General features: G+C 37.9%; 7 protein-coding genes and 2 non-coding genes across 20 annotated transcripts; 6 read left to right on the top strand and 3 right to left on the bottom strand.

Annotated features, from left to right (window-relative positions):
* The first annotated feature begins 19,858 nt into the window (after positions 1-19,858).
* LOC114352493 (U5 spliceosomal RNA) lies at positions 19,859-19,976 on the top strand. The gene has a single exon (XR_003655865.1). It is a non-coding gene; the product is annotated as a U5 spliceosomal RNA (small nuclear RNA).
* An 885-nt stretch (positions 19,977-20,861) lies between these two features.
* On the top strand, positions 20,862-30,553 carry LOC114352474 (transient receptor potential channel pyrexia). The gene is made up of 12 exons (XM_028304085.1): positions 20,862-21,163; positions 21,403-21,520; positions 22,320-22,529; positions 23,042-23,259; positions 25,179-25,360; positions 25,784-25,965; positions 26,255-26,483; positions 26,685-26,843; positions 26,976-28,091; positions 28,184-28,444; positions 28,519-29,447; positions 30,387-30,553. The coding sequence occupies exons 1-11, from the start codon at positions 21,091-21,093 to the stop codon at positions 29,392-29,394; spliced, it is 3,624 nt and encodes a 1,207-aa protein (XP_028159886.1). The 5' UTR covers positions 20,862-21,090; the 3' UTR covers positions 29,395-29,447; positions 30,387-30,553.
* Positions 23,703-24,927, bottom strand: LOC114352476 (dynein light chain roadblock-type 2-like). The gene is made up of 4 exons (XM_028304090.1): positions 24,797-24,927; positions 24,536-24,614; positions 24,322-24,422; positions 23,703-23,893 (listed from the first exon to the last, which is right to left on the bottom strand). Exons 1-4 carry the CDS (start codon positions 24,818-24,820, stop codon positions 23,786-23,788), a joined length of 312 nt encoding a protein of 103 aa, XP_028159891.1. The 5' UTR covers positions 24,821-24,927; the 3' UTR covers positions 23,703-23,785.
* Positions 30,554-31,991: 1,438 nt separating the features above from the next.
* Positions 31,992-32,063, top strand: TRNAC-GCA (transfer RNA cysteine (anticodon GCA)). Its single transcript has one exon. It is a non-coding gene; the product is annotated as a tRNA-Cys (tRNA).
* A 5,045-nt stretch (positions 32,064-37,108) lies between these two features.
* Positions 37,109-39,119, top strand: LOC114352470 (dynein light chain roadblock-type 1). The gene is made up of 8 exons (XM_028304081.1): positions 37,109-37,207; positions 37,278-37,359; positions 37,454-37,554; positions 37,822-38,099; positions 38,171-38,258; positions 38,406-38,506; positions 38,645-38,787; positions 39,020-39,119. The coding sequence occupies exons 4-8, from the start codon at positions 38,043-38,045 to the stop codon at positions 39,117-39,119; spliced, it is 489 nt and encodes a 162-aa protein (XP_028159882.1). The 5' UTR covers positions 37,109-37,207; positions 37,278-37,359; positions 37,454-37,554; positions 37,822-38,042.
* LOC114352480 (KH domain-containing, RNA-binding, signal transduction-associated protein 2) lies at positions 39,079-50,101 on the top strand. Of its 12 annotated transcripts, none has more exons than XM_028304099.1 (9): positions 39,079-39,421; positions 39,749-39,873; positions 39,955-40,064; positions 40,379-40,584; positions 41,955-42,047; positions 44,674-44,762; positions 45,292-45,381; positions 46,196-46,386; positions 49,342-50,101. In XM_028304099.1, exons 1-9 carry the CDS (start codon positions 39,208-39,210, stop codon positions 49,376-49,378), a joined length of 1,155 nt encoding a protein of 384 aa, XP_028159900.1. In that variant the 5' UTR covers positions 39,079-39,207; the 3' UTR covers positions 49,379-50,101. The 12 variants fall into 12 exon arrangements, with proteins under 12 accessions (XP_028159900.1, XP_028159898.1, XP_028159899.1 ...); XM_028304097.1 differs by having other exon boundaries at positions 46,184-46,386; XM_028304103.1 differs by having other exon boundaries at positions 39,080-39,421; positions 46,196-46,397; positions 49,342-50,041.
* Positions 50,102-52,841: 2,740 nt separating this feature from the next.
* LOC114352484 (dynein light chain roadblock-type 2) lies at positions 52,842-54,451 on the bottom strand. The gene is made up of 4 exons (XM_028304111.1): positions 54,342-54,451; positions 54,185-54,263; positions 53,936-54,036; positions 52,842-53,753 (listed from the first exon to the last, which is right to left on the bottom strand). The coding sequence occupies exons 1-4, from the start codon at positions 54,342-54,344 to the stop codon at positions 53,643-53,645; spliced, it is 294 nt and encodes a 97-aa protein (XP_028159912.1). The 5' UTR covers positions 54,345-54,451; the 3' UTR covers positions 52,842-53,642.
* A 235-nt stretch (positions 54,452-54,686) lies between these two features.
* On the top strand, positions 54,687-74,717 carry LOC114352488 (SH3 domain-binding protein 5). The gene is made up of 9 exons (XM_028304115.1): positions 54,687-54,906; positions 55,530-55,721; positions 56,081-56,269; positions 58,762-58,883; positions 63,024-63,205; positions 64,632-64,831; positions 65,523-65,733; positions 69,480-69,624; positions 74,249-74,717. Exons 1-9 carry the CDS (start codon positions 54,856-54,858, stop codon positions 74,349-74,351), a joined length of 1,395 nt encoding a protein of 464 aa, XP_028159916.1. The 5' UTR covers positions 54,687-54,855; the 3' UTR covers positions 74,352-74,717.
* A 9,902-nt stretch (positions 74,718-84,619) lies between these two features.
* Positions 84,620-115,134, bottom strand: LOC114352469 (zinc transporter 2). The gene is made up of 10 exons (XM_028304079.1): positions 114,828-115,134; positions 99,774-99,940; positions 97,289-97,451; positions 95,420-95,611; positions 92,708-92,906; positions 92,031-92,124; positions 91,356-91,480; positions 90,413-90,528; positions 88,110-88,404; positions 84,620-84,911 (listed from the first exon to the last, which is right to left on the bottom strand). The coding sequence occupies exons 1-9, from the start codon at positions 115,132-115,134 to the stop codon at positions 88,259-88,261; spliced, it is 1,509 nt and encodes a 502-aa protein (XP_028159880.1). The 3' UTR covers positions 84,620-84,911; positions 88,110-88,258.
* Positions 115,135-121,896: the final 6,762 nt, after the last annotated feature.

Genomic DNA, 121,896 nt, shown 5'->3' with positions numbered 1-121,896 from the left:
GATCTATGCATAATGATCCTGAAAATAAACAGCTATCGACTATGGAGGTGTTTTAAGATAAACCAATTCCAACAAAAGTCCCATGCGCTCGGAACACTTTGAAACTTACGGTCGCCTATTTTTCCGAAATATCCGATTATATGACAGAAATGTCACTAGAGAAATTTAGAATGGTTAATTTTTAATAGTAAACAGCCACTTTTCTTCCAAAAGTCTTCAGTTTAATAAGGGAAACTGACCAGCATAGTCGAATCACCATTCGTGACGAAAATGTGAGCTTTTACACGTCTCGTCAAACAACTGACTATTTGAACACTCAAAATATGAAATAAACAGGTCCAACGCTACAAAACTCTTGCTTCGAATCTAAACACTTCTTTTGGTACCTATATATTAAAATTAAATGCGTGAACAGCGATTTATGTAGCCAGAAGCAACTGTCGGTGCGGTCAAAAACCATGCTTTGGAGGTGCCTCAAGCTGAGTGGAAAAAAAGCTATGAAAAGTGTTTCGGACACATTAAAAAGTACATAAATCATGAAAGACAATACTAATAAACGCAATCAATACCATTTTAATAATAAACTACTTTGTTTTCATAGTTAGGCTCACAACTTAAATAGTGTCCCACGTAGAATGTCACTTTAAAACAGTGTTCAACTATGGTGTAACTTTTATATTAATAAGGGAGAAAGAGTATTAATTTAGAAAGAGGTCAAATCAGTGACCATAGTTCAAAACAAATCATATTAATGCACAGCAATCGTGTCACCGCAGTCAAAATCCGTTCATGAGGTCTGCGATCCTTTCAAACCATAACCACTCCACAAAATGCAGAGGCATTACCGCCGGCGACTGACAGCTCAATTAGCAGCGCTCTAATATTCATTAAATGACTTTGAATCCGCCCCAATACTCACAGCAACACTGTAATTATACCGACCGGTTGAGGTCACGTTTAAATAAAAACATGCATGAAGCATGCCCATTTGTTGCCCGTTGTAAGCCTGTAGCATGCCCGTAGTAAGCCCATAGCATGCCCGTAGTAAGCTCGTAGCATGCCCGTAGTAAGCCCTTAGCATGCCCGTAGTAAGCTCGTAGCATGTCCGTAGTAAACCTGTATCATAACGCAGTAAGCCCGTATCATACCCGCAGTAAGCCCGCAGCATGCCCGTAGTAAGCCCGTAGCATGCCCGTAGTAAGCCAGTAGCATGCATGTAGTAAGCCCTTAGCATGTCCGTAGTAAGCCAGTATCATACTCGTAGTAAGCCCGTATCTTGCCCGTAGTAAGCCCGTATCATACTCGTAGTAAGCCCGTATCATGCCCGTAGTAAGCCCGTAGCATGCCCGTAGTAAGCCCGTAGCATGCCCGTAGTAAGACCGTATCATACTCGTAGTAAGCCCGTATCTTGCCCGTAGTAAGCCCGTAGCATTCCCGTAGTAAGTCCGTATCATACTCGTAGTAAGCCCGCAGCATGGCCGTAGTAAGCGCATACATGCCCGTAGTAAGCCCCATGCCCGTAGTAAGCCCGTATCATACCCGTAGTAAGCCCGTATCATGCCCGTAGTAAGCCCGTAGCATGCCCGTAGTAAGCCCGTAGCATGCCCGTAGTAAGCCCGTAGCATGCCCGTAGTAAGCCCGTATTATACCCATAGTGAGCCCGTATTATACCCATAGTAAGCCCGTATTATACCCATAGTAAGCCCGTATCATACCCGTAGTAAGCCCGTATCATACCCGTAGTAAGCCCGCAGCATGCCCGTAGTAAACCCGTATTATGCTCGTAGTAAGCCCGTAACCACTCGTGGTAGCTTTGACTATACTCATAGTATGCTCGTAATAAGGCCGTAGTCCGGTGGTAGTAACTCGTAGCCTCAAGCTGTTCGTCGCCCACTCGTAGTAATCGTAGCACACTCGTAATATGCTCATAGCCCTTCCGTAGCCTACGTTAGCGCGCTTGTAATATGCCTGTAGCCTGTTCCTAGTATCTTGTAGGCTACTCTTAGTACACTCGTACGTAACATAGTATCTCGTAGCCCTCAAATAACCAGCTTGTAACATTCCCTTAGCCCGTTTCGAACTCCTCCTATGTTCTTCTGATTAATTTCGTTGCGGGTTCAATGACAGTTTAACTTCCCCCGGGACAAACTTGACCTTCATTGGTTGGGTTTTTGTGGCGGTCAAGCTGTAGATCCTGGCTACACAGGAGTTGCAGCGGTGGGAACGAGAGGTGAATCCCGTTAGCCCGTTCGTAGTATCTGTAGCCCACTATTAGCACTCTGGTAACAATGATATGCCCCTCGTTGTCTTCTCTTACGACGTTCGTAATATGCCCGTAGCCCGCTCGTAGTATCTCGTCTCTCTTAGCTCGTAGTTTTGCACGCTCGTAACGTAACAAGCCTTATAGTCCGATTGTAGCATGCCATGCTCGTAGCATGCTCGGCTATCTCGTAGTAAAGCCTGGTCCGTGAACCCGCACACTCACTGCGGGCGCCCGTCGCACAGTCGCGACAGCAATATAATTACGCGCGAGCGATAAGGATGGGTAGCTTGGGGTTATTGGACAAAATTCTACGTGCTCACGGACCAGGCTTTAGACTCGTAAGAAACCCGTAGCGACGTCATCGTTTCAGCCAAATAACATCCACTGCTGGACAAAGGCCTCCCCCAAGGATTTCCATAACGACCGGTCCTGCACTGCCCGCATCCAGGTTCTTCCCGTGACCTTCACCAGATCGTCGGTCCACCTTGTGGAAAGCCTGCCCACGCTACGTCTTCCAGCCTGTGGTCGTTACTCGAGAACTTTTCTGCCACAACAGCCATCGTCTCTACGAGCTATATGCCCACTGCCGATCCGCATCTCCTCATTTCTAATTCAGTCACGCAGGGAAACCAGTAGCATACTTCAGCTACATTACGGTTTTCCAGCAGCGTGTTTTAGCGTAAGCAGCAATACAGTAACCTACGGAGTTTTAGAGTCTGCAATCTGCGGTCAGTTCACTCGCACCTAAACAAAACAGCAAATGCAGTGGCATTAGCTGCCGAGTGACAGCTCAATTAGCGTCGCTCTAATATTCGTAAAACGGGTTTACGCCCGCTCCGATATTCACACTGTAATTAGCTCCCAGAGCGGGTTGATGTAACTAAGCATATTTTACTTCAGTAGAGTGGGTGCACCCACAGCTAGATCAATACACGCCCGTATTCACATAACTATGAGGTCTCACAGTGCGCAAGGACGCACAGGGTGACACACGAACAATCACAGACTCTATTCTAGTGCGTTTGATTTGCTGCTTCACTTAAGCTTGTACTATGGGTACTAGACAACGGATATACGTAAACATACTTAAATACTTTATCTTCAATAAGCCAAGGGCCAAGCCAGTTGGGTCGGGCTGTTAATCAGTATGGAGAGTATGAAAGTGCGCACATTATACACCGATTTGGTATCGGCTGATTCTTCATACAAATTAGAATCGGGCCCAACTATCGACTAACTAAAAGTCGGTGGTCTGCGCCTAGGCTAAAGCATGTTAAATGTTGTGATTTTATTAGGTAGTGCTATAATTTAATGGTACATTTGTTTTAAATACCGTCCAGTTCCTTCAATCAATTGATTTCTTTTTGCTTCAGGGATTGGAAATACCATTAATATTTCCACTCACATCAGGAGCATGCAACAGACAGTTAATTGGTACAAATCGTCCAATGCCAGCTGTTAAACTAACCAAAATATTCTGACCTCTACCACAATTCAACGTTACCCTTTAACAAACCAATTTAGGAGTAGATATAGAACTAGAGAGGTCAAAGTAAACCGGTCTTGATAAGTTGGTGGTGCTGCCAGAATAATGAAATGAAAGGGGTGAAATATTACTTCTTTCGATGTTTTTATTTGTTTTAGTGCTATTACATAATACAGAGAAAGTCCGTAGGTTAGATACAAGTTATGGGAGATAGATAAATGACGAATCGAATTTATATTATTTACTTACACAAGTATGTATAAAGGTTACTAGTTTCGACCAGTAATGATGACAAACGTTATGCCGAAAATCTTTCAGCATAGTACGCTGCAACGTATGAAATTAAAGTTTATCGCCCATCTTTTATATTTAATTAAGTAGGAAATAAATAAAAGGATCATTTAATAATATATGTTATTAACGAAATAACTAAGTAAATAATAACGGTAAAATAAGAGAATTTGACCAAAATAATAGTGGGAAAAGCCTTTTTAACATTATTCTAGTGGAACCAGTTTAAAAAGGTTTTGTTGAAAAAAAACATACCAACCGAATTGAGAACCTCCTTTTGTTGAAGTCGGTTAAAAATGGTGGAACTTAGTCACCATTCATTGTGGTTGCCGTTCATTTGTTAAATGAAACTCGCTGTAGTGAAGAAGAATAAGTGGCAGTTGGAAACAAGAAGATTAGTTGATTGTGGTCATTTTCGTTGTAACCTCAACTAGTTTTCTTTATCCTACTAATATTATAAATGCGAAAACTTGTGAGGATAGATTAATGGATGTTTGTTACTCTTTCACCCAAATAGTACTGGACAGATTTTGATTTTTGGTATAGAGATGGTTTAAGACCCAGGGAAAAAGATAGGATAGTTTTTTCCCCTGTTTTTTAAAGTGGGACACATGTGCTACAGAAATATACAAGATCGAAGACTAGAGAAAAAGCTAGTATCAAATAAATTAATGTCAAAAAAGTTACCTAGTAAGGGCTGTTTTTTCAATCATCGGACATCTTTAAACTGAAGACTAAGTTTGGCACATTGACAGTTTCCGTATAGTAAAAATGTCAAAATGACAAGTTTATTCTTCAGTTATAAGATATCTGACGATTGAAAAATCAGCCCTAAAGCTACTTAAAGTTTGAGTTAAAAGCTTGTGTTATACGCACTTGATATTGTTTTGATAAACAATGTTTTCTGTCAACCCTTACTAATTTCATGCAATAAAATTATTTGAATTTGAATATGATACTAGGATACGACGTACGAGACTAACGCCCGTATTCACAAACGTTACTATGAGGTCTCACAGTGGACGCACAGGGTGACACACGAATCAATCACACAGATCTATTCAACGCTGCATGTGGTTTCGATTTGCAGCTTTACTTAAGCAAGCATCGTTTGTGAACACGAGCGTAAATGCTCATGGCACTAACAATAAGTTATTCTGAAGTATGTACGCGGTTCATCTGAGATCATCGGCTAATGGAAAGGCAATGAATACTAATGGAAATGTTGTGTTGCCAGTATCTGGGAAAGGTAATGTATCAAATAGTGCGCGCTGGGCGGAATTAGGTGGGGGCCGAGTGCGAGCGGTTTGTGGTGTAAGTATAATTAATTAATTTGTGATGCTATTTTGAATGACAACAAGGACACATTTTTAAAGGCATGAATTACGTTTTTTTTTATTAAATATTGACCCGTCTAGAACGTTAGTTATTTTGTGTTTTAGGTGAGGTTGCAAAGGAGGCAAGTCGATATCATATTTCAAAAATAACTCTAGCCCTGAAACCTGATTTTTTAGCTGAAAAATTAGATTTTAGTAGAAATTAAAATCAATCAATTGATATCACAACATGATATACACATACATAGTCCAAATATTGTGATATTACCATACAAAATCCGTGAGAGATCGCATTTTGACAGCTCATAAAAGTACATCTCATACGTACAGTTGGGTAATTATGGGGTACGGAATTTTAAACTTTACTCATGGCAGCAGAAACGCGCTGAGTGCATGCCGCCACCAACCAGCCATTATGGTCGGGTATGCTATTACAACGAACACCAATTTAATAGGTACATTGCCGTGCTCTACAGGGCCTAATGATTGAGTATTAAGTGGAAAGAATCGCTGTTACACCGACCATACCTTTTCAGCCTAACGTTGGAGAATTATTATTGTGCAGGCTTACCGTGGCTTGGCTCAAGAGTTCTATGTTATTTTATAATGGTAATGAGTCTTAGCCTAGTACACAGGTATTCTTAAGTGGAATGCAGTGTACACGCGTCTTTAGCAAATGTGTCAGCACGCTAATATGGAATTAAAGGCGAAAGTAAGTACGAAATATGAGGAGTAAGCATATTTTTAAAGATTATTTATTCACCAAGACAAGATAATATACAGGTAGATGTTACAATAAATACAGAGCATGTTATCTCACTTTACATTAATTTAAAGAATTGGTTTCTACAGGCGTAATATGAGAATTTAATAACAACACTATAGTGTTACTTTTAATTGTGTTTATTGTGGTTAATGCTTGACTAAATTGAAGGGAGGCAATTCCTTTCTAAACACGATAGCAAATATACTCAAGTCTGAGATTCTTGTTTTTTGACATTAATAAGTGCTAAATCTTGGTCTAGATCAGGGATGGCGAACCTTTATGTAGCAACGTGCCACTTTTCTAAAAACAATTTTGATGTAGTCGTAGACGTGACACTTATAATGCTAGCAATGAGGGGGCATCGTGCAAGTGGCGACACTGGCGAGTGACAGTTCCTTGCTCTACAATGGCGCCAATTGATGAGGGCAAATACGTTTAGCCCTCATTCAAAACTATTTTGTTTCATCGTGAATTTTGGGGTGATTCGTGGCGTGCTCTAAATATTGTGCCATTGGTTCGCCATCCCTGGTCTAGATTGAACAAAGACATTTCACTTCTGACTGAGACAGTCTCCAGAGTTTTATTAAATGGCACATTGCAGTTAAAAGTATTAAGAATTACATCCAACTCACTCTAGTTGAGTGAAGAGACTCACTCAAAGATGACTGAATTACTTGAGCTGCTTCTTCTCAGCATTACATTTACTGTCGCGAAAGCAGTGTTAGAGTTTAAGTAAAACAGGGACACATATTAAAGCACTTTTTAAAAGCCTATTAGCAGAAAACAAATTACTTTTAGAAGAAGAAGTCTGGACCTATTTATTACCTCTTTAACGTTAAATAAAATAATAAATTATCCACATTTAAAGCCAAGCGAACCATAATAATTACGGTTGATCCTCATATTCATCGCATTACGTTCTTAATCTCTTTCTAACATGAGTCGAGAGATTACCCTAATTAGAGCAATTACGAAACATAATTACTGTAAAGGAGCGCTGATAAAGGGAGGGTCATACAAGATGCAAAGGGCTAGGCAGTGGACACACGGAGAGGTTAATCCTTTGAGGATAAGTTACAGAGCTATGGAGCCATGGAGCCATGGAGCCACGGAGCTAAGGAGCCACGGAGCTAAGGAACCATGGCGCAATAGAGCTATGGCGTCATGAAGCCATGAAAGCATGAAGCCAAAAGAACCACGGAGAGGGAAGAGTTTTTATCACGGGTAAGGGGCATGATGTCCTAAAAGTCCTAAAAATTTACCAATAGCAAAGGGAGGAATTAAAGTAAACTTGCTGTTAGCAACATTATTTTCTCTCTCTTGTCTTTGCGGGATAATAACGAATGTGCAAGTCAATATTGATTAATTTAAACCTGGGCATCTTTAATTTTATGGAAAAGAAAGTTCCCTGCTTCTTTTCCAACATTTTCATAGTTTTTACAGCCCCCACGACAGCAAAACGAGAAGTCAGTACTTGTGAATTTATTTACCAATACATCCAAGTTACGTTCCTCTAAACTAGTTTCCTAGATCCTGGAGGACAGTTTAAGTGTGCTGTGAGGGACTGTAACTCCTGCCTCTCCAGTTTCCGAACGGTATGTAGCCTGGGTGAATTATTCAAAATCGCCCACATAAAATATCTCACTGGCTTATAAAGGAGCGTTCACACTATGTGAGTAAGGTTAGTCAGTTGTATTCAGAGTTTTATGTAATCAACTTTTGATTATGGATTTATTTAGCCTAATTGAAAATTAAGAGCACTTCATCAACGGCACGCGTTTGAATTGAATCCTTGTAAATTATTTTTGAGTATTTTATACCACGCCATCTACTTAGTCCTAAAATAAGCAAACATTATGGGCACAAGACACGTCATATAAATACACAATAAAAAAGGATATTTACGTACATAATATAATAAAAAAATGCAGAAAAGACCCAGGTAAAGAAATCAATTGTATTTCGCAAATCCGTTACATTATTGCCAATGTAATAGATATAGTTAAGTATACATATTATTAACATAATATGTATGCAATATACAATGATGAGACACAGCTAGTTTCATAGCATTTTCTCAGATTAGTTTATTAAGGCCATGATTTCCCAAATTGTCGATATTTGACCGATTTTGTTTGCAGATAGTTTCTAAATGAAAAGATATTTTAGCAAACAAAAAATTGTAGGAGTAAGTTAATGTCTTTAACTAGGGCGACAACTTTCCCAAAACACGATATTGCATAGTTTGTCCGATAAAAAAAAATCCCAAAGAAGTACTTCGACGGCTTTTTTGTTTTACTCTCATATATTCATTTTTAACATTTTACACTTAAAATATATACTAATAGATAGGACTTTGTATTTTCTAGGTCGACAACTTTTCAAACTTTGGTTATTGCGTCTTATTTAGTTACTATGTAGAAAAAATGTGAAAATATCGGCCATGACGGCTTGCACAATCTCAATCAGTCGCGCGGTGGCGCTTATGGAGGACGGACGCGTGTCAGTTTTATTCCTGTGACAGTTCGCGATTTGTCAATATTTTTGACAAAATCGCCTCTGTCTAGCGGTTGGCGAGTCACAGTATAATAATATCAGTATTACTGGAGAAAGCTAAGAATTTTCAATCATGATACATAGTACATTTTCCAAATATCAGATAAAACCAATGAGTTAAAATTAATTTATTTATGGGAAATCATCAGTCAAGCCGCAGATATAATAATATTTTAGGCTGTTTTTGTACAGAAATAAATTTGTTTATTATTATTATTTTTCCACGGTATCTAACCTTTGATTTTAAAACTAAGCCACAGTATACTAATTCGCCTTCTTTTAAATGCCACCTAACTATTCCAAAGAAAGCGTCAAATAAAGAACAATATTTATTATGACTTGTCCTCCTGATTTATATGTTACGGTAAATGTGATAAAAATTATGAAATAATTATTATGATTTGGTAAATGTGATTAATATGAGATCATTTATACATATATTTACCGGGTTGCCAGGTGTCCGGCTTTTGTTAGGCTTTTTATGCGAAAGAAAGCCGAGCTACGGAATAATATCAAGCGTTGGGCAACCGATGCGATGATGATAGTACTTCGTGAGCTATGACACTAATTTTAAAGTAAAATGTCCGGCCAAATGAAGCACAGAGTCCGGCTTTTGTGTTTTTGGACCTGGCAACCCTATGTATGTACATAGTCTGTTAAAAAAATAACGAGAATTTCGTTTTTTCAGAAAATTATTTATTTATTTATCTACATTAGTATTTAAACTTTTAAAATAGTCCCTATTATACATTATACACGTGTGTTAGCGCTTCTTCCAATTCTCAAAATACTTCTCAAAGTCGATCTTTGAGACAGCCTTTACATCGATGGGCGACGCGTGTTTAATGTCACTTATGTCTGTAAAACGATGACTCTTTAAAGTTATTTTTATTCACGGAAATAGAAACTAGTCATACACAGCCATTTCCGGTAAATTTGGAGACTAAAACATTGTTTCAGTTTTGTTTTAGCAAAAATTCGCCGCCACTTTCGCTCAAAATTCAGCAATTTTCGAACAAATTAATTTTTCATACCGACAAAAATCCAAAAAATATTCATAGCATGAGTCAAACGATATGCTAACATCATCAGCATCTTCCCTAATTGTGATTCGACGGTGTTTCATAACCACTTCTTTCTGTTTTTTCACATTTTTATCGGTTGTTGATATGCTGGTGCGTCCAGAGCGCTCGTCATCTTCTATGCATTCATGGTCTTCTTAGATATGATTTTACCACTCGTAAACCCTTGATTCACTCACAGCAGACTCACCAAAGACCATTTTTAACATTTCAAACACTTTTCATTTCATTTTATAAGCAAAACTTGATTCAGATTCTTTGATCGTAAGGAGTTTGTTCCGGCGTTTCTTCTCAGCACTTGCCATATGTTCGTCTCGAAGTGCTGGTAGGGCCCAAAAGGTAAGGAGACATGTAAAGTGCCCCATAGGGGCTACCTTTTCTTTTTTTATTATTTACTATATTTTGACGTTCATAAGTGGCACTTGTGGTCTAAACTGAATAAATATTTTTGATTTTGATTTTTTGATCCATTTTTCCTAACAAACAAAAATCGCCGAACTTATAAAACACGTGTAACTTAAGTGAATGACAAAAGTTCTCGATCGCAGCCTTTGAAGGTCCCATTTTTGGGTTTTTCGCATATATCTCAGAAACTGTCTAAATAAATAACTATGCGTCCTAGCGATATGACTATTGCAACAAAATGAAAACTCATTTATAATTTACTACTTTTTTCAGTCAAGTTTTTCGATAATATCTTGTATGGTTTTCGAGATATCTGCTCTTCATAGTTTTGTAAAACTTAAACATTTTTGACTTATATTTTCAAATAATTATGAGGAAATAGTTGCCATAATTATTTACCATTTGATGATAATTTTAGGTACTTTTTGATGATGAAAGAATATAAGGCGAGTCATCAATTCTGATGTTTCACAAATTTTTAAAGATGCTGAATTATAAAACTAGATGGCGATACAGTTATTTAATTTTTAGTTTACTGCTTGAATCTGAGTTACAAATTCTAAAAGGGCAGAAGAGGACCTCTAGGCAAGTTGTTTTGAGGATTGTGTACTATTTCTGAGTTTACAATGATTAATTTAGAGTCATTTGCTTAAATAGAATAGAAAAACGTAAAAGAACATTTTAGTATTTCATATTAAATGGAGTTTAAATTTTTGTGATTATTTACTTACTATTTTTGTCGGTAAAAAGTATTTGTTTGACTTAATATTATCATCTTTTTTTACATTATTGATTGACAAACATTTGTGTGCATGAACATCATAATAATGTTTGTTTCGGGCTGGGTGTTTTCTAACCATAATATGAATGTATTTATTTATGTTATGTTATTTAAGTATGTTCATATCCCATAGTACAAGCTTTGCTTAGTTTGAGACTAGAGGCGCAGTGTTCAAATATTATGTCGAAGGATATTTAATTTTATTATTTATTTATTCACTATTTGAAGATTACGGTTTAATCCAACTTACGGCTTGTTTTTATACTGTGGCGTCATCGCGTCGCGCGAGTGTCAGCGCGAGTGTCAGTGCGAGGTGTGCGGGGGCTGAGGTAAACGAATGCACGGCATCGAGGCGGTAAATCCTAGCCTTAAGTTTGCTGATTTTGAATTTATTACGAAATGCTTATAGCCTGACCAGGAACATAAAAACCCTCGCCATGTTGCGGAAAACTAATGGTACTAATTTCTTTTAATGGCAACAGTAACTGAAAACTTCATTGACATGTCACCTTGCATGTCAGTCTATTGCTCAAAGTTCAGTCAAAGTGTAAACAAAGTTTATTTTAAATGTGCGCAATTGGTTTTATTAATTAAATTGCTAAAATATTTTTATAGTCGTGAAAGAAAAGTGGTTCACAATGTGTTAAAGTATTTGTCGAAGAGAAATACTAAGGGTTTGGACAATATTTTCATTGAATAATGTTTCCGACAAAGGTTGTCAAATTGACTGACATGTTTATCGTATAGTACAGTCCACTATGAAAATTAGCTGTGGTTTGTTTCAACTACCTATTTTAAAAAATTTTCACTTTCTAAGTGTTGAATTTTATGGGATTGGGAAAGAAGTACCGAGTTTGAAGCGTTCATGAGCAGACATTGCAGTTGAATATTCAAGTTCTGAATTTGATTATTGATGAATAATAAAATAAATTCTACTAGCTCGATTGATGGTTTCATTTAATTTATTTAAATCAGGTTACCTATAATAATATTTTATTCTTTATAGAAAAACAAAGAAGCGGAGCGTGCCGATGTGCGACACAGCCTCCCCGTGCGAACGCTAGTGAAAGACTGAGCTCCCGCATTCGCGCGGCCCGCGTGTGGAAATTACAGGGTATTTTGAATGTATGACACGTAATACATTATTTTTGAAAAAAAATGAACAACAATTTTTTAGATAATTAAATTCTCTATCATTTGGTGAAAGAATCATTAAAATCGCACCAGCCGTTTAGGAGTAGTAGGAAATTTCTTTGGTGAAATTAGAAGAAAGTTAAGAATTTTTCCTGTCAAAACTAATAGTTGTAACAAAAAAAACGAACAACAGTTTTTTAGTTTAAGATATTATACATCTCACACATATTTTTTTTTATTGTTTGGATCATCCATTTAGGAGGAGTAGGGATTCAAAGAGAGGTCTATTTTGCAGTTTTGCCTCACCTATCGCCTTAACCCCTTTCAAGGAATGTATTGCTTTACCTGTCACCCTGTATGTGTTGTGATTTTATTATTATTAAAAGGTGCATTTATTATTTTGGGTCCATTACTCTCGATTCGGCAGTAATAACTTGGCAATATATTTATGGTATTATAATGTTTTTAAAAAGCATGTTAAGACTCTTTTAGAAATTCTTTCACATTATGTACAACCGCCGTTCATTTATACTACATATATTTTCGTTGTAAAATCTTTTGAATCTACCTACATCTGATACTTATTTGGATAATAAACCCCAAGAGATAATATTAAACAAAAAAAAAACGTTGAAAATCCTGAAACCATCCTGAAACACACATAGAAAGCATCTAATTACCTAGAAATCAAATCAATAAAGACCTAACGGTGTATCTTTCTTTTTCAGGTACTTTCCTTAACAAAGCCTTAAAGTATTGTCTACCTAGTGAAACCCAAGTGTCAAGCTGTAAATGCTCAGATACTAAAGCCCAAAAGTGTGGTCTACCTAGTGAAACTCAAAGAGCACCGAGCTCAAGTGTCAAGCTGCGACTGCTCAAACAGAGCTGTCCTATTCAAACAGCGTAGCTGCAAATACAATAAGAGTCGGGACAAGTTAGATTAAACCAGTCTTAAGTCTCGGAGGCTTTAACTTTGTGCTACCCCTATCATTGCGGTCTGATACCATTGGAAGTCACTGAGAACACTCGAACTCGATTCTCGAAGATGAACGTGTATGTAACAAGTCTTAAGCTTTAGCCAAACCAACGCGTGCAGGTTGCATCGGCGGTGGCGATCACAGCAGGTGCATGCTAGCACGAAAAACTTTCGAGTTCAAATCGTTTGCGTATTCGACAAAATTGGATACTCAATCTTCGAATTAAACGATAACGTGACAATTTTGATTCTCAAAATAAGTTTCATGCAACCATTTCTCATACTAAGTATACTTTACGACACGTTCACAAGGGCGCTGACTACAGCGTTACTACTAAGTTTTCGTACTAAATCTTTTGATGGCGATTCGAATACGCAAACGATTCGAACTCGAAAGTTTTTCGTGCTAGCCATACAGGACGCGTTGATGTGAACTCATCGCTAGAAATTCATACGCGACATCTGTTCGCCATCGCCATCGCACGCGCAGGCTGCATGCATTGGTTTGGCCGAAACATTAATACTAAGTCTGGGAGGTTCTAAATACTGTTCCACCTATATTGAAAATTTTAGTGAAAAAACTCGATTATGTCTGAATTGTAGAAGATGATCACTCTAACCAGTATTTAGTCTCATAAGTTGTAACTATGTCTCCACCTAACATTTGCCATGTAATTTCAGCAAAGTAGAATAAATAAATAAATAAATAATCTTTGGACAATTTCACACAGCGCCAGCTAGCCCCAAAGTAAGCAACTTAATGCTTGTGTTATGGGTGCTAGGCTTAACGGATATACTACTTATATACTTTTTTTTAAATACATACATATTATACATAGTCAGCCCAGACCCGTCACAGAAATTAAAATTCATCATTTAAATTTCTGCCCGGCCGGGAATCGAACCCGGGACCTCTCGGCATAGTAGTCCGCTCTGAACCACTACACCAAACGGCCGACAGAATAAGACCACTGCCACCGTTTCGTAATAGATTTCGTAACAGGCAACTATTTGAAGGATACCCATGGAGAGTGTAGGCACAGAATAAGTAATCCTACATTTGCATCTGGTAAATTAGAGGGTTGTCCTGTAATAGAGGAGATTGATGATGATAAAGAAATACAATGTCTAATTTAGCAATGATAAAATTAAAGAATAACATGTTTCATTCTTTAAAAACCACTGGTACTGGTCTCCACTAGAGCGAGCGAAGTATACAGCGAACGATGTTTATCTTCGGTACAAATAAAAGGCTGCCCGCCCGTACGAGGGCCCTAGCTAAATCATACACACCGCTAATTTGCACTGTGTATGATGACTTCACACATTACACAGTAAAGATAGAACGACGTTCGTCTTTATGTTTTGACAAGCTACTTCAATAAATTCTGCCAGAACCTTAGTTCTATTTCGATAACTTTCTTCTATCTCGATTTAGTTAACTTTTAGCTTAAGAGCTAAAGCAACTTAAAATAAACTCTTTTTTTATAATTAATAGACCCGTTAACCCCTCGTATTAAGCTAAATGTTTGTTTTACAAGTGGATTCACCACATAGAGATATAGAAAGATGCCAACTGATGCGCTGAGTTCGAAACTCAGTGTCTCATTAGAAATTGACATAAACAAAAATCAAAATATGTGCTCCATTATCCACAGCGGTATCAATACTCAACATTTGAATAATCTTTAATACTACGCAAGCAATGTAAACTGTTTACATTATGACGTCTGCAGCAATGTGTTCTGTTTTTGGGCATATTGCTGCGACACCGGCCATGCCCCCTTGCCACATATCTCTTTAGTTTCTGTGATCTGTGGTTCACCACAACAGTCCATCGCCGGGGTTCGACCGAATCAGCGTTCCTCGGATCACGAGTCCAGTTCGACACAACACACCGTTGCTATCGTCGCTTCATCTTCAATAAGTTTTGAAATGACATTTTGCCGTCTTGCATGGTTTTGTCTGTGTTGGTTTCTTCATAATAAGAAACTATGTCATACCCAACAGAAATTGCTATTTTCTTAACCCAAGGCACTAACGTTTAGCCGATCCGGATATCAAGGATATCGTCAATTCGTCACTCAGTGCTTATCTATTGATAAGAAAACCACAGAGTTAAGGATGAAATTAGAATGGGCATACGTCACTTTGAAGACTCCTGCGCACGACTGACACTCCAAGCTATGTACCACTGGCTATCGAGGTTGACAAAGGTGCCTGAGTTTCTTCCACCATTTCTTCTCAGCACCAGTCCAAATGTTGTCCTGAAGTGGTGGTAGGGCAAGCTATATTTGGGACGTGTTTATGTGCCCTGAATAGGGCCTGTATAAACTATTTGAATTTGAATTTGGACCGCGACTTTGCCCTTTGCACTTTGACTTTGCGTGAATATCGGTCTGTCAAAATACTGCCATAAAAACTATTCTAGGTCTCAATTTTTTTATTATCATCGAAATCGGTCCAGGGATTACTTGAAAGAATAACAAATATTCTTCATTCCTCACAAACACTTACACCTAAATAATTTTAGAAGGAAGAAGGATTCTTGCTAGAATCAATATGTTGTCCCCCGCGAGATATGAACCGGACCTAAAACCGCAACTCCGCAATCTTAGTCGAGTAGGTACGCAAAGCACTGCGCTAGGAAGTCAACCAAAACAATAAATCTGTGATAACAATAAATAGTATAATTTAATCCCATCAAAAACAATACTTGTCAAAAAAACCAAGTCTCGCAACTCAGTTGTTCTACGGTAAAAAGTTGTGAGATCCATGTAATACCAAGTCCAGGCCAGGAAATCTTTAACGTTTTACATAAATATATTGACTTGGCCATCGCACTAAATAATTTAATTTACACGTGTTTTCATGCGATGGCCAAGTCAATATTTTATGTAAAACGTTAAAGATTTCCTGGCCTGGACTTGGTATTACATGGATCTCACAACTTTTTACCGTAGAACAACTGAGTTGCGAGACTTGGTTTTTTTGACAAGTATTGTTTTTGATGGGATACCTAGAAATAAATAATAAAAAAACCAAACTAATTCAATTTAAACCACACCAAAAGAAAAAAGTTAATCTTAGTCCAGTTACAGAAAAAATAAATATTGAAGAAATAAGTGAATTTAACCTCCTTGGCATAACATTAGATACCCACTTAAATTGGAAAAAGCATGTTGAAACTGTTAAATTAAAAATATCTCAATTTCTTTATGCACTGGGTGTACTAAAAACTAATTCGTCGAAAGAATCGGCCCTCACGGCATACTACGCCTACGCGTACGCGTGGCTGCGTTACGGCATTATCATGTGGGGTCATAGCTGTGATGCTAAAGACTTATTTGTAAGCCAAAAAAAGTGTTTACGAATAATCGTTAATATAAAACAGAGAGTCAGCTGTAAACCTCATTTCATTAGAGAGAAAGTACTAACTTTACCATCCTTATACATTTTAGAAGCGGCAATGTTTGTCAGAAAACACACTTACCTATTTCAGCATGATCAAAACCCCCGACGAAAAACCAAACTTCTTCTTCCAACTCCTAATTCAGAAATGTTCAGAAATAGTCCTGCCTACCGTTGTATACAAATTTATAACAAGCTGCCTGATAATGTAAAAAATATACCTAAAGATCACTTATTCAAAGATAAATTAAAGACATTTTTAATAAGTAAAAGTTTTTATAATGTTAAAGAATTTATGGAGGAAAAACATAGTATTTCATGTTAAGTTGGTAAATAAATATTGTTTTAACTGTAATGATTATACATTATAATATTTTTAAGTTACTTGCAATTGTATGATATATTTATAAAATTTATAAGTAGGTAGACTTTAGATTTATAATAATTGTTAATAATATTTAATAATTGTTATTTGTATTGCTGTACCCAACCGGGTGTGCATTTGTATGTTAGTACCTAGTACCTAACAATATACAATGTATCTATTATGTGCAATAAATAAATAAATAAATAAATAAATAAATAACTTTATTTCAAAAGAATCATGTCGACGACTTTTACTTTCTATGACTTTGACAACAAGTCAAAAGTGGACGACTCATGTTGGCGGATCTACGGGTTTGAAGTTTAAACTGCATTAATCAAATCAAATCAAGTTTATTCAGTACATAAGCCCTACCACCACTTCAGGACAACATATGGGCTGGTGCTGAGAAGAAGTGGCGGAAGAAACTCAGTCACCTTTGTCAGCCTCTTTTTGATTAGGTTAGAACTCACATTTCAGTGATTAATACTTTTGACTCGTGTATCCCCCGGATAGTAGGTCAAATAAGTACTAACGCACTCAAGTAAAAAAAAATCTGAAAAAAGCCATAGATCTTTTTTCCAATCTTCTTGATGTACAGTCAATTCATCAGAAAGGTAAACACTCTTATGTACACCGTGCTATATTCCAACAAAATATTTACATGGTTTGATGTGTTGCTGACTAAAAAAATATGAGGCATTTATGTGAAAAAACAGTATTCATTTTCAAAACTTCATACGTAGTACACTAAACTACAAATATTGAAGTTTTTACACCTACACGCCACTCTAACCTTACATGGCCCATCACCGAATTTGTCGTGCTCACTCGACCGGCGTATTGGATCTACACAATGAATGTTTTCAACAGACTAAAGACAAAAACATAAAAGAAATCACAACCCGTTTCTGCAGGTTCGTTAAGTTAAAAAATATGTTCATACCAGTTTTCTCTGACAGATTTGTCCGGAAGAAAGTATAGAAATGAAGAGATTTCATTACACTTATTCTATTTGAAAGGCTTTATGTATTGAAGTTTCGAAATAAGTAACAATCTATTCTGAATAGCAGATTAGGACAAAATCTCTCTACACTCTTTAGAAAAACATTGGAATAGAGTCCAGATAAATTCTTTACTTTTGCTTAGCTAAAAACGCTAAAATAGTCCAAATTTTGCTTACATTAACGCTAAAAACGCTAAAAATGGTCCAGGCCAATTGACTAATAGCAGAATAGAATAGAATTGAAGACACACTGTAATTATTCCTGTGAATAGTAAACGGTTCATGATGGACCATACCGCTGATACTTTTGTGACGTTTTATCAAAATACTTATTTAATAATTGACATTACTTAGTTACTTATATGTTATTTTCGTTCACTTCATATATGAGAAATGAGATTAAATTCTTTCAAGGAATTTCAGTGGTAAAATTGAACAGTAAAAATGGATTGATGTTTGGAATTGAAATCACTGAGGGTTTTGTGAGAGCAATGACAACGTAGGGATCAAAAGCGTATGAGAACTTTGTGAGGATTTCTTCTTTTAATTATTCACTGAGGTGTAAAAAACGTGAAGCAAGCATTCAGTATTTTGATTGAGAAAAGGCAAGATGTCATATTATTACGCGATTTTTGTTTTTGCTTCGTCTAATTTATGTAAGGGCAGATTTTTCAATCGTCGGATAAATTTTAACTGAAGAATAAGTTTGGCACATTGACAGTTTTAGTATTGGAAATATGTCAAAATGACAAGCTTATTCTTCAGTTAAAAGATATCTGACGATTGAAAAATCAGCCCTAAAGCAAATAGTCCAGTCATTTCGTCCGAAAAAAAGGCAAATAAAAGAAAATGAATTTGCGCTTCTAATTTTTTAATATGTTGTAGGGGATACCTAGAAAAGCTTAACTTGAGATTGTCGACCAAGCTTTCCTAGGAGCTTTCGCCGCCATCTTGGAAAACGCTTAAAATTTGTTTTTCGGCAATAACTCGGCTATCCGATGAGATTCGAAAATTTTTGTAGGACACTTTTTGTAGCTTTCTTTGTGCTCTACAATAACGCCCGAACCATTTTTAGCGTATCATGCATCGTTATCGAGATATCGATCGATAAAGTCAAAAATTTTGGACACAATTTTTGTTTTTTTCTTTTTTTTTCTTTGGGTCTTAATAAATATGAAAAATTCCGAAATAATTAAATAATTAATTAAAAAGTAAAAAGTAAAATTTAATTACTTTTAATTACTTTTTAATTACTTTTTTTTAAGTAACGGCAAAGCATTTGTATTAGTTGGTTCTTGTTTTGATCCCTTGTGAGAAACTTCTCCTGGCTAACTTTTGGAGTAGTTGTCTCATCGAATGTGAACTCCGGCGATTGGTTTTTTCTCGAACGTCGTACTCTTTCCGAAGTTTTCGTTCCAGCGAGTGTCATATCAGTCGGATAACCGTCGAATATGATTGCAACCTTTCCTTCGAAGTTATGTTGTACGTATCTGACGTTAATTATTTAATTATTCCGAAATAATTTGTGTCCAAAATTTTTGACTTTATCGATCGATATCTCGATAACGATGCATGATACGCTAAAAATGGTTCGGGCGTTATTGTAGAGCACAAAGAAAGCTACAAAAAGTGTCCTACAAAAATTTTCGAGTCTCATCGGATAGCCGAGTTATTGCCGAAAAACAAATTTTACCCCTTTTTTCAACATGGCGGCGAAAGCTCCTAGGAAAGTTTGGTCGACAATCTCAAGTTAAGCTTTTCTAGGCATCCCCTACAACATATTAAAAAATTAGAAGCGCAAATTCATTTTCTTTTTTGAATGTACGTAATGACTGGACTAAAATAGTAATCATAATAAATACCCGACTGCGCCAAACAAGCAGATGGCAGACACAAGTTGTGTTTCTCACCAGTACCGCTAGATGGAGCTGTGCTGAGTTGACTCGCGATATCATTTGATTTTTTCCCGAACTTAAGTACTCCGGCGACTGCCGACATCGTCACTCTGGTTTCCCTTCAATACGTATAAATCTTTCGCCTTTTACTAAAGATTTCCGTGGAGGGGAACACTCAAATGAGTCTAACTCTATTTTTGAAAAACCCTGTTTCGGCAGGGTATAGAAACTGAATGAAGAATACTGATAGGATAAGTTTTATTATGTCATAATAATAATGTAAGTATACTTAATTATCTTCATAACGTGTCTTTATTAGAAACTAGCTTTCCGCCCGCGGCTTCTCCCGCGTGGAATTTTGACTGTCACAGAAAAACTTTATCGCGCACGTCTCTGTTTTAAAAATCCGGATAAAAACTATTCTATGTCCTTTCCCGGGACTTAAACTATAAATCTATATGCCAAATTTCATTAAAATCAGTTCAGTGGTTAGGCGTGAAAGCAAGACAGACAGAGTTACTTTCGCATTTATAATATTAGTATAGATTCACACACATAGGTAATCAAATAAATAATTTGGTGGAATGTATGGTGGACATAATGCCAAAAGGCAATCTCTATCAGTCAATCATTGATCAAACAAAGGAAAAATGAGGCAATGTGTAAAATTAAATTTACATTTACCTCGCATTCGCATACAAATAAAAAGAGTTATTGGGACTTGACTGGCCCTAAGTGTAAGTAGAGACGACTACGGTACAAAATTAGGTCACTGACTCACTCACTCATCACAGTATCTCAGAAACTAGAAGTGCTAGGAGTCTCAAATTTTGCATAGGAGTTCCTTTTAGAACGTAGGTGCTAATGAGATGGGATTTGGCAAAATTCAACCCCTAAGGGATTAAGTAGCGGGCGGCCGCTAATTAGAAATACATTTATGTCTAAAATTCTCAAATATTAATTCGCAAACAGGTTAGGTACTTAAAACAGACGTTTTCCCCAACATTACTCAGCGCTAAATATCATCGCGACCTTGCGATTGTTTGTTTGGTTTGTTAAGATAGTTCTAAGGCATCGTCAGTCAGTCGCACGTTGATACGGGTGTGATTCACAGATTTGTTGTGCTTACTTAACTATTTAAAATATAGAGCTAAAAGTTAAATAGGTATAGACAATAAAATATAAAAAAAAACAATTGAAAATACTTATCATTTACTAGCAATGAAAGGGACAAGAATATTGTCAGTGGCAGCTAAGTGTCTTGAAATGCAATTTGCATCTTTGTATAATTATGAATCTTATAACGTGAAAAGTGTGTATTTTGAGGATTAAACGCGATGCGTACGATAGATTATGTAGAAAACCGTTTTTGTAAGAAAATGCGGGCCAAACGGAGTTTTTCACATGCAGGTCAGTTGGGTGTTTGCTCGCCGGCTTAATAAAGTAACCGGTATTTCTTGTGTAATATTCGAAAATATGCGTTCATATCTCGATGTTTAAGTAATCGGCTAGAATCTAAAAATAAGTGACAAGTGCGAACAGTTGAACAGTTCATCACCGGAAAAAAATCCAGTGACAAACCTATCCACACTCGAATGTGAGCAAAATTAACAGTTTATAAAGTGTAATATGGCGTTTTTTTATTCCAGATGTAGAGCAGGGCCTCCCCGAGGAGGATGACCACCTGGAGCCTCTGCTGAGTGCTGGGGACAGACATCCGCAGCTGCGACCTGCCCTGCCCAGCGACATCAGCCTCTCGGACTTGAAGTAAATATTTTTAACGCAGTGTACAAACGCAATACGCATCATTGTCTGGATGCAGTGGTAGGGGTAAAAGGAATGTTGGGACGTGGTAAAATGCTCTTTAAAATCTAAATTGAGAAGTCTGGATGAATTACATTTTTGGTTTATGTACGCTGAAGAGCGCATCAAGTGTTGCTCTTCTTTCATTTTCTTCTAAAATACCTAGTTCTGAATCACGCTAAAATAAAGAAGCCAATTTTGCTCCATTCATTCTGAAACAGACCAAAGGTCTGAAGCCATGCTGCCTATGTCACTATCCACAATCTTCTGTGGACCTTTTTCTTAATACGTTTCACAAAAGTTTGAAAGCACAGACAACTTAATTGAGCAGTCTAGTCTGCTGCCGTGCCAATGCATCGGTCAAGGCAATGCCCAGAAAGTTCCATTTTAAACTTGCATTTAAAAAAATTCAAATTTAGTTTCAGTCAAATGACGTCCACTATTGGACAAAGGTCTTTACAACGACCGGTCCTGCGCGGCCCGCATCCACGTTCTTCACGCAACCTTCACCAGATCGTCGGTCCACCTAGTGGGAAGCCTGCTCATGCTACGTCTTCCGGCCCGTGGTTGCCACTCGAGAACTTTTCTATCCCAACGGCCGTCATCTTTACAAGCTATGTGCCCCGCCCACTGCCACTTGATTTTAGCAGTTCTGCGGGCCTATATCGGTCACTTTCTCAAGAAAGTATTTGACTAGTGTGTGTTGCTAATTCCAAATTATTTGCAACTAAATCATTACAAAAACAAAATATCTACTTTACAGAAACTACCCAGGCTTCCACGTGTCCAACAATAACATGACGGGTTCCACAGTATCATTGACCACCCCATGCACGACGGTCAACAACACCCCGGTGACAGAAGGGGTGGATGCCATCCCGAAGAAATGGAGAAGAAGCGACAGGAGGCTCAGGAGACTGAACACGGAGCTGCTGACTGCTATTGAGGAGAACGAGGTTGAGGAGGTGGAAAGGTGAGGAGTTTTTCATCATCATTATTTTAGCCTATTGGCAATATAGAGGTAGTCCACTGCTTGACATAAAGCAGCGTCACAAAGCACGATTTATCTAATCCTATCAGATTCTTCTGCTTTTGCTTCTTTCATTCAGGGAGTTTTTCAAGTAACAATGAATGAAAATTTTAATACCAATGCAGATACAATATAGCGATGATATCTACAACTCAGGAGGGAAATGTGATTGCGATGTTTTTAAAATGAACCAAGCTGATGCACGTAATATTGCATTGTAGTAGCTCGGGAAAAACATCCCTAAAAATCGTCGTGTGTTTCAATACATACAACTTTTTATGCAGTTTCAAATCGCTCAATTGTTGACACTTGTAGCAAATGAAATGCAAGCTTACTATTCTCATTCAGAAATAAAGTAACCTAAACTTATCCAGAAGAACAAATTTCTTGCGAGGAGCACCACGGCTCTCAAAATGCGACTTATCACACCTTCCCATTTTATATTCCATTTCCAGACTCCTCAAAGCAGGAGCCAACCCTAACGCCACCTGCCGTCAGAACTACGTCTCAGCCTGCCACGTCGCAGCCCTAAGCGGTGGAGATGCCTTGTCTCTGCTCGTGAAGTTTGGAGCCGAGAAGTACAGGCTGGACAAACTGGGCAGAACACCACTGCACCTGGCGGCATGGGCTGGAAACGCCAGGCAAATGGCTATCCTTTTGGACTTTCCTGAAGGTATTTTATTTTATGGTCAAGCAGAGACAGTAAGGCGATGCATAGGTTAGGTATTGTGATCTATTTGACTGCCTTCATAGTAGCTTCTACATAGTTACTTCAATTTATATGGTAGCATTGGTAGCTAATGCTACCAAAATGCTAAAATTCTCGCGTTCGCCTTTAGCACTACTAGCAATAACTAGCTTGCAAACTTTGGTTTTCTGAACGTAAAAAAAGGACATTGTGAAAACGGATTCTCCAAAAATTAATTTCATTTTCAAAAGGTATATATAGCAGTACAGTATGTAAGATAACATGCGTTTATTGCTGGTGCCAGTAACACCTAAAATTATAGTCGCCTACAAACTGGAAAACGAAAAAGTGACAGTCAATATCAAACTGGAAATATTATTATCTTCTCATCCTATCATAGACAAAACTCGCAAAGAAATAAAGCTTGTTTTATTACATTTTCAATGCTAAAGAACAATGACCTAAAACGGCCACAATCTACAGTTACCAACTATAAATCAATAGTAAATATTTAAGCACGTCTCATTACCACTATCAGGTGGAACTCGTGATCTGGTGCGACCACTGCCTCCGTCTTCCTGGACACCAGCCTCAGCACCAATAAATCGTCTGTGACATCCTGAAAACAAGGAAGAAACTATACCCCTACTGCCACTAGTTTCTAGTAGTTCGTGGTAATCAAAAACCAATAAAAACTTAAGAGCAACGATCAGTCTTCAGATTAAGAATTCTTCTCACATTTTTCTTAAACCTTCAAGAGGCACGAAACGACACATCTGTTCTCTCGTTCGCTTGCAATCGAATAAATGAGCTGTTGGTACTTATCAACAGATTCATCATCATCATTTCAGCCATAATCATCAACTACTGAAAACAGGCCACCCCATTGATTTCCATACTGACCGGTTGGTAGCGGCCTGCATCCAACGCCTTCCTGCTACCTGTATATGGTCGTTTGTCTACAAAACCTCAGCTTAGAATAGCCTATGTACTAGTAGTTACAAATAGAAGTTTCCAAAGACTAATTTTCTCGTAGATGTCACTTACGATTTCTTTAAGGGCGTTGGAGGCGTGGTGAGAGAGGTTCCTCATATGGGTGGAGTAGGTGGCAGCCGTCAAGCTGTCCAGGGTCGTAGTCTCCGGGAATCCTAGGGATATGGAGAATAAAGTTAATAAACGAAATCTTTATGCATCACATCAGCTCTGTCAATGGACAACAGTACTCTGAGTTCTTGTCATGAGTAAATAAGATAACACACACCTTCACAGTTGACTATGATGGTGCCCACCACATTGCCGTTCTCGTTGATTCTGTTCATAGTATTTGTTGCAATCGGCCCCTACAACAATAAACATATAATTAGAAGATAAGAATTAGCTTTTCATAGTATTAGAGGTACTTGATGGCATCTAAACGCGGGCAGCGCAGAGGAACGGTCGTTGTTGTTATCCTTGGGGGAAGATTTTGGTCCATCAGAATACCTACGCACGTCATTTGGTTGAAATGAACGAACGAACTTACCATATAATTTTGAGCGATCTCCATGTGTAACTAAGATTTTATGTGAAATCAAAATCAAATTCGATAAATAAATGGATATACAGCGATTAAAAATTAATTCTTCGAAAAATTGCTCTCCCTTCACAAACAACGTTTGCTGTCACAATAATTGACTATTCTTTCTTTTCTAGCCATAGTGACTCATGGTTTCTATTCTATGTGCCAGTTCTTTTTGAGTTTCATAAGCTTCTATGTGCATTTTACGCGCAAGAACCAGCAAGAACGGTTAAAAGATGGTTTGATCCACCGCATCATGTCTACAGGTGCACCAATGAACGAGAGGTGGGAACAGTCCCATTTTCCATTTTAGCAGCAATTTAAATTCATTCTTCATCTCTTCCAGGCATGTATGAACGCGTCGACAACGACAGCATGTCTTCAGACATGGAAGAGGAGGTGAAGAAGTTAAGCGAGAAGACCAGATCCCTGGCCAACGTGCGCTGCGACTTAGGAGTGGTCAAGACCCTCCTGCCGAGCACTTGGAAGGACAACATTGATCATGACTGCAAGAATATTGACGGAACGGTTAGTGGAGAGGTCATCCATGGAGATTCATCCACAGGAAATCATGGCTGATTCTAAATTAGCCCATTTTAAAAGTCTTAGTAATATTGCCCATCCCAAGATATTGGTTGATATAGCCTACGCCCCCCCTGAAATGTAACCCAAGATACGCCAATGACTACTCAGCAACACAAGTATGTTGATTAGGAGGTATTGCCATTTCACTGTCGTGGGAAGTACTCGTACCTACTTGCCCGGTCGTTGTGGAAAACCTTAGGAGGCTTTTGTCCAGTAGAAGACGTCATTTAACTGAAACGAACGGACTGTCGTAGAAAAATGTAACTGATAGTTGTAACTCAATTCAATCAATTAAATTCCAGAATAATTCATAGTCAGGAACGATACTTAAACCCAGCATTGACAAAATATGACTATTATTTACAGCTGCCACTCTTAAAACCTGGCTGGACGCCGCTCCACGTGGCGACTTCATGCGCTCGGAAGCAGTGCACCCGGCTACTCCTAGCAGCTGGAGCTGACCCCAACATCTGCGACGAAAATGGCAGAACGGCTCTGGATGTCGCTGGCTCGGCGTACTACTATGATATGCCTGTCGATTCTCAGAGGTAACTTTATGACTAACGGGACTGTTCCCACCTTTCGATTCTACGCCTGCAACTCCTGTATAGCCTGTGAAGGCCAATTTCAATATAAAGACTTAATGTTATTGGGTTACTTGGTGAACCGAGGATCTACTGAAGGTCGCGTGAAGCACCTGGATGCTAGCAGCGCAGGACCGGTTGTTGGGAAAATCCTTGGGGAAGCCTTTATCCGATCCTTTATAGATCTGTATCTACTCTGTCTTCTCACAAAGCTCATACAGATTCTAATTTTCACGCTTGCTTTTGTTCGTAGTTTCAAAGAAGTAGTCCAACTGATCCTAAAAGTTGGTGGTCAAAACAACACCATGAAAGTATCTGGTCTTAACCACGTGGACACCCCCCTCCACACCGCAGTGGAGCTGGAAAATGAGGACGTCATCAAGGAACTGCTCCAAGTTGGTGCTTCTATCGCCTCCTTGAACACTGCTGGACAGACCCCCCTTCATGTGTGTGTGAAGAAGCAGTTGGAAGATCCTTTAAAGGTGAGAAAAAAGATGATTACCAAATAGCATTATTAAGCTGCACCTACCCAAAGACTTTTAAGTCAAGCTAATAAGCGAAAAATTAAGCTACACAAGCTGTCGCAATATGGATTTTTGTGACACCATCACCAACTTATTGATCAATATCTCAGCAGCATGCTACGTGAATCTGTTATTAATTGAGACCAAACTAATTTTCAGATATTAGCTAATGAAGGCAGAAATGACACTGATCCGTTGTCAGCGATGGTAGACGTGAAAGATCGCGATGGACACACGGTCTTGCAGGCGGCCATTGAAGCTGCGTGGGTGCCAGGCGTGTGCGTGGCATTAGAGGCTGGAGCTGACGTCACTCTGAAGGTACAAGACTTAAGAAAAAAATATCCAGAATAAGGAGATATTTAGTTGTCAATTATGCGGTATTCCATGTGGTAGGTATTTAACCGACAAAGTACTGGAAAAAAAACATTAAACCTTTCTATTCAATTTTAGGCAAACGACGGTGAAACTCCAATACACTCAGCTGCAGCATTAGGCAACTTAGACGTCCTAAATGAAATCCTCAGTGTTGCCAAACAAAAAGACGCCATTGACTATCAAAACGAAGAAGGAGAGACGGCTCTATTCAAAGCCATCATCAACAACCACACTGCTTGCGTCGTCGCAATCCTAAATGAAGGTGCATCTATAAAGAAAACTCTAACAGGCGACGTCAATGTATTCCACGTGGCTGCAGAAAGAGGGCACGTCGATGTACTCAAAGTGTTACTAGATCATGACAAAGAAGCTACTAACTTGATGCTTAACAGTCTCACCCAAGGAGACCGAAGAGGATTTGGGCCAATCCATTTTGCTGTCTCCGAAAATCATTTAGAGTGCGTTGAACTGCTCATGTCCAGAAACGCTGACATTAGGCTAAGAACAACCAGCAGCCCACACAAATCTTCGACGCCACTGCACATAGCAGCCGTCAAAAATCATGGTGAAATCGCAAAAGTCATTCTAAATTATGATAAGACAACAATACACGAAGTCAATTGCATGGGATGGTTCCCATTGCATTCTGCTAGTCACCACGGCAGCAGAGATGTCATAGTTCTTCTTTTGAGAGAAGGGGCAAATCTAGCTGGCCACACAGATGGACCAAAGAAGTTCAAAAGAACTGCTATAGACATGATAATAAACAACTTGTCGAAACCAACAGAATTTCTGGAAGACGTCTTAGATTCTTATATTTCTACAAATGAACAGAACATTCAGGACCCAAATTGTGAAGTAACAGTTGATTATAGAATTTTGATGCCCAGTGTGTGTGAAATGGAACAAATGAAAGTTATCGAAGCCCTCCTTAAAACAGGCAATAGACATGGACAAAAAAGGCTTCTGGTCCATCCTTTAATAGAAAGCTTTTTATATCTTAAATGGAGAGCGCTGTTACCATTTTTCTACACAATCATAGCATTTTATGGCCTTTTTGTTATGTCGTTGACTATTTTTGCTATATCTGTATTCTTTTACAAGGACACTCTTGAAACGAAACCAGATTGGCTTAATTCAACGATATGGGGATACATAGTATACGGTACAATTTCATTGATTCTGTTGCAAGTGAGTAATTAAAACATTCTTTTATTTCTCATCCTACTTTTATTGAAAGCAGTATCTATGTATACATATTTTAATTCAAAATATCCTTTCAGGAACTACTCTACATGAATGTCAAGAGCAGCCGCTACTTTTTCCAACTAGAAACATGGGTGAAATTTGGTTCCCTAGGCCTGGCCGTCCTTCTTCCACCTGCAGTCTTGATACCGGGTTGGGAGGACGCTGAGTGGCCAAGACATGTGGCCACTGGAGCCCTTCTCCTGGCCTGGATCCAGATGATGTTCTTGTTGTCCCGGTTCCCAAACTGGGGATATTATGTGCTTATGTTTGGCAAGGTGGCGTCCAACGTTGTTAAGGTGAGAATATTTTTTTTATTAATTTGACAAAACTTCTTAAAGTAACACTATATGTAACTAAATCATTGTTTCAGATTCTATTAACATTTGCCTTCTTAGTCATCGGTTTCTCTCTCAGCTTCATGATTCAGTTTCGGTCTAAGACTCCTTTCGACAGCCCGTTTGCTGCCCTTATAAAGACTGTCGTCATGATGACGTCAGAATTCGAGTACGACTCTCTCTTCGACGAGGAGCACTCCAACCAACTCGCCTTCTCCTTCCAAGTCGTCCGCCTCATTTTTGTTGCTTTCCTCATCTTGGCGGCCATCGTCCTCATGAACCTGATGGTTGGTGTGGCCGTTAACGACATCACCGACCTAGAACTCCTTGGGAACATCAGAAGGCTTGACAAACAAGTTGGTTTCTTGAGCACTCTAGACACTTTAGTCTACAACAGAATCTTTAGCAGAATATTACCAAGACGGGTCAATAGTAAGATCAAATATAAAAGAAACGTTAGCGGAGTGTTGACGCTAAGACCTGGGAGACCTAGATGGAGGATCTCCAAGATTCTTCCGTCAAGGATTCGGGACGCAATTTTCAATAAGGCACAGTCGCAGAAGAAGCAGCAGGACGACGAGTTAGACGTTAGGAACTTCAAGGTGTTGCTGAATGATATACATGAGGAAATTGTTGCGAAGAAGCGGAGACAAATTGAGGCGACTGAGGCGCAAAAGGACTTAGAGAGTCGACCAGGAAAGAACAGGTTTAGACATGAGGAACTTATGAAAAGGCTTAATCATTTGGATGGGGAGATGACGGGAGTCAGGGAACAGGTCACAAGTCTGACAGATGAGAAGTCGCCGTTAGAAGCACTGAATGTTAAAGTCGATCAGATGTCTATAGAAATGTTGGAAATCAAAGAGTTCTTGATGAGGCTGGAGAGTAAGATTGGTAGTATTGCGAAGTAGCAGCTAGAAATTTTCTAAAAAGAATTCCATTTTACTTAAAGGCTGAGGTATTAAGGGAGAGTCCGCTAATTTGGACCAGTTTTTTTCAATCCCATTTTACTCATAGTTTTCTTTTGTTTTTGCTAATGTCCATGGTATATAATAAAAGATACATTATTCAACTTACTATTTTATAAGTATTAATTAACATGATTTTTGTATATTTAGCACAAATCAACAAAGTACGAGTTCAGAGCTTCGGTCAAATTTAGCCAACCGGTTCGATAATTTGTACCACAGGGTTACTAAATTGGATTTCAATAAATTTCAAGCCTATAAAAAAACTATGGCAAAATAATATACGACACATTCTTAACAAATTAGGAAACGAAAAGGAACAGTAGTTAATAACATAGACAATCGATATTGTTTTACACGTTATCACGATTTTGAGTACAAGTTTTGTAATTCCAATTATCGTAACGCACACTTGTACCTAATCTACTTTGCCAGTCTTTTGCTTTCATTTATTGTTAGTCAAACATAACTACGCTATTATAACTTCAAAATATGATTTACTAAAAAAAATTTCAAAATCCTTTGGTAAAGTTCCATACAACTTGATGTGGTACAATTTAGCCGACTAGGTGATAGTGCTTTTAAAAAATCGGTAAAAAATATAGCTTATAAATACTGAAAAATGTTTCAAATAATTGTAATCCACAGTAATTTACGCTTCTAAATAATATATTAGATACACCCTATGATTAAATTTAACAAAATTACAAACAAAACATGTATTGTCAAAAGTTACTTGAAAACAATTAAAAAATACTTTTCAAAATAAAACACACGTGTTTGTTGTCACAGCAAAAACCACATGGCCGATATTAATTGATTTTAGTTGTGTATCGCTGAGTGTTGCAATTACAGACATTCAATAAATAGGTACTTTACGAAATATGAGGGTGGTACAATTTACCCGGCGGTACAATATACCGAACTCTCCCCTATTACTCCTTATCCAATTTTTAATTAACATTAAGCGTCATTAAAAGACTATTTTGGATAAAATAACAATGACTTATCGAACGTAAAGTTCGTAATCAATGTTAAGTATCAGTCTGATCTATCAGGAACCATATTTTATTATTTTACATATTAATTAGTAAAAGAAAAAGTATGGATTAAATCATAAGACCGCCTAAATTGTGCCTTTTAACTTTGTAAGCATTTCTTGTGATTGACTGTGTGTAGTAGTGTTCAATAAAATAAATACGTAAATACTTATTCTATCTATACTTAGCCATAAAATATTGCTAAATAAAACATAAGTAGTATTTACAAATCGCTATCTAAACGTCACCCATTTATTATTCATATTCGTATTTCCCCAAGCTAATGAGCAAACATTAAGATTTATTTTTATTTACACTAATTATGAAGTTCAAAATACTTCTCGGAAACTGGAAATAAAACCATAATATAACGTTCTGTATTTCGATAATCGACCCTTTGTAAAAATACATGACTAATAGTGAAAACCTAACTGTATTAATTCGTAAGAATTGTTATAATTTTATAGTATTTTAGTACTAGTTTTGGTCGCCCGCTACGGGCTAAAAAGCTAGTTTATAGTCTGTTATTATAAGAATAAATAAATCAATCATTGCTACTTTCAAGTATAGTAGCACGGTAATAATATCATACAGTATTATAACTTCATATAAACCGACGAAACGCGAGCTTTCCTTCGAATTTCAAATCTCGGGACGCGGTCGAAATCCAAAAGTTAGGGTTAGGGGTGTCGCGAATGTGCCGAACGGACGTCGATGGCCTAGCTAGTGTTGAAAATGACTAAGGTGATTGAATTTGACTACCGTCATTTACGGTCAAATTTGTCAAAAACAAGTTATTAACAGTCAAAAATGGCCATTTTCAGTCAGTTTGATTTGAAATAAAAATTATATTGTATTAAACCAGCTTTTGCCCACGACTTCATCCGCCTGAAATTAAAGTAACAGGTCATTAAGTAGGTACTCATTATGATTAGTAGATTCAAAATTATATTAGTATATTTTTTTAAATTAAATCTACTAACACAAAACAACACGCATTTTTATCCTATTCCATTCACAAAGTATTTTGTTTGTCTAAATAAAAAAAATTACAATCACAAAACTAGATAGAAATTCTAAGTAGACAGATGTAATTAGAATGGGTAAGTACTGTAGGTAGGCAGCCCTATCGCATGTTGTCATACCGTGACGTACCGCGCGACTGTTGACATTTATTTCAAAAATATGGCCGAGTTGGAATACTGTATAGATAGTATTACCGTGATAGTAGTGATGACTTTCCATTACTTTGTTGGTATTACATGTTATAACATTTTTACAATGTTATTTGAAATGAGTTAGATTGTTGTGTCAACTTTTGATAAAATAAAGACTTAGGTATAAAAATCTTTTCGAAAAAAATATTTCTATGAAGGTAGTTTTTTTTTGGAAATTCGATCTTATAACAAGTACATAAAAGCCAAAGTGCAGTGATAAGCTTGATGTGCTGCCATCTGTGTAAGTCGACGGTAGTCCAGAATTTCGCGATCAGCTGACAGCGGGGATATAGCTCAGTGGTAGAGCATTCGACTGCAGATCGAGAGGTCCCCGGTTCAAACCCGGGTGTCCCCTGCCGGGCGGTATTTTTTTTATCCTCACCGAGGAAGCTCTTGGCCTGTATAGTACTTATTATTATTCTGTGCCTGTATCAATAAATATAGATGACCCACGCTGAACTGTCCCACCAAACTCAATGACAGGGGGGCGCTACCATCGTTCAACTATATGGTTTCCAACATGGCAAAAATCTGAACCAGCGATCCGGTATTGACGGTGGCGCCCCGCTGTCAATGTCATGCATAGGACAGTTCAGTATTTTGGAACTATACCAGCGTCTACGTCTAGAATCTAGATGAATGAATTTAAAAAAGTTGCCCATGCAAAAAAAAGCTCTTGGTCTCCAAATTTATTTGACACTACATTATTTTATTCAAACTGGCCACTGAAGCGGCAAAGTTTTCAACGCAAACTTTTTCAGAAGGACAAAATTCCACTTTTGACTTTACCCTAAAAGGGAGCAAGCCAAAGCCTTCTTATTAAAACGAGGAAAAATAACGTCTGCGGGTAGGCAAAGTTTGTTAATAAACCTCACCGCAACAGGGAAAGCTGGGGGTAATGCTATACCTACTTGCTACTTATCTCACAGTTCGGGACCGTGTGCTGAAACATGGCAACACAAATAATATTTTGTACAAACAAAACAAATAGTCGTAGCTATTTTGGTATTTTGTATGAATTGTCACAGATACTAACTACATGCTAGTTACATTGACAAATACAAGTAGGTATATTAAACCAGTAGCTGATGGTCACAAACACTATTTATCCAAATCTTCAGCGCCAAACTTTCAGTACATCCTAATTCCTAGGAATTAGTAGCGCTAATATTATACGGCAAGTAAGTAAGTACTTACTTCCTAATAAGCGGTAAACTACTTATTGAATAAATTTTGAAGAAACTTTACAGTATTACTATTAACTACGAGTAGGTATAATATATAGTTTATGCACTAGAATAACAGAGTTTAACAACGATAAAATCAAAAGCAAGTATGTCTTTCTGTGACCAACTGAATTTCAGATGATGCCACAGACAAAAACTAGTACGACTGTAAGCTTACACATGCTGGACAGCAAATATTATTTAAAATAGGTACAGTTTGTTTACTTGTTTCCAAAGAACGTCGCCAACATTTTTCGGCAGGCACATTTATAGTTACTGTACCAAACAAATAGCTGTCGCGAACAGAACTGCAGCAGCAGTGAGCATAGTCTAAGATCCCGCTATACAGGGTGTTTCTTGTAAGGTGTCAAGCCGAAGGCAGGTGATAGGTGAGGACTAGACCTATCGATTTTACCCCCATGTATGTTCTACGATTTTTCATAGTTTAGAAGTTATCGTTAATTTTGTGATTTTTTCAAATTGTATGACCCAGTAGGCTTTAAATTTTTTTATCTTTTTTTTGGGTCGACTTTTCTCAGATTTCTTTTTTTTGACAGATTCCCTATTAATTGCAGATTTTTTAAAAAAATAATCAACTTCCTATCTTTGATGCAAGATACAAAATTTTTGCTAGAAACATAAAAAATATGCTTTTAGCGGAACATTCTAAAATTTTCAACTTAAAGGTTTGAAAAAAAAAAGAACTTCCATAGGTCCAAAATAATTTAAAAAACTGCGCAGTTTTCTGAACTTTCATAATAACACAAAAAAACATGTACTTAATAGTCCATTATTTTCTGTAATCGCTCCACTCAAGTGGGAAGTTGGAGATTTCGTTACATGTTTTTTACTTTCTTAGGACTAAGTAATGTTTGCAATCCCTTAAGTTTACGTTATGTAGAACACATTTAGAAACAATATCTGAAAAGAACATTTTTTATCCACAACGAGGAAGCTCTTGCCCTTCATCTGGTATACAATAGGGAATATGAAAATATTGATGAACTGCGGACAAAGCTGACTGAAGCACAAAACCAAATTAAAATGAAGAAGAAGGTTTTACAAAGAATTTTTTGCGTCGTTGTCGAATGTGCATTCAGGTCAACGGCGGACATTTTGAACATTTACTTTAAATTAAATTATTACACCCATTTTTGCGCTCTCTCTCTCTCTCTCTCTCTCTCTCACACACACACACACACACACACACACATTTTTTATGTTTCTAGCAAAAATTTTGTATCTTGCATCAAAGATAGGAAGTTGATTATTTTTTTCAAAAATCTGCAATTAATAGGGAATCTGTCAAAAAAAAGAAATCTGAGAAAAGTCGACCCAAAAAAAAGATAAAAAAATTTAAAGCCTACTGGGTCATACAATTTGAAAAAATCACAAAATTAACGATAACTCCTAAACTATGAAAAATCGTAGAACATACATGGGGGTGAAATCGATAGGTCTAGTCCTCACCTATCACCTGCTTTCGGCTTGACACCTTACAAGAAACACCCTGTATATACAACGACCTTCACCGNCATCAAATAAGCATCTCGGTGAAGGTCGTTGTATAGCGGGATCTTATACTAGCAGTACATATTTCAATGCTCGAGGAACAGGATATTCTGGAGAAGCTGAAAACGACTGGACTGGATTAAATATCCAGCGCAGCTTAAGCACACAGCAGAACACAACATGAGAATCCAGTGGGTGGTCACAGTATAGAGAATTAATAGTAAGTTAAGATACACTAATAAAAATAAGTAGTGACTGAGTTTTTTTCGCTGCTTCTTCTGGCCCATTTATTGTCCCGAAGCAGTGATAGGGTTAATACTGGGACGTCTAAAAGTGATTTTTAAAAGTCTACTTCCAAAAATTAAATGAGCTTTAAGAGTGAGTTTTAATAACTTTTTTTACTGACTGTACGCATCTACTTACTACGTGGAAGCTTTGGGAATAGCCCCTGGTTGTCTTGGAAACCACAACCTAGCTATGCTTTTAGATTATTAGCCAAAGGTTTTTTTAATCATCCAACAGGACGTCCACTGCTCAACAAATGCCTCGTCCAATGCTTTCCAGATTTGGTTGGTATCTTTGCAGCCTCTATCCAGCAGCGCCATTATAAGGTCGTAAGTTTATGCCCAACATAAACATTTGGACCCAACGCCTTTTAGTATTATTACCATCCAAAGTATAAAATTTAAACCCTTATTAGAAAAAAAAACTATTTTTTTATCTTTATTTAACTGATAAACAATAATTTTATAATATATTTAGATAAACTTAAAAAAAAATGTTATTTTAATTTCACAAGCTATCTAGTTCTACTGCTCCCATATTGTACTGTGCCTGGCCCACCCGATGCCCCTCTGCACCCATGCAATGTTAAACAGTCCCACTGACCATAGTTCACCCGCATCAAACTTTTATACCTTGATTTTTTAGAATCCAGCAGAGATGTAAACAGACACTTTCATACACAATTACACCATAATCACTTACGTGTTCATAATATCATACACATTATTTAACAAGCCCATGAAACCAACTTTATTTTCACGTTTATACAAGTTTGAAATCAATCTTTGAAACAAATTATTTTAGCAAAATACGTGGACGATGAAAATTTGTGAGACTTGTCAAATTGACTTGACGTTTAAAATCATGTGTTATCTCCATATTGTCTATGACTTGTCTCTGACACATCAGTGCTGTAACCTGTGAGTCATAGACAATAATCTGTAAATTTAACGATATTATTTTAAGTATTCACTTATTCCGATTACTGATTAATTTTAAATAAAAAATATACGATGCTTTGTTTAATTTTCCAGCGATAACTTCGACAATATTGGAGATAACGTAAAATTATTTTTCTACTTTTAGTGTATACTTTTTCGGAGTCAGTTTAATTTTTCGTCGGTTTTATTTAAACGAAATTATTTTACTTTTTTATGCAATTATGCTTACTTTCCTACATAAGTAAATAAACTAAAAGAAAATAAAAATCTTCTTTCAATTAGTGTTTTCGCGATTGAAAAATCCGCCAGATGGCAATACGTAGACGCGAGGTCCAAATGCTGCATGATTGGTTATTTTTGACATGACATTGACAGATATGTCAAAATCCAACGTGGACCTCGCGTCCACGTATTGCCATCTGGCGGATTTTTCAAACGCGAAAACCCTTATTGATAGCATCTTAAATTACCTCCCTAGCGGAATAGAGCAACAAAGAACTGAGCGAGCGAGATGTCACTAGTAGCAACACTGTCAAACAGAACTTTTTGCAACTATTTGAAGTTTAATAACTTTACGGATATTATTGATTGTTTTACTGTCCAGTGTGTTTTTTGATTACATCTGTGCATACAGTTTGTTTCCTGTTCTCGAAAATTTCATAATCAGTTCACATTCAATGTTGCGACATTGTTGCATATTTTTAATATTTTGACGATCACCCGGCGATGATACGCAAGTACTACAATAATTTCACTTCGCGATTAACGAGAGGTTTTGTCGCATCACTAGTTCACAGACCAAAAATATTTTTATGTCAGTTGGCCATATTTGATGACATTTCTGCTGATTTCTAAAAAATTAGACTTTACACCGTTCGAGGGTGCACTTTTAAAAATACAACTCTACAACCTGATTTAAATTCTTGGGAGATTTTGGCTATTTCAAGGCGGGACGTGGTCTTTACTTGGCTTTTACTAACTACGCCATAGGGATGTTTTTTTCTTAGCTTTCGCGGTTTGCGTTTAGCCACAACGGTCACGCAGGGATGTAGCTATCGCCGTATGAGCGGTATCAATGTACCTACGGGGGGTACAGGGACGGATGTTTTTGAATGCTATATTTACGTCTTGATTCTTTAGATGATTTGTTTGCAATGACCTTTTTAGGTGAAAGACCCTTCAACTTTGATACAGGGCAACAAATGAACAAGGGCCATCTCATATTATGAAACAAGGTGATCTAATGCAAGCGATAAATTCATTTTCCTAATTTTATCAAAATTATGATTGTTATTAATCATCAAAGTAATTATTTCATTATCGTAGCCATAGCGATTTTACAATAGACATTACTAATTTTAAGACATTTTTATTTTGATGTCCTTTCTTAATATTAAATTTTAATTTATTTTCGATTAGCCTGTTTAGTTTTTAGATATTATTATTGTTATTTCTTTAAAAATATTACTTTGTATTAAGTTTGAGTTATGGCGCCAAATTATAGAAAAAAGATTACCACCAGAGATCTACCAGATGTAAGTACCTGCAGTAAAATTAATAGGTACTTTAAGTACTGACATTGAAACCCAGTAATTTTTATTTTAGTGCCTTGGAGAAGACACTGTCAAGACCATAGCACGCATAGAAGCACATCCCACTGTTGTGGGCATCATGTTCATACGACAAAGTACGTACGATCGGTTGTAGATAAAAAGACCTTAGTTTGCAAGTGCTAAAGAAAATTTTAGTCGCTGTTTAAAATACTATAATTTATCTTTAAGATTCAGTGCATATTTGCACCGTGCCGGAAGCCATGGCACAAACCATGATCACGAAGCTTCCTCAACTAAGTTCTGCTATACATCGAGCAATAACGGAAATAGTAAGATATTAATATTATGTAAACTATTTTACGATAAAAATATTTAATGGACCTAAAATCACATGACATGTTCCATTTTTCCCGCCATTTCACTAATGTAAGAAAAACAACTACCTCTTTTGGTATAAGTACTATACTCTATGAACTACCTGCTAACTGCTTGGCACTCTAGCTTTTGGCCGGAAGTGTTTAGTCACGATAAAATACTACATCTAGTCACTAGTCACCACTTTTGCCAAAAATATTAAAAAATATCATAACCAACAGGATATCAACGATGAATTGATAACATACCGAATCGAAACAAAGATGAACGAAATCTTGGTGGCCGCGGGAAAAGACTACACGGCGTGTGTTATTCATACAGTTAAGAAAAATAAACAAAGAGGGAATAAAATATAACAAGACGTTACTCAATAACGTGGTTAGTTAGTAAAGGTTCACGAACTTGGCGACCAGTAAAGTTGTAATAAACAAAATAAGGGATAATGAAAATTATCAGTAACCTGTTAAAAGATGCTCGAGATGAGTGGTTGGTGAATACGGTAAGAAGCCTAAATAAAACTTAATGTTATTCGTAAAAATAAATCTATAATTTCTTATTCCTTATTTTCAGACTGTAACTATAAATAAAGTTAATCCCATAATAGATCGAATTATGGAAGATGAATCTGTAGAAGGAGTTATTATGACAAATAAGGAAGGTTAGTAAAATTGGGACAGCTCGTTTTGTTTGGCAAATGCGTTCGTTCGTTTTGCTTTAAAGTTTATAATGCCTTGTCGAAAACTATTTACCACCAAGTTAGCTTACGGTAAAAGTCCGCTAATTTCTTCTCACTGTCTCTAACCAGGCGCTCCCATATTGACAAATATTAGTACAACCAGAGCCACCAACTATGGATTGGTACTCCAGAGCTTCGGGACTATGGCCCAAATATACATTAAAGAACTGGTATAAAAACGTATTCCTAATTAATAATAGACATTTCAGAAATCAAGTAGAGTCAAACTTTTACAAGAATCCAATAAAATTCGGTAGTTTAGCAAGTTCCAACTCTTCAGTCAAACTAAAATATTAATTTATTTACAGGATACTTTTGACGAAGTTCTTGTAGCCCGTATCCATACGAAGAAATCTGAAATTATGATGGCTCCACATCCAGAATTCACCATTATTGTGATCCAGCACGCCAGACACATACTTGAAGAGAATAAGGAAAATAAATATAAATCTAATAGAAATTAGTTAATGTACTCGTAATAATTCTAAATAAACTATTGAATTGAATTAGAATCACTTTCCTTTTAGTTACTTTATAAATGTTTTATTTGGAAGACCACACAATGTCCTAAATTAGTATAACTTTATGATCCGTAAGTAATCCGACTCGTCCAACAGCAAAAAAAGTAATCGTCTCAAAGTCACTCCTAAAAAGCATGTGATATTTTGTGCTGGTCTTTGCAGGGTACATCCCTATACCGGATACGCTTGTCAAATTTTGCTGATGCCGCGCGCGCCGGTGTCGCCGGCCGCCATGTTTTATTTAGCGTCGTTTGATTGTTGACGGACGACGTATGAGTGCAATAAATTTTCATGAAAAATAGAAGTCATTTGCATCTTTAGTGCTATTGACTATTTTATTAAAGAATTTAATGATGGCGGAGAGTTTTGATAAAAATGGGTACAACAGCGGCGAATTTAAGAGAGAGCCGAGGCAACCTGAAGACTGCGGGCCGATGGACCAAGATGGCGATGAAGGATTGAAATTGAATGATAAAGCCGATGAATACATGAGGGAATTGTTGAGTGAGAAGATTAAACTCAATAACCAGAAATTCCCAATCTCGTCCAAACTTATTGACCAAGGTACTAACAACTTTCTCAATGTTCTACTGCGCAACTGTTGGCGTGGTAGATTTGTTTGATTTGCAAATAAAAAGTCTATGTCAACAGACTAATTTATGCCTAATAAAGGTATTAGGTGTTAAATTAATTGTTAGGTCACACAAAACAACAAATTAAGTCAGTCATTGACCTTCCCCCTTGGCATGACATTCTACAAACAATAACCTCATAACCAAACAAAATGAATTTAACAGCATCTATGTAGTAGGTTTCAGGAAAACTATGTAAACCTACATCCACCACACTTCATTTAACTATTTGAATAACCAACATCTGTTTTATTTACAGAGGTGTCAAGGGTACAAACCACAGGCAGGATTCCCGCCAAAGACACCAAGTACATGGATGTCTTCCGTGAGAAGCCTGTCAAAGTTACAGTTAAAGTTTTGGTGCCGATCAAAGAACATCCTCAGGTAAAAATGTTACTTTATTACTCAGAATAAGCAAATTTAAGATGCTAGGAATGATCCTATAATAAAAGTTTGTTGTTTTAGTTCAATTTTGTGGGCAAATTACTTGGGCCCAAAGGCAACACGATGAAACAAATGCAAGAAGAGACCATGTGCAAAATGGCTGTTCTAGGACGAGGATCAATAAGGGACAGGTAAGATAAAATTGTAAATAATTAAAGCCCTACTCATTTTCTTTATATTTTGTTTTATATCATTGGCATTGATAGATCTTGTATTTATCATGACCACCTTGAATTAGTCTTCTTATATATGTTGAGTGTCCTTTTATTATGCCTATGCCTAAGCTGTCTTCTTAAATTACGTGGTTTCTTTTTAGCCTTTTAACCACCAATGAAATCTAGTCTCATTTAGATACTAAGTGTTATTTTCATTCTAGACAGCTCATTTAATGGAGCTTATACTTACCAGATCAAAAGTTTACTATAATTATGCATCTTTCCTACAGGAGAAAGGAAGAAGAACTCCGTAACAGCTTAGACCCTAAATACTCGCACTTGTCAGATGAGCTCCACGTCGAGATATCAGCGTTAGCGCCCCCTGCTGAGGCGCATGCGAGGATTGCATACGCACTGGCAGAGGTCAAGAAATACCTGGTCCCTGACGGCATGGAGATGATGAGGCATCCGCCTATTAGGGAACTGATGGACAGAGGTTAGTGCCAAAATTTATTTTTATGGTCTGCACCAATATACTTTGGCATTCTTTTAATTAAATAGATTGGTTTATCGAATGGTCTACGTTCTTAATTGAATAATCCTGTATTATTTATTGTAAACTGAGATATTAATGTAGGAATTGAAACACAGTTCTAATTCCCACATATTTATTTGCCCAAGATAGAAAATAATAAAAACAGTAATTTATAACAATTGTTCGTCTACACGTCGTCATACGTCACACACACTCTTCCTTCTCTTTCACACATCTTTACGTTCCGTTTCTCACTCATATCCTAGATTAATCTGTTTTTCAATACATTTGCTACTTCTATTTACAGGACTATCAAGTTTATTCGTGCAAACTATTGAATTTCGTTATAAAAACAAGTTGTAAAATAATATGCGTCTTAAGAAAAATTGTACAAAAACATTTTTCAAGGTCGTGCCAAATTGATTATACTAACTTAATCAAAGCACAGTAAAAGGAGATTTATCACACTATAATAATAAATATTTGTGTATTTTATTGTGGCAAGTACGCATATAATTTTAGTACAGTCAGTGACAAATAGTTTGTTAACTAAGCGAAAAAAAAACTATTGGAGTGGTCAAGAGATGACGACACAACCTTATTCTGCTGACTGTACCTATGGATGTGCTCTGTGGTATACTTAAAATAAGTAGCATGATAAAACACAATTTTCCTTATCTTACATCAGTTGTGAGTACTACAATTCCCGAACACAAGACAGGGTGACACACGAACCAATCACAGAGCTCTATTCAACGCTGTGCGTTCAATTTTCTGGTTCACTTATGCGAGCATCGTTTGTGAATATTGGTGTCAGTATAGCGCAATATTATCGATACATTGGCAACACTTATCGCGACCGCTACTCACAGTGACCTTTGCCACCCAGTAGGCTTAAAGTACTTTACATACGTCTAATTCTTACTATGAGATAAAAAATAAAACATTTGCACAATGTTTTCTCTCAGTAAATTCTAATTTAATCCTGACACCTATAGGTGGTTATAGTTGTTGCAATTCACGAAGGCAAGTGAGCTTTACATGTCTGGTGGCTCGCTACTGTTCGTTTTTCAAAATTCAGAGGGCTGAGTGTGTTTTTTGAAAAATGTCATTAAATGTATGACGGATTGTACAGCGTCCCTAGCGGGTAACTTTCAAAGAATAAAATTTTCATACATTTTTTAAACGCGCTCACATGTAAACCCACACTCAGCCCACTGATAAACATTACACTATCGTTATGTGCAATGTACACGTACACACACAAGTAAAGCTCACTCGCCCTCGTGAGTTGCAAGAACTATACATTCTAACCTGTGGCTTCTCTGCAGGTATGCCGCCACCCGGGCCAGACAACGTGATGTACAGTGCTTGCACCGTCACCAAACGGTCGTTCTCTTATCAAGATCCGGTTATTGGCAAAGGTCACTACTTTCTTTACACCAAGGGTGGCCAACTTGATTAGACATAAGATCTACTGTTTACTAACAAAACCCTGGGCGATCTATCACTTACATACTTCTTGAAATTTTAAATGAAACAGCATAGTTTAGTACTAGAGATGAAACGGATAGTAGTTTGGCCGGATACCGGATACCGGATATCCGGCCAGCTGCTAGGCCGGATAGCCGGATATCCGGCGGCCGGATAGTTGGCCCATTGTCTCGTTGCATGTCGTGACGAGTTTAGCGTCGCACAGGTGCTTCGAACGCGATCAGTGGGTTATTAGTAGACTAGACTAGACACACTTGAAAATCGAATCAGTCCGAATAGAATGTCGGATTTTGCCACTTGTCTAGGGGGCAGATAAATTCGGGCGATTTCGGTTGCCTTCGTGAGTGTGTGATTCGTTTACTTGCTGCGTAATCTGACCGAACTGCATCATCATGACATCAGACCATCAGTGAAAAATGATGAGATGATGATGATATTTTATTTGGCAATATTTACATACAGGAAGGAATGGAAGTAATTTTTTTTACTTAAACTTTTAAGTTGAAAATTTGTTAGTGTTCTGCTAAAAGCATAATTTTAATGTTTCTAGCAAAACTTTTGTATCTTGCATCAAAGATAGGAAGGTGATTATTTTTTTCAAATATCTGCAATTAATATCGAATCTGTCAAAAAAAAGAAATCTGAGAAAAATCAACCCAAAAATAAGATATTTTTTTTTAAAGCCTACTAGGTCATAGAATTTTAAAATATCACAAAATTAACTCTATCTCCTAAACTAAGCAAAATCGTATTATACACATGGAGGTGATTTAGATACACCTTGATGTAAGGAATCTAAATTTTTCTTTTAGACCTCACTGTTTTGGCCACCGTGTATATTTACTATTTATGTATTCGTCATTAGAGTGAATAGCCCAGAAAAAGAAATTAGTTTTTTTTAAAGGCCTTAATATTATGGCTTTATGTAACTTTTTAAACTTTAAATAAAACCCGTCATTATTATAAGCCATTTTATTGATGTTTACCTCTAAGATTAAAGTATTTCATTTCATTAATAGGAAATTGTTGTAGTTTTTTAATATCCGGTATCCGGCCGGATAGTGAGTTACTATCCGGTAACCGGCCGGATAGTAAATTTAGGCCGGATATCCGGCCTACCGGATAGTTGCCGGATATCCGTTTCATCTCTATTTAGTACACAATCATGTAGTAGTTTTTGCCTTGCCACGATCGACTGGACTAATATTCGCGATCAGCCGGTTGGCCACCCCTGCTATACACTAAGTACACACTCTACAGAAGAGACGTTGCAAGCATTAGTACAAAGATTGACGCCTGTATTCGGGTGACACATGAACCAATCACAGAGCTCTATTCAAAGCTGTGCGTTCGATTTGCTGCAAGCAAGCATCGTTTGTGAATACATCTGAGCATCTGACTAAACTTCGGCAGCTTATGATGTTGTAACAGATGTTATTTTGCATCAAAAATGTAGTTGATTGTACAGTGCTTGCGCCGTCACCAAACAATCATTCTCATAACAAGATCCTGTTATTGGCAAAGGTCACTACTTGCTATACACATTAACTATTTACGTATAGACTACAGAACATAAGACACATTTCAATGCGTTTTTTGCATTAGCATCAAGCATAATTCGTTGGAATAAGTGTTATTTTGCTTTAAAAATGTAGTCAAGATGTGCAGATAACTGTATGCTTGTTCTGTTACTCATCAGTTGTTGTTTCAAGATACCAATATTGTCAAAGGTTACTTATTTACCCTTTCAGAATGACTCATTCAAATGGGGACTTAACACAACATGTATTACATCTTTAACATATGATATTACTTAATAAAAAAACATATACAGATTATCTTATTATTCCTGAAAGTCATTACGTCACGTTTGCAATGTTCTACCCTTCTGAAAAAAAGTGGTTCGCGCCGCTACAGAGACAGGAGACCGAGACGGGAGACCGCAACCGTTACTTAACTAAGGGTTAAATTCGACCTAACAAGAGTAGTATTAATCTCAGAATAAATCGTCAGTAATTCCCCATACTGAAACTGTCAATGTGCCAATATCAGGAGTTATTCTCGGATAAAAGTTTGGTCGAATCGGGCCTAAGGCAGAGACCTGTCTCTGTCTTGCTCGCGAACAAACGCTTATAGCATTACTTAACTAAAATCAAGTAACGGTCGCGGCCTCCTCCTTACGATTTTACCTATTTTCTTGCGACCGTTAGGGCCTTGCCACACTGGCGGATTACAAGATTACAAGCGTTGCAATCTTTATTGCCAATTTGTATTGCCCAAATTACTAATAGTCCCATTAGCCCCTCGTGGTAAGCTAAATAAGCTTGTGTTACGAGTGGGCTCACCACAATAGTCGAGCGGCGGTGGGATTCGAACCCGCGTTCCTCGTATCTCGAGTCGGCCACACCGACCCCTTCACCGTTCGGCTATCGTGGTTATAAAATATTATAAATCTGCCAGTGTGTCAGCTCACTTAGTGTTAAGTTTAATCAATAAAGCTTTACTAAGTACTTGTTTATGTACTCACATTACTAAACTATGTATCTACCTTCACAGCCGGCCCGCCCAGGCCGCCGCCGGGTCGTGCGCCGCCTCGCATGCCGCCGGCGCCGCCGATGCCACGCGGCATGCCTGGCAAGACTAAGGTGATCAGCATCCTGGACCGCGCACGCAACGCCATGGAAAACTCCTATGGGGGCTATGAGGACCCGTACGCTATGCCGCCCGAGCCGCCGGTAAGTTTCATTGGACTAAAGCCTGGTCCGTGAGCACGTAGAATCCCGTCCAATGACCCCAAGCTGCCCATCCTTGTCGCTCGCACGTAATTATGTTGCTGACGCGCTCGCACACTCACTGCGGGCGCGCGTCGCACAGTCGCGACAGCAATATAATTACGCGCGAGCGAAAAGGATGGGTAGCTTGGGGTCATTGGACGGGATTCTACGTGCTCACGGACCAGGCTTTACCTAAAGCCTGGTCCGTGAGCACGTAGAATCCCGTCCAATGACCCCAAGCTGCCCATCCTTGTCGCTCGCACGTAATTATGTTGCTGTCGCGCTCGCACACTCACTGCGGGCGCGCGTCGCACAGTCGCGATAAGGATGGGTAGCTTGGGGTCATTGGACGGGATTCTACGTGCTCACGGACCAGGCTTTACATCATGGCAACACCAAGGTGATCAGCATCCTGGACCGCGCTCGCAACGCCATGGAAAACTCCTACGGGGGCTATGAAGACCCGTACGCTATGCCGCCGGAGCCGCCGGTAAGTTTCATTGGACTAAAGCCTAGTCCGTGAGCACGTAGAATCCCGTCCAATGACCCCAAGCTGCCCATCCTTGTCGCTCGCACGTAATTATGTGGTCATTGGACGGGATTCTACGTGCTCACGGACCAGGCTTTACATCATGGCAAGACCAAGGTGATCAGCATCCTGGACCGGGCTTGCAACGCCATGGAAAACTCCTACGGGGGGTATGAAGACCCGTACGCTATGCCGCCGGAGCCGCCGGTAAGTTTATTTTCCTGGTTGAAAGTGATGATCAGGCCAAAGGTGGAGGGCGAGCTTCATCTGAAATTCTCAACCACAGAGGAACTCTTAACATTCAGTTCCAAGTGAGTTTAACTTTTCCCCGTAAACTTGATCTTTACCTGTTGGATTTTTATCAGAGGCCTAGCTATAGATCCTGGTTATACAGGAGTTACAGCGGTGGGAATAATCATGGCCATTCAGTGTGTGCGAGACTTGCATACATTTATCATTTCTATCCTAACTTTTATTAAAATGTTTCTATTTTCTTTACAAGTTTTAACTAAAACAATACATCTCATAATTAATTTATTGTCAAGATCATTTGGCTGGCACTGACTGAGTATCTTATTAGTTATCAATAAATAACCAAAATGTGTTATGAATTCTACCGGATTTAACTAAGGAAGAAAATTACCTGTTATTCATTTCAATAAAATGGAAAATCTCAAAATCGATCGAAACAGTGTCATCCAGACGATCTCGGCAACTTAACAAATCGACCGCCATCAAACTAAAAGACACAACCGTGACCCAGGCGCCTTCCCAGGTGTCCCGCCAACCGCGCGGCCCACCCAGAGCCTCCGAACAAGAGTTCTACTACGATCGTCCCGACCGCTACTACGACGAGGGCTTCTACAAGCAAGAGGAGAGGCCCTTCAAGGCGTCAGCTCGTGATGTGGGCACCCGCAGGCCCCAGCCGCGGCCATACCAGCGCCACGAGCCCTACGCGCGTCCCAAGTAACTGAGTAGTACGTCGCGTGCATGCAGGCTCGTCACTGGGTGGTAGATCGTGATCGTTGTAGATTGGTAGACTGCCAAGACAAAATACAAAAGTATAGACGTCCTAGACTGAACCGTCCCGGCTATGATATTGTCAGGAGGACGGTACTATCAATAATGGATTATTAGTTCCGATTTTTTCCATGTTGGACAACATAGCTGGGCACCGTTAACCAAATAGTTAACTTCGTTAATCGTTAAACCGTTACTAAAAAACTTAACTTCGTTAAACGTTAAAACGTTACATTTAGGATGATTTAACGCAAGTTAACGTTAATCGTTAATCCGTTAACACGCGATAATAAAACGAAAAAAAATATTGTAATATACAAAGTTCAAATAATTTCGAAAGCTTGTAACGCGCATGGAATTTATTCCTCTTTTATGTTTACGCTACAAGCTTTCGAAATTATTTGAACCTTGCATAAGTACAATTATTTTTTTCGTTTTAGTACAACTGCATTTCAGAATAAAAGCTTTTATTATAATTTTATTATAGACTTTTGTATCTCAATCTCAGAGCCTTGGTACAAATACAATTTAGCACCAAAGTGCTCGAACAGACAAATCCAACAAACCCAAACTCGATAAGTTTCCACCGTTTCGTTTAGGAATTCCTATGGCCACCTCTTGACTCCATCATCAGGACCCTGGACATCATCTAGTACTAAAGTGCTCAAAATTACAAATCCTACGAACCCAAATTCGATGCGATTCCGCCGTTTCATTTAGGAGTTTCTATGGCCACCTCCTGACTCCATCATCAGACCAGCTCAATGGTACCATAACATTGCTTTGTCATCGTACTTACATAAGTATGGTATCCTTCCGTTTGGCCAAATTACTTTTCGCCAAATTTCACTTCGCAAACAACTTATCGCCAAAGTTTCATTTCCCAAATGAACTTTTAGCAACTGTACTTTTCGCAACTGATTCATTTGGTCAAATTATCATTTGGCCAAATTTTACTTGGCAAATGTTTATATAGCAAATGTTTTATGTTGCCAAATATTATATCCCAAATAATTTTTTTGGTCAAATTGACACTTCACATACTTACCCACCGTTACCCACAAATCAAAGCATAAGGCACATGATCATGGTTTTCACAATAATTTTATGTAAAACATTGCAGAAAACAGTATGGTTGCAAAAAGTAGGTATTGCAGAAAATAGTAGGTTAGGTTAGGTTAGAACAGTGACCCTTAATGCGCGAAGGCGAGCGAAGCGTGCCGCGGCAGCGGCCGCCGAGCGCTAGATCACCTCTATTGTTAATTAATCATTTGGAAATTTCGATACAAAGAATGAAATAAGGAAATTAATGTAGAACAAATTTTATATTAACTCCCCACTAAACAAAATAATAACCATAAGCTAATTTATATACCATTCTATGCACCAATCAAATTATTTTGTAAATAGTTTGTCGTGAAATATTTTTGCCTAATGAAACATTTGGCAAACCATACTTTGCCAAACAATAATTTGCTAAACAATAATATGCCAAAAAAAACATTTGCGAATTAAAAGTTTGCAATAAGTTGCTTTGCCAAATGAGAATTTGCCAAATGAGAATTTGCCAAATGAAAATTTGCGAAACGTTGTTTGCGATGTGATAATTTGGGAAACGTTTTTTGGCCAAACATTAGTAATCCACATAAGTATACCCGGCTCAATCGGTTGAGGAAAACTGGTCTTAAATTCAGTTGTAAATAAATAAAAAAAATGCATTTTTAATATCGTTGCGTTGGTTTGTTTGTTTTGTAACCAAATTTTACAAAAACTGTTGTTTTGGGTTCTGGAAGTTCTGGAAACCCGAGCCCCGAACGTACTTGTCAGAATGCGTTTATCAGCGTGTCTGCTGTATCTTTTTGGTAAATAGTAGGTGCTGGATTAACGATTAACGGACTTAGGATAATTTAACGGAAGTTAACGAGTCCGTTAACATTTTTTAAAGTTAACTTAAAAGTTAATCCGTTAATATAAATGTTAACTTCGTTAATTAACGATTAACGGATTAACGAGTTAATGCCCAGCTATGTTGGACAACCATATAATTATGACATTTACAAGAGGGCGCTACTATCAATACAGAGCCCCGATTACGGTAATTTTTAACGTCGCCAATCCAGACACGCTTCTCGATTCTGCGATACGATTGGTCGTTCAACAGCGTACGTCAGCTGTTTTGACCAATCGTATTGCACAATCAGAAACGCGTCTGGATTGTAGACGTTAAAAGTTACCGTAATCGGGGCTCTGGATTGTTTGTTTTTGATTTTTGCCACTTGACATTTCAGAATCGTTGGACAATACATACATTATTTTATATGTCACCAAATGCCCTATTTACCCCACTGCGCCAGAAGGAGGGTTATGTTTTTTATAAAATACATTTCTAAATAAAGCAGTATCATTTCTATAACGATCAATTCTTGATAGACTTCTGAACATTTTTGTCTTGAGATTATTATTATCAAGCTCATATGAAGTCATGAAATGAAATCCAGTGACTGGTCGCACCTCTGCACACATTTTTTTTATTTTGCTTCTTATTTTAATTTTTATGGCCAATGAGATGTTATTTATTTCAAAAATGATTTCTACAATTTATACAAAAATATATTTAAAAAATGTTTAGAACTAAACTAAAAGGTTTGGATTTCTTTTAAAGGGAAGTTGATAATATACATAATTATTATCCTTTTTATGGTGCGTTATTTCATTGGGCACCTTTACAAATCATAAAGAATGGTATGGAACTTGTCTTGCATGACTAGTTTATAAAATAACATCCATACTTACTGGCCACTTAATTTAAGTTGCGAGTTACATTTAATTTTGCTTCAATTAGCTATTTAATAATTATTATATTATTTGATCACTCTCACTCAGTTTTCACACACATTCCAGGGATTCGTCATCAAAGAGGCAGCGATCACAGCAATAGCCTGGTGAGTACAGCAGCTTAAAAGAAAAACCCTAAACTTCAAGAAAAAAACAAGACAAAAATAACAAAAAAATACTAGGATACGCAAAAGCACCCTATCCCATGGACGTCGAAAGTACACATTCTAAAATTTAGAATTTAAAATAACTTTTCTTGGACCCCAACATTGTTCGGTTCAAAAATAATTATTATTATCAATTGGTAAAATTACCAAACTTTATTGACGGAAAATACACACAAATGTGTTACTGGGAATAGAATTAAACTTATATTTTTAATTAAGAATATCTTAGTTTTAGTTCAAACATGAAAATTTGAGTTATGCTTACAGTGAGAAAAACTAAAATTTTGGATTATATCACTATTAAAAATTAAATTACCTTCGGTAGTTTCGAAAGAACAAAAACTTTTACTAAATCAAATATTGTATTAATTAAGAAGTTTGAAATTAGTGTTAGATTAAATAAAAATTATAATTTCAACATGTTTTGATTAAATAAACAACATAAAATTACTATCCACTAGTAATAAAAAAGAGAGGCAGGGGCGCAAAAGATAGTAACACCATAAAAATATCAAAATGTAACAAATTGTTATTAAACATCTTAAACGTAGCCCCTCTTCTTGCAATTAATGTTAAAACATGTTGAACATAATTCATTTTAGGCAAAAATTATGTATCGCATCTTTGTGTGACTATGAAATAAATAGTATTAAAAATAAAAAATCGATTTTTAATTTCGAAGGAGAAATGAATTTTAAGAAGCTAAAGGCATTGGCAGAATTGGACAAACAGAAAACTTGATACTACCTATTATTAAATAACTTAGAAAAAATATCCTAACCATTTAGCTCAGGCTATAATGCAAAAGGCCTAAAGCCTGGTCCGTGAGCACGTAGAATCCCGTCCAATGACCCCAAGCTACCCATCCCTATCGCGTTATGTTGCTGTCGCGCTCGCACACTCACTGCGGGCACCCGTCGCACAGTCGCGACAGCAATATAATTACGCGCGAGCGATAAGGATGGGTAGCTTGGGGTCATTGGACGGGATTCTACGTGCTCACGGACCAGGCTTTAGTTCTTGAAATAATAATATGCCAATGTTCTTCCAATATGTAATTAATTGGCTACTGTTTTGAATTTAGTAAAAATAAATTTTATAAAATCCGATTTGTATGAAAATTAAAATAATTAAAATGAAGATATCAATTTTCTGACTTCACCATACCATTTATATGACCATGTTAACATGGGCTAGTGTCGGCTCATATACCCATTTACCTAACACCCTGTATAATTTTTGAACACATTTAAGATCAAACAGGTCATTTTGTAAAATAATTCTATTGAAACATTGCTAAATGTTAACAAAGAAATGGACACCTATCTCAGTGGTATTACAATTCAATTAAATCTTTTTATGTAAGTACATTGACAAGACAAGACAAACATTTAAAATTAACTCAATGAGCACTAACGAGAAAAAATAGAAAGATTACTACGCTACGACACAGTGAGGTGATGCTGTGCAGTGTACCTCAAAGCCTTTGAAAGACAGATAAATATTTGTAAAAACAGTAATATGTATTAAAAATCATATTTTTTGATTTTACAAATTGATCAAATGTATCAGAAAACGGATTTTCAATCATTCTAAAGTTCTGATTATTTTAACAAATGTCGATTAGTAGGTACTTAGACGACGATTTTAGATTGCTGTTTACCTTTGGGCACTAAACGTTCCTGATCAGAAATAAAATCGAGTATAATATTAGGGTGCAAGAAATAATTGTCCACAAAATAACACTACCCCTATATGGAAAGATCAACCTCATCATGATAACACAAAATAATAACATGAAAACAGAAGAGTAAAGAAATAATTGGGAACCATGGTAATTGACTACAATAAAAAAGGAAACAAAATTTACAACCAGCAATAAAATACAGCGTAAACTGTAACAAAGGAGAACAACAATTACCAAAAACAATAAATCCTGAACCAAAAGAACCTGCAAAATGGTGAGTAAAGAAGTTCATATAAAAATACTAATCAAGTAAATACCATCGTTTGGAGTTACATACCGTAGAAATTTTTTTTTTAACAGTATTTATAACGTGTCATCGGTTATGGACCGATATAAATTGTACCAGGTTCGATTCCTAATTTAGTACAAATTGCTGGGCGAAATAATCTGTTTGAGCTATCAGGTGCAGACTAAAGAGTATTGATATAATTTTAGTAACGCTCTACCTTGGAAAATCCAATTCTCGCGTTCCCTAACCTAAATACATCGTATAAATAAATTCTGTTCTGTTTTAAACGTTGACCTTTTTGTCGTCGCGTCCTGATAGTTCAAGAAAATAACCCAATGTTTTCCAACTTCAATCTACCTACATAAAAACAATGAATATGCAGAAGATGAAGTCCCATTTTTACTAACCCATAGTTCCTGGAAGATATTTTCGTGGCTATCTCGGTTTGCGTTTCACCATAATAGTTTCCTTGATTGCACTGACCAGTTGGCGGCACTAACGAGTGATAGGACGTTTTTCGACTCTGCCACCAAGGCTCCTAACGCTTCAGCGCTCATCAATTGCGGGACTATTCCCGCCTCTGTTTCTCACCACTGCAACTCCTGTGTAGCCAGGATCTACAGCTTGACCGCCAATAAAAACCCAACCAGTGAAGGTCAAGTTTGTCCCAGGGGAAAGTTAAACTGTCATTGGACCCGCAACGAAATTAATCAGAACATTGGAGTTCGAAGTTAAGGTTTCGATTTCCCTCCGTTGCAAAGCGGATGACAGGCAGCATTTGTCAGTTGGCTTGGCACCATTTGTCTTAACTCATATTAACCAAAAGCAAGCGATAGGACCTTATTCGCCAGTAGCGCCAACTGGCGAACACACAAGGAAACCATGACTGTAGCTTCTCTAAATGCTCGATGCCATTCAACGTATTAACGGGAAATCCCTTCCAGGAACTGAGGCAGGGTCTTGGGGTAAAGTAAAGGTGAACGCGCACCTGTCCGCGCCGCAGTCATCGCACTTTATAAATATTTACTATGAAATAGTATAGAGCATCGAGCTCCATACGCGCCGCATTTTCCTAAAATGATGTAGGTATACTGATGCCACAAGCTGGTGCGGATGACGTCATGAAATTCGGCGCGTTCGATGCCGGTGCGCGTCCACCTTTAGGCAGCTTTCTGTGTGAACTCTACTTTGGTAACTTAATTTGCTTGTGATTTTTTATAGGAACAAGTTACGTATTTTCAATAAACGTTTTACTAAACTGCAAACATCGTTTTATTTGAAAGCCCTTTCAAAAGAAACTCAAGTTTAGTTATACAGTTATTTATTGATATTAAATTAATATGGTTCTTTAAAAAATAAATAAGCAAGCTTTAATAACAAATAGTCTTGACAAAAACCGTTAAGTATTAGTTTCATTAAACATATTGCATTTCGGCTTATAGCTATCCTTTACAAAAAGTTTTATACTTAACCGAATTCACTTATACATACATAACAGAAATGAGAAGGTACCAATCATTTCAACGATGTTAGTATAATCTCTTACACACATGCATTTTTTTCTTAGCTTATGAAGGTGATATTCTTATAATGCATACAGACATTTCTTACTGAGTAGGTACTTACTATTTGACAATATTTCATATTTATTTAAAAATAATCATTTCAAGGAGACTTACTCCATGAAATATTTGTCAATATAGAGCCACAGAACTAATGCCAACATTTCGTTTAGGCTTTGAAGGTGGACAATTTGCAAGTGTATTCCAAGACAGTGCTTTTTAGTGCAAAACTACAGAAAGTATGAATGTTGACATAATCTATGATGTAAAAACTATACTTTTACTTATCTAACCTCACCACATGAGATGAAAGAGGAACAATTAATTGTAACATTTTCAAAACCATTTTTGTTATTTGCTAAGGACTATTCCTATTAGACTGCCTTTTAGATTTTGTAAAAGCAGGTTTGATGCAGACTGTCCAATTCACAAATTAGTCACACTCAGATAAAAGTTAGCCTGCCATTTTGAAACAATAGTTCAACTTGTAGGTCAAAAACGTTGTGCAACTTTTATCCGTTCCCTGTCTGAATGGGACCATTTTTTTAATTTGTGACAAAATGTAAATAGGATGGTCTGCGTCAAACCCAAGTTGTTCCATGTTCCAAATCACCTCCTTGCAGTAAACCACAACGCTAGATCATGTCCAGTTCTATGGGTGCCTAGTCTGAAGTGTTCTGTATCACTATAAGAATGAATTCTCGGTCTGGAGCGATTAGTATTTCGTGACGTCTACTTCTCACACGGAGGAATGTCAGCTCATTTGTGGAATCCTGGAAAGAAGGAAAAAATTTATGTAGGTAAGTGAATTCCTTATTTTTTGGTAATATCTTGAAAGATCGTTAGTTCACACACAAAACTGAAAATTTGATATTGATCTCATTAGTAAAAGTAGGTAGTGTACCAAACTTAGGAACTAGTACTTGTTGAAATTGGGTAGAACTTGACACCTTACCATTTCCCGCACAACATTCCTTGCTTTCTCAGTCAGTTGTCCAATTAGGCCCGCGTATAAAACTGAAGTTGCATTATCTAGAGAGCTTTTGATGGGAATGCCTGTAAATTAGAAAGTTCAGATCTTGTAACTTGGTACCAAATAGGTTGTGATAGACATTATGGAACTATAATCATAGACATGTAATACGAGGTTTATAAAACTGAAATTAATCAATGTAGCCATGGAAATGCATGAAATCGACCAAACCTTCATGATTAACTATCACTACGCCCATAACACCTTTGTGGGCTTGAATTCTCTTGATTGTTTCCTCTACCTCGGTGGCCTGCAAAGGATAGTATTTTCCAATTAATACACAGCACTGTCAGAAAGAATAAATTCACTTTAGAAGAGGTTAAATCACCATTTTCACTTATTTTTAGTGGATTCTGCAAAGTGCAAACAGCAGCAACAAACTTTACCAAAAATGACAGAAGCTCAGAAAACGATGACAAATCAGTCGCGGGGTACAGATTAAAATGCATGAAATAACGGAATTCATCGGAACTAACATACTGACTCGTATTGCAGGGCAATAAAGGCGACTTTCGTGTAAAAATACTACACCAGCGCTATTTCCGGTTCATTTCAGTACTGATATTTATAGAGTGATAAGAGCTGACATCACTATTTTCACTTGATATTTCACATTTTTTGACATTTGAACCCGAAAAGGAGAGCTTTGTCTGTGGATTGCGGCTCGGCAATTTTCAGGGTTGGCGATTATCGAACTGAACAAAAAAACTTTTTAGTTTGGTTTATGCAGAACCGTAAAGTGGAGGATGGAATGAGTTCACCAAGAAAAACATTATCATAACCACGAAAACAAACCTTCGTCCAAATAAAGCTGGCTAAAATGCACTTGGCTTAATTTAACAATGAATGATAGCGGTGCTGAATGCTCAGAAGCCTTGGATCCTCGAGTTCAGGCAAGTTGAATCAATAAAACCCATCTATTGATGTTCGAAAGAGACAATTTGATAGGGTCAATGGCACTAGAGCTAGGGCAAATAATTTGTATGAACTCAATTTTATATTGTCAGTATCTAGATGTATTTCTGTAATAAATGAGTTCTGTTTTGTTATGCAACAAGCTTTTCATGCAATGATTATAATCAGTTCAACAGCTGTTTTTGTATCTTTAACAATTTAAATTGTTGAAATAACATTTTTTGAGAGCTGTATTACAAGTTTGTTGGGAGCTATTTTGTCTTATATTGAAGTGTTCTATTTATAAAAATATAAAAAGTAACTTTTTTTATAACACCTGTATTATAAAAATAATAATCTTACTAAAAATAGGGTTGATGCTATTAGAATTTTGTTTTCATTTTTTATGTAAGCCTTTCTTTTGTTTATTTAGTTTTTTAAATGAGCTATGTGCCTTGCATTAATTAATTCATGGATTTAACATAATCCTACACAGTGTATATAAAATTGTTGTTAATGTTAATTAAATCAATTTGTAAGGGATCAAATTATTTATAATTTATTGGGAAGGCAGTATCACTTCTTTTTTTAATAATTAATTTTTTTTTTTTAAATTCTACAGATAGAGCTAGAACGCCTTAACACTGCCACAGACGAGATCAACAGGCTAGAAGTAGAGCTTGACGAAGCCCGGCTGGCGTTCAGACGGTTGTTGGCAGAAGGACACCTCCGGATCCAACAGCTAACGAAGAAACTTGGCACCAGCGTACATAAAGCCCGGCCTTACTATGAAGCACGATTTAGAGCTAGTATTGTGAGTAACATAATTGGGGCAACTGTCACATCTCCCTTTACTTTAGCAAAAGGTCTAATTTTATTATAATTAGTTTCTAAAGTAATATTTAAATCTAAAAACACCAGAATTTCCTATTCTATTTAATGTATTACTGCTGTTCATATTTGGAGATAATATTATATCTGGCAATTCTTCTATAATTTATACTCTAATTATGAGCTAAAGACATCTGCGAAGCTACTCTTAAAACCATTATCCAAAGTTTAGAATATTTCCATCCTTCTCACAGAAACCAATATCTCAAAACTACTTAAACGGGGTCATGGATTAGCCCAGCTGATAACATAATGGTGCTAATTTACTCCCAATCTTTCCAGACGTCCCAAGAACTCCAAACGGCCACAATCGCCTACGACAAAGCCAACAGTGCGCACTCGGCCGCGCGCGAAATGGTGTACCTGGCCGAGCAGGGGCTGGCGCGGCTTGCGGAAGGCTCGCAGGGAGGCCTCACGCTTGACCCCGCCTGGCAGGAGATGCTCAACCACGCCACGCACCGCGTCAACCAGGTAGCAGGGAGATAGGTGTTCTTAAAGCAGTGGTTCTTAACCGCTGGTCCGCGGACCACTGGTGGTCCCTGGAGGCATTCCAAATGGTCCACGAAGTGCCCTTGCACACCTTGGTCAAAACCACTTTCAACTGATTTTTGCAGTCAAACTGGTTTTGACCGATTATGAGGTGGTCCCTGACAAGACAGAAATTTGGTAAAATGGTCCCTCATGACTTAAAGGTTAAGAACCACTGTCTTAAAGGCACCACCGAGCACCTACAGGGCGGCCTCACTCTTGACCCCGCCTGGCAGGAGATGCTCAACCACGCCACGCACCGCGTCAACCAGGTAGCAGGGATATATGTTCTTAAAGGCATCACCGAGTACAAGTCGCTAGCATCACCGAGTACAGGTCGACTGCATTGCATTATTTACTTATTTATTTAAACTTTAGCACACATAGAAACAATGCACTGTGGCGGACTTAATGCCGGATGCATTATCAAGTTCAAGTCGCTCGCATTATTTAGTACAGGTCGCTAGCGTGTCCGAGTATAGGTCGGTTGCATCACTATTTACAGGTCGGTCACATTATCAAGTACAGGTCGGTTGCATCATAGAGTACAGGGCGGTCACATCGCCGAGTACAGGTCGGTCGCATCATTAATTACAGGTCAGTTACAGTATTAAGTACAGGTCGCTTGCATTACAATATTTCAATGAATCTTCCTGCGAAATACAAAATGTAAAATCAAAACTCATCACTACTAACTGGTCAATCCCCCAGGGAAGTATCTTAGGATGCATACTTTTTTTGATATACATCAATGATTTACCTAAAGTATGCAACACACTTAGCGTATTATATGCAGATGATGTATCCCTACTATTTAAAATACCAAATTGCGACTCAATCAATATCCTTAATAACATAACTGAATCTTATAACACATTAAAACTTTGGCTCCAACAACATAATCTCGAAATTAACAATAAAAAAACTAAACTAATCCAATTTAAACCTTATCAATAGAAACAACTTAACCTTAACTCTGTAACTAAAACAATAAATGTACAAGAAATAAACGAGTTTACTCTTCTAGGCATCACATTAGATACTCACCTGAACTGGAAAAAACATGTTGAAGTAGTAAAATCTAAAATATCTCAATTCTTATATGCGTTAAGCGTTCTAAAAACCAATTCATCAAAAGAAACCGCCTTCTCAGCTTACTACGCCTATGCGTACGCCTGGCTACGCTACGGCATCATCATGTGGGGTCATAGCTGTGATCAATGATATTATATAAAAACAATTAATATCATTGGCTGTGATTTTCCAGACTTATTCATTATGCAAAAGAAATGCTTAAGAATAATTATAAATATAAAACAAAGAGTCAGTTGCAAACCACATTTTATTAATGAAAAAATGTTAACTCTACCATCTATTTATATTTTAGAAGCAGCAATATTCGTAAGAAAGCACATGTACTTATTCCAGCAAGATCCAAACCCCCGCCGCAGGACTAAACTTCTCCTTCCAACCCCTAACTGTGAAATGTTTAGAAATAGCCCGGCATATCGTTGCATACAAATTTTTAATAAACTTCCTGATAGTATAAAAAATATAGATATATATAGATAACATTCATATATTTAAACAAAAGCTTAAAGCATTCCTAATAAATAAATGTTTCTATAGTGTTAAAGATTTTATGGAAGATAAATAATAGTTTTTGTTAGAAGTAGTAGAGGTATATATTGTCATTTGTTATATAAATATAATATAATATTTTATATAAATCTATTAATAACTGAAATAAGTATGTAAGATAACATATAGTACCTACTTAATATGTAAGTAGATTGCTGTACCCAACCGGGTGTGCATTAGTTACCTAAGTTACCTAGTTTTAAGTTTCTTAGTGTACAATGTATTTTATTGCAATAAATAAATAAATAAATTATCGAGTACAGTCACTCGCATCACCGAGTGCAGATTGGTTGCACTATAGACATCAATGAGAAGGGACTATCTCACATGATATCTAGAATTTCGTCTCATTCAGCTTACTCATGGCAGGTACGACTGGTTGCCTTTATAACCGGCGGAGATTCTTCATTGCTAACTGATAAACTCTGGGCAAATAAATTATATCCAACAATCAGTATGACAGTTAAATGGAAAGTTTTTGTACTTTTAAGAGTAGGCGCACACCGTTGATTTTTAGTTGGCCGATAGTTGTGCCCGATTTTAATTTGTATGAAGAATCGGCCAAATTGAATCGGCGTAGTGTGCGCACTCCCATACATGCCCATACTGATCAACTGCCCAACTAAACTATCGGCCGACGAAAAATCAACGGTGTGCGCCTACTCTAAAGGCAAGTTAAGTGTTATGGTCTGAAATAAATTACTATTTATTTATTATGTGTTTTTATTTAGATGTATCTTGAAATTATTGGTAAATTACCTAATTAATGTCGCAAATAAATAATTTGTCCCCAGGCGGAGGCCGAGCGCGCCAACGCGACGGTGACGCAACGCACGCGCCAGGCCGCGCACCGCGCCGCCTCCGCGCTCGTGAACCAGCTGCAGAACTCGCTCAAGAGGCACATCGCCAAGTCCAGGTCAGAACCGTTGATAAGCAGAAAACAGGATAGGTCCACTACACCTACGTTATAGCCAAGATGCAACTACTAGTCACTATGTCAAAATAAATAAAGATAATGTAGTAGTACTGACGAGTACAGTTCGCATCGCCTACAGGTCAGTTACATCGCTGAGTACAGGTCAGATAGATCAGTGAGTACAGGTCAGATAGATCAGTGAGTACAGGTCAGTTAGATCAGTGAGTACAGGTCAGTTAGATCAGTGAGTACAGGTCAGTTAGATCAGTGAGTACAGGTCAGTTAGATCAGTGAGTACAGGTCAGTTAGATCAGTGAGTACAGGTCAGTTAGATCAGTGAGTACAGGTCAGTTAGATCAGTGAGTACAGGTCAGTTAGATCAGTGAGTACAGGTCAGTTAGATCAGTGAGTACAGGTCAGTTAGATCAGTGAGTACAGGTCAGTTAGATCAGTGAGTACAGGTCAGTTAGATCAGTGAGTACAGGTCAGTTAGATCAGTGAGTACAGGTCAGTTAGATCAGTGAGTACAGGTCAGTTAGATCAGTGAGTACAGGTCAGTTAGATCAGTGAGTACAGGTCAGTTAGATCAGTGAGTACAGGTCAGTTAGATCAGTGAGTACAGGTCAGTTAGATCAGTGAGTACAGGTCAGTTAGATCAGTGAGTACAGGTCAGTTAGATCAGTGAGTACAGGTCAGTTAGATCAGTGAGTACAGGTCAGTTAGATCAGTGAGTACAGGTCAGTTAGATCAGTGAGTACAGGTCAGTTAGATCAGTGAGTACAGGTCAGTTAGATCAGTGAGTACAGGTCAGTTAGATCAGTGAGTACAGGTCAGTTAGATCAGTGAGTACAGGTCAGTTAGATCAGTGAGTACAGGTCAGTTAGATCAGTGAGTACAGGTCAGTTAGATCAGTGAGTACAGGTCAGTTAGATCAGTGAGTACAGGTCAGTTAGATCAGTGAGTACAGGTCAGTTAGATCAGTGAGTACAGGTCAGTTAGATCAGTGAGTACAGGTCAGTTAGATCAGTGAGTACAGGTCAGTTAGATCAGTGAGTACAGGTCAGTTAGATCAGTGAGTACAGGTCAGTTAGATCAGTGAGTACAGGTCAGTTAGATCAGTGAGTACAGGTCAGTTAGATCAGTGAGTACAGGTCAATAGCATCACCGAGAATAGGTTGGTCGCAAACCAATAATAAACATCACCAGGCTGTTGCGGAACGCGCTCGTGAACCAGCTGCAGAACTCGCTCAAGCTCAAGCGGCACATCGCCAAGTCCAGGTCAGAACCGTTGATAGGCACTAGGCAGATAACAGAAGGATAGAATCCTCACTATTAGATAGGTTATACCGAGTAGGACAACCACTGCACAACCTTTATAAAGTCCGGTCGCCGAACAGATACAAATTCTTCCAATGATTCCAAGCTACCCATCCTTATCGCTCACGCGTAATTATATTGCTGTCGCGCTCGCACACTCCGTTACCGTGTATGGTCGCATTGCCAAGTGCAGTAATCGCTACGCCAAAGTTAACAATTTTAATGTTTTATGAGTTATGAAAATCCTCAAAATTCAATTTGAGCTATTTGCAAAATTAACTAAGCTGTTGTATTTTTAAAGCTTGCGAATTAATGAACACTGATTTTTCTATTAGTTTTCTATTCTGTAGAAATTTAGATACTGTATTAGTATTAATTTTCACTATGACACTAATATTTTTATTACTTTTAGCTTAAAGGTGCAAAAGTTATTTTTTGTTATTTCGTGCAAGCTGGCGAAAATATTTTTGAAATAAAAAGCTCTTCTAAAACTGATTTAAGTACACAAACCTTAAATCATAAAACCTTAAACTCTTCTTTGACTTCGGAGTAGTCTAGTATAAATTAGAAGTCGTAATAGCCATAAAAACGCTTTTTTAACGAGCGCTTTTTCTGCCTATGCTGTATAAATGTCGCAGTCGGATTGTATAATCCGCCGTTTTACATTACCACTAGGCATTTTACATTACATCTCTGTTTTGTAATACGGCGGTTCAACGTTTAGGCGGATTGTAATTGCGATACGTTCTTCAATACGGCGGCCCACGTTTAGCCGCATCGTACCTACTACTATAGATTGTAGGGTGACCATTAGGGTGGTCCTTATTCCTACGAAAAAAATTTTTTTTTTCTTGTATTTTGCGGGGCATCACATAATTTGAATATACAGGGTGTTAGGTAAATGGGTATATGAGCCGACACTAGCCCATGTTAACATGGTCATATAAATGGTATGGTGAAGTCAGAAAATTGATATCTTCATTTTAATTATTTATTTTTCATACAAATCGGATTTTATAAAATTAATTTAGTTAGGTTATTTTTCTTTAAGATAAAATTATCTTCACTGGCCATAGCCATGATTTCATATTTTTACACTAATAATATTGTGTAGGATTCCGCCGAACATCAGAATCCATAGCCACTTTGTCCGGCAGCGCCACGGTATTAAAAATAGGAACTAAAAACTGTCAAAGCGGCGGGTAATGACACGCTGTTTTACATTACGGCTAGCCGTATTGAAGAACGTTTGACGCCGAATACATTCCGGCGAATTTTCATTCAGCCGTATTCAATCCGGCTAAACGTTAATCCGCCGTATTACAAAACAGAGCTGTAATGCAAAATGCCTAGCTGTAATGTAAAACGGCGGATTATACAATCTGACTGCGACATAAACATGACAACATTCAACATTTTTGTAGGCTTTTTTGTTGAATGTTAACATTTTATTTTTATTTATTGGTTTACCAACAATTGTACAATAATACATACAATATAACAAAAAAAATCCATTGATACTATGTTCTAAGAGTACAATATATAATAGTAGGTAAACACTGCATGCGTTTATATAAACCAAACCATTCAAAGAAAGTAAGTACTTAGTCTAAAAACTGAATTGCAAAGCAACGAGCAACCACAAGGCTGCTAGTGAGTGCCAAGATAGACAATAGTTAGCTAATTAATTAAGTTAGGTTATTTGGTTAATCTGACGACGGAATTTAGAAATATTTGTGCCAAACAAATTAACATCAGCGCTGAGATTATTATATGACTTACACAGTCTTGAAACAGGGGAGTTAGATCCTGATACAGTTTTACGGTAAGGAGGGCATAGCAGTTTAATATGGTACCTTGGGTATCTGTGAGGGATTTTAAGTTTAAATTTAGAAAGTAGATTGGGGCTATCAACCTTACAGTTTAAAATTCTGAACAAAAAAGTTAAATCATGGGTAGATCTACGTGCTTCTAGGGATTTTATTTTAAAGTGAGCAAGACGCTTTGTATAACTAGGGATCTTTTTTGTTATTTTTGCCGAGAAAACATGTTTTTGTTGATTGTGTAGAGCAAAACACATGCTGGAGACCCGGCTTAAAAAATAACTTTTGCACCTGTACCTACCGTAGGCACCGTAAGCTTGTCTAGTGGCACGTGTCTTGTCCGCAGGTCCGGCCGCACTGCTAGCACACGTTTGGTACATACATTGATTTTTCTAAGCATGTTCTGTTCTGTCACTAACTTATGTTTCTAACTGTATCTTTTTAGTTATATTCAACTAATAATTTAGTGTGATTAACCTCTGCATGTATGTATAAATTGCTTACTTAATTAGTTGTATACTTGTTTGGCTTACTTTTCACCAACTTATTTCTTTTTCTTGTATTTTTCAATGCGATATGGTGCCAGGGTGCTATGATATGAAGGTGAAGACTTAGAACGGTCAATAGAGAAAGATTCTGAAATATAGTAATAGATCTGTCTCTCGCAAAGTGGATAAATTATACAATAGAAAGACTATCGGATTTGATGTCTGTATACCCATTTACAGCTATAGTTTAATATCCTGTAGTATTTAGTACCTTACAAATTACATTTTAAAAAATCTGTTACCTCAATAGCTTCGGCATAATCATGAATTATTTGACATCTGAACCCTCAGCCGTGTGAAGGTTTTCAGACCAATAGTGTTTGGTTTTACATACTGTTTTCAAATTATTACCATGCCAAAGCCATGGAATGTGGCTGGGCTTCAAACTTTCCTCTATTGACCGGTCTCGTCCTCACCTCTTTTACATCCTCAACCAGCTCCAAACCTTCCAGGCCATACTTCGAAGAGAAGGCTCGCATCAACGCGGCCCTAGAGCACCAGAAGGCCCGCATCCAGACCTTGGAAGAGCAGGTGGCTGAAGCCAAACAGCAGTACTCGTCGGCCCTCAGGAATCTGGAGAGGATATCCGATGAGATACACAGGCATCGGTCCAGGAGACAGTCTACTAGGAATGGTAAGTACTTGTAGCGAAGAAGGGATCTGAAGTCTGAAACTTGAAGGCATGATTTATTTTATAGGTCGCACAACGAGAGTTGAGGCCGTCAACACACACAAAAAATTGTAACGAATCAAAAAACTGGGCCTTAGAGTAGAGAATAAAATTAAATTTTATAAAAAAAAATAAAACCGACTCCAAAAAACCTACACTAAAAAGCAGAATAATAATTACTAATTACCTACTTATTTATTAGGACGAATTATTAATATTTATGTAGGTATACCATGATTGATACTTTTGGAGTCGGTGCAGGCAAACTTTACATGTTTCATAATCTTGGCACCGACTCCAGAAGTATCAATCATGGTATACCTACATAAATATTAATAATTCGTCCTAATAAATAAGTAGGTAATTAGTAATTATTATTCTGCTTTTTAGTGTAGGTTTTTTGGAGTCGGTTTTATTTTTTTTTATAAAATTTAACTTATTTCTTGCTTTTTAGTTGACTAATTATTACCTTGATGTTACCACTGAAGGTAGGCAGTACATTGAGACCATATTCTTAATGTATATTATAAAAAAGTTCATCCCCAATTTTCCACCCTTGGGGGTGAAAATTTTCTTCAAATTCGCATGAAACCACCCTTTTGTTAATACCTATTCAACAAAAAAATAATCGTTCAAATTGGTTCATAATCGGCGGAGATATTGCGTATAAAAAAGTTCATCCCCAATTTTCCACCCTTGGGGGTGAAATATTTTCTTCAAATTCGCATGAAACCACCCTTTTGATAATACCTATTCAACAAAATAGTAATCGTTCTAATTGGTTTATAATCGGCGGAGATATTGCGTATAAAAAAGTTCATCCCCAATTTTCCACCCTTGGGGGTTTGTTTTTTTTATTATTAAATTTAAATGGGACCACCCTTGAGATATTACCTATACGCTGAAAAAAGATTTGTTCAAATCGGTTCATAATTGGCGGAGCTATCGCGTAACAAACATAGAAAAAAAAAAAAAAACATACGGGTCGAATTGAGAACCTCCTCCTTTTTTTGAAGTCGGTTGAAAATTGAAGTTTAAAATAATTACGGGGACGTCCACCTACGAGGTGGACCAACGACATCGTAAAGGTAGCAGGGAAACGCTGGACGCAGGCCGCTACCAATCGATCAACATGGAAAGCATTGGGGGAGGCCAATGTTCAGCAGTGGACGGCCTATGGCTGAAATGATGATGATGATGATGATGAAAATAATTAACCATTTTATCATGTTAAAGTTTGTCAAAACTATAATTAATTATTTTACTTTCTATCGACATTTTTCAAAGCTATCTACACATAGCTACATAACTATCTGTGTTTTGGGCTTCACTAAGGATGATGGAAGACGAAAAAGAAGAATCTATAATGTCTAATTTTCGTCCTTTTCAGATATAGACCGTTCCACAATAACGGATACGGCGAGCGACACCAACACCACGGCCAGCGACAAACTAGAGGAAATCTGCGACCACAGCGCCGACGCGAACGTTCGCGAGTGGCTGCGGAGGACCGAACATTCGCGCCCGCGCTGCTTGCAAGACTCCGACACCTGGACTGAGATTGACCTGGATTATTCTAGCCCAGAAGAGGTAAGTCTAAATCAATGAAGGCTGTACTAGAAGCTTCAGAAGACAGCAGATTGAGACTGAGAGACCTGGATTATTCTAGGCCTGATGTAAGTTAACAGTGACCTCCAAATGAGGTCATCTGCAGGACTATTAAGTTTCTTGCGCTGTTTACTCGCCGGACTAACTCTGGCACGGTTAAAATTTGGGACGCCTAAAAACACTTGAAAACCATGAGAATGAACATTATGTATGTTTTGTTAGAATGATAATATGTTTTGACCCAGCTGTCATCTAACTCAGTATGTCGTACTAATTACTGAACATCCCCCAAGATATTAATAATAAGAAAAAAAAACGTTTATTTGAGCCAAAAGTTACATTATGCATGTATTACTATGCAAAAGTTACAAAAAGTGGCATGATAATCGGGGGTCCCATGACTACTAAACTAGGTTACAACCTGTATCTTAGTAGCCAGTGATTCCTCAACTAAGATTTAAATACAATGACTTGGTCCGATTGGTTAGTCTTTTAAAACAAATCCAAAACTTTTAAAACAAGAAAAAGGAGACTTAAATGTAGTTTCAAACAGTGTTACATAACAATTATTAGAGTACAAACGAATGAACACATATTGGTATACATTTACATGAAATTGAATTTAACTTGCATTGCCTCAAGTCTCAATCTCTCTAACCTATTTAACCCATAGGTGAGCTTCGAAAAATGCTCGTTCCGTCCGCGGTCCTCCCCAGAAAAGTCCCTACCGCCCAGCCCGCCGGAATCCAAAGTGTCGGCGGCGTCTCCCCGGCGCATCATCCGCGGGCGCGGCGCGGCGCTGGCGGAGCTGGAGCGCGGCCGCCGCCCGAGCCTCGACGCGCTGCTGCACGACACCGGCGAGAAGGTCAAGGATCTGTTCCAAGGTCAGCAGATCAATATCGTTCCTTTCTTTCCCACAGGTCCCAATGTAGCTTGTCAGAGGAAAGGTCAAAAAGATAAAGAGAGAGATCCTGATATAAAAAAGCACTTCAAGAACATTAGTAGACCGCTGCTGCATGACACTGGAGAGAAGGTTAAGAAGATCAGAAGCTGGTCTATATGATTCCTTTTTTACAGTGTATCTTCACCTTTAGGTGCTAGAATCGCATTCCTCTAAGACTTCAAGTACTTCAAAGCCTGAGGATACCTTTATTAAATCTTGATCAAGGTTTTTCAAGGTCAAAAGCTGATCAATACCGTTCGTATTTTGCAACAGGTCCCAGTGTAGCTTCTCTTGCGAAACGACTATGTTAAATCCTGATAAAAAGTAGGTTTCAAGAATATCATGTTTCTTATAGTGCAGCTCCATCTTTAAGAGCTGCAAGACTTCCTTGATTATGTTAAAAAATAAGACTTCAGAAAAGTTCTTCGAGGACAATTGCATTAGATCACAAATGAGCCTCTAGAAGTACTCGTTTTGCCCACGCTCCTCCCCGGAAAAGTCCTTACCGCCCAGCCCGCCGGAATCCAAAGTGTCGGCGGCGTCTCCCCGGCGCATCATCCGCGGGCGCGGCGCGGCGCTGGCGGAGCTGGAGCGCGGCCGCCGCCCGAGCCTCGACGCGCTGCTGCACGACACCGGCGAGAAGGTCAAGGATCTGTTCCAAGGTCAGGAGATAGTAGCCATCTTTTGTTTTTTTTCCACAGGTTTCAGTGTGCTATTCCTAGAGCAGAAGCTCAGAGAGATCCGGACTAGGTTACTGCTGCATGACACCAGGGAGAAAGTTAAGGAGATGTTCCAAGGTCAGGTGGTAGCTATCTTTAGTTTTTTTTCCACAGGTTTCAGTGTAGTGTTCTCATAGGAGAGATCAAAGAAAAAAAAGAGAGAGATCTTCATAGAAAAGACTTTAAGAACATCATTTTCAGAACTAGGTCACTCTGCTGCATGACACCAGGTAGAAAGTCAAGGAGATGTTCCAGGGTCAGGAAGTTTCTTAGTAGCTTCACCTTTCAGAGCTGTAGTTCAACTGCGTTGAGGACATCAAGAAGATAAGAGCCTGAATAAATGGTCAAAAAGAGGTTCTAAGCTGAACAATAGTTTTTACCACTCGCTCCAAGGTAGCGTTCTCAGAGAAGTTAGGAAGAGAGGTATTCTTCTAGCTAGAGTGGCACATGACATGCAGCGCAGTATTTTATAGAATATCGAAGGCGACAGCTGCTAGTTCATAGACTGACATGCCATTCATCAACTTACAACGTTGGAGTAAGCTGCGTTGCGTTGTGACATCAGACCGCTCATGTGACACTCAATGCTTTGAGATTATTACACTTCAACGACGCGGTGCTCCGTAAAGACCCCTGTGGCATCCCTGTAAGTTGTTCGTTCCTACCGCCCAGCCCGCCGGAGTCCAAAGTGTCGGCGGCGTCTCCCCGGCGCATCATCCGCGGGCGCGGCGCGGCGCTGGCGGAGCTGGAGCGCGGCCGCCGCCCGAGCCTCGACGCGCTGCTGCACGACACCGGCGAGAAGGTCAAGGATCTGTTCCAAGGTCAGCAGCTGGTAGCTGTCTTTTGTTTTTTTCCCACAGGTTTCAGTGTAGTGTTCTCAGAGCAAAAGCTCAGAGGAAAGATCGAAGACAGAGAGAGAGAGAGAGGGAGAGAGAGATCCTCATAGAAAAGACTTTAAGAACATCAATTTCAGGACTGCTGCATGACACCAGGGAGAAACTTAGGGGAGAAAGTCAAGGAGAGGTTCCAAAGCACGTCCAAAGTCAGAAGGTTTCTTAGTAGCTTCACCATTCAGAGCTGTAGATCATTGAGGACATCAAGAAGATTAGAGCCTGAATAAATGATACTGGGAAGGTCAAAAAAATGTTCCAAGGTCAGGAGCTGATCAATAAGATTCTTTATTACCACACGCCCCAGGGTAGCGATCTCAGAGAAGCTAGGAAGAGAGATCAAAGAGAGAAATCCTGATTTAAAAAGAAGACCTCAAGAACATCAGAGCTCATCATGTTCCTTTTAGTGACTTCTCTATCTCCATCTGACTGCGTTGATCCTGAAAAGACTGTAGGAAGGTTACAGCTCGAAGAAATTGCATTAGATCACAAATGAGGCTATAAGTGCTCATTCCGTCCGTACTCTTCACTGGGCAAGTCCCTACCGCCCAGCCCGCCGGAATCCAAAGTGTCGGCGGCGTCTCCCCGGCGCATCATCCGCGGGCGCGGCGCGGCGCTGGCGGAGCTGGAGCGCGGCCGCCGCCCGAGCCTCGACGCGCTGCTGCACGACACCGGCGAGAAGGTCAAGGATCTGTTCCAAGGTCAGCAGCTGGTTATCATGATTTGTGTCTTTACTACAGGTTCCCAGGGTATCTAGAAGAGAAGTTAAGAATCTCAGGGGAAAACACAGATGGAAACTTCTTTAGATCCTGATAAAAAGAGGACTTCAAGAACATAAGAGAAGGACAATTTCACTAGATCACACTATATGACACTGGGAAGAAGGTCAAGGAGATGTTCCAAGGTCAGGAGATGGTAGCTGTCTTTTGTTTTTTTCCCACAGGTTTCAGTGTACTATTCCTAGAGCAGAAGCTCAGAGAGAGAGATCAGGACTAGGTTACTGCTGCATGACACCAGGGAGAAAGTTAAGGAGATACTCCAAGATCAGGAGATGGTAGTTATATACCTTATGTCCCAGTGTAGATTCTCCGAGGCAAGATGAGGCCAGATCGACTTCGTTCCTGACAATAAAAAACCAAGAATCTCAGTTTCTAGGCTAGTTTGCTCTGCTGCACGACACTGGGGAGAAGGTCAAGGAGATGTTCCAAGGTCAGCAGATGCTCTTTTGTTTTTTCCCACAGGTTTCAGTGCACTATTCCTAGAGCAGAAGCTCAGAGAGAGAGATCAGAACTAGGTTACTGCTGCATGACACCAGGGAAAAAGTCAAGGAGATGTTCCAAAGTCAGAAGGTTTCTTAGTAGCTTCATCTTTCAGAGCTGTAGATCAACTGCGTTGAGGACATCAAGAAGATTAATAATAATAATAATAAATCATTTATTTGCCAGAATACGGTTACAAATGGTTATAAAAAGAGAAGTTTCCAACATATTCTATCGTACATACGATGTGCAAATATTACAAAAAATACGGTTATGTTTTTAATATTAAAAAGTAGTATCATTATTAATTGAATGTCATGCAAATGGCAGAAAATGATTATGAATTATTGAAATAGCACAAACATAATTATTATTACATTAGATTCATACAATGTCAATGATACACAATGTCATATTTTAAGAAATTTTTAGAGCCTGCATAAATGATACTGGGAAGCTCAAAAAGATGTTCCGAAGGCAGGAGCTGATCAATAAGATTCTTTTTTTACCACAATCCCCAAGATAGCGTTATCAGAGAAGCTTACAGGAGAGATCAAAGAAAGAAATCGACTTCAAGAATATTTGAAATTGAAGACAACTCACTAGATCTTTTGTCTTTATCTTGTGCTTCACTTTTAAAGAGAATCATCAAAAGAATCATCAGTCCGTCATTTTTGTTATTTGTGTATTTACATATTAGCATAAGAATATTATATCATTTTCTTCTGAGTAGGTACAAGAATAAAGTTATTTTTTAGTAAAAAGTTATTTAATTACAAATTGTACCTCTTTAACATAATAATTGGGGTCGTTCCGCAGGGCTGTCCCTATTCGGCGAGCGACGCGGCTCGGCGTCGGCTCCGCGCACGCCGCGGCGGGCGGCGTCCCCGCGCGCGCGTGCCAGCCCTGCGCCCGAATCCTCTGCGTCTGACGATCGGTATTCTGACACCGACAGCCTGGCCAGGTACGTGACTATTCCCATGTTCCACTGCTGCAACATCTGTGTAAAGCCTGGTCCGTGAGCACGTAGAATTTTGTCCAATGACCCCAAGCTACCCGTCCTTATCGCTCGCGCGTAATTATGTTGCTGTCGCGCTCGCACACTCACTGCGGGCGCGCGTCGCACAGTCGCGACAGCAATATAATTACACGCGAGCGATAAGGATGGGTAGCTTGGGGTCATTGGACAAAATTCTACGTGCTCACGGACCAGGCTTTAGCCAGGATCTACAGCTTGACCAATGATGAGAAGTCTGCTCCGAGACCGAATCCTCCGCCTCTGATGACAGATACTCCGACACCGACAGCCTGGCCAGGTACGTGGTCATCATCATCATCATCATTTCAGCCATAGGACGTCCACGTAGCCAGGATCTACAGCTTGACAAATGATGAGAAGTCTGCTCCGAGACCAAATCATCCGCATCTGACGACAGATACTCTGATACTGACAGCCTGGCCAGGTACGTGACTTTTCCTGCTGCTACTCCTGTGTAGCCAGGATGTACAGCTTGACCATATAGTAAGAAGTCTGCTCTGCGACCGAATTCTCCGCCTCTGACGACAGATACTCTGACACCGACAGCCTAGCCAGGTCAGTCTAATGATTAACCATAGGCATCAGATGACCATGCAGCAGCAGTCCTGTACTCCTGCGTACAGCAGAAGACAAAAGACAGGAGGCGTAATGACGCCTTCCTTGTTTGAAGCTCACTCTATGTCTACACTGAGCGAGCTAAGTGCCAAGGTGACAGATACTCCGACACTGACAGCCTGGCCAGGTACGTGACTATTCCCATGTTCCACTGCTGCAACATCTGTGTAGCCAGGATCTACAGCTTGACCAATGATGAGAAGTCTGCTCCGAGACCGAATCCTCCGCTTCTGATGACAGATACTCTGATACTGACAGCCTGGCCAGGTACGTGACTTTACCTGCTGCAACTCCTGTGTAGCCAGGATCTACAGCTTGACCATATAGTAAGAAGTCTGCTCTGCGACCGAATTCTCCGCTTCTGACGACAGATACTCCGACACCGACAGCCTAGCCAGGTCAGTCTAATGATTAACCATAGACATCAGATGACCATGCAGCAGCAGTCCTGTACTCCTGCGTACAGCAGAGGACAAAAGACAGGAGGCGTGATGACGCCTTCCTTGTTTGAAGCTCACTCTACGTCTACACTGAGCGAGCTAAGTGCCAAGGTGACAGATACTCCGACACTGACAGCCTGGCCAGTTACGTGACTATTCCCATGTTCCACTGCTGCAACCTCTGTGTAGCCAGGATCTACAGCTTGACCAATGATGAGAAGTCTGCTCCGAGACCAAATCCTCCGCTTCTGATGACAGATACTCTGATACTGACAGCCTGGCCAGGTACGTGACTTTACCTGCTGCAACTCCTGTGTAGCCAGGATCTACAGCTTGACCATATAGTAAGAAGTCTGCTCTGCGACCGAATTCTCCGCCTCTGACGACAGATACTCTGACACCGACAGCCTAGCCAGGTCAGTCTAATGATTAACCATAGACATCAGATGACCATGCAGCAGCAGTCCTGTAGGCCTAAGATGCGCGCCGCGATAAGCGGTTATCACGCCATTTTATCGATTTTGCCCATACATTTTGACGTCGATAAAAGTTATCACGGCGCGCATCTTAGGCCTACTGTACTCCTGCGTACAGCAGAAGACAAAAGACAGGAGGCGTAATGACACCTTCCTTGTTTAAAGCTCACTCTACGTCTACACTGAGCGAGCTAAGTGCCAAGGTGACAGATACTCCGGCACCGACAGCCTGGCCAGGTCAGTCTAATGAGCAACCATAGGCATCAGGTAGCGACTAAAGAGGCCGCGACCATAAAGCAGCAGTTCTGTACTCCTGCGTGCAGAAGAAGACAAAAATCAGAAGGCGTGATGACGCCTTCCTTGTTTGAAGCTCACTCTACATCTACACTGAGCGAGCTAAGTGCCAAGGTGACAGATACTCCGACACTGACAGCCTGGCCAGGTACGTGACTATTCCCATGTTCCACTGCTGCAACTCCTGTGTAGCCAGGATCTACAGCTTGGCCATATAAGAAGTCTGCTCTGCGACCGAACCCTCCGCGTTTGATGACAGATACTCTACTAGTGACTATTCCCACCGCTACAACTCCTGTGTAGCCAGAATCTACAGCTTGACCATATAAGAAGTCTGCTCTGCGAACAAAACCTTCTCAAATACTGTCAGTATTTGAGAAGGTTTTGTTAAGAGTAGCCTGGCGAGGTATATTAGCAGCAGGGTTACTAAGAAAATCGTTAGTTTTTCGACGAACGACAACGATAACGCGATTAGTGTATCATCTTCAAATCGGTAGCCCAACATCCTGATTCTACTGCAACAACAACTTTCCTACAGGAACAAACATCCAAATTCCTTAAAAAAATACATATTAATTAATTGGCTGATTGATTATTACTGATGACAAATTGTATCCTCAATGTTATAATTAATTTGTGTAGTAGTAATTATAGCCTGACCAGGAACATAAAAACCCTCGCCATGTTGCGGAAAACTAATGGTACTAATTTCTTTTAATGGCAACAGTAACTGAAAACTTCATTATAATGTCACCTTGCATGTCAGTTTATTGCTGTCATAGTGTAAACAAACTTCATTTTAAATGTGCGCAATTGATTTTGTGAATAAATTGCTAAAATCTTTTTATAGTCGTGAAAGAAAAGTGGTTCACAATGTGTTAAAGTATTTGTCGAAGAGAAATACTAAGGGTTCGGACAATATTTTCATTGAATAATGTTTCCGACAAAGGTTGTCAAATTGACTGACATGTTTATCGTATAGTACAGTCAACTATGAAAATTAGCTGTGGTTTGTTTCAACTACCTATTTTAAAGTTTTTTGTCACTTTTTAAGAGTTGAATTTTATGAAATTGGGAAAGAAGTACCGAGTTTGAAGCGTTNTCGATGGCTCCTACGTATACTGGCGTAAGTGAAAAAAGTAAATTTTACAGGAGAGCCATTTTAGTGGCCAGAACCATATTTTTGGGTCATATCTTCTGACCTACTAAAACGAATTTAATGAAATTTTACATTTAGCCTTAACATGTAATGCTTTTGGTACTGCTGTTATCAATTTTTATATTTTTCTTATATATTTTGAGATTTTACGCATTGCCCTTTTACGTCGGCATATTTCTATAATTTCATGTATACAGTGTGAGTCACGTTAAAGTGTACATATGAAAATAGATGAAACTAGACCTATTTTTATCGACAAAAAAGAGGTCAAAAATTTTTTGAGATTTTTTTTTTAATTTTTTATAGAAATTTTTTTCTTCCAATTACTTGTTGTAAAGAAAACGTAATAACTTTTAAACTAAGCGGTATATTTTGATAAAATAAAAACAGTAATAATGCAAAATAACAAGCGATACTAAAATAATACATAAAATACACAAAAAATGCCAACAAATAATAAAAAATGATACTTTTTGAAAAAAATCTGCTTAAAAATTCGTGTTTTTTTGGTTATTTGATAAATATCTCCAAAAAATGCCCCTATAACCGGTGGTTTTTATTACTTTCTATTATTCTCTATCGTATTATCTTTGTAAAACCAAAAATCGCATGTCTCTATCCCTATCACAACATTTGCTATGATCGTTTGAACAAAGGCCTGCCACAACATTATTTTCCGAAACAGGTAGAGACAATTTTAATTTTAACTAAAATGCTTATTTTACTTCGAAATCTTTTGTTTTTATTTGAAATCTAACTTGTCTTTATCAAAATTACAAATCTAGAGCCATTTTCAGTTTTGTTGTTAACGAAGCGTTGAATGGCGCGCCCGGAGAGGCTTAGTTCAAACGATAATTGCAAACGTTGTGATAGGGATAGAGACATGCAATTTTTCGTTTTACGAAGGTAATATGATAGAGAATAATACAAAGTAATAAAAACTACCTGTTATAGGGGCATTTTTTGGAGAAATTTATCAAATAACCAAAAAAATACGAATTTTTAAGCGGTTTTTTTTTCAAAAAGTATATTTTTTTATTATTTTTTGGCCTTTTTTGTGTATTTTATGTATTTATATGTATTGCCTGTTATTTAGCATTGTTACTGTTTTTATTGTATCAAGATATACCGCTTAGTTTAAAAGTTATTATGTTTTCTTTACAATAAGTAATTGAAAGAAAAAAAATTCTATAAAAAATTTAAAAAAATCTCAAAAATTTTTTGACCTCTTTTTTGTCGATAAAAATAGGTCTAGTTTCATCTATTTTGATATGTACACTTTAACGTGACTCACACTGTATAGCACTCAATACCACTTAACCTTCACTTTTTGTGTTTCGGTGGAATCCATAATGTAGATCCTGGCTATACAGGAGTTGCCGTGGTGGGAAAGAGATTTTGGACTACTCCCGTTAGCTAATCTATTGTTACCCTTAAAAAACTAGACGTTACGCGTTCGTAAACTGTCCCACTTGCAGTTAGTCCCATACTCAATTCGTCCCATTCGTCGTTATTCTCAAACCCTTCATCCGTTATTTTCTTAATCTAATCTTCCTTCCTTCCAGCGTGGAAATGCTCACAGACGACCAGATCGCTTCGCTTATGCTGGACGCCCAGCTCGAAGCCGTTTGCGAAAGGCTCGCCGGCGTGGCCGTGCGGCGCGAGTAACACTCGACCCAACGCCGTAAGACATAGAGCTCAAAATTAAATGTGGGAACATTCGTAACTCCAGCATGCATGGAGAAAGGAGGCCTGTATTCACCAAGGGATGTGAAGTTCATCCGTAAAGGTAATTAAAGTGTTTGAGCCTTAAGAAAAGGATATAAAGTTCAGAATAACGTGGAAACCAGTTAATAAAGAAAAGGGGGAGGGGCATACAATGTCGAGCCATAGCTTAATCAGTGCAACAATGGTACAACTGAAATATTGATATTTCCGCAATTTAGTACCTTCAAAATACATTCCAATTTATTTTGTTTCATATTTATAAATATTTACTAAATAAGCAGCTAATAAATAATATAAAAACAAACATACAAATACAAAACCTGATATAAAACGTGTCATATAAAAGTATATTTTTCCACAGTCGCAAATAATAATATTTTATCACAAGTACATGACAAGCGCTAGTCTTAATCTCTCTAAACTTAATGATATTAAATAATAATTATTAATAGTATAAATTAATCATAATATCGTGAGAATTGATACTCAATAGTGTAATAAAATGATCAGTAAGCCAAATATATAATTTTGGCATGAAACTAAATTATTGAAATATATCTTTCAAATGATTAATTTTGTTTGTTTAAAAAAAATAAGTAAAACAATAAGCAGCTTGCATTAAGAAGTGTATTTTTTTCTTTACGCAAGTTTTCAATAAAATTTAGGGTCATCTGATAGACATATCAAGATAGTTTGATAAAAATTGGCAAATGACAGCATTTATTGATATTTTTTCTTTATTACAACTCCATTTAGCCATGAAAAACTAATTGGCTTCATACCACAAAAAAGTGCGTTCAAAAAACGTATTTTGAAATGACATAGTAATACAACGCTGCTAGCCTGATTTTAAATTAAATTTACACTTATATCATGCCTTTATCATAGCCAATTAGGTGTTAGGTTAATAGGAAATAATAATACAATTTTAATGCAATAATTAAAGATAATAATAAATTGTCGATACAGCTCGAGTGATACGTAGGTAGTTATTAATACAGTGCTAATTTCGTCACGAATTCTCTTAGATTAATTTTAAAAATACTTTCGTGATAACATAAATGAATGATATTATTATAAACCGAGTATTAAAGAGATCTAGTATTTTTTTCTTTACGAGTTTTAGTAATCTTTTTAAAAAAAAATATTTATTGGCATTTGTACGAACAAATGTTGCAAAGTTTACCGCTAATTCGTCACGAAATTCGCACTTATTTTTGCCTATATTCTTGCCTAAATATATCAAATATACTTACAAATATGTTATGAGACGTCGGTGTGTTAATTGTAAAGTAATATAAAATAATATATTGGTTGAAATTAATAATAATAAGATTAAAATGTGAAGCTGATGTGATTTAAAAGCGCGATATTAAATGTATGAATATTTTAATTTTTCGTGCTATGAATGGAAAGCTTAAAGAAATGAAACAAACATGTTTTACTCATTATACTCAAAAACTCTTTTTATTGGGTTATACACTTATGTGACATTGTTGACCGAATGAAAATATTTTTACTTGTATTATTAACTCAGTATTATTGTTTAATTAGAATTATTTTAAGCTTTTAGTGTTTTTATATTTTACTAATCCCGCCAATTTGAATATAATTCCTTCGTGTCACAAATCATCTGTGATTTTAGTTTCAAATTGTCTACTCAGCTATATCAATAATGTTAAATCATTTATATTAATGTTTATTTATTACATTCATTCAGTCTTCCATAAAAAACAGTATAAATTACATTGTTGAAAAAAAAAAAAGATTATTGAAACTTTTTATTTATTTATTTGAACACCAACAAGCTTTTTTTTGGGATAGCTTGTTTGAATTTATGAGCTAAGGTCTTAATATATTTTTGTCTTGATCTCATTAGAAATCAGCTGTGGATCATTAATCAATTAAATAAATGCAATAGAAATACATACTACAACCCGGTCGAGTTAAATGCGCACCTGGCAGCTGTGACGTCACATCGACGCCTGATACAGACGGAACAAACGCGAAGTGTACGGGTGAGTGCGAGGCAGAGTTAGAGATGGGTTTCCACCCGGGTAAAAACCCACATGAGGGTAAAAACCCAATAAAAACCCGTTTCATTCCACCCGTGGGTGTTTACACCGGGTGAAAACAAATTTTATTGAATTTTTCTCATTTAAGTTTATTGATTAATAAGTAATAAGTCAAATTTAACACTAATATGCATTTATATCGTGGCCAAATCGTAAAATTCATCACGTTATGATGATGTGACCAATTATTTTATAAAATGGTGTTATTTCAAGAATCGTTGAACCGATTTAGAAGAAATTTAGTAGGAACACAATAATTTGTGATCATGGCAAGGACATGGAGGGGGGGGGATGCCAAACTCTCTCTTGATGACATTACGGTATAAAGTTACAAATAACAACACCAACTACAAAGTACTTCTGCTTATAAACTTGAAATCGAACCGCCCTTCTGCCACTGTAACGCATTGTAACGTTTTTCAAGACCTCCTCTCCCCCCAGATTGCATTACGTAACACTAGAACGCCCCCTTAGCAACAAATACCACTTCTCACTTTAAAAAAACGCTATTTTTGTTTTCACCCACCAGAATGGGTGATAATGGGTAAAAACCGGGTTTTTACCCACTACCCATCTCTAGGCAGAGTCGCATTCCAGCGAGGTGCGCAGTTAGCTCGATCGGATTGTATATGGAATTTATTTATTCACTAAAATATTGTCACAATAATATTAGTCGCCAAAATGTCGTGTGTAAAACAATTTTAGCGTTAATGCAAATAATAGCTTAGTATCACTAACGCACAAATTGTAGCAAGAGTGTATAAACACTGGTGTCTACTTATGACGTATTCGTATGTATTATTTATTTATTATTAAGATTAAAATAATAATCACCGAAGTGTACATAAAATATTTTCTTTCGTTGTAAAATACAATACGTCATGTGTAAACTTATCACCAAATATTGTCTAAGATGGTGAAATATCATTGCAATAATGAAAGCCATATCTTTGCAAGCAAAAGCACAATTTTTATTTCATTTCTTTATAAGTACAGCTCGGCTTAAATTCGTGAAAATGTTTGATGTTCGTAATTCTCTTATTTATGGAAAGAAGAAAATTCAGTGCCTGAGGTATGAAAGTGGCACGGGAGGGTGTCACCCGTGGCATAATATGACGTCACAGAGCATATTGAAGTTTCGCTGACAACCCTCCCGCTCTGATACCTCAGGCACTAAGAGGCGCAGACCACCGATTTTTAGTTGGCCGATAGTTGTGCCCGATTTTAATTAGTATGAAGAATCGGCCAAATCAAATCGGCGTAATGTGCGCACTCCCATACATGCCCATACTGATCAACTGCCCGACTAAACTATTGGCCGACGAAAAATTGATGGTCTGCGTCTAGGCTAAGTTAAGCGCTAGACTTTACGTCGTTGCATCCACGTGTTAAAATTTTCGCTTTATTATTTAAAAGTTACTGGTGTTTTAGCTGGAGATTGGCTGTTTGTGAAAATTAATGTTTAATGTGTAGCAAAATACGTCAAATTATTATCCTAATGAGGGTGTTGTGATTGTAAGCAATGTTATTGTACCGAGTGTTAGCCGGGTCTCTAGCGCGTTTTGCCCTACACAATCAACAAAATCATCTCAACATTTAACAACATTGTCTATAAAAATGTTGAATGTTGACATGTTTTTGTTGATTTGTAGCTCAAAACACGCGCTGGAGACCCGGCTTTACGTCGGCTGTTATGTTTGTACGCCTCGCTAGTGTTGTAGCATAATTTAGAATAACGTAAGTAGCCGAAATATTGCCCGATCAGTAAACTGTTAATTTGACAGCTGATCAGCGGTCAGCATTGATAAAACTGCTGACCAATTATAAAATAAATCAACTCATGTTTGTTTAACAAAATTGTTCAGTTGTATCCAAATGTGTTCCGAAAAATTCTGTTGTGTATTGAGAGAATAATTATTTTTTAAGAACAAATGCAGCTTACCTTGATACTCACAATAGAAAACAAAGTAATAATTGTCAAACTAATAATAAGATAGCAGCTAAAATACTTAATATTGGTCACATGTCTTAGTAATAATATTGAATCTCATTAAGCAATAATAATGTGTAATAATTCGATTCCATGACTACTTGTAACACAAAAATGTCTGTTCCACCATGTGAAATTGCCTTTTCTTTCATCCTTATAGTTTACGTACGCGATTAATATACCTATTCAAAAAGCAGCCATAATTTTTGATGAAATTAAATTTTGCTAAAATTTCACTTAGGCTTTTTGATAGTGTATGTAGGACTCGCTAATTTGTAGCTACTGAGCCACATAAATAGGCCAATAAGTCATTTTAGAAGTTTCAAATGCATTGCAAAGACAAGTCTACCTTTCTTACACTAGCTTTTAAAATAAAGTTAATTAAGGTGTGGTGGAACAGACTATAGCTCGTATAGCAGTGATAGTCCACGTGACAGCTTTAAGAGGATATTATTTTCGCTGTTGTGATATCTGTACAACGTTAGCCATACTTACGTAGGGTAAGAGTTGTGTACATATACGTACGTGTTATTGTAACTTGCCTTCAGATGAATAATAAATAATAATAAGTAGTTAAATGTGTTGCTTTTCTTTTAACTAGTCTACCTAAACCCATTCCCCGTTATTAATAAAAGTTATACCCTCTTGCTTAAATCGTCATTTAATATGGAAATGTCATTTTAATCAAAGGTTCATCCTAGGTGTAACTTTTTATTAACAAGGGGGATTAGCTATGTAAGGCTTTGAATACCCCTTGTATGTCTGACGTACTTCAATGAATTTCTAGATTTCCCTGGGATCATTGAAATAGAAAACCTTTATAAATTCGCATATTTTTATTACATATAGCACATGGTTACAACAACAGAATAAAAACTTACGAACTGGGACGGAAAACATTATTTAACAAAAAATATAAACGAATACAAACAACCGCCCGTGGCCCGCCGCGGTCGGTCAATGCTAGTCTACCGCGCAAAACGGTTTCAATACACAACGCTATCTCTCTCACTCGTTCATTGGGACATATCAGAATGAGTAAGAGAGACAGACAAATACGATTGATACACTGAAGCCGTTTTGCGAAATAGTTGATTTCTATACTAAATAAATCGACATTTATAGCTGTACAAAGTACAATAAGTCACGAGTAATTATGTAGGTCATGCAAACGCTGCAATATTTAATTTTATTAACTTGAAGCATTCGCCGATCAGTTCTACACAAGTTCTCAACCTATTAGTTAGTGTGCACACAATTGTCAAGATTTATATTGTAATTATCTTAAATAAATAATCAAGAGTTTCAAGAGTTTCCTTCTATCAAGACAACTACAACACATATCTTGTACCATCGCGTACATAGTGGTCGCAATATCGATTCATCTATTATAGAAACTGTAGCAAATATTCATTATTTATAGGCATAGCCAATGAGGTACACAAAATATAGAATTCACACATTGCATTTCAAGCTTTTTGCCGCAGAACATAAAGATCAAAATATAATATGCAAATTCAGCACTTAGCATACATGCAGAATATTTTTTTACATAAATAAGTAATTTATAAAAATACGTCTTTTTGGTTACAATTTGGCAAATTATATTTAGGTTTATTTTTTAAGAAATACCATTCAGCTTATGCACAATCGATTATGGGTACTAATAATAAATAACATATTACGAGCAAGAAATAAAGGTATTTCTTCCAAAAACAAACCAAAATTGGTGTCAAGGCATTTCGTCCACGCCACTAACTATAAAACTCCATACGAGGCGTGATGAAATCGTCTCCCTCCACCATTAATAATTAAGTTTTCTACATAGATAACGCAATACTGAACTCTATTCTAATGTCTACATTATACTGAATGATGCCACTTACTGATCAATGAACTGAAGGTCAGCAACCTTTGATCATGACTAAATATCGACCATTAAATTGCTGATCAATTTATCAGTTTGAGCAGCTCGTTAGAGCGAATTTATTTTCGTCCCAGAATTTAAAAATAACGTCAATATTTAAGAAAGAGTAATTTTCTAATATATCGCGATTTCATATCTTTTTAATTTCCTATATTTTTCAAAATAATATCTTTCAAGCCTAGCCTCATAATTTATTTAACTATAGCACTAACTTGAAAACAGTGTGATGTATATTTTTTCCCTTTATATAAAAATTGGAATGTATTGGAATCAAACCTACTAACTAATCGTCTATCACATTCATTTTAATACCTACTATTTGAGCGAGAAAATACATTTAAAGTTAAATTATGCAAGATTTACATATGGATAGGTACATGAGAGTTACAAAAATAAATTAAGTACAAAATTAGGGATATCTCCATTTCAGCCTACACCAGAATAACAACTATTTCAGGTTCCTTCTATTATGTTTGAAATGTATTCTAAAGGAAAAGTAAGTACATATTTCGACTATTTCAGAGAAAGTTTCATTTATTTTAATAGATATTTAAACACATGGAAATAAAATGTAACAACAATATAAAATATTACTCTTTTCGCGATAAATCAAAAAGTCAAAGCTAAATTGGCATAAGTTCAACTATTCAACTACAAAAATTACAAATGATTCAACGTCAAAAATAAAATTTAAATTGAATAAGTTTTATTTCATTAACATTAAAAAATCTAACTAAAATCTCGTCTGATTGAATAACAGTCAAATAATACTTAAAAAAGCTATGGTTCTATAATCTTTGAATACTGTAAATCTTTGGGTACCCAACGCCACCCAAAGAGCACGCATTATAAATTTATAGATCTAACACTAACTTTGTCAGTGCCTGAAGTATAAGAGCGGGACGGGAGGGTTTTTTTATAGTCTGGTCCGTGAGCACGTAGAATTTTGTCCAATGACCCCTAGCTACCCATCCTTATCGCTCGCGCGTAATTATGTTGCTATTGCGCTCGCACACTCACTGCGGGTGCCAGTCGCACAGTCGCGACAGCAATATAATCACGCGCGAGCGATAAGGATGGGTAGCTAGGGGTCATTGGACAAAATTCTACGTGCTCACGGACCGGGGTTTAGACGTCAAACGTTAGCGAGGTTAGGTCATATGCTTCAGATTTGTATGCTCTGTCACGTCATATGTCAATGTCACCGCTCCCATGCCTCAGGCAAGACTGAGTTGAGCTAGCGCTCTATAACCTATAAGACCCATATTATGAAATGACAAATGAATTTACTGTCGACAGAACAACAAGCGGTACATTTCTGTTGCAAAATGACACAGTCTTAAACTTGATGTGCTAGTTTAATTTGGTTCAAATATTAAATTCAAGCAATCAAAAACCTGAACATATATCCTTTTGAGAATACAATTTCATAATACAAGCTTTATTATTATATCCTTAAACTACCTACACTACAACAATATTATAACAAATTATATGATGTTTATTTACATGGGACAACAACGGGGTCTAACTATGTATTTTGGACTATCTAATAAAGTATAATATCACCGTATTCGTGTTATTATGCGGTCAATGCATTCTCTCATTAGTGTATATCAAATTGTGGAATAAAAATTATTGAAGTTCGATAAGAAAAAAAGATTCTAATTTGATATAAGTACAGAACCATTGAAGGAATTAGTTTTGAAAACAATAGAGCATTTATCATTACTGCATCCATATTAAATACAACTATAGTGGTAAAATTGATCGTTTAATATAAAGTAATAAAATTATCTTTGTTTCATCATCATCATCATCATTTCAGCCACAGGACGTCCACTGCTGAACATAGGCCTCCCCCAATGACTTCCACATCGCACGGTTGGTAGTGGCCTGCATCCAGCATCGTTGTTTAGCTTCATATTATTATTTATAGATTTTTTTCATCAAAAGTACAAAGTTACTCACCACCCAGTAATATCCAACCTAGTGCATGCAGGTAATTTTTATCCAAATATGTAATTTCAGACCTGCACCTAATACAGCTGCAGTAATGTGAATTGTAAAATAGAAATACAGTGTGAGTCACGTTAAAGTGTACATATGAAAATAGATGAAACTAGACCTATTTTTATCGACAAAAAAGAGGTCAAAAAATTTTTGAGATTTTTTTTTAATTTTTTATAGAATTTTTTTTCTTCCAATTACTTATTGTAAAGAAAACGTAATAACTTTTAAACTAAGCGGTATATCCTGATAAAATAAAAACAGTAATAATGCTAAATAACAGGCGATACTAAAAAAATACATAAAATACACAAAAAAGGCCAACAAATAATAAAAAATGATACTTTTTGAAAAAAATCTGCTTAAAAATTCGTGTTTTTTTGGTTATTTGATAAATTTCTCCAAAAAATGCCCCTATAACCGGTGGTTTTTATTACTTTGTATTATTCTCTATCGTATTATCTTTGTAAAACCAAAAATCGCATGTCTCTATCCCTATCACAACATTTGCTATGATCGTTTGAACAAAGGCCTGCCACAACATTATTCTCCGCTACAGGTAGAGACAATTTTAATTTTAACTAAAATGCTTATTTTACTTCGAAATCTTTTGTTTTTATTTGAAATCTAACTTGTTTTTATCAAAATTACAAATCTAGAGCCATTTTCAGTTTTGTTGTTAACGAAGCGTTGAATGGCGCGCCCGGAGAGGCTTAGTTCAAACGATCATTGCAAATGTTGTGATAGGGATAGAGACATGCGATTTTTGGTTTTACAAAGATAATACGATAGAAAATAATACAAAGTAATAAAAATCACCGGTTATAGGGGCATTTTTTGGAGAAATTTATAAAATAACCAAAAAAACACGAATTTTTAAGCAGATTTTTTTCAAAAAGTATCATTTTTTATTATTTGTTGGCATTTTTTGTGTATTTTATGTATTTTTTTAGTATCGCCTGTTATTTAGCATTATTACTGTTTTTATTTTATCAGGATATACCGCTTAGTTTAAAAGTTATTACGTTTTCTTTACGATAAGTAATTTGAAGAAAAAAAAATATATAAAAAAATTTAAAGAAATCTCAAAAAATTTTTGACCTCTTTTTTGTCGATAAAAATAGGTCTAGTTTCATCTATTTTCATATGTACACTTTAACGTGACTCACACTGTATGTATTAGCTTCTTGTTTATAAAAACATGAATATAATAAATAAATAGACTCCTTCAAGAACTAATCACCTAGCCTCAAAATAAGCAGTTAGGTTCCCCGATCGAGTTAACTGCGCACCAGGCAGCCGTGACGTCACATCGACGCTTTCGTACGCACGGAGCGAACGCGGGGAGGTGTGCGGGTGAGTGCGAGGGAGAGTCGCATTCCAACGAGATGCGCAGTTAGCTCGATCGGGTTGTATTCATACTTATTCATGACTCTGGTACAAATGTTCGTGCTATTATAAACATTTGTCCTTCGCAGGATTCGAACCTCCTACCGCTGTTCTGAGGTCAGAGAACTAATCGTTCTGCCAGACGGATATTTTAAGTAAACTATTTTTATTTAACGTACAAAATGACTTAATCTACAATTTTAAGCACTACTTGTGTCGTGATAACATCGTGTGGTCATACATACGTCATACAAATTGTCAAATTGACTCGAACAACGGCAAAAACCCTGTCTCAAATAAATAACATCATTTTATAATATTATTTTCAACTTTGAATCTAATTATAAAAGTTCTTTTTTGTTTATTTTTTTATACACGAATACATAGTTTTCTTTGTAATGTATTATTATAATTATTTTGAGTAAATGCATTTTATAGTATAATAACGTTTACCTAATTATTTAGCTTACGTCTAAATCGAAACATTTTATTTGTCCAATACATTTTTTTATTTAATAAGTTAATACATATTTATTTTTACACAAACCTACTTGGCACTATCACAATACTTTATTTCATTAAATTTTATCGTGAAGAAAATTCAGATATTTATTTTCTTGTTTTGCTTGTGACTTGCGGTATTAAATTATTTATTCCATATTACATGCTAGCAAATTAAATAAATATCTTACTTCTTTAATTACGAAAAGCTATTACTTTTTTTTAATAACTCATCAGATATTTTGTGTAATTACAATAAATTATTTTCATTAGCCATCCGTCGTAATTCTTTGGTATTTTAATTATTTTTCAAATATCAACATTGTAACTCATCTTTTTTTGTGATACCTACGACACTTTCTTCTTTTAACCAAACAAGCCCGGTGGGTCAAAGCACGATGTCACAATTAGAATAAAATATAAAAAAAACAACAATAACTTACTCTACGTTTTGGTTGGATACTTAAAGAACATAACAAAAACACTTATATCTTATTGTGACTCAAAATCTGTCCTGCTCACTCTGCACTTCACAAAATAGTCAACACTGAAACCACTGATCTTGTTCGCGACGCCCTTTAGATTCCAGGTGAGTTTACATCGGTGGCCTGTGAACGAAAATAGAAAAAGTTACATTTAGAATGCTAAGAGTGCAGTCTTTCGCGTTTAGAGTAGGCGCACACCGCACAGCGTTGATTTTTAGTTGGCTGATAGTTGTGTCCGATTTTAAATTGTATGAAGAATCGGCCAAATCGAATCGGCGTAGTGTGCGCACTCCCATACATGCCCATACTGATCAACTGCCCGACTAAACTATCGGCCGACGAAAAATCAACGGTGTGCGCCTACTCTTATAATAGAGTTTAAATGTGTTATGTAACTATCACTCCATTCATGAGTGAGTGAAGCACATTTAATGAGGAAAAATCAATCAGTGCGATAGTGGAAGTATCAATTAATGTAAGGGACATTTTGGCCAAAATGAGTTATATATACCAACGCATTCAGAATTTTCGGCTCTATCGATTGGTATACTTGAAATGTTGATATCTTTAAAAAAATGTCCCTTACCTTAAACATTTTTAGTCGTCTGAATACGACTTTTGGGGAAACAAATGATTTAAAGGACGTAAATTCCTTTTAATAATACAATTCAGCCCTTACCCTAAACTGTTGGTTTTAACTTTTGAACTCATTGAACCTTACTTCATTTAAAACTTTTTGATTTATTATAATTAGGCCCTTACGTTAATATGCATATAGGATATCAATTACTTTTTTTGGTGGTGATATGCATTTAATGCCTCCCACTCCTACTACACTTATGAACACTAAGTTGTCTTGTTTCTATCTTTTTTCTGTTCATTTTTACGCAGTTGGGTTTTTGACCGAGGGGCTGAAGGCTCTTCAGAAGCTGTTCAATTCCGTCATCCTCGAAGGAAAAACGCCTACGGTATGGCACAGAAGTGTGGTGACACTCTTCTTCAAAAAAGGCGACAAAACCTTGTTGAAGAATTATAGACCCATCTCACTTCCGAGCCATGTCTACAAGCTGTTTTCGAGAGTCATTACGAATCGTCTCGCTCGTAAGCTCGATGACTTCCAGCCTCTCAATCTCTCAATCGCTTTAGTACACCACATACATACGCCACGGCAGATTATACAGAAGACCGAGGAGTATAGTCAGTCACTTTGCCTGGCGTTTGTGGACTATGAGAAAGCTTCGATCGAGACCTGGGCAGTACCTACTACAGTTTCTCCAACGGTGTCAAATTGACTACCTATATCGATACATCGAAATGTTGAAAGGCTTGTACGAAAACGCCACAATGTCGTTCCGTCTCCAGGATCAAGACTCGAAACCAGTTGCAGCAGCAGACAGGGGGAACTGAAAACTCCGAAACTGTTTCTGGACTGGAACGGATTCGGCATAAATATCAACGGTGAGTAAATAACCCACCTTCGATTCGCAAACGATATCATAGCCATGGCTGAGACCGTGGAAGATCTAGGCACAATGCACAATGGCCTGAGTCGAGCCTCTCAACAAGGGGGTCTTAAAATGAAACATGGACAAGACAAAATCATGTCAAATGTCCGTGTTGCACCCACTCCTCTAAAGGTTGGATACTCTACACTCGGCAGTTGTTGACACTTATATGTACCTAGTACAAACAGTCCAGTTAGGCTGGTTATAGTGTCACGCGGACCGTCCAGTGCGGATCCGCTTCACACAGCCGATCTGTAAACTTCGAGGAAGCGTTTTAGAGTAATGCGGTCCGCAGGAATCGCTCGCTCCCTATCAGTTCATACAGATTGGCTGTGCGGAGCGATCCGCACTGACGGTCTGCGTGACACTAAAACCAGCCTTAGGTAGGTCTAACTTCGAGGAAGAGGTCAATCGTCGAATCCAACTCGGCTGGCAACGTTCAGGAAGCTTCGTGATATTCTCACGTCTGAAATATCGCACTGTCTCAAGACAAAAGTCTTTGATAACTTATGGATCTGAGACGTGGTCGCTTACTGTGGGCCTCATAAGAAGACTCAAGGTCAAAGGCGATGGAGCGTGCTATGCTCGTAGTGATTGAACCAGAAATGACGTGATCCGCAGGAGAACCAAAGTGACTGACATAGTCCGCAGAATCGCTAAAATCAAGTGGCAGTGGATGGAGCTCGTAGCTTGCAAAGCTGATGGCCGCTGGGGCAGAAAAATTCTTGAGTGGCGACCACGAGCTGGAAGACGTAATGTGCTGCAGACCCCCACTAGGTCGACCGACGATCTGGTGAAGGTTGTAGGAGGTGCCTGGATGCGGGCGGCGCAGGACCGGTTGTTGTGGAAATCCTTGGGGGAAGACCTTTGTCCAGCAGTGGACGTCATTCGGCTAAAACGAACGAACGATGATTGAAAAAAAAACCTATCTGCGTAAAAATGAACAGAAAAAGATAGAAACAAGACAACTTGTTCACAAATGCAGATGTAGGCATCATCAGTGACTAAATGTTTTGTTGGTGATGTGTATTTGATGCCTCCAACTGCATTTGTGAACACTAAGTTGTCTTGTTTCTATCTCTTCTCTTCGTTTTGTTAATGAATACTCGAATGCAACCTCTACTTACATCAGGTTTCAATGTTAAAATTGTCAAGTTACAATAATATTACTGTCGTGTTTATTCTTAAATGTACCTTACAACATACATGACATTCCATACTGTGAAATTTCAACATTGTAAGGTACAGTCAAGCTCGTTTTTTTAATGTAAGGGACATGCTATCTTTTAAACTACCCATTTTTCGAAAATTTGGCGTTTATATTATGAAAGAACAGAAAATTCTAAGAAACTTTGCCATAGAAACTATTTAAATCGTAACATCACATAAAAAGATATTGAGGTATAAAGAAAAAAAAAATCGTTTTTTGGCTCTCCTGAAAAGTCGTGTTTTGTCCCTTACAGTAATTGATATTTCCACTATCGAGTGAGTGAATGATTTTAATCAATCATACTTCAAGAGTGCACGATGTACTTTTCTTTGTACGTGTGAGTGATACTCTATGATTGAGTGACACTCGATGTGTGAGCTCGCTCGTGAGTAGCTCGCTCAAGAAGGCCTAGCTCATCAGTGAGTGAGCGAGTAAGTCAGTAGCTCGCTCATGAAGGACTAGCTCACTAGTAAGCTCGTGGCTCGCTCATGAAGGCCTAGCTCACCAATGAGTGAGCTCGCTCGTGAGTGATTGATGGCGCTCATGAAGGACTAGTTCACCAGTGAGTGAGCTCGCACGTGAGTGGCTCGCTCGTGCCTGGCTCACCAGTCGGCGTGCAGGAGCGCCAGGTGTCAGGCGGGCGCGTGGCGGCAGGCGGCGCAGGCTCGCGTGTACCGCTCCACCTGAGTGGCTCGCTCATGATGGACTGGCTCGCTCGTGCTGGCTCACCAGTCGGCGTGCAGGAGCGCCAGGTGTCAGGCGGGCGCGTGGCGGCAGGCGGGACAGGCTCGCATGGCTGGTGTGTATCGCTCGACTTGGAAGGTGGCGGCGCGCGCGCCGAATTCGTTCTTGGCGAGGTTCTGGCACGCTTGCAGGACTTGTTCTGGGTCTGTTAACTCGTCTGCGGGTGATAGAAATGGATTATTTATTTATTTTATTTATTTATTTTATGGAAAACAAACAGCATAATATGTATTACTAGCTGTGCCCGCGACTTCGTCCGCGTGGAATAATGACTTTGGGTAGGCACTTTTAATAATTTAGTCTAATTATTTTACAAAGGCCTATGTTCAGCAGTGGACGTCCTATGGATGAAATGATGATGATGATGATGATGATTTTACAAATAGCTTTTGCCCGCGACTTCGTCCGTGTAGAAGTCGAAAAAGTTCTCATAGGATTTTTAAATGTTTTTTTTAACGTTATTATCTAAATATTTGAATACTATTTGATCGTTTAAACACAGTGAATGATTCAATTACATATTTTTTTAATATTTTAAACAGTTCTGTAAATGTAATTAAATATTACTAAATTATGACTAATGAAACGTTTCACGGCTTCGCTCTCATGAATGTTAACGACCGTCAAAAGCACGTCGATAGATGGCGTTTTTAAGGATATTTCTCACCTCTTAACTATTTATTGAAATTTAGTTTGTCACATATCGTCATAAATTGTAGCCTATATGTTAGCCTGGGTTATAAATAATAATACTGTAAAGTTTCAACAAAATCCGTTTATTAGTTTTTGCGTGAAAGAGGAACAAACATCCAGACATCCAGACAAAAAGGTCACAGTGAGCCAACCATAAAATATAGACATATGCTGTTGCGGACTTTTTTGTAGAACTTTTAAAGGGGAAAATCCTATCATACATAATTTATGCGAAACTTTAACCGTTTACGCAGCGTCAGCTCTCAAAAGGAAAAAAAACACTGATTTGAAACATTCTTCATTGGTGCTCCGCTCCTAGTTGGTCTTAGCGTGATGATATATAGCCTAAAGCTTTCAGGGATTAACGGACTATCCAACACAAAAAGAATTTTTCAAATTGGTCCAGTAGTTCCTGAGATTAGCGCGTTCAACCAAATAAACAAACTGTGATTAATAAATTGCGCCACTACAAACCGTACCAACAGATGGCGCTGTTACGATCTTACTATGGCAAACTCCATCGCGCATACAATCCTGCTCGCGGTGACGAAGTTTTTTACCCTGCCCAGTATATATAGACAAACCAAGACTGGCAAATTAGATGCACCATAGCTCCTTATGGTGGTTGAGCGTCATATTCCATAACTTCAGCTTTATAATATTAGTATAGATTAATAGATGAGGCGGTTAAGATCAAAAATGCCTTACATAGTTTTCACAAATAGCATATCAAGATACAAATACAATCCAAAACAAACAATTTAGCATGCAGTATAACTACAATATATGAAAAAAGTTAAAACAATACAGAAAATACCTACTAAAGCCATACCAAAATAGCAGAATATTAAGCAATAAACAGATACTTCAACTTTTAGGAAAATCGTCTGTGAACAACAGACAAACGCCCAGGAGGCTTTTAGGTCGCGCAATACAAGTTTAGGCGAATACGCACTCACACCGGTGTAATATTTAAATACACAAGAACACAAACTATCTCGATCTTGCTAAATGTGTGTACGCAAACGCACTTGTCAGTCTGACAACGTGGCGAGCGTATACAGATACAAATCTTAGCATGTGTTGATCGTTTCAACTCTGCGTGATCTAAGGTCTGGTCTTCACCAAGGGGAAGCGGAGCGGAGAAGAAAGATGTATCGGGGGGCTCATTTTTTTTAGCATTAGACAGCGGCTGCGGCGCGGTGCGGAGCGGAGAGGTATGGAAATAATGAAATCTGTTGGTTGCAATTTCTTACAAAACTTGCGCGCAAAAAGCAAATCTAGTATGTAAATCATCAAACTTCTAACGCTCGTAACTCAGTTCAGACTGAGTTTAGAGGTATACATGTTATAGTAAGTTTGGTTTATTACACTATTTTGTAATCAAAAATCAAAGTTTGGTCGATGGCCGCGCGAAAAAAAAAGACGCCACCTTCCATACAAAATCTGGCATTGCCATTTGATATAGTTACCAATAGCGACGTGCGCGGAGAGCACGACGTAGTTTGTGGACAGCGCCCACGCGTGCAGAGAGTGCACCTGCCTCACGCCTGGTAAGGCCGATAGGGCCGCGCCGCACTCGCGGTAGCTGCAACACACAAGTAACAAAATCATAATCAAAATTTTCTTTATTTGTTTAGACTAATTAAATTAGTGCTTGCAAATCGTCAAATGCTCTTAAGGAGCCTATACATGTCTCATTCTTTTTTTGCCCTACCAGTGCTTCGAGACAAACATTTGGCAAGTGCTGAGAAGAAGCGCCGCAACAAACTCAGTCACCACTGTCTGCCGGTTTAAAAATATAAAAAAGTAGGAAGTTACAATACATTCAGAAGCAAGTTACTTACCACCCGCTCCCGTTGATAGAAGGTGGCCTTTAAGACGCCCATCTAGCACGAGACCGCGTGGCAGTTTTGAATATATTTCTTTAGTGCCGTGCTAATTTCTAGGTTAATAATAACGAAATAAATACTAGTATCATGGCGCAAGTAGGTATACTGCGGAAAATTTACCGAGACGAAGCGCGAGCCCGTAAACCGAAGTATGGGCTGATGTGGTAGGAGGAGAAAGTAATTTAAAGATTACCATAACGCATTAAAAAAAACAATACGCTTTCGTGCGATGTTACTTGCAGTCGCAGAAGCGTCATGATGTAACTTGTCGAGAACTCCCGAAACCTTGATCGGCTTGGCCGACTAGTTGACCTTTTTACATCCGATAATCGACTAAAGCCTGGTCCGTGAGCAAGTAGAATTGTGTTGTATGTTGCTGTCGCGCTCGCACACTCACTGCGGGCGCCCGTCGCACAGTCGCGACAGCAATATAATTACTCGCGAGCGATAAGGATGGGTAGCTAGGGGTCATTGGACAAAATTCTACGTGCTCACGGACCGGGCTTTAGAAGTCGTATCTCACCGGAAGTCCCTGGGCACGGCCTGCATGAGCATGGCGAGCGCGTCGCGGACCACTCTCGCTGACGTCAGTAATACCAGGATGCTGAACAGGAACGTGCAGATCGGGTCCACGATCTTGGCTGACGGCTGTGGAGAGAACAGACGAGGATTTTAACTGCACTTAACTCTTTCTATACTTTATGAAGATGATTAAAGTAGTCTAGCGCTGAGGCATGGGATCATCTCGGGGATGTTTTTAGAGTCAAACGTCAGCGAGTCTTCAAATCTCCTTCAGATTTATATGCTTTGCCATGTTATAATATTTTGTCAATGTCACCCCTCCCGTGCCGCTCCCATAGCTCAGGCACAGACTGAGTTAAGCGCTAGACATATAGTATTCTAAATTTTACTCTTATTGTTTTTAGAATTTCTTCATCATCATCATAAGGTAGGTCGTTAGACCTCGAATCGACTCTCTCCAATTTGCTAAAGGCAAGTGAAAATTTCACCCCTAGTTAACGACATCTGTATTACATGCATTTTTACACCCGGTATAAAAAACGCTGAAGTTTGATATGATGGGTATTTGATCCCTCAAATTGTTTATAAAGTTAGACCTTTTTCAGGGCACCTATACACAAATTACTCTTAAAATGTTAAAGCATATTTATCAGAATATTTCATAAAATGTACTTACATAAAACTTAATGAGGACTGAAGCCAGCAGCACTCCGCAACTCTGGATGAGGTCCCCGATCACGTGGATGAGCGCTGCTCGGAGGTTGATGTTCCTGAACATGATTTGTCAATTTTTTCGTCTTTTAAGCAGTCAATGGTAATATTATAGTGACCACAGTACTTTGATTGAACATTAAAACGATAAAAAAATAACTTTCTTATCCGAATGGGGCTGAATATCTCATGATCATCATTTCAGTCAGTGGCAGTCCACTGCTAAATGTAAGCCTCTCACAAGGAACGCTACAAAACGTGATCTTCGGGGATAAAGATACTTGATTTTTAAAAACTTGAAGTCATGCCTCATGTGGAAATACTCGTAAAAACCTCGACCTTTCGCTTGGCAGGGCAACTGCTCTGATCTTTGAGCTATTAAGAACTCTCAAACATTCGTGGGATCAAATCCACGCAAAGCAATAGATTTTCTCAATTTTAAAAGTTTTATTAGAGCTAATAATAATAATAATACTCTTTATTGCACACCAAAAAACAGAACAGAAAGAAAAAGAAAGAGATGCAACTCTTAAACGCTAAAAATATTATACTACGAGTATTACTATAAAGCTACATTTGATATTGTATCACTTTAATTAAAAGATATGAAAGTAATTAAAGTCCACACAGAAAAACAATTACCTCGTATGCTGACCAACAACATTGGCTTCAGCACTAGACAGGTCCTTCATAGTGTAGTCCCCATTCACCAATGTTCCGTTCGCTTGCTTCTGTTCCCGGGAACGGCGGAACAAACGGAACAGCGGCCGGGGCTCTGACGAAGCGTGGGCATGAGCGTGGGCGTGGGAACACGCTGCCCCGCCGTGGGTGTGGTGGTGGGCTGTGGAGGAACAAGAGTTTGTAAAAGTGGGGATATATGAAAGACAATACACGATCTTTTACTTCTATAGCGGATTGTTAGTGCTTGTGTCTAACTTGCATTGAACTCAGTCATCAGCAAGACTTGAATCCGGCCGTCAGCAGACGGTGTGTGGGCAGAGACCACCCACATTCACGAATCTGGTCGTCAGCATGTTAGTTCAGCTGGAGCGGGCTAAGGGTCTATATGGAGGGTCCTGAGGGTAGTAGTGTAGTAACCAGAGCGTCCTTTTACAAGAAGCCAGCCGTCAGAAGACGCTGTAGCAGTCAGCAAACGCCGTCAGCAGGCGCTGTAACCGTCAGCTGACGCTAGAATGTGCCTAGACTCTAGAGAGTGAGACAGAGTATTTCTTGCAGCTGTCAGGAGCAGGCCTACAGTCTAGAGAGTGAGACAGAGAGTCCTCAGCTGTCTCACTCACCGATATCCGAAGCGCAGCCGTGCAGCACGAGCGCCAGCACCACGTTGAAGGCGACGCCGCAGCCCGACACCAGCAGCATCACGTCGGGCTCGATGCGGTACTCCCCGGCGACTAATACGAGCCGGCAGCAGACAGTATACAGGGCAAGGAGTGCTCATGCTAGAAGATGGCCGGCAGCAGACGCTGTAGCCATTAGCAGATGCTGGAGTTAGCTTAGAGTCATAGAGAATCCTAAGGGTAGTAGTGTAGTGACCTGAGCATCCAAGAAGCCGGCCATCAGCAGACGCTGTAGCGGCCTTAGAGTCCTCATAGCTCATCCTCAGCTGGTTCACTCACCGATATCCGAGGCGCAGCCGTGCAGCACGAGCGCCAGCACCACGTTGAAGGCGACGCCGCAGCCCGACACCAGCAGCATCACGTCGGGCTCGATGTGGTACTCGCCCGAGCAGGCTATACAGCTATAGAGGGCAGAGAGTGCTCATACTAGAAGACACCCGTCAGGAGACGCTGGAACGAGCTTACAGTTTACATAGATAGTCCTGAGGTTAGTAGTGCAGTGACCAGAGCGTCTTTAGCAGACGCTGTAGCCATTATCAGATGCTGGAGCTGGCTTGGAGTCTACACAGAGAGTCGTAAGGGTAGAAGTGTAGTGACCAGTGTCCTTTTACAAGAAGCCGGCCGTCAGCAAACACTGCAGTAACAGCCAGCAGTAGACGCTGGAGCAGGCTTAGAATCTACATGGAGGGTCCTGAGGGTAATAGTGCAGTGACCAGAGCGTCCTTTTACAAGAAGCCAGCCGTCAGCAGGCGCTGTAATCATCAGCAGATGCTGGAGCGGAACCATAGTCTACATAGAGTCCTGAGGTTAGTAGTGTAGTGGGTCACTCTTTTCTCGCCACAGCGTCCTTTTACAAGAAGCTAGGCGTCAGCAGACGCTGGAGCCGTCAGCAAACGCCGTCAACAGGCGCTGTAGCTGTCAGTAGACGCTGAAACGTGCCTAGAGCCTAGAGAGCAGGGTTCGAGGATATATATCAAGGGATATATATCAAGATATATATCGGATATATATCCGATATATATCAAGCCGGTTTTTATGATATATATCAACTTTTAAAATTTGTTACTCTATTTGTACTTTTTGACATAAGATTTTTATTTTTTTAGGTGATTTGGCCGTATTTCAAAGATATTTTATGATTTTGCTTTATTTGTCTGATTTAAAGTTTTAAAAACATTAAAAACATGTTTATGTAACACATATGCAATAGTATTCATGAATAATGCAATAAAATAATACTATGGCTTTCATACAAAATTGATATATATCAAAGTTGATATATATCGGATATATATCATAAATATCCGATATTTTGATATTTATAATAAATATCGGATATTTTCGAACCCTGCTAGAGAGTGAGTCAGAGAGTCCTCAGCTTGCTCACCAATATCCGAGGCGCAGCCGTGCAGCACGAGCGCCAGCACCACGTTGAAGGCGACGCCGCAGCCCGACACCAGCAGCATCACGTCGGGCTCGATGTGGTACTCGCCCGAGCAGGCTATACAGCTAGAGAGGGCAGAGAGTGCTCATACTGGGAGACGGCCGTTAGCAGACGCTAGAGCGAGCTTACAGTCTACATAGATAGTCCTGAGGTTAGTAGTGTAGTGACCAGAGCCTTCTCGTACTAGAAGACGGTCGTCAGCAGGCGCTGTAGTCGTCATTAGACGCTGGAGCAGGCTTAGAATCTACATGGAGGGTCCCAAGGGTAGTAGTTTAGTGACCAGAGCGTCCTTTTACAAGAAGCCAGCCGTCAGCAGGCGCTGTAGCAGTCAGCAAACGCCGTCGCCGTCAGCAGACGCTTTAGCTGTGACCAGACGCTGTCCGCAGATGCTGTAGCCTTCAGCTGATGTTGTAGCCTTCAGCTGATACTGTAGCCATCAGCAGATGCTGTAGCCATCAGCAGATGCCGTCAGCAGGCGCTGTAGCAGTCAGCAGACGCTGGAGCGGACCTAGAATCTACAAAATGAGACAGAGAGTCCTCCGCTTGCTCGCTCACCGATATCTGAGGCGCAACCGTGCAGCACGAGCGCCAGCACCACGTTGAAGGCGACGCCGCAGCCCGACACCAGCAGCATGACGTCGGGCTCGATGTGGTACTCGCCCGAGCGCAGGCGGATGCACGCCACGTACACGAATACGCCAGTCAGCAGCCAGATTAGTAGGACGGAGACCATTGCGCCCAGCACCTCTGAGGACAAATTTGATTATTATTCGTCAGCGTCAGCAAACACTTCCGTGGTTAGATAACTATGTTATTCGTCAACAGACTTCTAGAATGTGGCACAAAGCAATATTTTCGTCAGCAGACTTTCAAGTTACACTGTGGTTACACTAGACAAAAAGTTTTGCATAATGGTGCGTCCAGCAGACTGCGCCTGGGCTCGCGCGGCACGCTGGTCATCCTGCTCTCCCTGCTCTTGAGTGAGCAGGATGTTGAGTTAGACGCGCGAGCCCGTGCGCCCAGTCTGGACGCACCATAAAGAAGAATGGGTCACAGCGCGTAAGCGCGTTGGAAATAAAAATACCCCTGGATATAAGTCAATATTGTACGAAGCCGCCTGCCATCAATTGACACGTCTTCGGATGTCCCAGAAGCCTTACACCCTGCTGAGGGGTGAGGGTTACCTGTCCGCTGGTAGCCGTAAGACATGCTTGAGTCCGGCGGCCGCTTGGCGCAGTAAAAGGCCAGCGGAGCCAACGCGAAGCCGCCTGCCCGACACCTCCTAGAATGTTCTAATAGCCTGTCCCTGCTGTATATGACATGCGCGAGTTATACAGCGAGTAGGAGGCCGCTTGGCGCAGCGGAAGGCCAGCAGCGCCAGCGCAAAGCCGCCGCAGTCGCTGAGCATGTGTGTATGAAGCCGCCATCAACATGTCCTAGCAGCCAGCGCAAAGTCGCCTGCCTAACAACACCTTCTAATACGTTTTAGAAGCCTGTCCCTGCTATATAGGCGTAATAACTCACCAGCCCGTTGATAACCGTATGACATGCGTGAGTCAGGCGGCCGCTTGGCGCATCGGAAGGCCAGTAGCGCCAGCGCGAAGCCGCCGCAGTCGCTGAGCATGTAGTTCGAAGACGTCTGCCATCAATTGACACCTTCTAGGATGTTCCAGAAGCCTGTCCTTGATGTGTGGTTACGATAACCTGCCCGCTGGTAGCCGTATGACATGCGTGAGTCTGGCGGCCGCTTGGCGCAGCGGAAGGCTAGCAGCGCCAGCGTGAAGCCGCCACAGTCGCTGAGCATGTGTGTATGAAGCCGCCATCAACACGTCCTAGCAGCCAGCGCAAAGCCGCCTGCCTGACATATCCTAGGATATTCTAGAAGCATGTTCCTGCTGTATACGTGTAATGACTCACCAGCCCGTTGATAACCGTATGACATGCGTGAGTCTGGCGGCCGCTTGGCGCAGCAGAAGGCTAGCAGCGCCAGCGCGAAGCCGCTGTAGTCGCAGTAGTTTGAATCTGTCTGCCTGAGACCTAGGATGCTCTAGAAGCCTGTCCTTGCTATGTGATTCCTGCTGTGTAGGTGTAATAAATGACTCACCAGCCCGCTGGTAACCATATGACATGCGTGAGTCGTGCGGCCACTTGACGCAGCGTGAGCGCTATGTTGTCTGCCAGCAAATGTCATAACTTCGGGAGCTCTAAAGTATGTTCCTGCTGTGTAGGTGTAATGACTCACCGGCCCGTTGGTAACCATATGACATGCGTGAGTCGGGCGGCCGCTTGGCGCAGCGGAAGGCCAGCAGCGCCAGCGCGAAGCCGCCGCAGTCGTTGAGCATGTAGTTCGAAGACAGCTGCCATCAATTCACCTTCTAGGATGTTCTAGAAGCGTGTCCCTGCTGTGTGGTTACATTGACTAACCTGCCCGTTGATAACCGTATGACATGCGTGAGTCTGGCGGCCGCTTGGCGCAGCGGAAGGCCAGCAGCGCCAGCGCGAAGCCGCCGCAGTCGCTGAGCATATGCGCCGCGTCTGACATCACCGACAGGCTGCCGGCCAGGTAGCCGCCCACCAGCTCGCAGATCTGACAACGAGAAGTACGTGTGAGCGCCAAGAATGCCTCCATCATTATAGATAAGCGATGGGAGATCGGGATCAGATCATCAGGACAATTATAGTCTGGTCTGTGAGCACGTAGAATTTTGTCCAATGACCCTAAGCTACCCATCCTTATCGCTCGTGCGTAATTATGTTGCTATCGCGCTCGCACACTCACTGCGGGTGCCAGTCGCACAGTCGCGACGGCAATATAATTACGCGCGAGCGATAAGGATGTGTAGCTAGGGATCATTGCACAAAATTCTACGTGCTCACAGACCGGGCTTTAGTCTCCGTTGAGAATTCGGCTTACGGCTACACTCCTTGTTCTAAGCACAAACGAACTGAAGAGGCCTTATGTTGGTATAAATTTACTCCTTAGTCGCCTTTTACTATAGGGGCATTTCACGCGAAGCGGACAGCGAAAATCAAGTCAGGTTTTGGATTTTGTTCATATTTGGATTAAATGTACTGCTATATAATCTGAATGGATGTGCATCATTATTTTTTTTTTATGAAGCTTAGTTTATTTTTTATGAGCGTTCAAAAAATTGGTAAAATTTTAGGAACAGATTTTTCTGAAGCTATTACTGCTATTATTACATTTGATTAAAACCAAACTGACTATTGGACTTTAGAGAATAAATAACTGTGTTTCTTACTATTTACTACAAATTTGAAATTTCTTTTTTGTTCACATAGAAAACCGGAAGTAAAGTTTTAAAATCGAATTTTACAAAACTTCGGTATTTTTAATTTTTTTTATTTTTATTTTAAAACATACCTAGTAGTCTATAAATAACGTGTGTAAAGTTGTAGAATGGAGTCTGTATTGGTTTTTGATTTAGACGCAGTACAGTGCGAGCGCGCCGCAATGAGCGTCATACTGGCTATCGACATTTGGCTACTGTATAAAAATTATTTGTTCGAAAACAACTGAAACGTTAATATTGTTGCATGCATACTCTTAAACAATTATAATTTTGACTCGGCGAACTTCGTACCGTCTAACAGACAATGATTGTTGGCATTGAGATGGTGCGTATTACGTCGCGGACTACCCACATCACATCTTATTGAATAATACACTAAAAACATAATTCTTCTTTTTTAGGTAGTTGGCTCGCTACCTCCATATCAAATTTCATCAAAATCTGCCGAACCGTTCTTGACTTATAAATCGTGTAACTAACACGACTTTGTTTTATGTATAAAACAAAGAACGGCTGAACAGATTTTAATGAAATTTGGCATGAAGTTAACTGGCACCCCGGACTAACATATCCCGACTACCCAAAAAGAAGGGTAATGTTTTAATAGTATTATCCAATAAGTTGTGGGTGGTCTGCGACGTAATACCATCTCAATGCCAACAATCATTGTCTGTTAGACGGTACGAAGTTCGCCGAGTCAAAATTATAATTGTTTAAGAGTATGCATGCAACAATATTAACGTTTCAGTTGTTTTCGAACAAATAATTTTTATACAGTAGCCAAATGTCGATAGCCAGTATGACGCTCATTGCGGCGCGCTCGCACTGTACTGCGTCTAAATCAAAAACCAATACAGACTCCATTCTACAACTTTACACACGTTATTTATAGACTACTAGGTATGTTTTAAAATAAAAATAAAAAAAATTAAAAATACCGAAGTTTTGTAAAATTCGATTTTAAAACTTTACTTCCGGTTTTCTATGTGAACAAAAAAGAAATTTCAAATTTGTAGTAAATAGTAAGAAACACAGTTATTTATTCTCTAAAGTCCAATAGTCAGTTTGTTTTTAATCAAATGTAATAATAGCAGTAATAGCTTCAGAAAAATCTGTTCCTAAAATTTTACCAATTTTTTGAACGCTCATAAAAAATAAACTAAGCTTCATAAAAAAAAAATAATGATGCACATCCATTCAGATTATATAGCAGTACATTTAATCCAAATATGAACAAAATCCAAAACCTGACTTGATTTTCGCTGTCCGCTTCGCGTGAAATGCCCCTATATCCACAATATGAGTGAGAATCAATAATATTCTATTCAATCACAGGGCATATTGTGGCAACGCAACTCCGTTTTTCAAACCAATGTAAAATTTGAAATGATGATTGCCTCAGGAGGGAATTGCACCTTTCGTTTGCCACTGTGAGCTCACCAATTTTCAAGTGTATTTTAAGCTGTGAGCCAGCAGTCTTATCAATGTACGTATGCATATGTAATCCCCTTACAACCTAGATAATTATTAATGTCAAGCTGCACATCTACCGGCAGTATGCCAAGACTATAAAAAGAGGCGCCAAATAGTCTTACCATAAAGAACCCGCATAGCACCAGCGCTATGACCAGCTGTGGGACCGCACTGGGCGGCTCCGACTGCGGCTTCCAGTGGCAGTGCTCCGGCGCTTCTGACCCTGACGATACCGGCACATCCGTGTAGGTTTCCTGTGGAAGATAGAATATCACGTTCAGAAAAAAGACTCAAGTTTAGTCAGCTTCAATGAAAAAACAAGTTATAGGTCGCGCAAAGAGAGCTGAGGCCATAAACTCCAAGCAAAGACTTGCTTAGTAAAATGTATTATGCTGTCTGCGATGACGTCTTGCGTAATTGACTGACAAGTGCATCTGTCTCGGTTGCAGACATTTTACAAGAACAAGGTATCTAGTGTATTCGATATTTGAACTTTATTGTGTTGTGTTGTTACAAATATTACATCAGTGTGAACACTTCATCGCCTCAACTTTCATTGAGCCCACTATAATTAATTGTAGAAGTTATACCTAAATACATAGATTGAGTGAGGCCTCTGATTGGTTGAATTTCAAGTTTTAATTATAATTTTAGAAGAAATCACAGGACAAACTTTAACGAGATTGAACCTAGTTTTGAGCGTTGCTTTACAATACGGATCTTGACTTTCAAGACATCCAAGTCCAAGCGGGCGAATCGCTAACATAGAAGAGTAAACGACCAACGAAGGCGATCAAATAATGCACACTTGAAAAAGCAACGTTTTTATCTTCCCTAGATGACAACATGCCCTGCTTTCAATATTAATTTTATTTTTAACTGTCGTTAACGTGAAATGTTGAACATTGAAGGGCGCCAGACGCGCTGTTTCATGCTAATCGATGTTTCCACTTGGTTTATTATTCGAATGAATATTACACGTCGAAAATGTTACGATATTGCCTCCGAAATAATAGCATTATTTAGTGTATTTTTTATCGAAGACTCGTTAAAACATAATAAAACTAGGCGAAATTCGTACCGCCTTGTTCATCAGGAATAATGTAGGATACTAACGGTGAAAGATTTTTTCAAATCAGTACAATAGTTTTGGAGCCTATTCAATACCAACAAAAATCTTTCCTCATAATAGTGTAGAAATGTAAACAACATTTGCCAAGACTATTAATCTGGGGGAAATATTGAAAGTAAGCATAATGGAAATGTTTGATTTAAAATATAAAAGGTTATTTATAACATAAACGGCATAATCAGCCATAAAAACTAATAAATACAAAAGATAACAGCAAATGGACTGATTAATCCCAACTAATATTATAAATGCGAAAGTAACTCTGTCTGTCTGTCTGTCTGTCTGTCTGTCTGTCTGTTACGCTTTCCCGCTTAAACCTCGCAACCGATTTTGATGAAATTTGGCATAGAGATAGTTTGAGTCCCGGGAAAGAACATAGGATAGTTTTTATCCCGGTTTTTGAAACAGGGACGCGCGCGATAAAGTTTTTCTGTGACAGACAAAATTCCACGCGGGCGAAGCCGCGGGCGGAAAGCTAGTAAATTATAAGTTACGATAAAAATTGATCCTTACACATACTGTATACATACAGTGAATAAAGTTGATATATTTTATGTTTAAAATGCTCTCAAATATTTTACAATATCGCTGTAAGTCGTAATTAAAAACAATCAGTGAAATTGAGGAATTTTTCTAAACAATTTACCTACAAAAATCCTTTGTCGTTATGGTTTCTAAGCTCCAAAATCCTGTCAATTTAGGTCACCTTTTAAGTTTAACCCAAAAGCCAAAAAAAGCGTCAGTAGGTAGGATTAACATGAAGGATTATCTTTCATTAAATTAAAAGCCACTTCAATCTTTTTGAAAAATATGGTTGATATTTTAATTAACGTCTTTTTAATTAATTACTTTGGTTCACAGTCTTATTTGTGTAATCCCTACTATGTATTATTATATGCGAATGTAATTCAGTCTGTCTGTTACGCTTTCACGCCGGTTTTGATGTGGTATAGAGATAGTTTGAGTCCCGGAAAAGGACATCCTAGGATAAGTAATTTATCATCCATTTTTGAAACAGGGACGCGAGTAATAATTTTTTCATCATCATCATCAACAGCCCTTTACAGTCCACTGCTGGACTATGAGCCTCCTCCACTATGGTGGAGGGATTTGCCATAATCTCCACGCTTGGCAGGCGGGTTGGAGATCGCAGTTTAAAAGATTGATGTTTTTCAGAGAGCGCTGCTGCCCATTCTCTGTTTGTTGTGTAGTCCCTAAGTCGCCTCTTACGACACCCGCGGGAAGAGTAGGGGTTGGTGACAAATGTATTCTACTCTGCCGTCACCACACGGCACTACAANAATAATGATTGAAACATGATTTTCACTATTATTATTAATCGAAATATTCATACTAACCTGATAGTTGTAGTTTTATCCATATTTATTTATATTATTTAATTCACAAATCCACAAAATAACGACACTTATAAACCGTTGCACCGTTTGAATGACAGGAATGTCATGTCAGTTAGCGGAGTGAAGTGCGTAACATAAGCGAACCAATCACAGAACTCTATTCAACACTCTGATTTTTGCATAGTCAAGGGTCGTTTAAGTATTGTTTATGAATTGAAAGGCTTGTCATATGGAACGCATTGAGAAATGTCTCATTTCGCATAGCGTTGCTGCTTTGCATAGGTAAGTATCGTTTGTGAATACGGGTGTAAGGCTGGCTCTTACTTTAACTTTAACAAACGTCAAAAATCTGTCAAACTCCATACAAAAAGCACCGGTTATCGTCATAGTTACGGGTATATCGTTGTAAGGTAGCATCCCTATCGGTTTTCTACAGGCTACACTTCGGAGAATGTGCGAAAGAATTACACGAATTAATTCCACCAGCCCCCTTCCATCATCGGGGAACCAGACGCAGGTTAGCGTACCATCCCTATATTGTTGACATTCCACCAGCTCGCACTAAGCGTTTCGATGACTCTTTTATAATGCGAACAGCTAGGGACTGGAATTCGTTGCCTGCTGCTGTCTTTCCCGAAAACTATAATACGGGCCTCTTCAAAGCGAGAGTGAATAAGCACTTACAGGGCAGATATGTACCATCCTAGACTGCATCCCACTTAACATCAGGTGCGATTGTGGTCAAATACCTGCCTTGTTATGCATAAAAAAAAAAAGTTAGATGGTGCAACTCATTCTAAGTGATTTTACAGTTCGAGTAAGTATCCCATAATTATGTCCCAGATGAATCAAACCCAAAAATATCCCTATTATTCCGATTTGGATGAACAATCGAGATTATCCTGCTAAAAATAGAATCCAACTTATTATCCTGCTAAAACTTTTAAGTAGGTACAGTACACCTAATGCAAGGTAAACCGTGCAGAATTTTAAAACTGAAACAGCGTAGGCGAGTGAATATAGCTTAGAAAAGTTTTAAATCGAAATGTTTTATCCCTCTCTTTAAATGATAAGTAGAGTAGTAGAAGTATACGTTAAAACTTAAACTTTGGACCTGTTCCACTTTGATCCTGGACTTAATCACCCATGGATAAGAAGTAGGTACTCTTAGATCACCTAGGTGATCTTATCCATAGGTGATCAAAGGACACCAAAGTGTCGCCTGGTCGAAAAGACCAAACTTTGGTGGGTCCTTGACATCTGCTTCTCTCACTTTGTAATCACGATAACTGATCTCATCTCACTCGATTATTTCAAACGGTACCAATACTAGGTTACAGAATAAACTGGATCTATCCGAAAAATCAATGTTTCCACCTTCCTCTACTCTCCACAGCTAATAGCAGGATGACTGGTGTCTTTTTAATAACCCCTAAATAATATTTCAATGTAAGTATCCACACAAGCCAAACGCGCTCCATTTTTGGAGAGGTACAGTCGACGGCACATCCCAAATATTTGCTTCAAAATAGAACCAAAGTGTGGCAAACAATTTAAATTGAAATGCCCTCGTGGAAACAAAGGATTGCGCATCAATTAGGATTCCCAATCCCAGCACACATTAGGTTGTTTGGTCCAGCAGATTTGCGTTTTTGAGCCCGGATTTCGATCAGTTCAGACTCGCTTAGTATTCAAGCCCAAGAACATAGTTAGTGCAAATAAAATTTAGAAACTTTGTAATTAATTAGGTTTGCTACTGACACCAAACTTTCTACGTCAGTAGTGATTTAATTAAGTAATCATTTTTCTTTATTTGCTTACAGAAGTATCCATAAATCCTTCGGTAAATTTTAAACATCTCATTTCCATAACACGAAGTACTACTTATAATAATTAACACAGAGTATAGGTAACCTAATGTTGCTAAAATAAATGGTTATGACTGATTTTATTAATTTGTAGCTTTTAGCACCACATCTTTTTGTTGCAAGATCACTCTACAACAAAGGTACATAATCATGATGCCCAAGTATTTGACTGTATAACTGGGGCTGGGAAGCGTTTCCAGCTGTTACTACATATATTATTACACTTAATAATAACAATAAGAATTCGATAAATACGGAACTGTTCAGATCATGAATTAATTATCCCTCAAGACGTAAACAATCGCTAGATTTAGAAACAACTTTCGCTAGATAAACTCGTAAAACTTGGGAATAAGTACTTAAGTAAGTGCTAGGTAAGTAACTTTGCTTATGGAGTAAGAAGACTTATTTGTTTGCTTTGTCGCAAACAAGTCGACTGTATCATTTATCTTTTCATTCTGTTTCTGGAGATAAATAAAGAATGAGCTAGACGGGCGTCTAGTCACATCTGTAATGTGTAACTAGATATCCAGACTTGTCATTTTTCAATTTCAAACAAATATACAGGATGACTGGACAGGGCCGGATCTACTATATGGCTATTTGGGCTTCAGCCCAGGGTCCCGTGGATTCATCGCGCTGAACCTGTGAATTTACGTAAGAAAGAAAGAAAAAATGTTTGTTCAGTATCATCGACAATACAGTTACAACAATACTTAAAATTATTTACAATAATACTGAAAAGGTATGTACTCAGCATGGTGTCGTAGCATCTCAGTAGATAATGCGCTGACGCTGATCTTCCGTGGACACCCAGACAAGGAGAGCACTACAAATAACTAAGCACAACAATTGCTCATGATACATAATAATATTTAGGTATATCTTATAAAATACATTACATATTGCACACCTTATATTATTTAACTCTTTACATAATTATAACAAAGTTAGCACACAGTTACAGTTACGTAGACTAGCATATTATTAAGCTAGTCTAGAGACCATTCAAAGGTGGCAAACTCTAACTCCTGCCTAGAGGTTTTCTCTAAAATCGTCATAAAATAAATCTAATCATAATGAAACTTGCACTCTCAGCACGAACTATACACACACACTCACAGTTATGTACCTACTTCTAAATAATGTGTAAAACTTAACTATTTAATTTATAAAATAGAAGTTAAAATTAAGACTAAAATTAAAACAAAAATACTTTTAAGTCTGCAATGTCAGCCTGTATGAGGTGGGCGCTAGCAACTGCGACACAGTCCTTGACTAATGCAGTTGCTAACGCAGCAATGTTTGTGCATGTAAGTGTTTTTGTTGCCAATAAAGATTTATTTATTTATTATTTATATTCTCATGAATATTTCAAAACAGTATTTTTAGTTTTCCGTTTCTAAGAATTTGAGCTTATTAAGAATTTATCGTTTAACACTAGAAGGGCCGGGCTACATGCTATACCTTCAAAGACCGCAGCGGTCAATTTGACGGTACTAGAGATTAAGTGAGAATACTTATGAAATTATTACAGATTTAAAAAAAAAATTAAATAAAAATAATACAAATTTATTTTTTAATAGTAGTAAACAATTTAGCATTAAAGTTAGTAACATTTGTAACAAGTAATAGTTTTTTTAGACTCTTTTGCACATTTTCCACAAACAGCTTTTTTACATGTTTCATTTTTTTTACAATTACTATTGAATTGACATTGCCACCTCTTATTGTTTGTAGTACATGGTTCACTTGTTTCAGAATTAGTTTATTGTCTCTGAGTCGCAGTTGAAGTGGATTTTTTTCACAAATACTCTTCACTTAGTTCGCTCACTAGTTGAAGGATAAAATGATGCTGAGAAATTTTTATTCCTGTGACTTTTTGATATAGAACCACGAGTTTATAGCTGCTAAATCAAGTATATTGTAAAAAAAGTCTCCGATTTCCAGCTCTTACGGTGTATTTGCGTGCCATTTGATCGATGATGTCTACACCAAATTTTGTAGCATTATAAAATTCAACTGTTTCAGGCAGCTTTTTTTTATCAGTACCTATGCTTACATTGGGGTGTAGAATATACTCAAAATAATAACAATTTTTACTGGTTTTCCTTGATAGGTAGTAAGGGTTATATCGGTCTCGGTTTTCATTATGAAAGTTTCATATCTTATAGTAAGAATACCTCTACAAATCGGTGGTACTTCTCTTTTGCACGCCGCATTGTTCCAACAATTATACTAGTCTTTTCGACCATTAGTTTTTTAGCCAAATTTAGAGACGTGAAAAAGTTGTCAGTGGTTACGTTTCGGCCCTTTTGGAAATAGGGTTGTACTAGTTTCGAAACCACATAACCACGACTGCTCACCGAACGAAACCAATGTCTACTGTAAAATGTAAACAAGCTAGGCAGTAACAACTTACCTACTCAGAATTCAATTCAACATAAATAAAAACAAAAGTACCCACATTAGTTTAAAAAAATCGTTGTTTACTAATCTTATCGCCGCCTTTATATGTATTATGCCGCCACATTGACGGTGCGCGGTCTTAGTAGGTATTTGTCATCGAAACTCATATACAACATACTGTTATTTTCTTTTTCATATAGATTTAGCTTAACAATAGCAAATTAGGAAAAGTCATAAAATATGAAAAGAAACAAAAACATAGTTTGTGAAATATTTAACAATGAAATTGCTTTGCCGCCAATTTGACTGCCTTGGTCTTTCTAGTGTTAATTAAAAGCCAATAAAGTTTCTATAGAAGAATTTTCATGTGGGTTCCAATAATTAAGGTCAAACTTTGATTATACCTGATCAACTGTACAGACAATATCACAAGCTAAACAGTGTGACATCTAATATTGTTGTGATAAGTGATATAAAGAGTCTTTATATCACTTATCACAACAATATTAGATGTCACTCTGTTAATTTTGTTTTAGAAGCGTCTTTATTAAAGACGCTTCTAAAACATTTTTTTTAAATAAACAACTTGAAAAAATCGAACTGCCTAAGGCGGGAACCGAACCCACGACCTTTCGCTTGCCGGGCGACTGCCCTTCCAACTGAGCTTAGACACTGGATTAATCTTCTTTATTTCAATCTACCTGCGATTCATAGCTGTAAAATATTGCAGAACTTAAACTGGTGTCTCAAACTTTTTCTTGTTTGTGCCCATGTAATTGAACCAGCACATCTGGGACGAGTTTTAATCTACGAGTATACTAATATTATAAAGAAATAAAGTTAATAAGTTTGTAGAGAGAAATCTCTGGATCTACTAAACCGATTTTCTATCAACACAAAGCCACATTATTGTGAGTATCATAGACTATATATTAACCCGAAAAATTAACATTCTGTGACAGAACGGAATGCAGGCAAAGCCGCAAGCAAAAGCTAGTACCTACACCATAAACCACTTTGTATTCTTAGCTGGTCAGATTTATGTTGTATCCTTTATATTGTGGATAAAGTATGTGTATTTTGTTTTCCGTTCACAGACTTGCTGTATTGCAGATCGCTTCCGTTTGCGTCTGAAATCGGAAAACTTGAGTAAATAGAAGAAGGCGAGCGGAGTCAGAACGCCGCCGGCAGATTGGCTGAGCTGAGATAACAGAAGTTTGAAGAAAAACATTATTCGATGTCTACGAAAAATATCAGTATCGGTTGTATCATCAACCAGACAGTAATATTAGAAGCTTCCCACTTCTTCATTTATTTCATTAGAAAAAATATCTATATCTACCAATTACCTTTACCGAGTGCGGTGAACACTAAAGTACGGCCACGCGTCACACCAAATTGCTTAGATTATAAATAATCAAATAATGATTCTATTGTTTAAAAAAAAATCCATACCATCAAAATTATAACTTGCCCATAAAGTTTAATAAAATTAGCCTATTGTTATAATTCGGATTGATCACAATATAAGGTGACGGCATAGGTGACGGCCACATTCAAATGTTGGAGACGTTCAATTTTAACCTCAGATCATAGAAAGAGAATAGATATGAAGTCGCGCGTAACTACAACGAGAACCAGTGTCCCCACATTTCCCCCACCACAGCTCCCACACACACATTCAACTGTGTAAAAACAAAGCGACTGAGAGTCTACGACAACATGTGCAACCGGCTTAAAAGTGCTGTGATTGGCCAGAAGGCGTGCCTTATGGCCAATCAATGGCCGCGTGACGTGACGCACACTTTGAAAAAAGCAATTAGAGAGAAGAAAGATAAAATGGAGTCGATAAGATATCGATACTTTAAATCCTGGGGGCAAGGCTCGAAATTGGTTTAAAAAATGCTTGTATGAAAACCTTTTTATTATTATACGTTATTATTATGTTCTTTAACGATTTTTGCATAAAGGAGTCAGTTCCATTTTGTATGGACGAAAAACTCAGAATCAATTATTGGGACTAAATGAAGTTACCTTATATTAATTTACCCCAACCAAAGCTCAATGTCGTTATCGATGGAGTATAGAAGTTATAGACTGACAAAGTTTGTATGAAAAGTCATGGGTTAAGTAGGTACTTGCGATTTTTACCAGTATTTACAATATTGGTAATATATTATTATTTACTTTAATAATAATAACAGGATCACTGTAATTATTATTAACTACTATCGCGCATTAACTTTTTAATTATGGCGAAATTCGTACCGCCTATGTTTATCAAAAATAATGCCTATATTAGGCTTTCAACTAGCTCTTATAGTAATTACATAGTTGACAGTTACTAATCCCTTCTACTATTGTTATTGTTTTTGTAAAAACTTAAAAATCGCAAGCAACTCATGATTTTTTCATTCAAAATTAGAAAATAGAAAATAATAATTTACTTCTATTTATCGATAATAGGAAACCGTATTAGAACACGAGCCCTGCACTATGTTACGACCGGCACATGCGGCCGTACTGTGTATTTTCACGCGTCAGTGGATATCGGAAGAAATAAAATACATTGCGCAGTAGTTACGCATGACATAAAGTGGTTGCTAACTAAATCGTCAATGTACAACGTGTTTGAATTTTTATCACCACTAATTTCGATATCGCAGTAAATGTCACGGCACTGAATTCGTTCGTAAAAATGTTTAGTTTTTTTTATTTATAAGCAAAATACCAATGGATTTGCAATACTTACATGTGGTAAATGACTTCATTGTTCCTGTAGTTCTTCGTTTCACTTATGTTATTGCACGTTACGACGCATTATCCAACAATATCGGAGAACATTTCCTCAGTACGACTGAATCGCGACTAACCTAGCGTCGCGGGCGATGTTCGTTTCTGGGCATATCGCGGAGACACGCGCCACGCCCCCGTTTCACATCTATTCCCTTCTATGATCTGAGATTTTAACGGTATACGAGAGTTTTGAATACACGAGTGAAAAATCGCTGAACAATTTCCAATATGGCTACATCGCCTCTATATGTGTGTATGCCCCTTTTGCTCGTATTTTTGGGCGAGTGGGAGATAGGTTACGCTACTATTCACTCACTAGAATAGAACCCAAGCGGGTTTTCAATTGTTTCTTCCATCCATCGATCAAAAACCTCGTTCGTTCGTTTCCTCTTTCAAGCAGGAGGTATTTTGTAGGGTTGTGAGAGGTATTAGAAATAAGAATTGAATAGAATAATTTATTTGCTTTTAAAGCGGTAACAAAGGATAAAACAACAATAATTTAGTATTATAATCGCACTTATATCCTTTCATACATGCTAAAAAGAATCCAGAAACAATGTCAAGATTTTAGAGTTTACAATTATTAATCGATTAAAAAATCTTAAAAAAAAAATAATGTCAGAGAGAAATTACCATGTCGAAGAGAAACTCACAATATATTGTCAGGAATGAAATATGTTAAAGCCTGGTCCGTGAGAACGTAGAATTTTGTCCAATGACCCCAAGCTCGCACACGCACTGCGGGCGCCCGTCGCACAGTCGCGACAGCAATAATAATTACGCGCGAGCGATAAGGATGGGTAGCTTGGGGTCATAGGACAAAATTCTACGTGCTCACGGACCAGGCTTTAGGACATAATACTTACCGAAAAGTACGTCATTGTTCGGCAACTTCTTTAGCAAAAATCATAAGCGAAATCAAACTTAAAAGGTTTATTTTTAGGGTTTAATATATCACGAAAGGAAAAAATAAAAACCCGTGTACGCATCAATTCTGTCTTTTTCAATCATAACGTTAATATACCTAGTGGAATAGAGCAACAAAGAACTGTGTGCTTACCATGAGTTTATGTTAGGTGTCCTCGCTAGCGAATACGTAAATAAATTACATTAAATGTATGACAGATCTTCTAAGTCAACGCGATAAAAAACCAAAGTATTTGCGCAAATTTTAATACCTAGTCGTCAATAAGTCAAAACCTAGGTATTTCCTGTTGACCTAGACTCGCAAAACTTGGCAACACGCAAGGCCTTAGAAGTAAAAGATAGCAAAATCAATAAATCTTAACCTCTATGACTTAGTTACAAAAACATAACCCTTTTAGTGCGCGGTCATGCATACTGGCGAAGAGCCCAAACTGCCACGTCTGGTTTTGATGTCATAAATTGCTATTTTTCTGTTTTAAGCCACATATTTCCAACAGAAAGAAGCTCAACGCCCTGCTTTAAACACCGCAGTCCATACCAAGCATAAAAAAAATGAAGAACTTTAGTTAGTCAAAGAAAAATACCTATTTACACTACCTACTTAAAAGGTGGCTACCTTCAGTAGGTTATTCGACATGATAAGCGAGCAATCCGCGTAGCTACGTTACATGGTGCCGCAGTGTAAACGTATTGCAGTATTGCGAACCACAGAACAGTTGATGTCAGACGGAAAATATTCGCTAAAAATTCCACTTCCGTTTGTAATTTTTTTGGTGGATAATACGTTTATTTATGTCATAATAGATCACCTAAATAAATATGGCGAGGATTGAAATCAACACCCTGTAGATATGGATCTGTGGTAGTAGTGAAATAGTGTTTTTATATTCTCCTCTGCCGGAACCACACGACTCAATCTTATGAACTTCCTGTAATTATTATTCTACTCGTGCACTACTAATTGCTTTGATTAAGTTAGCTTAGCTTCGTCATCCAGAAATAGAAGGCGGAAATAATTACAGTATTTAGTTCTACGCATCTTATCAATTTGTGTATTTGTATTATCAAAGGATATATTGTTACAGCAGATTCGTGTAATTAATTAAACAACTTTATGCGAAAAGATACTGTTGACTAAGTAATGTAGGTAGATCTACCTTACTTAATTATGTGGGTATTCTCTTATTAATTGGATTTAATGTATATTTTAGGAATAAATAATTTGAAACATACATAGAAACATACATACAGCCGAACATAGAACCTCCTCCTTTTTTGAAGTCAGTTAAAAAGAGTATTTTCCCAGAGATCATAAAATTACGGTACTAAATGTTATCTAGCAAAGTTGACACCTGTCATCCGCTTTGCAATGGAGGGAAGTCGAACCTTAACTTCGAACTCCTCCTATGTTCTTCTGATTAATTTTGTTGCGGGTCCAATGACAACTTTCCGCTCGCAGATTTCACGGACAACAACATACATTATCAATGCCTGTCACAAAGAATTATCTGAAAGCAAAACGGTGTACAACACGCGGAGCAGTCGATAAGCTTGCCTTGGGCTTTTTGAATAAATAACATTGTACTTTCATACGTCAACGTACCTACCTACTAATGAGTTTTGTAATGTGTACTTAAAATGTACTTAATGGGTTTGCCAGGAATTTTAATCGAAATTTAATTTGATGAGTGTTTTGAATGTTGTATACGACCGTATTTATTTAAACTTCGGAAGGCAACAGGGGTGACTGGTCACCCCACCAGTTCAAAAAAGTTTTGATACGTTTAGTTGCTGATGTTGTGCCTTTCTGTCGTTTGGTCTATTCTCTAATTAGAGGGAAAGCTATCAGTCGCATTCGTCAACATACAGCGTTAGGTTCCTGTTTTTGATATTTTGACACTGCTGGGGTGACTCATCACCCCTGTTGCCTTTTACGTATACTTTATTTTTTCGTGTTGCTAAAGTAAATGATTGGTTTTGGAGTAAAAATGGCTTTGTTTTCGGATGGTCAAATCGAAAAATACATTTATAGACTTGCTGATGTCAATATCTATGATATACGCTGCTCAAATGATAATAAGATTCCCAAAATTGAAGACAATATCTCAGTTCAGTCGGAGGAGGAAGACTTTATTTCCAATAGCGAAAAATTGTTACGACGATGACGTTCTACTAGCACAATTCGAACATAACGTGCTACTATGTAAGAACGGATATGTTTGGTCTTCTTGGTTCCATCACCTTGGAGTCAAACATCACGACGAAATATAGTAACTGCTGCGAGAGATACGAGAATTATAGAGCAATTACACATGACATTCTAAATATGAACTAGGGACCTCCTGAGGGTGCACCTTTAGCAAAGTTACAGAAACAGGCAAGGTGAGTGCTGTGTCAAAGAAATCTGGACAAAAAAGTTAAGACATCTCATATAAAATGACAACTACCCTCATGCCCTCAACATCGCAAAGATATTTGCTTTAACTGTGCTTAATGTTAAAAAAATAATTATTAAGAGTATATAAACTGTTAAATGAAAGCATTTTTAGTTTTATAATGAAACAAAGTAATAGATCTTATCATTAATTAGTTTGATTTTTCATCACAAAGCTATTTATTTAAATTGAATTTTTGGGGTGACTGGTCACCCCTGTTGCCTTTTACGTATACAAAAAAAGTGTTGCCTGCCGAAGGTTAAAACTTTTATGCACTTAAATCACGGTATATACCTAAGGCGAACTAAATGCCATGCGGCATTCTCCTCCAGTCAATCCTAGGGCTAACTGAGAATATAATTGGCGGTACAAAATTAGCCCTAGCCATAGTTATAGTATTATTTTTAAGGATTATTATCAGTTTGTATTGCACAAATTACTAATAGTCCCGATTCGAACCCGCGTTCCTCGGATCTCGAGTCGGCCACTCCGACTATTCACCGTTCAGCTATCGTGGCTATAAAATTAATTAACCCCTTTAAATATATCTTTCAGTTTTTATACCCCATTTTACTGCGGATCAGAAAGCATCCCTCGAAGGCTAAGATAATCCCAGGGGAATTATGACACTTGATCCGCAACGAAACCAATCAAAAGAAAATATGAGAAGGGCTAAGGATCAACTTCGATTCATTGCTAATGGCAGATGATAATCAAAAGTATACATGCACTTGCAGCCGCCTGCGACTTCGTACGCGTGTAGGTACTCCGTTTTAAGCAAGCTTTTGAGTTTCCTCTTTGTTACTCTCTGTATGCACAACACAGCTTTGCAAAGGCGAACTCAAAATATCTTACAGATGCTATTATGTTTGCATCGGGTCTATGCTCTAGGAATACGTTCATACGGCTTTAGCATTGTTAGGAACACCCACGTGTCAGCATCAGACAATGAGGGCTATCGTTTTAGCGCTCACCAGTTAGCGCCACTGTAGAGTAAGGTCCTGTCACTTGCTAGTAGCGAAGACAGTGGCACCAACTGGTGAGCGCGAAAGTGGTAGGAGGACTTTCGCATTTGCACTCATCAAGATGGCGCCACTGTAGAGTAAGGTCCTGTCAATCGCCAGGGGTGCCAACTGTTAAGTATAAAAACGATAGCCCTCATTGAGTTACCTCCAGCGCCCTAGAACCTCGTTGGACTTGACACGGCATGACGCAATATAATTGATTCATAATTTGCACGTGATTAGTATAAAAAAAATTAAAAGATGCTTTAAGATACTATACTCCATCCAGGAAAAAGTCTTGAAGGCTAACATTTACATTGTACATTTACTTTTATAACAAAATTGAAGTTTTATAACAAAAACGAACCTTTATTTACCAATCATTAGTCTTTCTAGCTGGGATATTACAATCTACGAAGAATTTATACGACCAGTAATTATGAACCATTTTTAAGAAGCTTATGATCTTACAATACATTTACAACACAAGTTATAGATAAGGAAAATTGTGTTTCTTAACAACGCAGTGTAGGAAAAGAGAGAAAAAAGATCAGCTCAGCCCGCGAGTTCCACTCGCACTTGGCTGGTTTATTTATTTTTCATTAAAATATTTTCTAAAATAAAAATGTTTGGATATAAAAGCATGACGCAATAGACAAATTAGTAAAGCTTTTCAATGTTTTTCTTCTTCTTTAGCAATTTATTTATAGCCACGTTGCCAATATCATGTGGGCACACATTACACGAAGACAGTACCTGTTTCTTCGTTTGGAAGAAATTTTCGTATTTCAGCATATCAATCTTATATTAGTTGTAATAAATATTTGTTTTTACAGTTGATATGATGTTTTTGTCACGTATACCTAATAATATTAATAAAATTAAGAATAAGAATAAGAAATTTATTCATAATGTTCATTACATGTCAAATTTTCAATATATTTTCTTATTAATAATAAACAATTGCAGTATTAATAAGAAATAAATACACATCATGTCCAAATAAATTAATAATACAAATAGAATTAATGTCAATTAAATGTCAAAATAAATAGTGGGTAACAGTGTCAATAATAATTAAATTCCAAACAGTTCGTCAATTTTATAGAACGCCTGCTCGATCAACCACTTTTTTAATTGAAATTTGAAAGAATGGAGTGATACCGCTTCTTTCACTATTTTAGGCTATCGGTTGTATACTTTAGGCCCCAATACGTGCGTCAAAGAGTCAGACTTTCGTAGTCTACCTGCAGTCGATACTAGTGCTTCGGCGAAGCGAGTGTTATAGTTGTGACGATCCCTATGTCTCACAAATGAGTCCAGGTTCTCGCGCGTGTATATAGCTACCTGGTAAATTACTATGGACGGCAGGGTGAGTATACCTAGGTTTCTGAAGTGAGGCCTAACAGTTGATCGCTGCGATACCTGTACAATGGCCCTCACAGCGCGTTTCTGCATCCTAAATACCCGTTCTCGGTCGGCACCGAGACCCCAGAGCTCAGCACCATACTGCAGCAGCGAGTGCACGGTTGCGAAGTAGCATGTTCGCATCATTGTAAACATACGAGGTACAATAAATTCTGAATAGTGATTTGAGCTGAGTCTTTTGTAGTTACACATGATATTATCCTATTATACAGGATATTATACCTTATAACTTATTGACATTCGTCCTGCAAATACAATTATTTTTATATGACATTGTATCACATTACCAGCGACCCACCCCAGCTTCTCACGAATTGTAAAATCAAAATCAAAAATATTCATTCAGTTTAGACCACAAGTGGCACTTATGAACGTCAAAATGTAGTAAAAAAGAAAAAAGAAAAGGTAGCCCTTATCACTGTGACTTTACATGTCTCCTTATCTTTTGGGCCCTACCAGCGCTTCGAGACAAACATATGGCAAGTGCTGAGAAGAAACGCCGAAACAAACTCAGTCATCACTAATTGCCAGGAATTATCTAACGGTAAGAAGAATAACCAAATTCAAGTAGGCATCAAATATGTGCAGACTGAACTGACTACGCATCCTTGTCATCAATGTAGTCTCGACTGACTGAGATAGTTAGTGTAGAACAAACTATCTTAGTCAGTCTCCATAACGACAATGTTAACAGCTTTTGTTTTGTAACAGCAGTTAAAGGTAAGAGAGCCAAGCCAGTTCCTCTGTGGTTGATGATTCCAGATGAAGCTCGCTTCCAACTTTGGCCTGATCATCATTTTCCATCACGTGAGTTGTAGGCCAAAAGATTTCACTTTGTTGTTAAAAACAAACCTAAACAATTGCAAAAAAAATCAGATATTTTTCTGTTTCCTTATAACTTCGCTATTTCTATTTAAAGACCATTGCCTAATTAGTGACAAATACAATTTGTTATCTCATTTAATTAAAAAAAACCAACAGCGTATTTATACAGTGTTAACATCCATTAACTAACACTCAATATGGTTAAGGCCCCTTAAATTATAATTATCAATATCACAAAGTATGTAAAGGCTACCAACACCTATCCAATACACACTACCTAAACAATACACACAATAGGTACACAACAAAACAAAGATCATCTCAATAGCCAACTCAGTGTCAGTTGAGATACAGAAAAGATATTAATTTACATCATACTAATATTATAAATCGAAAGTTTATGAGGATGTGTCCATACATCATTGGGGTTTGTTACTTCCTAACGCAAAAACCAGGGAACGGAAAAATAAATAATAAAAAAGATAGCCGGTTTCGTGGAATCAGTAATTAAAATCAGCTCTGCAAACAAATTTGCTTGTGCCAATATCATTAATGTTGGTTGGTACCGGACTTCGACAGAATATAAAGCTACGTAAGCGATATCATTAATCAAAGTTTAATACCTCTGAAAAATAAGTCCTCCGTAACAAATACAGCAAAGCCATTCAGCAAAAAATGATGTAGCATTATTTATTTCTGTTTTCTAAACGTTACATGTTGCTAGGGATTACTGCCATTGTTCTTTTAGCCTTTTTCATTATCACGAAAGCTTCAGTTAGCTTTATGTTGGCTAATCAAAGAAAAACTGGGTGGTGTGTAAGTACCTTAATTACTCAATCATTAGGCATTTAATTGTATTGTTTTCTAATCTGGGAAAGTCTAAACTTAGTAGGTAGGTACTTTGTATTAAGTACTTTGAGTTGCAACTTACTGAAAAAGTTTTAGTTTAAAAAAACAAGATCATTTTTCCTTTGCTTTATAAAAATTCTGGACATCTTTTTGTAGTTTTTTAATGTACTCATAAAAGTAAAACTTACTTAGTTTTCAAGTTAATTAAGTTTCCACGATTGGAAAATTGAAATAGTTAAATTACGATACTCACCAAACTGCGAACTCACAATCCCATTCCCGCGAAATTTCTCAGTATAGACACAAATCAATCCATCGTGATACACAGGTCTGTTTCTGTTTAATGTTAAACACCACACCGTTATCGCTATATGTTTACGAGGGCCGTACGATTCGCGTGCGATTCCGGCGCGGTGCGGCTGTCGTGCGCCGAAGTTTCTCCCGACTGACGGCGGCGGCCGGACTCAGCTGGAAAAGTCAACACAACCACAGAATTTTAACGTTCATGCAAACGCAATGAACCGCTGAAAAGTAAGAACGATGAGATTTGAAATGACCTTCTATTGCTTACAGCGAAATACCTAAGATTCTAAAATCATGTAGATGTAGCGTTTATACAAAATAAAATATCTTTACACGAAAAGCAACTCCGCGGTCTTGTTTCAATCTCGTAAAAGTTAGAAGATTGCTAAACTTTAGACGACTAGTAAATGACAAAAGTAGAGTCCATACTGAAGGTTGAAGGTAAAGGTTTAAATTGTTTTGGTCTTATTTTTAGATGTTTTTGTTTGAACAATGGCTATCTATCCAAGGTATTATCTCAAAGTATGTAGTTATTATACACAAGTGTAAGTATCGCAATAAATTTATTAATCAAAAATAAAATCTCCAAAATTCCTTTTTGTGCTACGACTTTCGTGTGCTACGAAGCTCACCCAACTCAAACTTAAGCATACTTTAAACCAGTTTCAAATTATTGTATGTTTTTGAATTTTGGAGCAGTCGTTTAAGATTATACTCGTATTTTTGAGTGTCAAGTAGATTACTGGGAAATTAGACTACGAGATACTCTAAGTAACTTAAGTAAAGCTTGTGGTTTTCCATAATACATTTATTACATTTATGTAACAACATGGAATGCATTAAAGATATTGAATATTGGTGGTCCCTAAGATGCCCCAAGCGGTGACATCAGATGGGTGTCCAGTGAAGTAATGGAAGATAGGTGACCACATTTCCGGAGTACGTTTCAACCAAATGACGTCCACTGCTGGACAAAGGCCTCCCCCAAGGTTTTCCACAATGAACGGTCCTGCGCTGCCCGCATATAGTAGTACATACTTAATTCTATAGGGATACCATTAACCACAGTTCTGCTGCATTCGCTACTAAATACTTAATAACTCAACATTTGAGTGAGATTAGGGACCTGGAGGTGAAATACAGGGTGAACAATAGTAAATTAATCTTTGGTATCCTTAATAAATAGAAAGAAATAAAAAATGTTTATTTGGCAACAAATTAAATCAGCTCATCTCTAATTAAGTTGTTTCCAAATCTCTAGTAAATATTTCAAACCAAATAGTACTCCGCTCGTTTTATTTATGATTCACACTTTAAGTAAGGCAATTTTTTGCTGTAAGGACGACACATGCTAAACTCTTACATTTTATACAGTTGTAGGTAGGTAAACATGCCATTTGGCAACAAAATGTGCTGTCGTAAATCGACAAAAAATGTAACTAAAATTAATAAAAATAAACAATTTTTTTAATATACTATTAAAAAACCAATTCATTTCGATTCCGATTGAACCGAATCTAGTTACTTTTTTATCGACTTTAATTACAAAACTAATTGAAACTTTGAACTACGAGTATGTAGTTCCACCGTATCCTATTCACGTTTGAAATTTCCTAAATAAAACATTTGAGTATATAAATTGAATATTCAAAAACGCTTAGGTACAAAGTTACTTGTTAAACATTTTATTCTGTGTCGTTTTATCACGTTTTATGCTGAAAGCTTTGTTTGTGTTCTACTTTTTACCTGACTACGGCAAAGCAAAAGAGGGTTATGATTTATCATTAGAATATCTGACCCGTCTGTCTATGTTCATCAAAAATAATGTAAGATAGCAATAATGGTGAGGGAATTTTTCAAATCAGTTCAGTAGTTTCGGAGTCCATTCAATACAAACAAACAATCAAATCTTTTCTCTTAATATTAGTGCTTAGAGCAGCTTTTGAACTCTTTCTTTCAATGTAGAAAAGAGATTTGGCTACAAAGCAAAGGAACTATCCAAACAAAGTATTGCTTTATTTGGATAGTTCCTTTGTAGCATTACTATTTCAATTGTCGCGCACAATGCCGCGTACTTACTACGCGAATATTCTAGGGATTCCTTCAACGAGCGATATCAACATTGTCTCTAGAATTTTCGTTTTCATTGTCCATGTCCAGTTTTTAAGATTATTTCCGTTAAATTGATTGATATTTTGATCATAATATAATATTTCAGTTCGTAGATGTCAACTCTGCAACTTTCATTCATTTTCATTTCATTCTACAATTGTTCCAGTAACTTAATGTCTGTTACCTTAGTATTTTATTCAAGTTTTCATACAAGAATTATTTCTTTAAGCGTTCTCTGCCAAACAACTCTTAAACTCAATTATATAGAAATGATTTCGAAGCTAAATCTTATCAGAATTATGTTTCTGATTGCTTCACATCCAAAGTTCCAAGTTGAGCAGTAAAAGTCGATTGTTTGTTTCTAACATCTTCAGCTTCAGCAAAGTGGGTTACCTTTATATTGACTGGAAGAAAATAAGCGGTTACATGACACCTTGATGTCACGACCAATGTAACACTTGTGAGACTAAAAGCTGTAACAAAGAATTGTATTATGCATGCTTGGTTGATAATGTGAGATAGGTCTTTGAGGGAGATGACAGGGCTGCGACTTGTGTCTACGATGTCTTATTGTAGTACAGTATGTGACATCTTGTCTAGTGGTAATAGGAGTCAATTTGCTACAACAACGTCTGATGTGTCGACTATTCTATGTTATATTTTATTAAATGTCTCAAACATTTACAAAGAAACAATAATTTGAATGCCCTATTATTTCATACAAGGCGTTTGAAATTAGTTGACAAAAAGTAGGTATAACTTTTTGATTGACCTAGAAACGAGTAAAAGCCTTTGTCTTATTTGTTGTGTCTGAAGTAAAATAACATCCACGTTGGTATATTAATGAGAAATTTGTTACATTAATGTCGAAGTTATTATTGATTGGGTAGCTTATTTGGCAAAAACATTACTTAGAATAATTTGTAAATTATTATCGAAGTAGAATATTAATTGCGATATTTTACCGAAGTAGGACATTGATTTATTGCCTAAAGTACAGTCGCGGAATGAAAAGGTTCGTCACCTTAGTGTCGGTTTTCGCTTGCACTAGGTACTGTAAGAGTCAAACCTGCCAACATAACCGTGCAAGAAACAGTGCTGCTAACATTTAAATAAATATGACGTTTGCTAACGAATAAGGTTTTGCTTGTTTATTTTTCTATCCCATCAGTGCAATGTTACAAAATGTACTTTTTTTTTAATAGATAATAATGGCAGGTTGAACCAACAAGAAGGTTTTAGTTTGTCAATCATAATAATCTTCTTGACAAGTTAAATCGTCAAACAACTTTGATCTGAATAATTTTGAACTTTACTGACGAACAGTTAAAGATTATTTTCTCTAACTCGAGATTATTCTGTAACATAGTTTCAAAAGGTAATATGTGCTCGCGATTCGTTGAAGGAATCAATTTGAAAACTGACGAACCTTTTCATTCCGTGACTGTACCTAAGGATAAATTAGTTCTCTTTAGTTTTCTATAAGGAACATTTTGGTGAACCAGAGTCGTAAGGGCTAGACCATACCATGCATCGTGAATACCATAACTTTAGTTAGGGGGTCTATTCCACTTTGATCGCCTGGCTTTGATCACCCAGGTGATCAAAGTGGACTCCAAGCGACAATTTGGTGTCCTTTACCACCCATGGATAAGATGACCTGGGTGATCAAAGTGGACACCAGTTAAATTACTATTCTATTTTCCTTTGATCACCTTTAAATGAATCACACATCCTCTGAACCTCCTATTTAGCTAACTAAACATTGCCTTACTGGAATGTAATTAAATAGGATGCAAAACAGTCATCATAAGTCATTTGTACACAAGGAATTACCAACAATCGACATCTGTTCTATAATTAAGCCCGATTCACACTTCAATAGGTACAGTAGCGAGTTAAGAAATCAGTCAGTTAAGTAATAAGTTCTCTCGTTTTTGCGACCTAACTCGTCAATGAAGCAAGTTAGCTCGCTACTGTACTTATTGAAGTGTAAATCGGGCTTTAGAAACGAAAGTTTAGTAAGTGGGTCCCCAGTTTTTTGTACTAAGCCTTCGGTTAGTGGGCACTTTACAATTTATTCCCCCTTTCCTCCATCGGACAACTAGGCGTGGACCGGATCTCCACCCCTTGAATGGTAACGAAGAAATAAGGTACTTGATACAAATAAGGCCTACGTTCTAATAAGGCCTATACATCAGAAAACACAGATAAATAAATCCTACCGGGATAATACTTCAAGGACACGTACTCAAATGCCCTTTAACCCAGTAGAGAGCAAGAGCGTCCCGATTCACGATCCCAGCACCAATTGGCATGCGTTCTTCTAAGGTGGTGGGTGATTTCGTGCTCTCTTATAAAAATTCGGCGATTTCATCTTAAGTTTTTGGTAAAATGACGCTGTTTTTGATTATGCTTTTTTTAGTAATCGTTTCTAAATATTTCTTACTAGCTAATAATTACCTTAATTTGTACTACTGGCTATAGATGCATTATTTGTAAATTTTTAAAGACAACGAGAGCGAGATATCTAATAAGGCCTAGGCCTTATTTCAGCATGGTAGGCCATATTAGATACTTATGTTAACACCTGTTTACGGACAAATTCATTAAACTAAATGAGTCAAAGAGTAACAAAATATTTATTTAATAAGAATGTTACTAACAGCACAGAAAAGAAAAAGAAAACAGTGTCAAAAAACATAACAAAACCTGTAAAAAAACAAACAAAATACAAAACTAATAAAAAAAAAAGAAAAAAAAGGCCGTATGTATAAATCTAAAGGATAGGAGAATAAA

This window comes from Ostrinia furnacalis, unplaced genomic scaffold (genome assembly GCF_004193835.3).
Source record: "Ostrinia furnacalis isolate ACB-3 unplaced genomic scaffold, ASM419383v2 OfSCF1376, whole genome shotgun sequence".
Classification (NCBI taxonomy): domain Eukaryota; kingdom Metazoa; phylum Arthropoda; class Insecta; order Lepidoptera; family Crambidae; genus Ostrinia; species Ostrinia furnacalis.
This window is presented reverse-complemented; position numbering and strand designations above follow the sequence as displayed.

Excerpts from the sequence above, each read along its gene's own strand:
- LOC114352474 (XM_028304085.1), top strand. The coding sequence starts at position 21,091 with ATGCGTACGATAGATTATGTAGAAAACCGTTTTTGTAAGAAAATGCGG. Across the intron at positions 25,361-25,783 it reads GCAAGAATATTGACGGAACG|CTGCCACTCTTAAAACCTGG; the intron begins GTTAGTGGAGAG and ends TATTATTTACAG. Across the intron at positions 26,484-26,684 it reads AGTTGGAAGATCCTTTAAAG|ATATTAGCTAATGAAGGCAG; the intron begins GTGAGAAAAAAG and ends ACTAATTTTCAG.
- LOC114352470 (XM_028304081.1), top strand. The coding sequence starts at position 38,043 with ATGAAAATTATCAGTAACCTGTTAAAAGATGCTCGAGATGAGTGGTTG. Across the intron at positions 38,507-38,644 it reads AAATATACATTAAAGAACTG|GATACTTTTGACGAAGTTCT; the intron begins GTATAAAAACGT and ends ATTTATTTACAG. Across the intron at positions 38,788-39,019 it reads AAGGAAAATAAATATAAATC|GGTACATCCCTATACCGGAT; the intron begins TAATAGAAATTA and ends TGGTCTTTGCAG.
- LOC114352488 (XM_028304115.1), top strand. The coding sequence starts at position 54,856 with ATGAATGATAGCGGTGCTGAATGCTCAGAAGCCTTGGATCCTCGAGTT. Across the intron at positions 54,907-55,529 it reads CCTTGGATCCTCGAGTTCAG|ATAGAGCTAGAACGCCTTAA; the intron begins GCAAGTTGAATC and ends TAAATTCTACAG. Across the intron at positions 58,884-63,023 it reads AGGCACATCGCCAAGTCCAG|GCCATACTTCGAAGAGAAGG; the intron begins GTCAGAACCGTT and ends CAAACCTTCCAG.
- LOC114352484 (XM_028304111.1), bottom strand. Across the intron at positions 54,037-54,184 it reads AGTGATAGTTAATCATGAAG|GCATTCCCATCAAAAGCTCT; the intron begins GTTTGGTCGATT and ends TCTAATTTACAG. Across the intron at positions 53,754-53,935 it reads GGAATGTTGTGCGGGAAATG|GATTCCACAAATGAGCTGAC; the intron begins GTAAGGTGTCAA and ends CCTTCTTTCCAG.
- LOC114352476 (XM_028304090.1), bottom strand. The coding sequence starts at position 24,820 with ATGGAGATCGCTCAAAATTATATG. Across the intron at positions 24,615-24,796 it reads AGATCGCTCAAAATTATATG|GGGCCGATTGCAACAAATAC; the intron begins GTAAGTTCGTTC and ends TTATTGTTGTAG. Across the intron at positions 24,423-24,535 it reads CATCATAGTCAACTGTGAAG|GATTCCCGGAGACTACGACC; the intron begins GTGTGTGTTATC and ends CCATATCCCTAG.
- LOC114352480 (XM_028304097.1), top strand. The coding sequence starts at position 39,208 with ATGATGGCGGAGAGTTTTGATAAAAATGGGTACAACAGCGGCGAATTT. Across the intron at positions 42,048-44,673 it reads AGATCCGGTTATTGGCAAAG|CCGGCCCGCCCAGGCCGCCG; the intron begins GTCACTACTTTC and ends CTACCTTCACAG. Across the intron at positions 45,382-46,183 it reads CTATGCCGCCGGAGCCGCCG|GCGCCTTCCCAGGTGTCCCG; the intron begins GTAAGTTTCATT and ends ACCGTGACCCAG.
- LOC114352469 (XM_028304079.1), bottom strand. The coding sequence starts at position 115,134 with ATGATGCGAACATGCTACTTCGCAACCGTGCACTCGCTGCTGCAGTAT. Across the intron at positions 91,481-92,030 it reads CAGTCCTCATTAAGTTTTAT|CCGTCAGCCAAGATCGTGGA; the intron begins GTAAGTACATTT and ends TTCTCTCCACAG. Across the intron at positions 90,529-91,355 it reads GCCGTGCCCAGGGACTTCCG|CTACCGCGAGTGCGGCGCGG; the intron begins GTGAGATACGAC and ends TGTGTGTTGCAG.